This window comes from Triticum aestivum, chromosome 1B (assembly GCF_018294505.1).
Source record: "Triticum aestivum cultivar Chinese Spring chromosome 1B, IWGSC CS RefSeq v2.1, whole genome shotgun sequence".
Lineage (NCBI taxonomy): Eukaryota > Viridiplantae > Streptophyta > Magnoliopsida > Poales > Poaceae > Triticum > Triticum aestivum.
The window spans coordinates 366,921,879-367,066,057 of NC_057795.1; the positions used below are offsets into that span (position 1 = coordinate 366,921,879).

The window sequence follows — 144,179 nt, forward strand, 5'->3', positions numbered from 1 at the left end:
TCATAGCATAATGCCTTCTGTGTACAACCCAACATTACATTGTGCACGTAAGTATTTAACCGAAAAAGAAAAGAAAAAGGTGATTTTCTTGGATGGCCGAGACGTGCGAAATATTCCCCGCTGGCACGGCCGCGTAGACAGCGGGGCGTTCTCCCTCTCCCTCGAGTCCGTCCTTGCCCAACTTTCCAGTGCGGCACCGGCCTCCTTTACATCTCATTCCCACCGTCAACGGCCACCACCCTCGCCGCTCCCACGCCCTCGCACCGCACCTATATCTCGCCCTCCTCCTCCCCCCCTCTCCCCACCCACCATTCGCCTACGCTCTTCGCTTCCTCCGCCGCCGCCTTCCCCCGGTCTTCTCGCTTCAGGTGAGCGTCCGTCTGCCCTCTCTGGAGTCCCGGTCCGCCTTCTAGTCGCTTCTAGTGCTGTTTTTTATCCCCTTTCCCTACCGAAGCATGTTGGAGATCGAGAAGTCGTTGGGGTGGTAGCTTAGCCGCGTGGCGGTTGCGGGCGTGCGTTTCGCCCGTTGTTTCGGCTCGTGTTTTTTCTGTCGGATGCTGGATCCGATCAGTCGGATCAAGGGTTGCACGGCAGATGCTGATGCTTCGGGATCCATTGCCAGTCTTGTTCGTTGAGGCGGCGACGGAGTAGTCTCGCAGTAGATCTGTTGATTGCCGTGTGCTGCGCTACCAGGGTGCGAAGTTGGCGTACTGTTTTTTTTCTGAGAATTGCAGATCTGGCCGAGAATTTCGCAGGTTCGAAGTCGGTTTGCTCGTAGTCCTCACGAAATTGTCTAGACGGTTCATCTGTAACGGCTAGTGGAAAAATCTGAGTATTTGTTTTGTACTTTTGTGTTCACGTTTCTGTGTGCGTGTGTATGTGGTGGTGGTAGTGGTGGCGGTGTGTCTGTGTGTGTGATTGGCGGATGTTATCTGGTGCCTCCACCTGAAAATAGTTTATGGAGTAGTAGTTCACAAAAGAAACAAGCAGATCGATGGTGTCATTGTGTGACATGGCACCTTAAAGTGGCAAAAATAACATGTTTTGTATTTGAAATTCCCTAGTCATAGGAGTCTGTTTTTTTTTTCTTTCAAAAAGGGAGAAAAAGAGCATGAATGTTGACGACCATATGCCTTAAGGTTCTCCTGCCTCGTCAGAAAATGACCAATGCTTTGTATCAACCAGTCAGACAAATCATAAATTGTGCAGTATCTGTTGCAGTCGTTTTAGCCACCAATGCATGTACCAAAATTGATTGAAAATACACATGTATCAGTAACATGCGTTAACCTACTAGGCTACTACCTAAGAGATCAAATCTGATTGGTCTGTTGGTGCTTCAGAGTTCAGACAAGCATTTGTTAGGAATTTAAATTTTCTTGAATGATGTATACTGTTGGAATCGTCGAGTTGATATGTGTTATTCTATTATAATACTAGCGCCTTTTGATGTACAACTAAATACCCTTGTTTGAATAATCTCTGTCATTTCAGTCAGTAACCTCAGTAACTGCTGTAAATGCATCTCAGTGTTTTTTTTTCCAATTATCAGTGAAATGTATTTGGCTATATTAACTGGTTAATACTCAAGAGAAATATATTGCTGTCCTTGTAACTCATGTTCGCGTAGGAAGAACAGCTCTTCTTTCTTTGTATCGTCAGTTTAATCTGTATTAGTTGGCAGTTTTTCAAGGCCCTGTTTGAATAAGATGTTTTATTATATGCAGATCAGTTAACGTAAATGGCTGACGCAGAGGACATTCAGCCCCTTGTCTGCGACAATGGAACTGGAATGGTCAAGGTAATTGTGATTACTTGGTCACATTCTATAACATAATTTCTTATTGGGGGCTGTCATATTTTGATCTTAAAATTAATAAGGGCTATTGGTTTTCATCTTTCATAGGCTGGTTTCGCCGGAGACGATGCTCCACGTGCAGTTTTCCCTAGTATTGTTGGCCGTCCACGCCACACTGGTGTTATGGTAGGGATGGGGCAGAAGGATGCTTATGTTGGTGATGAGGCCCAATCCAAGAGGGGTATCCTGACTTTGAAATACCCCATTGAGCACGGAATCGTAAGCAACTGGGATGACATGGAGAAGATTTGGCATCACACCTTCTACAATGAGCTCCGTGTAGCACCTGAAGAGCACCCTGTTCTTCTTACAGAGGCTCCTCTTAACCCTAAGGCCAACAGGGAGAAGATGACACAGATCATGTTTGAGACATTCAGCGTTCCTGCTATGTATGTCGCTATTCAGGCCGTCCTTTCCCTATATGCTAGTGGGCGTACCACTGGTAAGTGAACAAAGAACAACTGTATTTATGTGCATATTCTCTTTTGCTGCTATGTTATGTTCATCGAGTAGGAACAAACTGGATTTATGCTCTGTGATTGTTGATCATTGCAATTTTGTTCTTGTCAATAGGTATTGTCTTGGATTCTGGAGATGGTGTCAGTCACACAGTCCCAATCTATGAAGGTTATGCCCTTCCACATGCTATCCTACGTCTTGATCTTGCTGGTAGGGATCTCACTGATTCCCTCATGAAGATCCTCACTGAGAGGGGTTACTCTTTCACAACCACTGCCGAGCGGGAAATTGTCCGTGACATCAAGGAGAAGCTTGCATATGTTGCCCTTGACTACGAACAGGAGCTTGAGACTGCGAAGAGCAGCTCATCAGTTGAGAAGAGCTACGAGCTGCCTGATGGGCAAGTGATCACCATAGGCGCAGAGCGCTTCAGATGCCCAGAGGTCCTCTTCCAGCCTTCCATCATCGGCATGGAAGCTCCTGGCATCCATGAGACGACCTACAATTCCATCATGAAGTGCGACGTGGATATCAGGAAGGACCTGTACGGTAACATTGTCCTCAGTGGTGGGTCTACCATGTTCCCTGGCATCGCCGACCGTATGAGCAAGGAGATCACAGCGCTTGCCCCAAGCAGCATGAAGATCAAGGTCGTCGCTCCACCGGAGAGGAAGTACAGTGTCTGGATTGGAGGGTCTATCCTTGCATCTCTGAGCACATTCCAGCAGGTAACGGCGAAATTTTGCCTCAATGGTTATTGGTTCTTGACTCATGCTACTATTTGAAAGTTTCTGACATGTCCATTTCTTGTGCAGATGTGGATCTCCAGGGCAGAGTACGAAGAGTCTGGCCCAGCTATCGTCCACAGGAAGTGCTTCTAGACAGTTGTCGTCAGACCTATTCTCCATGCATACCCTTGTCTAGTAGCATTATTAGGTGGTGGTTTTGTTGGACAAATGTTAGGCCGATGGCCTGTCTATGGGTGTATCTACTCTATTATGTGTGTAGTCTGATTTGATGGATTTATTATTGGATTCTGCAACTTCATCGCTATTTCTCTATATGGCTTTGCTTGGCAATGGCCCGTATTGCGTCCCACTTCGATCAGGCTTTGGCCAGCTGCTGGGAGCTCGGTGTAGTTTGCTTGCAACAACGATCCTCCTTTTTGTTGAGTATAATCACACTTTTTTGCTGGACGGAAGTTGAGCATATACTTAGGCCTCATTTGGTAGCAAGGGATCCCGGGGTGATCCCCGCCGTTTCCCTGGGTGTGGAAACCACGATTGAATTATGCCCCGGTTTTTCTGGAGGGTGATTTGGTGCCATCAGCCAACAGAAATTTCCCCCGTGTGTTGGAAGGGATCCCACTTGTAATGGAAATTTCCTCCGATGGGGCTTTGCTACCTTGGGTATGGTGCCTATGCAACCAACCGAGCCCTTATAGGGAACCGTTAGGGCTTGTTCGGTTGAGGGGGAATTAATCCCCTACAGGCCAAAATCCCTGCAAATCCCCTCCAATCCACTTGGGGATGGGATTAACCGAACAGGGGGGGGGGATTTGCAGGGATTTTGGCCTGTAGGGGATTAATTCCCCCTCAATCCCCTTCAATTCCACCTCAACCGAACAAGCCCTTAGGGAGTTTCCAAAACAGAAGCCAATCGACGTATGTTGAGGTTTGAGTGCTTCCGAAAATCACTCACAGTTGCTGATTTTTAGGTAACTGATTTCGATTTGAAGAAAACAAATCAAATCCGGCAGCTTGCTTCCTTATGATATCCATTGGTCCTTGGTTTTAACCTTTTTAGGAAACAAATAAAATTCGGCAGCTTGCTTCCTTACGAAGCAAAAATTGTGTCCGGTGCATATTTTATTTATTTTGTGTCCAGTGCAACAAATACGTGCATCCACCCTTGTTTGTAATGTTTTCTACCAGTTCACAACAAATTAATTTATGTTTCGTTCATTGGAGAATTTGCTTCTGTGGTAAATGATATCTGCTTCGATTCATTTGAAAGTAGATGTCCTCTGTAATGCGATGTTTTGTTTCAAAAGCATCAGTTCTGTAAACCAGAGAATTGGTTTAAACCTGCTTCCATCAAAAAGGAAATATTCCATATGTTTAAGAAGGATCACAATCTTGTTTCCATCTACTATAGAATTGCTTCCAACCAAATATTATATTGCTTCCACTAAAGAGAAAGATATTTTTAGTCATAATTGCAAATTGTTCTAGTTTAAATGAAGGGTTTGTTTGCAAAGAAACAAAGAAAATTGTATACATGGTTCTAATTCAAATGAACGATATGTTTGCAAAGAAAGAAAGAAATGCTATTGTCAAATGGAGAGTGCTTCAAGGTTAAAAAGTTAGCTATTTCAACTTTGTGTACTTTATTTGTGTCCAATGACTAGGCCAAGAAGACTAACGGAACCGCAATTTAATCAATAGTTAATCTATATTTGCAATATTTAGATTATTTTTATCATATTCTAACTTGTTCTTCGATTGCTCGCAGGATTAGACCTTCGTGGCCAGGCTGATCGTGCTTTCAGCATTGTGAGTAACCTCCATGAGATGGGTTTAGCGAGCTAAGGCAGATCATGGTTACACGCTGTAGTCGGATCATCAAAGTCGTTCTCCATCAAATCGATAGTTATCATCTCTTCGAAAGATCGGAACGCCCCTGCCTCTGGTAAGTGGTGTCAAATTCCTGGTTGCTTGGTTAGATTTTCAAAAAAAAATTGAAGGCGATTTTCAAATTTTTTGTAGTTACAGTCTACGAAAAATCCACAAAAAAATAGGGTTAGCCCATCCTACCCGAACCAATTTGAACCTTTTCAGTGTTTTGCTTTGTTGAATTTGCGGTTGCATTGTCGTGTCTAGTTGCTGGTCTTAGCTTCTAGTTAGATTTTCGAGTTCTGGTCACGGGCTTTTCATGCCGCCGCTGCACTATCTTTGCCATCCCACTGCCATATACATCCAACACATATCCGCCGCCAATCCAAGACATATATTTCCACCACACTGCTACCACCGTCTTCCGTCAAGTCCTACTATCATACATCAGATTGGTTGCATCTTTGCTTAGCCAATTTGCATCTTATCCCATTTGATTTCGAGAGAGAGAGAGTTTTCTGATCTATCTAGATTCAAACTCATATTTGAATTCGGGTCGGAATCTGTTTTACGCACTGTTTAGTAAAATAGGCATATCTCTCTCATACGAAGTCTGTTTTGGCTCTATGGGTACTCAAATTAAAGCTATGGGTGAGCAACATCTAAATAGTTGGAAAAGTTAGTTCAATACTTGTCACCTAAAAATAGGCTTTGAAATAGGACCTTTTGCACCTGCAATTTCGCATTCATAGTTTGTCGCAGTTTTTTCAGCAGGTTGTTAATTTTTTGACTCCTCATCTAAACTCCGAAAATGATTCCTTTTGGTCCAAAAGCTTGAGTCAATAACATTATTGAAAAAATAGGCACAAAATTTTCCAGAGGAAAGTTGATAGAGTTTTTGGTATATCCCGCTTGGCGATTATCTCACATCATTATGTGCAATGTCATGGTGACCTTCACTTCTATCTAGAGCTACTTCATATCATTTTTTGCTTCTAATCATGCCACGCCATGACCCCCATTAATGTTCTAGGCTTGCGTCTCTAGTACGATCTAACCTAGGACCAACATAGTACCATCTTTGAGCATTTATTCAACATTGCATCTCTGAATTGATTATTGCTAATATTTTACTACCATACATTCAAGCCTTCCAAGCTACATATATTTCTACACCGTGTATACGCATGTTCACCTGACAATCGTTTTGTTCAATCTTGGGAGTTATTTGACGCTGCTGGTTGCCGGCACCACTTGTTGCATGGTAAGAACTTGTAAGACATTGGTATTTGCTATAAAGTGAGTATTTTACCACCTCATCCTAGTGGTTAATAGGAACATTATTCTCATATTTTGTTACTTATTTTCTACTAATTATGACAGGTTCCGGAGTTAGAAGTTCTTGGACAACGAGCACATTTTCACCACCAAGAAAGGTGCGGCCACACAAACAATAATATGGTCAGGCTATCTCTCTGTTGTCTTTTATGGGTAGATACAATCCTGCTATTTATCTTGATTGGGAGTTTGAGGCAGAACCATTTTTTACTAGCCATGACTTTTTTGAACTTGAGAAAGTTAAAGTTGTTACTCGAGAATTTACGGGTTTTGCTTCTGTTTGGTAGAGTATGTATTGTAAGAAAAACATTGATAATCAACCCACAACTTGGAAAGATTTGAAAACTGTAATGAGACATCATTTGTTCCTTCTTACCATCACCGTGAGTTGCTTTGCAAATTGGAGCAATTGAAACAAGGCAATAACACCGTTAATACTTACTACCAAGAGTTCAAATCTTATATGTATCATTGGGCCATAGAAAAATCCGAGGATGATACAAAGAATAATTTTTTTTGTGGTTTGAACCATGACATTCGCACAATATTTCATGATATTCCTTGTTGCATTACTGTTATGTATGTTCGTGTTTATACCTTTGAGAGACAAACACAGAAAGCTGCATTGGGCGACTACGAAAACTACTATTCCAGTTCAAGCTCACCACCACCATACAGGAAGCTGCATTGGCCACAACTCGAATTGTGAGCCCGACAGCGCCTCAAGTCTATGATCTTTGCCATTGTCAGTATGTACACCATCTGAGTCGCTAGGACAAGGTAATACCACATAACTTCACATGCAAAAGAAAAATGCGTGGTTGAGTTAAATATATCGCGTGTTGAGTTACCCGCCGATTTGATCACACCACCTGTTCTAGATGACTATGCTGCTGATTTGGTTTTGCCATGTGATCAAACCTCTCAAACAACAAACATTTTTAATGCACCCTTTGAAATAATTGTACATGAGCGCGAACCTTATGACTCGATGACTAATTCTGATTTGGACCATGTACAATTTATTAGCCATGAGGACTTGTTATCTACAAATTTGCATGCTAATTCTTTGTATTATGTGGTATTGAATTCACACATGCCTTTGTTAGAGGGAAAATACAAAATAACTAAATCACATGTTCAAAATCATTGCAATGTGTTTATGCCTCTAATTTTTCTTTTAACTTGATTGGAGAGTATTGCATAGACAATGAATTTTGGGTGCATAGGATTTGCATCATGAGTAATGGTCATGCTAGCTTGAAAGAAATGAAAATAATTGAGTTAATGTTCAGTCTTTTTTGTATGACCTCTAATCTTGGTGATGATCATGTGTAAAATGACTTGTTGCATGTTTGCTTAGTTAAGCATCTTGCAACATGTAATTCTGAAACAATTAATAGTTTTTCATCAATGTTGGGATGGTTTAATGATGAACATTGTCAATCTTTTGATATAAACAAGAGCTTCACTTATAAATGCAAACTGAGTTGCAATATTTTCATGTGGTTTACTTCTTGACAAAATACTTTGGCTTTATATTTCATGACATATTAAAATTATTCATATATAAATGTGTCACATAGGCAACAATTGGGGGAAGAAAAAATGGATGACATATACATATACAACATGTACACCTTGTATCTTTTGCTAGCCATGTTTCAAGTTAAGCAACGCCGAGGACAACTTTCTTTTCAAGAAGGGGAAGATGATGAAGACATGTCTACCTTCAATATGAACGGAAACATTGCATATGTGTATATTTTTAGGTTTTAAAAATATGCAATAATTTATTTATGTTATCTAGAACAAAAATAATCCATCTATTTTTATTTCATGACTAATTGCAGAATTAGCAGACACTTGTGCAAACCACGTGTGACGATAAAGGAAAAGGAATGATTTGGTGTTTTTTAAGAAGTCCTCTCATGTCACATTTGGCCCAAGAGAAGCTATAGTCCAAATTCATCATGTTCTGAATTTAGATTCGGATTACACACACACACACACACACACACACACACACACACACACACACACACACACACACACACACACACACCTAATTGTGAGTCGATGGTCGTCATGCAACCGGTGACCCTCAACAAACACACACACACCCTAGTTGTGAGTCAATGGTCGAAATGCAACTGGGGGCCTCAACACACACACACACACACACACACCCTAGTTGCGATTCCATGGTCGGCATGCAATTGGGGACCCTCGAAAAAATACACACACACCCTTAGTTACGAGTCGATGGTCAGCATGTAATTGGCGGCCTCGACAAACACACACACATCCCTAGTTGCAAGTCGATGGTCGACATGGAACTGGGAGCCTCGACAAACACACACGCCCCTAGTTGTGATTCGATGGTCGGCATGCAACTAGGGGCCTCAAAAAACACACACACTCACACACTAGTTGCGAGTCGATGGTCGGATTGCCACTGGCGGCCTCGACACACACACACACACAAACCTAGTTGCGAATCGACGGTCGGGTTGCAACTAGGGACCACGACAAAACACACACATACACACACACACACATATAGTTGCAAGTCGATGGTCGGCTTGCAACTGGGGATCCTTGATAAAACACACACACGCCCCTAATTGTGAGTCGATGGTCGGCATGTAACTGGGGCCTCGACAAACACATACACCCCTAGTTGCGAGTTGATGTCGGCTTGCAACTGGGGGCCTCGACAAAACACACACATCCCCTAGTTGCGAGTCGATGTTCAGCTTGCAACTGGGACCCTCGACACACACGCACGCACGCGTGCGCGCGCGCGCGCGCACACACACACACACACATGCACGCACGCACGCACGCACACACACCTGGCTTCAGACGACTCTAACTTTTGCATCCGGACTCCCAATAGGGTCAATCTTTTTTGTTGGAAATCTTATCTCGTGAAATTTGCAACACAACTAGATTCACCTACAAATTCATCATGTCCATGCCGATATCACTGAATCAGTCTTGATGCTGCTGCAGAATCCTAGTCAAACACCAAGTCAAAAGGTGCTACATCACCTTCACTTGGGCCCATGGGCCTTGTTTGACCTAGGATTGTTTTTGGCTGCCTTAGGATGTGCTTCCACCCCCTTGGCCGCCACCCCTTAGTCCTATATAAGTAGACCAATCCCCTAGCATTTTTCTTGGGTCCCGTAAAAAAGTTAGTCATTGCAACTCCGTGTACTTTGTTTATGTCCAACGATCAGGCTAAGACCGCTATCAGAACCCCACTTTAATCAATACTTCATCTATATTCACAATATTAGGATTGCTTTTATCATATTCTTACTTGTACTTTGATTGCTTGTAGGAATAGACCTTCGTGGTCAAGCTAATTGTGGTTCCTGCATCATCAATAACCTCCAGGAGATTAGTTTAGTGATCGACATGGAGCATCGTGGTTGCACATTGTAGTCGGATCGTTAAAGTCATTCTCCACCGGATCAATAGTTGTCATCTCATTGAAAGATCGGGACACACCTGCATCTATCACCCCCACATAGGATGAACTTAGACTGTAGAATGGTAGCAGATTGAAGGAGTTTTATTGCCCCCTGAGACGCCATGCTCACATCAGGATCAACAACAAACTTGGGAAACTTGGATGGCAAGTGCTTCTTCAAATGCGAGACATCGACCACCCCATGGATCTTTGAGTTAGCCCGATGGTCCAATTTGCAGGATACCTTTCCAACAAGACACATCACCTGGTATGGTCCATAAAACTTCAAGGCCAAGTTTTTGTTGTGGCGAGCTGCCAGTGAGTTCTGCAACTAGGGTTGGACTTTCATAAGACTTGATCACCTACTTCAAATGTGCACTCACTGTGATTCTTACCCGTCTATCTCTTCATTCGTTCCTAGGCATGGTGCAGATGTTGCTGCAACATTTCATACATGACCGCCTGAGGGCTTTAGATGATTGCATGGACAAAACAGTTAAGGGACTAATGTGTTTGTGAGTATATACAAGTGATAGTCCATGAGTATTTGGTTTAACTAAGACTTATGACCCCTAAAAATACTTTCTACATTCTCTGTATCTATTTTGAAGACTTTGATGTATTCCTTTCTATTCTTGTACATGTGTTTTGTTTGTTTGTCTTCGCTACTACTGTATCTACATTTGTTATCTCCATCTCAGTCATGTTTGCCAACATTCTGTCCAAGTTATTTATTGTTTGATTAGTTTGTCTACATTTTAACAATTTAGTTTGATTGTCTTTGGTTAGTTCATTTTATTCGAATAATTTGTTAGAATCTCCCATTCACCCCTCTCCTGGTGAGTATTTGCCTTACAAGGAATTTGTAAAGAATTTCATACAAGTCTAGTCCATAAGATTTTTCCTATGAAGATGATTTGATTTAAAAGAACGAACCCTCTAGAAATAATACACATTACTTTCCTATACTACAATTCCATATAAATTCTAGTTTTGTATCTAAGAAAATCATGCATGCCTTGATTGAATGTCAATTGAAAGTTCCTTTATTTTTCCTGTGGTATAACCAAACAGCTTCTATTATTGATTGATGTCATTTTTCAAATCCTATAGAATTCTACATGGCATGAGATTATATTCCTATGTTTTCTAAATTCTTCTAACCAAAGTGGCTTTAACTCTCCTATGTCAGTGATGGTGAGTTCAATAAGAATTCACTGGGATGCGTAGTTCTATCACTAGTTTGACAAGCTATGTCAATTTTAGCTTGTGAGTAGAAGAGTATAATGTGCACGATAATTTACGTAAAACCTACTCTGGCTTAGGGCATCTCCAAGGGAGACCCGCAAAGCTCCAGTATATGTTCGATCAGACACATTTGTTTACTTTTGCAATTCAATGGGGACCTGTGTCGGTCCACGTAGCGGTCCGGATGTCTATTTTTCGGCTAAGTGGAGACAAAAGTAGGGGAGATATACCAGAGTTCGGACATCTATTTTTCGGCAAAGTGGAGACAAAAGTAGGGGAGATATATGAGAGTCCGGACATCTAGTTGACCAACTAAAAGCCTCTGCATGGTCCTCCTATCTTTTCTCTCTCTTCACATGCATGGTCCCCCTCTGCTCTCTCTCCTCCCAACCGGACACCACACCACAAATAGCCACCGCATGCATGGTTCCCACATACTTTTTCTCCTCCCACCCGGATACTTTCTAATTAGCGTAGGATGGCACTCTCCCATATCATGTCCGTGAACCACGTCCGGACAGAAAACAGACATATACCGAGGGAATTTGCGGGTCGGCATTGGGATGCCCTTATAGTACTTTGGGTTCTCGTTTTTTCTTGGATTGCATTGCAGCACTGCAGTTTACAGAGGTGAGACCTAAATAAAACCTATAGCAGCATGACCTCTATCTAACCCCCTTGAAACTAGTGAACTTGGTAAAAAATTGGCTGCTTTGGAAATCACTGAAAATCCTAAACCTACAAATAATAAATTACATAGATTAGGATCACGGAACTGTGGGATATATAGACTAATAATGGGGAGTAATTTAGACTAGTAACATGCATATGTTACTAGTCCATGTTACTATCTCTATAGTGGGGAGTAACATATGTGTGTTGTCATGCAACACTTCATTTATTACGTTGTAGACTCATCTTGTCTTGGTATATGTGATGTTACTCATAGTGTGAGGAAGTAGCTATGTTACTCCCTCCGTTCCTAAATATAAGATTTTTTAGAGATTCCAATTAGGAATACATACGGAGCAAAATGACTGAACGTATACTCTAAAATATGTTTATATACATCCGCGTGTAGTTCTATACTCCCTCCATTCCACAATGTAGTGCGCCTGCGCTTTCCGAGATTTAAGTCTGGCCACAAATTTAACCAGCAAGACCGACTACGGCGGCAACATAAATTATACCACTGAATTCATATTTTCTATACGAATTTAGTGGTTTAATTTTTGCTCCTGCCACAGTCTATCTCATTGATTAGATGTATGATCAAACTTAGATTTCGGGAAGTGCGGGCGCACTACATTATGGAGTGGAGGGAGTATTTAGAAATGGAGGAAATACTTAATTTGTCTCTGTCCTCATTAAGCTGACACATCATCTTTTTTGCTTATGTGTCATCTATATTACTCTCTATATTATTGTCCATTATATTACTCTCTATAGGGGTGAGAGTACATGATAGGCTTAAAATACTTCTTTTACTAAATCAACGATAATTAATATAGATCAAAGATACATCTTGCATTGCTTAAAACTAGTGGCTGGGGCGCCACCTGGTGACGCCTCTTGAGGCTCTCTTGTGCGCACTTGCATTGTTTGAGTGCGTCAGATCATTCTATGTGTTCATTTTACGTAGCAGCACAACTTTGTCATGTGTAGCTCCAGCGAAATCTTTATGCTTTGACTATGACATGTAAAGAATCAGGCATGATGAAAAAATAATAGCATCATGAATATCTTGAATATTCAAGTGTGGCTTACACAAACCATTTTTAAACCACAAGATCAGAGCAATAAAAAGAACCCTATTAGCATTTAGTCTTTGTGGTTGTCCATCACTAACATACACATGCATGAGCTAGCGAAGGACACAAAGGAAACACCTCAACATGTAAGGTTATATGCAAAATAACAATAAAGATCATTTGATCCCTCCATTGCCTCAACCTGAAATAACAAGGTTGATTTCTTGATTAAGCTTAAGTGGGAGTCTTTGTAGAAAAAAATAAGAAAAAAATGCAAAATTATGGAATTAACAGAGGATATACTTCAGTTATAAGACAACACATAAGTTTTGTGTGATATAACTTGAGGACAATGATTACGTGTCAAAAAAGGTTTCGAGTTTCGACAGCTCCCCTTCATTGTTGTTCCTAAAACTGCATCAATGTAGTTTATCATTGTATCCGAATACAAATTGAGACCTTCTCTGTGAATGCCTTGTACTGCTTCAACATGAACGAATATATACAAGGGATGCCTTGTTCTGCTTCAACATGGACGAATATATACAAGTCACCACTTACACCCTGCATGATAAGATAGAAATGGGTAACAACTAACAATAACAATAGTATCTTCTCCCAGTAAGTGGATCCTAATAAACTTAACTGAAATGTGAGTAATGTTTCATCCAGACTCTATTATTCTACTTAAAGTATATAAATTGACAAGCACCTTGTCAATTGACAGATATCTCAGTATGACAACCTAGGTATAGCTCTGATGAAGTTACTTGTTTATACTAAACATGCGGAAAACTACATAAGGGTGTTGGGATATAACTATTAGGTATGACCCACCAAGGAGGGGCTGGGTTATACCTATGGCGACGCAAAGATATGAAGCCCAAGACGACACTTGAAGATGGCGGTTCAGTTAAGGGCCCAAAGCCCAAAGGCAACTTAAGGCCCGTAGGGATAAACCGCCATATGTATGTAACTTGTATTGTAAGGCAAGGATAGAAAGAGACCAAGCCCAACACTGTTTATGAGCCGGCCGAGACTCTGAGAGCCGCTGGGTGTCGACCTCTGTATATAAAGGGACGACCCGGCGGCGGTTCAGGGCAAGTAAGATCAGATCGAGAACTAGGTTAAGCGGATTCGCTCCCTGGTAATTGAGACATAAGTAATCCCACTCAAAACTGGATCGTAGGCTTTTACCTTCACCATAAGGGGCCGAACCAGTATAAACCCTGTGTCCTTTGTCCCGATTAACCCCTTGTCCTTTCGCTAGGACATCCGACATGAAAATTCCATGATAGTTGGCGCCCACCATGGGGCCAGCGCACGGTGCATTTGAGTTCTTGAAGGGCAGCTTCGAAGGGTTCAAAGGATACGCTATGGGTCGGATGACCAAGAGTCGTCGCGGCAAGCTCTACATCGACGACGCAGGCTGGGCCCCCGACACTGGCTCAATTGAGTACGGGTACCAGGTCCCCTTCGGTGGAATCCACGTCTTCACCGGCAAGATCGGCGAGCCAGGCCCTGAGCAAGACATCTATACCGACATCGTCGAGATGGCACAACGTGCGAGACCCGCCCGGGCTCAGCCTACTATGAAGCGTGCCTTCATGGGATGCATCCATGGAGGGGACTTTCTGGAGGATCTGTGTCCGCCGGGGAGACGGCCATCTATTCTGATGGTGAGTCGTCCATGCGTGAGACGGATTCGTTGTATCAACTGCAAGACAGCGGGCTCGGGGGCTGTTCCAATGGCAGCAGTATTCCGGACCCCTTTGAGCCGCCGAGCAGAGTTGGGATCTTTATGGTTGTCACGCAACCCGGACAGAACTCTACGGCTGCGACAGCGATAACCTCCGGCTCAGCAGCAGCCAGGGCAGGAGGCCCTGCGCGCCCGCCGGCTCAGGTGCTGATGGATCTCATGGACAAGATGACAGCTCTGTTAACCGCCGCAGTCAACCCAGCGGATCAAGCTCAACATCATGCAGAGGTGGCGCAGTTAAAGCAGGATATAATGCAAGCTAAGGAAGACCTGGCGGTAGAAGACGTCAGGATGGCCACACAGCGGGCGACTCTGGACGCTCAAGCTCATCGGATTCAGTCGCAGGCTTTCCAGCTTATGATGGATCAGAACGCGTCAAACGAGGTCATGAGGAGAAGGTACCAGAAGACTCAATCCCGTCTGCCTCTGGTTTATGATCCTCGAAACCTCTTCCGTACACCCGGTGCAGGGCCCAGTAACCCGCCGGAGGTAAACCGGGTTGCAACGCCCGGAGCTAGGACGCCGGTTCAGCCGCGAGTGACGGAACCTCCTCATGTGAATACTACTCCGCCTCACTATGTGCCAACATGACCAGGTCATTATTCTAACCCTTTGGAGAACATGATCGCTGCGGCGACACGATTGGCAGCTCTCTCGGTGGATGGAGACTCTCAGACGGCGGTTGAAACACGAAGGGTCAGAGAGCTTCTTCAGACGGCTTTGGGGCAGCAGGAGGCGTACTCTTACAGCAAAGATAGGATTCATTCAACCCCTTGCCCGAGCCGGAGCCCGAGTTATAGTAGGCACATGGATTCAACGATCGTTTCAAGCAATGTCCGGCGCCGTGGCCAGCTGCGCGGGCATGACCCGGCGCGTGATGGAGTTCCTAACTTGGTTGATCAGCATAAGATACGTCAATAGGCTCAGCAGGTGGCTGAGTAGGCGGCTCAGCTGGTGGCTTATCAACCTTTTCCGGTTTATCCGACGACTTCTATTGAGGCATGCACGACCACTAGGACCGGAGGTGTCCCTTGTCTGGTGCGGCTCTGTGCAATGAGCGTTTACCCAAGGATTTCAAGGGGCCTTGAAAAGTGCCTAATTATATGGCCGACTTATAGCCCGGGGTATGGATTGAAAGTTATGAGATGGCCATGGAGCTACTGGAAGTCAGTGACGCTGCGATGGCCAAGTACTTCACCATGATGTTGGATAAAATGGCGCACACTTGGTTGAAGGGGCTGCCACCTAATTCCATTGGTTCATGGGAGAGTTAAAGGCCCGATTTATTCAGAACTTCAAAGATACATGCAAGCATCCCATGTCAATTGTGGATTTGACTAATTGCAAGCAAGAGGAGGGTGAGTCCACAACCCATTGGGTATGCCGGGTCAAAGCCATAATACATTCGTCTGATAAGATGGATGCCGGCTCTGCAGTCTTAATGTTGGAGAAAAATTGCTGTTTTACGCCTCTAAAAATGAAGCTGGGACGGCTCTGTCATGCCCAATATGCGACCCTATCCAAAAGGAACTCGAAGGTCCCACCAAGGATAGACCCGCATATTGAAACGCTTTTGCAAGGTGGATATCATTACATCAACATTACATAATAGATGGGGATACATACAAGAGCCATACAATGCCACATGAATACAACATCACAATACATAAGAGCAACATCCGACTACGGATGAACACAAACAGAAACTCAAACGACATCCACCCTGCTAGCCCAGGCTGTCGACCTGGAACCTATCCCCTGATCGAAGAAGAAGCAGGAGAAGAACTCCAAATCAAGCAAACATCGCGCTCGCGTCAAGATCATCGCATAACCTGTACCTGCAACTGTTGTTGTAGTAATCTCTGAGCCACGAGGACTCAGCAACACCATTACCATGGGTATCAAGACTAGCAAAGCTTAAAGGGGAAGGAAGGGGTAAAATGGTGAGGTTGCAGCAGTGACTACGCATATATGGTGGCTAACATACGCACATAAGAGCGAGAAGAGAGCAAAGGAACAGTCGTGAAGCTAGCAATGATCAAGAAGTGATCCTGAACTCCTACTTACGTCAAACATAATCCAGAAACCGTGTTCACTTCCCGGACTCGCCGAAAAGAGACCATCACGGCTACACACACGGTTGATGCGTTTTAACTCGGATCTGGTGTCAAGTTATCTACAACCGGACATTAACAAATTCCCATCTGCCCATAACCGCAGGCACGGCTTTCGAAAGATTATACCCTGCAAGGGTATCCCAACTTAGCCCATGATAAGCTCTCGCGATCAACGAAGGATATACCTTCTCCCAGGAAGACCCGATCAGACTCGGAATCCCGGTTTACAAGACATTTCGACAATGGTAAAACAAGACCAGCAAAGCCGCCCGAATGTGCCGACAAATCCTGATAGGAGCTGCACATATCTCGTTCTCAGGGCATACCGGATTGTCCAAACTTCCTGTAGGCCAGCCCAGAGTTGCCCCTGGTGGCCACCGGCGGTTGACAGGTTGGACCAACACTCACGACGAGCACTGGCCCGGGGGGGATAAAATAAAGATGACCCTGGAGAGCGCGACTCCCAAGGGAAAAAAGGGCTAGGTGAGGCAAATGGTAAAACCAAGGTTGGGCCTTGCTGGAGGAGTTTTATTCAAAGTGAACTGTCAAGGGGGTCCCATAAATCACCCAACCACGCAAGGAACGCAAAATCCGGGAACATAACACCGGTATGACGGAAACTAGGGCGGCAAGAGTGGAACAAAACACCAGGCATAAGGCCGAGTCTTCCACCCTTTACCAAGTATATAGATGCATTAATAATATAAGAGATATTGTGATATCCCAACCAAAATCCTGTCCACCATGGAGCAATCTTCAACTTCACCTGCAACTAGCAACGCTATAAGAGGGTTGAGCAAAAGCGGTAACATAGCCAAGCAATGGTTTGCATAGGAAAAGTGTCAAAGGTTAGAGGTTCATGGCAATATGGGAGGCGTGATAAACAGGTGATAGGTAGCACAGCATAGCGATAGAACGAAGCAACTAGCATAGCAATGATAGTAGTGAGATCCATGGTAGAGGTCATCTTGCCTGAAATCCCGCAAGGAAGAAGAACGGGTCCATGAAGAAGATGAAGCCACGAAGACGAACCAAGCGTAGACGAACGAATCCTCACGATCGCAACGAAACGGGAACTATCGAGAAGAAGCACACAACATAGGTAAACACATCACACATGAACAAGGCATGATGCACAACCAAGCATGATGCATGACAAAGGCTACATGAAGCTACTCATGGCAAGAGATGATGCAAACAAGAGCAACACATCAAAACAAGTTTAAATGAGGCCGGGAACAACATATAACAATTTCGGTAAGTCCTCATATGCAAATTTCGAAATTGGTCCAGATCCGAATAAACTTATGTTCAAGTTGTTAAACAGCAAGTTAAGATGCACCAAGATGATCTACACGAGATTCTAGTCAAGTTACATATAAAGTTCATTTAATTCGGAGCTACGGCCTAGAAGATATGAGCGAAACAAGTTAAACATGACATTGATGCGAAATGCACCCAAACATCAAGCAAACACCTCAAAACAAGGATGCAACATGATAATATGAAGCGACATGCAAAATCAAGCAAGTTTCATATAGAGCACACTCAAAACGGAGCAACGGTTCAACACATACACTCTATACAAGTCATAACAACAATCTGTCCAAAACAGCAACTAGGCATCTTGCAAGCATCAAAACAACATGCTACAGCACCTCAACAAGAAAACAAAAGGCATGGGCATGATGTACAGGTAAAGCATAACAAAACGTAAACACTGAGCTATCTCCAGAAATCACTAGAACATGCTCAAACACACATGGCAAGATTGCACATAATAACAGTTCAGACTTTGCAGAAAATAACATCAGGTTGCAATGTTTAGAGCTATCAAACAACATGTTACAGGAACTTATCATGGCAAACAAAGGCATGGCATGATACTACTAAATGCATAGAACAAAAGTCCCTTACTGACCATGAGCCAAAAATGATCAGAAGATATGATGGCACCCACGTAAACATAGCAAGTTATAATACAGATTCAAACATGGCAGGAACAGCGATAAGTAGACAAGTATATGAGCTTGTACCACTCACCACAGAGCAATACATGGCATGGCAAGGCAACCAACAGTAAGAAGACATGTTTATGAAGCTAAGCATGGCAAGAGCAAGTTCATAGGGTACATGGAACACTAGCAACAATCATGGCAACAACTGAACTTAATGTTAACAGCCTGACAACAACATTATTTAGCAACTTTGGAGCAAGATATGAACAAGCTACAACAAGCTATAATTGCAATCAGGGGCATGAATGGATAGAGCATGACATGTAGAACAAAACATATTTAGTGAACATCTCCAGATTATGTATAGAATGACTAGTAGAAGCATGTTTACATAGCATCACGAAATAACATATTCAGCCTGGCAAAACAGATACAACAAGTACACTACTTAACAAGCTCGATTCACTCACCACAAGTCATTGCATGACAAGATAAGCATAGCATCAGCAAGAAGACATGTTTATTAAACAAACCAAGTCAAGAACAAGTTCATAGCATGCAAGGATCAACTACAACAACCTTGGCAAAATTGAATAACATGTAAACAATCTGCCAAGAAACATTTTGAAGCAAAAGTAGAGCACGAAAATGACATGCTAGACTACTCAATAATTGCAAACAGGGGCATGAATGGACAGAGAACAACCATATGTTCAAAACACCCTTACTGAAGTATCTCAAAATATGCATGGATCTCTCTATAGCATCAAGTTTACATGGCATCAAAATAACAGCAGAACATGGACTAAAATCAGCAACATCACGAAGCCTAGTTTGCATGCTTTTGCTAGTCACCACATTGATCACAAAAATACATGGTAAGCACCTCTGTAAAGAAGACATGGCATAGTTCAAAACAAATGTAGACATCAACCTCATAGGATGCACACATCAATCATGGCAAAAATGACAAATGAGCAAGTTCTGTTAACAGACAGCAGACAACATTATGATGCACTCTTGCAACGATGATTCAGGCATCAAGATGAGCTCAAATGAACATGATGCAATGGAATGAAATGAAGTACTCATTGAGACGAACAATTTGACATATCACACGCACGAAATGGAGCTACGGATGCAGAGATATGATGCGATGAACAAGGCATGATAATGTCAAAATACTTCGGGGACTTGGGCAAAAACGGGGAAGGGGAAAAGTCAACCTCGTATGAATCCGGATCGGGGAGCGGGCACGGACGACGAGGATCGCCGGAGAAGAGGGGGCCGGCGAGGGGGGCACCGGATCCGGCCTTCCCGCGGCCGGATCTGGCCGGGGCGGCGCGGTTGGGGCCGAAGGGAGGAGTGGACGACGGGGCCGGCTGGGATGGAGGCGGCGACCGGCGGCGACCGGCGACGCACGGCGGCGGCGGGGCACGGCGCTCGGCACGGTGGACAAGCGCGGGCGGCGGAGGACCTCCGATGGCCGGCACAGGGCGCGGTCGGGCGGCGCGGCCACCGGGCGGGAGGCGGCGAGGGACGCCAGGCGACGGGGCGGCGGCCCAGATCTGGCCGGGGCGGGCCGGCCTCGGGCCCCGGCAGGCCGCAGGCGGCGGAGGAGAGAGAGGGCGCGGGCGTGGGCGACGTGGCGGCTGCCGGTTGGGCTGCAAAGAGAAAAGGGGGGTTTCGGGCTGTGCGGTTAACCGTTGGAGTATCAAACGGACTCCGAATGGCACGAAACTTGACAGGCGGTCTACCGGTGCTATACCAAGGCCGCTTGGCAAACCTCGGGCCATTCCGAGAAAGTTTAATCACCCGCTCACAACGAGAGACAAAAGGGGAACGCTAGAGGGCATAGGAGTGCCGGATTGCAAAACGGACAACGGGGAAAATGCTCGGATGCATGAGACGGACACGTATGCAATGCAATGCACATGATGACATGACAAAATGCAACACACAAGCAAATGACATGGCAACGACGGCGAATAACTGGCAGACACCTAGCGCATCAAATCCGGGGCGTTACAACACTCCTCCACTAACAAGAGATCTTGTCCCGAGATCTTAGGACCGAGACGGAAGGGAAAAGGATGAGGTGAAGCAAGAACTCAAGAGAAGAAGCAAAGAATCGAGAGCACTCGAGAAAAAGAGAGGAACGGCGAGAATGACGAGAATCGAAAGCTCACGGAATCAGATAGACTATGAAACCACTCCGGTTAGCATGAGATAAGAAACGAATAAGACTGAAAGGATTTAGGCAGCACTCTGGCTGAACATGGGAAGAATAGAACATGAACTTGAGAGGATGGAATGATACTTGATGAAGACATGACACAAACTCTCCGGAAAGAATTGAAAGAGAATTGAATGAAAAGAATTTATAAGGATTGAATGGAGTTGTTGAGAAAATCAACAACGAAAGAATAAGCTTGATGTGGACTTATGGATAACATCTCAGAAATTATGAGGTGATAACCAGCCGCAAACTGAAATGATTGGATAACTTAGAAGAACGAAGAAATGCAAAACTCCACTTCAAAAGAATACGGAGAATTAATTGCACTTCGAGACGCGAGAAGAAAAGATACTTGAACTCCTTCGATAAGAATCTTGATGAACACTTGAGGAATGAATTAAATCATGAAGAACCACCGTGAAGAACTCCATTGACAAAAGGATGATGAGATAGAAATGAAGGATGAAAGAATAAGATGAGCCTTGCGATGACTTAGATGGGGGTTTCGACGAAATGGCCGAGGAAATTTGAACTCCGGAAAAGAAAAGATGGGAAACACTTGGAACTAGAATTTATTCATCAAGAACAAACTCCGAAGGAAGGGATTAATCACTTGGTGAAATAAGAATAAGATTTATTGTATGCTTATCCTTCATCAAATTAAATTGATGACAAGCAACCGATTTTGCATACTACTTATTCTTCTTGAAAAGGATTAAGGGGAATGTGGCAAAAAACTTAAGAAAGTCTTGATGAACCACCGGTAGGATTGAAAAAACGAATGGATTGAAATGATAATCAAAGAAAAAGAATCTTGAACAAACCACCGTAAGAATTCGAAAATGACTGATGAAAGAGAATGAATCACCGGGAAGAATTAGAAGAACCAATATGCTAGAGGGGATTAGATACAAAAGAACACAGAGATCATGAGCTGATTAACGAACAGTTGAACGAAGCACCGGGATAATTGGATAACGGTAGCTGAAATGTGAGGACGAAGTATTCTTCTAGAACGACGGCCTCCGATGAAAAGAAATGGAAAAACAACTTCTGACATACTCCGGATGGGTAAGAAAGAATATCTGACAAACTGAAATAAATCGAGAGGATGATAGGAAGCTAGAACCACGAATCTTCGAGAGGACGGACAAGATTGAAAGGGAAAACTCTTCTTCGGTCTTCAAATGACGACGAGAAACACCACCAAAATTACTGAGATACTCCGGGAGAATGAAAAGCGAAGAGGTTGAGCCAACAATGAAATGATTTGAAATCGATATTGAAAGGCATGTGACTGATGGAATCCATACTTACGTCCCACTTGAAAAGAATTGAGAATAACTCTGGGGGAATTAGAAGAGTCAGGTAAGATCCTGGGGAAAGACCTGTGGGTTAGGGCCCACTAAAGAGATAACCCCGTTGAAAAGGATTGTTGAACAGATAAATGATGCACCGGAACGATTGAAATATTTGAATAAGGTGACAACCTCGAATTAATTCGAACACAGACGAATCTCCTGAGATGTCTTTAACACTCCGGAAGGATAAGCTGGCGAGAGACGAACGAGCAAGGAAAACACTTGAGCCGAGGGAAAGAATATAATCTACCGAAAACTTGAATTGAATCCACCGGAAAAGATAACGAGATGAAGAATGACGAACGAGACGAGAATTCACCGATTGAGATAATTTACGAAAGACTGAAGAGGTTCTTCACGAATGAAATAGATGGTCGAGAGAGAGTCAGACTCCGGGAAGAAAAAGGGTGGGAGGGCGGGAAAACAAAGGCAACTTGCAAGGGGAAATCGACTAATAACTTGAAGAGAAAGCACCAGTTGAAATCATTGAGGAAAGAAAGCAAAGACTTCGCACATGTAGGAAGGATACTCGATTATGGACTCCGGCTTAGAGAAGAAAAAGGGGGGAGGGTGGGAAAAGAAAAGAACTGAGGATTGAACTTGGCAAAGACGAAGATGCTCGAGTCAACTTGACGAGAAATACACCGGATGAAAAGAGATGAGAACCAATGACCAGAAAACCAACTGCGTGATCCTAAAGAAAATTTTAAAGGGAAGAGGAAGAATTCAAAACACCTACGTCAAGATTCCTTACCAGAGTGACGAAGGGGCTGAGGAGTAAAAAGAATTCCTACTCTCCGATATAACTAGACTCCAAAAACAGTTTTCTTCTAAACTCAACAACGTCCAAACTACACGATCAATCAAGGGGGCTCCTAGGGTCGGTCGAGGCTCTGATACCAACTTGTCACGCCCAATATGCGACCCTATCCAAAAGGAACTTGAAGGTCCCACCAAGGATAGACCCGCATATTGAAACACTTTTGCAAGGTGGATATCATTACATCAACATTACATAATAGATGGGGATACATACAAGAGGCATACAATGCCACATGAATACAACATCACAATACATAAGAGCAACATCCGACTACGGATGAACACAAACAGAAACTCAAACGACATCCACCCTGCTAGCCCAGGCTGCCGACCTGGAACCTATCCCCTGATCAAAGAAGAAGCAGGAGAAGAACTCCAAATCAAGCAAACATCACGCTCGCGTCAAGATCATCGCATAACCTGTACCTGCAACTGTTGTTGTAGTAATCTGTGAGCCACGAGGACTCAGCAATCCCATTACCATGGGTGTCAAGACTAGCAAAGCTTAAAGGGGAAGGAAGGGGTAAAATGGTGAGGTTGCAGCAGCGACTAAGCATATATGGTGGCTAACATACGCACATAAGAGCGAGGAGAGAGCAAAGGAACGGTCGTGAAGCTAGCAATGATCAAGAAGTGATCCTGAACTCCTACTTACGTCAAACATAACCCAGAAACCGTGTTCACTTCCCGGACTCCGCCGAAAAGAGACCATCACGGCTACACACACGGTTGATGCATTTTAACTCGGATCTGGTGTCAAGTTATCTACAACCGGACATTAACAAATTCCCATCTGCCTATAACCACAGGCACATCTTTCGAAAGATTATATCCTGCAAGGGTGTCCCAACTTAGCCCATGATAAGCTCTCGCGAAAAACGAAGGATATACCTTCTCCCAGGAAGACCCGATCAGACTCGGAATCCCGGTTTACAAGACATTTCGACAATGGTAAAACAAGACCAGCAAAGCCGCCCGAATGTGCCGACAAATCCTGATAGGAGCTGCACATATCTTGTTCTCAGGGCACACCGGATTGTCCAAACTTTCGGTAGGCCAACCCAGAGTTGCCCCTGGTGGCCACCAGCGGTTGACAGGTTGGACCAACACTCACGACGAGCACTGGCCCGGGGGGGGGGGATAAAATAAAGATGACCCTCGAGAGCGCGACTCCCAAGGGAAAAAAGGGCTAGGTGAGGCAAATGGTAAAACCAAGGTTGGGCCTTGCTGGAGGAGTTTTATTCAAAGCGAACTGTCAAGGGGGTCCCATAAATCACCCAACCACGCAAGGAACGCAAAATCCGGGAACATAACACCGGTATGACGGAAACTAGGGCGGCAAGAGTGGAACAAAACACCAGGCATAAGGCCGAGTCTTCCACCCTTTACCAAGTATATAGATGCATTAATAATATAAGAGATATTGTGATATCCCAACCAAAATCCTGTCCACCATGGAGCAATCTTCAACTTCACCTGCAACTAGCAACGCTATAAGAGGGTTGAGCAAAAGCAGTAACATAGCCAAGCAATGGTTTGCATAGGAAAAGTGTCAAAGGTTAGAGGTTCATGGCAATATGGGAGGCGTGATAAACAGGTGATAGGTAGCGCAGCATAGCGATAGAACGAAGCAACTAGCATAGCAATGATAGTAGTGAGATCCAGGGTAGAGGTCATCTTGCCTGAAATCCCGCAAGGAAGAAGAACGGGTCCATGAAGAAGATGAAGCCACGAAGACGAACCAAGCATAGACGAACGAATCCTCACGATCGCAACGAAACGAGAACTATCGAGAAGAAGCACACAACATAGGTAAACTGTCAGGACCCCGACTCGATGTCACATCGATCTAGCTGGTAACACCTCATATCACTTTGCGGCCTCACGCACGGTATCCCCACGGGTGTCGTCTTACCTTTTCCCGGGACCGTTTGCGCCTTTTGGCTCACGTATATGATAGTGTCGCTAGCATCCATATGATAAAGAGCCCGGGCTGACATGACTAGTCGTAAACCCAAAGTGGCACAGACTTACAGGGACAGGCATCCATGACCCAGCTTCGAACGTGTCGGTCATCAGCAAGTGGGTCCGGGCTGTAGCACTGGGCTAGCAGGACTCCGGTAAACCGGGCTGTAGCGGGCTAACAGGACTCCGGTACTCAAAGCGTGACATTTCCCCGAAGGGACAGACACAGGAACGAAGAAGGACACATGCCGGCCAGCCTAAGTGTTCCAGAGCAGTAGCAAGCTACCATGGCTCAGCGGTAACACTAGGAGACATTTCCCGGTAAGAGAGGCTACTAAAGATAAACAACTAGATAGTCAGATCCCACACATACCAAGCATTTCAATCATACACACAATATGCTCGATATGTGCAAATACAACGAAGCATCACAACATGACTCTATGACACAAGTACTTTATTTAAGGCTCAGAGAGCCATACATATCATACACACAGGTACGGGTCTCTCGACCCCACATACAAATCATACAGTCATACAAGCCAACAGCGGAAGTACTTTGTCTGGGTACAGACAACTAGTAAAATAAAAGAGGCTTGGAAGCCTAGCTATACTACGTGGTCCATCACAAGCTCAGGGTCACCACCTGGGTCTTTAGCCTACTCGTTGATGTCAACGTCTACATAGAACCCATCAGAAGGGGTTGCAGCGTCTTCTGTAAAAATGTAGATTATAGCAACATGAGTACAAAGGTACTCAGCAAGACTTACATCAGATCCTACATACATGCATAGTATCAAGAAGGGTTGGTGGAGTTATTGCAGCAAGCCAGCTTTGACTCTTGGCTAGGCTATCCTACGATACTCCAACTTGAAATAGTTTTGCGCACACGAGTCCACTACTCACCACTTCAATACACTACCGAGGATCCACCTCCGTCTTCCTACGGAAGAGCCATCCTCGGCACTCACACTTATCTTGAGGCTTTTAGTAGTTTCCATTTACTTGTCTATGAACTGTATAGGCAACCAAGTAGTCCTTTACCGCGGACGCGGCTATTCGAATAGATCATGTTAACCCTGCAGGGGTGTACTTCCTCATACATGTTTCCACCACTTAGCGTCTGCACACGACATGTGCTCGGCAGACTTCAAGCGAAAGCCGACGTGGGTGTAGACCACGACCTACCTAAACACTTAAGCCTCTAGTCCAGGTTTATCGCCTATTCAGGTTCCATCCGCAGGGAGTCCGGCCGAGGTTTCCCATACGGCCCCGAACGATGTGAACAGGGTTCCCGAGATACCTAACGGGTATTCGGTACACCGTGCCACGTACCTACCGCATCACAGCCCACCCCTACGGTCAGCGCTGTCCACGGCCTCCAGTAGGCTACAAACACCAGAAACTACTTGCAACTCCTGGACAGAGAGCTAGGGTGAATAAGAAGTCGAGCGGGGTCATATTTCAGGGCCCAATGCATGGTAGTAGCTGTATCTTAAATCACACATACAGATCTCAGTGCTTAAGGTCGGCTTCAATGAAACAACCCACCATGTACTCCTACATGGCCTCTCATCGATACCTTTACCAAATCGTGTTCACCACACCACTCTCATTACCGACATAATCATTTCACTCTAGCCCATCACCCAGATGAACCAGACCTGACACGACTCTAAGCATAGCAGGCATAGCAAGGTAGGAACAACACATACATATGGCTCAATCAACTCCTACACATGCTAGTGGGTTTCATCTAGTTACTGTGGCAATGACAGGTCATGCAGAGGAAATGGGTTCAACTACCGTAGCACACAGCAGTTTGAATCGCGTTGTCTTAATGCAGTAAAAGAGAGCAGGAGCGAGAACATGGGATTGTATCGATATGATCAAATGGTTGGTTGCTTGCCTGATGGTTCGTTGCACGGATACGGTTCTTCGTTAGGGTAATCACGGTACTCCTCGGGAACAGATCCTGTCGCAAAGGACATCGATACACAAGCATCACCAAACAATGTGCAACAATATGATGCATGCATGAAACATGGCAATATGAGTGTGTTGGGCTAATGCAACTAAAGCCAGAAGTGTTTGAACAAATTTGAATCAAAGATTCAAATTCCAAATTCAAATATGGCCTTTTAAAGTGCTTTTCCTTGTTCTGCTTAAAACATCAATTTAACTTGTTTGATCATGCATGAAAATAGTACAGATGGATAGATTGGATTTTTCTGATCATTTTTCATATATAATTTGTCCAATTTGGAGTTACAGAATAAAAGTTATGAATTTTTGAAGTTTAATTAATATTCTGGAATTTCCTGATTTAATTTAAATCCAGAAATTCAATTACTGCGTCAGCCTGACGTCACAGTGGCATCAGCAGGTCAACAGGGCTGGCTCGGGTCAAACCTGACGTGTGGGGTCCACACGTCAGTGACACAGGGGCTAATCCCGCGTTGACCCGGGCTGGTTAGCTTTGACTAGGCCCTGGGCCCACTTGTCAGCGTCAGTAGGTGGGGGGTTAGTGACTAATTAACTAAGCCACGTCAGCCCGCCGGAGTTCTGGCCGGCGGCGACCATTAGCGCGGCGGCGAGAGTGGTTTTGGTCGTTTCGGCCACCAAATGGACCGCGGAGGCCACCGGAGTGGAGCTGAGGACAACCCGCAGCTCTTGGCGGAGCCCGTTGGGGTCGGGGTGGCCGGAGTCGACGGCGGCGAGCTCGGCTGCGGCCGCCGGGGTTCGGGTGCGGTCGGGATCAGTGTTGCAGGGGGTTTGGGGAGGCGTTGGTGCGTTCTACGTGCTCCTGGTGATGTGTGGAGCACGATGGTGTGCTCGGTTGGGCGCTACGGCGACCGTGGCCACGACGGCGACATCGCCGGCGGCGTGGAGCTCTCGGTCGAGGTGGAGCTAGGGCCTAGAGGTCGGGAGAGACCAGGGAAAAAGGGGGAAACGATCCGGGAGCTCACCGCGGTTGCAGTGGGCGTCGAAGCGGGCTCGGGGACGTGCCGGAGACGACGAATTCGACGGCGACGGTGGTCGGAGCCCGAAGAGGGGAACGGCGACGTGGCGGCGATGCAGGGCTTCCGGGGAGCTGTGGAGCGGTGGGGAGGAAGAGGGAGTCGAGGCGGAGCTCCTGAGCTAGTCGGGGGAGCGAGGGGTGGTCGGAGACGGTGGCTATGGCGAACGGCGGCGACGGTGGTGTTCGGTCGGGCAGAGAGAGAGCGAGGGAGAGGAAGGAGAGAGCCGGGGAGAGTGAGAGAGAGCAGGGGGAATCGGGACGGGCTGCGGGCGTCGTCCACGCGGCCAGGAGGGCGTCGGCAAGCAGGAGGTGGCCGCGCGGCCGCGCGCGCGCGAGCACGCAGCAGCTTCGGGGCGAGGGGAGGAAGACGACGGGGAGCTACAGTGCTGGGCTGGGTCGGTTGCTGGCTGGGCCGGCCAGCTGGCTGGGCCGCACAGGTAAGTCTTTCTCCCTTTCTTTTCTGTTTTCTGTTTTATTTAATATATCTGCAACTTTGTTGAATTAAATAAAATACCTAGGCAACTCCAAAAATCACCAAACTACTCCTGGTCCATAGTTGGATTATTTCCAACATGAAACATTTTAGTTTGGAGATATTTGAGCATTTAAATATTTTATATATTTTAAATGCCCAAATTCAAATAGTTATGATTTAATTCAAAAACCCTAGGATGGCCTAGGAAAATGTGCACCACTTTTGGCAGAGGTTCTGAACCAAGGCAAAAATGATGGGCATTTTAGAAGGGCATTTCAGGTTCATTGAAAAATTATTTTAGTAACCCTAGTTGGTTTCAGAGGGGACTGGGGGTTCTGTCATCCCCATTTCAAGTTTCTGATGAAAGAGTAAACATGATGCAACACTCTAATGCATGACTAGCTAGGGTGTGACAACTCACCCCCACTCAAAAGAATCTCGTCCCGAGATTTGGGTTCCTCCGAGAAGAAGGCGGGATACTCGAGTCGAAGACGATCCTCCCTTTCCCAAGTTGCTTCATCCTCAGAATGGTGCGACCATTGAACTTGAGAAACTTGATATTATGACGTCGCGTGGTATGTTCGGCTTGATCGAGGATACGAATGGGGTACTCTCGATATGTAAGATTATCTTGGAGATCAAGCGTTTCGTGGTCCACTTCACGGATAGGATCCGAGAAGCAACGCCTGAGTTGAGAGACGTGGAAGACATCATGAACTCTGGAGAGGTGCGGAGGTAGTTCCAACTGGTAGGCAACTTCTCCTCGTTTGGCAAGAATGCGAAAAGGTCCAATGTAACGAGGAGCCAATTTGCCTTTGATACCGAAACGATGGGTTCCCTTCAGAGGGGTGACCCGAAGATAAGCCTTCTCGTCAACCTCGAAAGTCATAGCCTTATGTTTTCGGTCATATTGACTCTTTTGACGGGATTGGGCTGTTTTCAACTTTTCACGAACGATACGAACTTGTTCTTCTGCTTCCTGAATCATATCCGGGCCAAAGAATTGTCTTTCCCCGGTCTCTGACCAGTTAAGGGGTGTTCGACATCGTCGTCCATAGAGAACTTCAAAAGGGGCTTTACCCAAGCTAGATTGATAGCTGTTGTTGTAAGCGAATTCGGCAAATGGAAGGCACTTCTCCCAGTCCATTCCGAAGAGATAACAGAGGCTCGAAGCATGTCTTCTAGAATTTGGTTGACGCGTTCCACTTGACCACTCGACTGAGGGTGGAAAGCGGTGCTAAAGGAAAGACGAGTTCCCATAGCATTTTGGAAACTTTCCCAAAATCGAGAGGTGAAAAGACTTCCTCGATCCGAGTTAATTTCCAAAGGAACACCATGGAGGGACACTATTCGGGAGATGTACAAATCTGCCAGCTGACTAGCGGTTATACTCTCACGAACAGGTAAGAAATGAGCTACTTTGGAAAGACGATCGACCACGACGAAGATAGCATTATTCCCTCTTTTGGTCCTGGGAAAACCGGTAATGAAATCCATACCAATTTTATCCCATTTCCATTCAGGAATAGCTAAGGGTTGAAGGGTGCCAGCAGGCCGTTGATGCTCTGCTTTTACACGACGACAGACGTCGCAATTTGCAATATACTGAGCAATTTCTCTCTTCATCCTAGTCCACCAGAACCTCTGGCGTAGGTCCTGATACATCTTAGTACTACCGGGATGAATAGTGAGAGGAGATTCATGAGCCTCCTTAAGGATCAACTGCCGTAGATGCTGGTTCTTGGGAACCACTAGACGGTTCTCAAAGTACACAACACCATGATCATTTGTGGAGAAACAACTAGCACCTCCGCTAGCAATGTTCTCTTTGATTTTAGATATTCCCTTATCTCGCTTTTGGGCAGCGATGATTTGATCCGCAAGAGTAGGTTTTGTTACCAAGGTGGAAAGAAAACCTTGAGGTACAATGTGAAGGTTAAGCTTCCGAAATTCCTCATGGAGAAGCGGTTGACTTTGTTGTAACATCAGGTTGTTACAATAAGATTTACGACTTAGCGCATCAGCCATGACGTTGGCTTTCCCTGGGGTATAGGTTATTCCTAAGTCGAAGTCTGTGATTAATTCAACCCAACGTCTTTGCCTGAGATTCAGATCCGGTTGGGTGAAGATGTACTTCAGACTTTGGTGATCAGTGAATATTTCGCAACGATTACCGAGGAGGTAATGTCGCCAGGTCTTAAGTGCATAGACTACGGCTGCAAGCTCTAGATCATGAGTAGGATAATTCTCCTCATGTGGGTGCAATTGCCGTGAGGCGTAGGCAATTACGTGTCGATCTTGCATGAGAATGCAACCTAGTCCTTGTCGCGAGGCGTCGCAGTAGATAACAAAGTCCTTGGAGAAGTCTGGCGGTACCAGCACGGGAGCAGAGGTCAGGCGTCTTTTCAGTTCCTGAAAGCTGTGCTCACATTGTGGAGTCCATTCGAACTTCTTATCTTTCTTGAGGAGTTCGGTTAGAGGTTTGGCAACTTTGGAGAAGTTCTCGACAAAGCGACGGCAATAGCTCGCTAAGCCTAGAAAACTCCGAACTTGCTTGACTGATTCAGGTGGAGTCCAATCAAGGACGGCTTGAACTCGCTCAGGGTTAACAGCAATACCTTTACCAGATATTACATGACCCAGATAGGTCACTTCTGACAACCAGAATTCACATTTTGAAAATTTGGCATAAAGGCGATGCTCTCGAAGTTTCTTCAACACTAGCCTTAAATGTTCGGCATGTTCTTCCTCGTTCTTGGAGTAGATGAGTATATCATCGAGATAGACTACGACGAATTTGTCTAAATACTCCATGAAGATTGAGTTCATTAACCGAGAAAAGGTGGCTGGAGCGTTGGTTAAACCGAAGGACATGACGGTGTACTCGTATTGGCCATAACGAGTAACAAAGGCCGTTTTAGGAATGTCCCCGTTTCTGATTTTGATTTGATGGTATCCCAACCTCAAATCCATCTTGGAGAAGACTGAGGATCCAGCGAGCTGATCATACAGATCGTTGATCCTGGGAAGCGGGTATTTGTTCTTGATTGTGACCAAGTTGACAGGTCGGTAATCTACAACCATCCGGTCCGTACCATCCTTCTTCTTGACGAATAGGACGGGGCAAGCCCACGGAGATGAACTAGGGCGGATGAAACCCTTTTTCAAGGATTCATCGAGTTGTTTCTTAAGCTCGGCTAGTTCTAGGGGTGCCATCTTATAGGGTCTTCTAGCAATCGGAACGGTTCCTGGAATGAGGTCTATTACGAACTCAACATCCCTGTCAGGTGGAACACCTGGCAATTCCTCTGGAAAGACATCCGGGAAGTCACGGACTACCGGAACGTCCTCAAGGTCTGGCAAGGGGCTGGCGTTAAGAGAATATAATTGTCGCTTGGCTATTCGGGTCAAGACATTGACTGTCTTCCCCGAAGGATGGGTGAGTTGAACAGTCCTAGAGAAGCAATCAATTTTGGCTTGATGAGCTGACATCCAGTCCATACCCAAAATGATATTAATATCTGAAGATTTAAGGGCTATCAAAGATGCGAGAAAAACAAGTCTGTCGACTTGGATTTCATTTCCATGGCTTACTCTAGAAGTTTGCCATTTGGATCCCGGAGTTTGAATTACCATAGAGGATGGCAAGTCACAGAATGCAACGTTATGCAAACGAGCATAATTTTCAGATATAAAAGAATGAGAGGCTCCTGTATCGAAAAGAACAGATGCCGGGTGGCAATTAACAAGAAGCGTACCGAGAACGACGTTGGGGTCCTCTTGAGCTTCTTCGGCAGAGATACAGTTGACATGGCCACGTGAAGCGGTGACCGGTTTAGCATGGAAACACTTTCCCTGTCGGCTTGCCACGGCCAACAGCTTTAGCAGATTGATTGGGGTTGGTCTGGGGACACTCACGCATATAGTGACCAGATTCCCCACACTTGAAACAAGTCACGGAACTGGTACGTGGAGGAGCATTATTGGTTGGACCCCCATAAGGCTTGGTCGGTGCAGACTGTTGAACGGGGCGAGGCGCCTGGAAAGATGGCCTCGGTGTGAACCTGGGTGGCAGGGCGGTGTTGGGTACCCACACGCGGCGCTTCTGAGGACCAGCACCGGATGAGGAACCCATGTCACGTCCATGCTTGCGTGTTGCGTCATAGTCAGTCTGACCAGTTTCAGCACTGATGGCTTTGTTGACAAGTTTCGAAAAGGATGTGCACTCATGCAGACGGAGGTCGCGGCGAAGCTCAGGACTAAGGCCCTTACGGAACCGTGCTTGCTTCTTGGCGTCAGTAGACACTTCCTCAGTTGCATATCGGGCGAGATTACCAAACTCCCTGCTATAGACATCCACAGAAAGTCGGCCTTGGGTGAAATTGCAAAATTCTTCACGCTTACGGTCCATGAGACCCTCCGGAATGTGATGTTCACGGAAAGCCTCGCTGAACTCAGCCCAAGTAGTGACATGGCCCGCTGGGCGCATAGCTCCATAATTCTCCCACCATAGACTGGCGGGGCCTTCAAGATGATATGCAGCAAAGGTGACCTTGTCAGCCTCCGCTACCAGCGCGGAACGCAGTTTGTGAGAGATACTGCGAAGCCAGTCATCAGCGTCGAGGGGCTCGACGGAGTGGTGGAACGTGGGTGGATGCAATTTGATAAAATCACTGAGTGACACCACGTTAGCCCTCTGATGGTGTGCTGTATTCTGTTCAATACGCTCCAACAAACGGTTTGTCTCCCGCTTGTTTCTCTCAGCTTCCATCATAACTTCGGCTAGTGAAGGAGGATGAGGCAGATTTTCATTCCTGGCTTCACTGCCTTCGGCCTGCTCTTGGGAAGCAGGGTTAGCGCGCGTGTTGACCATCCTAGGTGAACAAGACAATGATTTAGTCAGAATGATAAAATTCCGACATAGGATACATAATGTAAGGAATAACTCGGAATGCAAGATGATCATCCGTATGACATGGTAGATACAGAAACTGCTTCTTTATTCCATCGTCATACACACCATACAGGGTTTAGTACAAGACCAAACAAAGTACTATTACGGTGAAAAGAGGATTACATCTCATCGGAGGCATTCCAAGCTCCTATACATTATTTTTCTACATCTCCGGAAAGAGTACAAACTAGGTCATATCCCACGAGTTACGCGGGACGATAGACGACACAGCTAGTGCGAACTAGTGATACTACCCACTACTCAGACCGATCCGTAGTAGTCCTCATAGAAGTCACCTCCATAGCCTGGAAGCTCAACATGTTCATCCGGAAACAGACGATCTCGCGGAGCTTGTGGACCATAGGGGCTAGGATGAGGTCTTGGACCAACAAACGGTGGCCTGCGGGGACCGCGAGGTGGGGTGATGCCTCCTACATCACGCCATACCATCACGTCTGGCAGAGCAGATCTCACAGGATAGAGATCGCGCATATCTGAATATCCAGCTTGCACCGCCGGTGCGAACCGAGTCAAAGTGGCCCAGTGGTCAGCACGGGTATTGAAGAGCTCTAACCTTAAGGCCCGATTTTCACGGTCCTTATCCTCGAGCATCTCAGCAGTGGTGCGAGTTCGTGAATCCTCCTGAGTGGAGTCAGCATAGATAGCCTGGAGATACCCTTGTGCTCCCGGAAGTGATCCTGGCATATACCGGAAGTCAGAGTCCCGAAATAAACCAGATCTGACTCGCATAATGGTCATCATAGAGTAGGCGGCATCCTGCACAGCCATCTCAATAGTAACCCCGAGTCCATAGGAACAGTGAAGAGGCTCGGTGGATCCAGGATAAGATGGAAATATCCTGACAGTGCAGAGATACTGGCTTTGATTGAAGTCTCGGAATTGCTCTTCGACCGTGTACTCAGGATACCAGCGGTATCCAGCCTCAGTCATTACCCTGACCAACTTAGCAGTATGGCCGGGTACATCTAGGCATCGAGTCAGGCGAACCACTTGATTAAGGTCGCGAGTGGCCATCTGAAAGCACAATCATAATGCAAAGGCATTAGAATTTCTAGCAAAATTTCAGCAGCATAACAGCTGTAAATGCTCAAAAAGGATTTTGAGACATTTGACAAAGGATTTCGTACACACTCAGCATCATCATACCAAAGTTCTGGAACCATTATGGCAACATAACGTGGTAGTAGAACTGAACTAGGCTTGTATCCATCAAACTTATAAGGTACTACTGATTAGAAACACGTGATCCTGATAGAGAGAATAGATCCTAATTCCTTACCCCCCGGTGGAAGAATGGACTGACTCAGATCAGAAGGTCATAAGGTATAAGAAGTAAAAAGAGCCTTACGTTCCATCCCACAAACAATTCCCCTACATATAACTAAAGAATTTCTAGACTCAACATCGACCAGTTTGGCTTGGAGAACCTACAGGCAGTCCGGCTCTGATACCAACGCTGTCAGGACCCCGACTCGATGTCACATCGATCTAGCTGGTAACACCTCATATCACTTTGCGGCCTCACGCACGGTATCCCCACGGGTGTCGTCTTACCTTTTCCCGGGACCGTTTGCGCCTTTTGGCTCACGTATATGATAGTGTCGCTAGCATCCATATGATAAAGAGCCCGGGCTGACATGACTAGTCGTAAACCCAAAGTGGCACAGACTTACAGGGACAGGCATCCATGACCCAGCTTCGAACGTGTCGGTCATCAGCAAGTGGGTCCGGGCTGTAGCACTGGGCTAGCAGGACTCCGGTAAACCGGGCTGTAGCGGGCTAACAGGACTCCGGTACTCAAAGCGTGACATTTCCCCGAAGGGACAGACACAGGAACGAAGAAGGACACATGCCGGCCAGCCTAAGTGTTCCAGAGCAGTAGCAAGCTACCATGGCTCAGCGGTAACACTAGGAGACATTTCCCGGTAAGAGAGGCTACTAAAGATAAACAACTAGATAGTCAGATCCCACACATACCAAGCATTTCAATCATACACACAATATGCTCGATATGTGCAAATACAACGAAGCATCACAACATGACTCTATGACACAAGTACTTTATTTAAGGCTCAGAGAGCCATACATATCATACACACAGGTACGGGTCTCTCGACCCCACATACAAATCATACAGTCATACAAGCCAACAGCGGAAGTACTTTGTCTGGGTACAGACAACTAGTAAAATAAAAGAGGCTTGGAAAGCCTAGCTATACTACGTGGTCCATCACAAGCTCAGGGTCACCACCTGGGTCTTTAGCCTACTCGTTGATGTCAACGTCTACATAGAACCCATCAGAAGGGGTTGCAGCGTCTTCTGTAAAAATATAAATTATAGCAACATGAGTACAAAGGTACTCAGCAAGACTTACATCAGATCCTACATACATGCATAGTATCAAGAAGGGTTGGTGGAGTTATTGCAGCAAGCCAGCTTTGACTCTTGGCTAGGCTATCCTACGATACTCCAACTTGAAATAGTTTTGCGCACACGAGTCCACTACTCACCACTTCAATACACTACCGAGGATCCACCTCCGTCTTCCTACGGAAGAGCCATCCTCGGCACTCACACTTATCTTGAGGCTTTTAGTAGTTTCCATTTACTTGTCTATGAACTGTATAGGCAACCAAGTAGTCCTTTACCGCGGACGCGGCTATTCGAATAGATCATGTTAACCCTGCAGGGGTGTACCTCCTCATACATGTTTCCACCACTTAGCGTCTGCACACGACATGTGCTCGGCAGACTTCAAGCGAAAGCCGACGTGGGTGTAGACCACGACCTACCTAAACACTTAAGCCTCTAGTCCAGGTTTATCGCCTATTCAGGTTCCATCCGCAGGGAGTCCGGCCGAGGTTTCCCATACGGCCCCGAACGATGTGAACAGGGTTCCCGAGATACCTAACGGGTATTCGGTACACCGTGCCACGTACCTACCGCATCACAGCCCACCCCTACGGTCAGCGCTGTCCACGGCCTCCAGTAGGCTACAAACACCAGAAACTACTTGCAACTCCTGGACAGAGAGCTAGGGTGAATAAGAAGTCGAGCGGGGTCATATTTCAGGGCCCAATGCATGGTAGTAACTGTATCTTAAATCACACATACAGATCTCAGTGCTTAAGGTCGGCTTCAATGAAACAACCCACCATGTACTCCTACATGGCCTCTCATCGATACCTTTACCAAATCGTGTTCACCACACCACTCTCATTACCGACATAATCATTTCACTCTAGCCCATCACCCAGATGAACCAGACCTGACACGACTCTAAGCATAGCAGGCATAGCAAGGTAGGAACAACACATACATATGGCTCAATCAACTCCTACACATGCTAGTGGGTTTCATCTAGTTACTGTGGCAATGACAGGTCATGCAGAGGAAATGGGTTCAACTACCGTAGCACACAGCAGTTTGAATCGCGTTGTCTTAATGCAGTAAAAGAGAGCAGGAGCGAGAACATGGGATTGTATCGATATGATCAAATGGTTGGTTGCTTGCCTGATGGTTCGTTGCACGGATACGGTTCTTCGTTAGGGTAATCACGGTACTCCTCGGGAACAGATCCTGTCGCAAAGGACATCGATATACAAGCATCACCAAACAATGTGCAACAATATGATGCATGCATGAAACATGGCAATATGAGTGTGTTGGGCTAATGCAACTAAAGCCAGAAGTGTTTGAACAAATTTGAATCAAAGATTCAAATTCCAAATTCAAATATGGCCTTTTAAAGTGCTTTTCCTTGTTCTGCCTAAAACATCAATTTAACTTGTTTGATCATGCATGAAAATAGTACAGATGGATAGATTGGATTTTTCTGATCATTTTTCATATATAATTTGTCCAATTTGGAGTTACAGAATAAAAGTTATGAATTTTTGAAGTTTAATTAATATTCTGGAATTTCCTGATTTAATTTAAATCCAGAAATTCAATTACTGCGTCAGCCTGACGTCACAGTGGCATCAGCAGGTCAACAGGGCTGGCTCGGGTCAAACCTGACGTGTGGGGTCCACACGTCAGTGACACAGGGGCTAATCCCGCGTTGACCCGGGCTGGTTAGCTTTGACTAGGCCCTGGGCCCACTTGTCAGCGTCAGTAGGTGGGGGGGTTAGTGACTAATTAACTAAGCCACGTCAGCCCGCCGGAGTTCTGGCCGGCGGCGACCATTAGCGCGGCGGCGAGAGTGGTTTTGGTCGTTTCGGCCACCAAATGGACCGCGGAGGCCACCGGAGTGGAGCTGAGGACAACCCGCAGCTCTTGGCGGAGCCCGTTGGGGTCGGGGTGGCCGGAGTTGACGGCGGCGAGCTCGGCTGCGGCCGCCGGGGTTCGGGTGCGGTCGGGATCAGTGTTGCAGGGGGTTTGGGGAGGCGTTGGTGCGTTCTACGTGCTCCTGGTGATGTGTGGAGCACGATGGTGTGCTCGGTTGGGCGCTACGGCGACCGTGGCCACGACGGCGACATCGCCGGCGGCGTGGAGCTCTCGGTCAAGGTGGAGCTAGGGCCTAGAGGTCGGGAGAGACCAGGGAAAAAGGGGGAAACGATCCGGGAGCTCACCGCGGTTGCAGTGGGCGTCGAAGCGGGCTCGGGGACGTGCCGGAGACGACGAATTCGACGGTGACGATGGTCGGAGCCCGAAGAGGGGAACGGCGACGTGGCGGCGATGCAGGGCTTCCGGGGAGCTGTGGAGCGGTGGGGAGGAAGAGGGAGTCGAGGCGGAGCTCCTGAGCTAGTCGGGGGAGCGAGGGGTGGTCGGAGACGGTGGCTATGGCGAACGGCGGCGACGGTGGTGTTCGGTCGGGCGGGAGAGAGAGCGAGGGAGAGGAAGGAGAGAGCCGGGGAGAGTGAGAGAGGGCAGGGGGAATCGGGACGGGCTGCGGGCGTCGTCCACGCGGCCAGGAGGGCGTCGGCAAGCAGGAGGTGGCCGCGCGGCCGCGCGCGCGCGAGCACGCAGCAGCTTCGGGGCGAGGGGAGGAAGACGACGGGGAGCTACAGTGCTGGGCTGGGTCGGTTGCTGGCTGGGCCGGCCAGCTGGCTGGGCCGCACGGGTAAGTCTTTCTCCCTTTCTTTTCTGTTTTCTGTTTTATTTAATATAACTGCAACTTTGTTGAATTAAATAAAATACCTAGGCAACTCCAAAAATCACCAAACTACTCCTGGTCCATAGTTGGATTATTTCCAACATGAAACATTTTAGTTTGGAGATATTTGAGCATTTAAATATTTTATATAATTTTAAATGCCCAAATTCAAATAGTTATGATTTAATTCAAAAACCCTAGGATGGCCTAGAAAAATGTGCACCACTTTTGGCAGAGGTTCTGAACCAAGGCAAAAATGATGGGCATTTTAGAAGGGCATTTCAGGTTCATTGAAAAATTATTTTAGTAACCCTAGTTGGTTTCAGAGGGGACTGGGGGTTCTGTCATCCCCATTTCAAGTTTCTGATGAAAGAGTAAACATGATGCAACACTCTAATGCATGACTAGCTAGGGTGTGACATAAACACATCACACATGAACAAGGCATGATGCACAACCAAGCATGATGCATGACAAAGGCTACATGAAGCTACTCATGCCAAGAGATGATGCAAACAAGAGCAACACATCAAAGCAAGTTTAAATGAGGCCGGGAACAACATATAACAATTTCGGTAAGTCCTCATATGCAAATTTCGAAATTGGTCCAGATCTGAATAAACTTATGTTCAAGTTGTTAAATAGCAAGTTAAGATGCACCAAGATGATCTACACGAGATTCTAGTCAAGTTACATATAAAGTTCATTTAATTCGGAGCTACGGCCTAGAAGATATGAGCGAAACAAGTTAAACATGGCATTGATGAGAAATGCACCGAAACATCAAACAAACACCTCAAAACAAGGATGCAACATGATAATATGAAGCTACATGCAAAATCAAGCAAGTTTCTTATAGAGCACACTCAAAACGGAGCAACGGTTCAACACATACACTATACAAGTCATAACAACAATCTGTCCAAAACAGCAACTAGGCATCTTGCAAGCATCAAAACAACATGCTACAACACCTCAACAAGAAAACAAAAGGCATGGGCATGATGTATAGGTAAAGCATAACAAAACGTGAACACTGAGCTATCTCCAGAAATCACTAGAACATGCTCAAACACACATGGCAAGATTGCACATAATAACAGTTCAGACTTTGCAGAAAATAACATCAGGTTGCAATGTTTAGAGCTATCAAACAACATGTTACAGGAACTTATCATGGCAAACAAAGGCATGGCATGATACTACTAAATGCATAGAACAAAAGTCCCTTACTGACCATGAGCCAAAAAGGATCAGAAGATATGATGGCACCCACGTAAACATAGCAAGTTATAATACAGATTCAAACATGGCAAGAACAATGATAAGTAGGCATGTAGATGAGCTTGTACCACTCACCACAGAGCAATACATGGCATGGAAAGGCAACCAACAGTAAGAAGACATGTTTATGAAGCTAAGCATGGCAAGAGCAAGTTCATAGGGTACATGGAACACTAGCAACAATCATGGCAACAACTTGACTTAATGTTAACAGCCTGACAACAACATTATTTAGCAACTTTGGAGCAAGATATGAACAAGCTACAACAAGCTATAATTGCAACCAGGGGCATGAATGGATAGATCATGACATGTAGAACAAAACATATTTAGTGAACATCTCCAGATTATATATAGAATGACTAACAGAAGCATGTTTACATAGCATCACGAAATAACAGTTTCAGCCTAGCAAAACAGCAACAGCAAGTACACTACTTAACAAGCTCGATTCACTCACCACAAGTCATTGCATGACAAGATAAGCATAGCATCAGCAAGAAGACATGTTTATGAAACAAACCAAGTCAAGAACAAGTTCATAGCATACAAGGATCAACTACAACAACCTTGGTAAAATTGAATAACATGTAAACAATCTGCCAGGAAACATTTTAAAGCAAAAGTAGAGCACGAAAATGACATGCTAGGATACTCCATAATTGCAAACAGGGGCATGAATGGATATAGAACAACCATATGTTCAAAACACCCTTACTGAAGTATCTCAAAATATGCATGGATCTCTCTGTAGCATCAAGTTTACATGACATCAAAATAACAGCAGAACAGGGACTAAAATCAGCAACATCACGGAGCCTAGTTTGCATGCTTGTGCTAGTCACCACATTGATCACAAAAATACATGGTAAGCACCTCTATAAAGAAGACATGGCATAGTTCAAAACAAATGTAGACATCAACCTCATAGGATGCACACATCAATCATGGCAAAAATGACAAATGAGCAAGTTCTGTTAACAGACAGCAGACAACATTATGATGCACTCTTGCAACGATGATTCATGCATCAAGATGAGCTCAAATGAACATGATGCAATGGAATGAAATTAAGTACTCATTGAGTCGAACAATTTGACATATTACACGCACGAAACGGAGCTACGGATGCAGAGATATGATGCGATGAACAGGGCATGATAATATCAAAATACTTCGGGGGGATAAGTCAACCTCGTATGAATCCGGATCGGGGAGCAGGCACGGACGACGAGGATCGCCGGAGAAGAGGGGGCGGGCGAGGGGGGCACCGGATCCGGCCTTCTCGCGGCCGGATCTGGCCGGGGCGGCGCGGTTGGGGCCAAAGGGAGGAGCAGACGACGGGGCCGGCTGGGATGGAGGCGGCGACTGGCGACGTGCGGCGCGGGGGACGAGCGCGGGCGGCGGAGGACCTCCTGTGGCCGGCGCGGGGCGCGGCCGGGCGGCGCGGCCACCGTGCGGGAGGTGGCGAGGGACGCCAGGCGACGGGGCGGCGGCCCAGATCTGGTCGGGGCGGGCCGGCCTCGGGCCCCGGCGGGCCGCAGGCAGCGGAGGAGAGAGAGGGCGCGGGCGAGGGCGACGTGGTGGCTGCCGGTTGGCCGGGACGGCGGCGACGATGATGTGGCGGCCTGTGATACGCCGGAGTGAGGTGGCTGGAGGCGATGGACATGTACAGAGGCGGATTGGACATGTCCGGCTGTGGGAGGAGGAAGATGGCTAGGGTTTGGACTGTGCGAAAAATCCGGGAGGGGCACATATTTATAGGTAGAGGGAGCTAGGAGAGTCCAAATGAGGAGCGGTTTTCACCCACACGATCGTGATCGAACGACCGAGATCATGGAGGGGAGTTCGCTGGGTTTTGGGCCACTTTGTAGGGGTGTTGGGCTGCAAAGAGAAAAAGGGGGTTTCGGGCTACGCGGTTAACTGTTGGAGTATCAAACAGACTCCAAATGGCACGAAACTTGACAGGCGGTCTACCGGTGCTATACCAAGGCCGCTTGGCAAACCTCGGGCCGTTCCGAGAAAGTTTAATGACCCACTCACAACAAGAGACAAGAGGGGAACGCCGGAGGGCATAGGAGTGCTGGATTGCAAAACGGACAACGGGGAAAATGCTCGGATGCATGAGACGAACACGTATGCAATGCAATGCACATGATGACATGACAAAATGCAACACGCAAGAAAATGACATGGCAATGACGACGAATAACTGGCAGACACCTAGCGCATCGAATCCAGGGCGTTACAGGCTCAAACGCGATTGCAATGACATGGACCAGCTGATGGCGGCTCTAGTCAAATATGCCGACTCTAATAGTACCAAGGATCCCGAGTCTGACGATGAGAAGACAGGGAAGGGAAAGAAGAACGGTAATGCCAAGGGTCCTCAGCATAACCCAGCTAATCAAGGAGGCAATAATAAACGTAAGGCTGATGGTAGCTCGGAGTTTGTGGCTAACACCAATGCGTAGGGCAACAACCAACGGCGTAAGGGGAGACCACCTCCTTGGTCCGGCGGGTCAAGTCCCACTCTTGAGCAGTTGCTAAATGAGCCCTGTCCGAGGCATGGTACTCCACAGAAACCTGCCACTCACCTGTGGAAGGACTGTACGATCATGAAGGCTTTCAAGAACTCTAACATGTTTGATAACAATCATGGGCCGGGCGGCGGCTCAAGTGGCGGCGGTTTTCATGGTCCGGGCGGCGGTTCAAATTCCAACTTTCAAGGCCCTCAAGGTAATCAAGGTGGTTATAATCAGCAATCTGGCCAGGGAGGTCAGCAGCAGCAATCTGGATATCAGAGTAATCCAAAGCAACTGAGTAGTGGACAATATCATGTTTTTACCACCAGTTTGTGCAAACAGGGCCAGAAGCTTCATAAGAGGGCTTTGAACGCTGTTGAGCTGGCAATTCCTCGTTATTGGAGATGTCTGAGCAGTCTATTCTATGGAGTAGGGAAGATCACCCTCCCCGGGTTGACAATCTGGGTCACTTGGTCCTGGTGGTGGCACCTCAGGTTGGTGGATATAAATTCACTAAGGTGCTCATGGATGGAGGTAGCAGCATCAACATCCTCTATTATGAGACCTTCCGACGCATGGGGTTGACTGATAAAAATCTTAAGACGTCCAACACTGTTTTCCATGGAGTGGTGCCTGGTAAGTCGGCGTACCCAGTGGGCAAAATTGAACTAGAAGTGGACTTTGGAGATGAGCATGATTCTAGGGCTGAGAAGTTAACCTTTGAGGTGGTCAAAATCAAGAGCCCGTATCACGCCCTATTTGGACGGCTGACTTATGCCAAGTTCATGGCACAACCATGTTATGTTTATCTGCAGCTCAAGATGCCGGTTCATAAGGGCACCATCACGGTGCATGAGAGTCGGAAGATAGCCTTGGATTGTGAGGAAGGCGATGCTGCTTACGCTGAGTCTGTTTGTGCAACAGAGGAGCTGAAGTACTACAAGGACAATTTTGACCCGGCGGACATGATGTCTTTAAAGAAGCCAACCATAGAACATGAGCCGGTGATGAAGTTTAAGTCGGCCGATGACACCCAGCTTGTTGACTTTGTTCCAGGCGACTCATCTAAGCAGTTCAGTATCAGTGCTAATCTGGATCCCAAATAGGAAAGCATGCTCATCGAGTCCATCCATGAGAACCGGGACATCTTTGCATGGAAACCTTCTGACATGCCGGGTGTACCGAGAGAACTCGCTGAGCACACTCTCAATATTAATCCAAAATTTAAGCCGGTCAAGCAGTTCCTTCGGTGGTTCAATGAAGAGAGGCGTAAAGCCATTGGTGAGGAAGTGGCCCGGCTCTTGGCGGCTGGGTTCATTGTTGAAGTTTTTCATCCAGAGTGGTTGGCTAACCCGGTGCTTGTGCTTAAGAAGAACGACACTTGGCGTATGTGTGTGGATTACACGGACTTAAACAAGGCTTGTCCGGCTGATCCCTTTGCTCTCCCTCGTATTGATCAAATCATTGATGCTACGACGGGTTGTGAGCATATGAGCTTTTTGGATGCTTATTCTGGTTATCATCAGATCAAGATGGCAGTTAAGGACCAGAAGAAGACGGCTTTTATTACTTTGTTTGGAGCCTTTTGCTATGTATCTATGCCTTTTGGGCTTAAGAGTGCCCAGGCGACTTATCAGCGATGTATGCAGAACTGTCTCCACAATCAGATTGGGTGCAATGTTCATCCTTATGTGGATGACATTGTGGTAAAGTCCAGAAAGAAGGAGACCTTGATAGATGATCTGAAGGAAACCTTTGGTAATCTCCGGGTCTACAAGATGATGTTTAACCCGGCCAAGTGCATTTTTGGTGTGCCCGCAGGCAATCTTTTGGGTTTTCTGGTTTCTAATAGAGGCATTGAGGCTAACCCAGAGAAGATCAAGGCAATCACTTCTTTGGCTAAACCGACGTGTATCAATGATGTTCAGCATTTGGCCGGTCATATTGCCGCTTTAAGCCAGTTCATAAGACAGTTAGGTGAGAAGGCCATACCGCTGTATCAGATGATGAAGAAGACATGCAACTTTGTCTGGAGTGATGCTGCTAATGCGGCCTTTGAAGATTTGAAGAGATAGCTTGCTGAGCCGCCAGTCCTTGCCGCTCCCATTGATAAGGAGTCATTATTGTTATATGTGGCTGCTAACACACGTGCTGTCAGTGTGGCCATTGTGGTGGAGCGCAAGGAAGCTGGCAAGGAACATCCGGTTTAACAGCCGGTTTACTACATCAGTGAGGTGCTTATTGAGTCCAAGCAAAGGTATCCACATTGGCAGAAGCTTGTTTATGGGGTGTTCATGGCAAGCCGGAAGCTTAAGCAATATTTCCTGGGTTATCCCATCACTGTGGTCAGTTCTGCTCCTTTGGGAGACATCATTCAAAACAGAGAAGCCACATGACGAGTCGCCAAGTGGGCTATTGAACTTGGGCCTCATGGTTTAAAGTATGTGCCACACACTGCTATCAAATCTCAAGCACTGGTGGACTTCATCAACGTTGGACAGAGGTGCAGATGCCTGAAGAGAAGTCAGACAACACATATTGGACTATTCACTTTGATGGGTCCAGGCAATTGGAGGGCTCGGGGGCTGGAGTTGTTTTAGCTTCCCCTCGAGGTGATAAATTTTGTTATGTGCTACGGTTGATGTTTCTCTGTACTAACAATGCAACTGAGTATGAGGCCTTGCTCCATGGCCTTCAGATGGCTAAGGAGATGAGCTTAAGCCGGGTAAGGTGCTTCGGCGACTCAGATTTGGTGGCTCAACAAGTATCAGGCAAGTGGGATTCCGAGGATCCTCTCATGGCGGCTTATCGCCGTGAGGTTGATGCCATTGCTGGACACTTCAAGGGTTACCAAGTGGAGCACATTGATCGCAGAAAGAATGAGGCGGCTGATGCTTTAAGCCGGTTGGGGTCTCAGCATATGCCGGTGCCGCCTAATACCTTCTTGGATATTCTGCATAACCCTTCTATTAAGTTGCCTACAGAGGAAGACTTGGCTATTCCTGACCCGGAAGCGCAATTGGTAGCGGCTCTTCACATCATCCCAGATTGAACAGTGACATATTTGGCTTACATGACCCGGGGTGAGTTGCCTGAGGATGAAACATTGGCCAGGCAGATAACCCAACGGTCTAAGTCAATGACAATTGCCAATGGCGAGTTGCATCACCGCAGTTTCACTGGAGCATTTCAGCGTTGTGTTTCTCCTGAGGAAGGTCAAGAAATTCTTCATAAGATTCATCAAGGAGATTGTGGCCATCATGCCGGTTCAAAGTCCCTTGTTGCCAAAGCTTTTCGTCATGGATTTTATTGGCTGACGGCTCACGCTGATGCGGAGGATTTGGTCAATAAATGTGATGGTTGTCAGAAATTCTCACGACGGGCTCACGTGCCGGCTCAGGAATTGAGGATGATTCCAATTACTTGGCCATTTGCAGTCTGGGGACTTGACATAGTTGGGCCTTTCAAAAGATCCAAGGATAAAAAGACCCACCTCTTGGTGGCGGTTGACAAATTTACAAAGTGGGTTGAGGCAGAGCTAGTTAGTAAGTGTGATGCAGCCACGGTGGTTCAATTCATGAAAAAAGTGATCTTTTGCTTTGGCTTTCCACACAACATTATAACTGACAATGGTACTAATCTGTCCAAGGGTGCTATGGAGGAATTCTGTCAATGTGAGCATATCCGGCTTGATGTTTCATCAGTAGCTCACCCTCAATCCAATGGTCAAGCTGAAAGAGCCAATCAGGAACTTGAAAGGCATCAAACCCCGACTTATGGTTCCTTTGCAACGGACGCCGGGTTGTTGGGTGGAGGAGTTACCTTCTGTGATATGGAGCATCAATACTACCCCCAACAGGTCTACGGGTTACACGCCTTTCTTCATGGTTTATGGAGCAGAGGCGGGTCTACCTAGTGACATCTGTCATGACTCGCCCCGTGTGGCGGCTCATGTTGAAGCTGATAATGAACAATCCCGCAGGATGCACTTGACCTGTTGGATGAAAAGCGTGATTTGGCAGTAGCCCACTCGGCGATTTACCAATAGGACCTGCGTCGTTAACACAACTGCTGGGTTAAGTCCAGAACCTTTCAAGAAGGTGATTTGGTGCTCCGGATCATCCAGGATTAAACTGATGCACACAAGTTATCCCCACCTTGGGAAGGGCCTTTTGTGGTTAGCAAGAACTTGAATAACGGGTCATACTACCTTATCAATGTTCGAGAGCACAAAGACTCACGTAAGTCGGAGGAGGAGACCCGCCGGCCGTGGAATATCGCTCATCTTTGGCCTTACTACACTTGAGCCACCGGCTCTCATGATGTACATATTTTGATGATGTATATATTATGAGAAGTAATAAAGCAGGACCTCTGTCCTTTTCATCCTCAATGATCATATGTCTTCATCATTATCATTTCAAACGACCAATTGGGGGATGGTCGTATTCGAAATCTAGCTTAACCCTCTTGGTCCGGCTCATGATCGTATTCAAATATAGCCGTTCAACTTCATGGTCACTAGGGGGCTTCCTGTTCAAACATAGGTCGTATTCGAACCAAAGAGAACATAGCTGTCGGTACCCTCTTGATCGGCACACTGCCAAACTCCTAGGGGGCTTCTTGATCGTTTTCGAATCATAGCTTAACCCCTTTTGGGTCCGACTTTGATCGTATTCGAATCAGAGTCGTTAAAAAGCTCTCAAGGTCATTTGGGGGCTTCCTGTTCAAACATAGGTCGTATTCGAACCAAAGAGAGCATAGCTGTCGGTACCATCTTGATCAGCGGAATGCCAAAGCCATCGGGGGCTACATGATTGTATTTAAATCCTAGCTTAACCCCTTTGGAACGGTTTACTGATCGTATTCGAATCAGAAGCCTCATTTTTTCTTTCTATTTGGCTTAAGTTTTGTTTGAAAGCAACCTTTGTTTTGTCTTGAGACTTTTTTGTTCAAAGATCTAAGTGTAAGTGTGGTTTAAATTTAACCCCGCTTGGTTTTGGACAATAAGTCACCGACCTATGACAATCGTCATATATTTTGAAGTGTTGGTTTCCAAAGATTGGGTTATCACCCTTACTGTTCGGGTCACGTAGACCGGCAGTACAAGTTCAAAGATCACATGTATGATATTATAGTTGTGTTTCAAAGATATATTTCACAACAGGTTTATCTGTGACTCTTTGTTCCATATTAGAGGTTATATATAAATATATTATGACCTGACCTATGGTAAGCTGCCAAGGGTTTTCTTGTGATCTATTTCTGTGTTGAGGGCAGGTCAGAGTCTTTCTTAAGCATAAGGGAAACAAATGATAAGTATAAAAAGGGATGAATATAGGATGGCGTTTTAACAATGTTGAGCACCAAAACGTGCACGATGGCATGACAAAGCAAAGTTATTTCTACCCTGTTACATGACTCCCCAAGTCCAAATGATTAAATTATTTTTCAGCGGTTTACAAATATTAGCCGCCTGACGGATCAATTCTGTGGTTGGCCTCAAGCCTCCGGATCAGCCCTTTTCGCTCCTTCGTCCTATTCCCTGTCCTGGAAGGTTGATGATGACTAGTCAATGCCATTCAAAGCTTCAGATTCAGCTTCATCATCAATTAGTACGGCCGGGTCAACTTCAGGGGCGAATGTATGCTTACAGATTGGTGGGATCAGGCTGGTCACTTCATAATGTGGTGTTGGTATCCTTCGGTTCTCCGTATCACAACCCGACTGGTACCTGGAGAGATCCGCCTCATCAACAATCAGTGTGGCCACAGGGCGTATTTCCTTCACGCAAGCGGCGAAGTCCTCCTGTTCAAATGGCGTGCCATCCTCCTTAAGGCTTGGATACCCAATGGCGATGTCGGACGAGTCTAATTCAGGAAGCCAAGCTTTGCCTCGGCTTAAAGCCGCCACGGCCCCGGCTCTTGCAGATGACCGCCTTAATTCATTAACTCACTAGGGCAGCACATAAAGCTTCCTTAGCACATCCACCAGGAGTGTGGGAACTTCATTTGATAGAGCCACTGTGGCTAAGGCATGCTGAGATCCGGTGTAGAGTTGTTCCACCAGCATGTAAACCGCCTTCAGCTTTATCAGCATGTCTTGGTTAAGATTTGTGCTCCTTGGGCCTGCATAGCAATGTCAGGTGAGTTAATGACAATTTATATGATCACTAGAACGATTCAAATATTTGACACTTGCAGGGCGACTTACCAAAGATTGTTGAGACCATCTGAGAGACATGGCGTTTTAAGCCGGATAATTCGACGATCACCTCTTCAAGAGCCGCCTTTGCTTTATCAGCTAGATTGGTCAAAGCAATCTTTTCTTCAGCCTAGGCCTTTTTCTCCACTTCAAAGTCCTTTTTCAGTTTCTCTTGTTCAGATACATTGAATTCAAATTTGGAGTTGGCTCTTTGGGTCTCAGTCTCCTGTGCTTCCAGGTGGTTCTTTAAGTGAGACACTTCTGATTGAAGTTGAGTGGTGGTGGCCTGTGCAAATACGGGGTCAAAATCATGACTGTTAGCATATAATATTAAGTCCCAAGCCTTTTGCAAGCAATAACACTTGGCACTTGGGGGCTAATGTCTACCAAAGAATTTTTTCTGGTGGCGGTTCATGAGAGTAAGTCCCAAGTACTTTGCAAGAAAGAGCACTTGGCACTTGGGGGCTAATGCATATTGCTATTATAGCTACACAACTACATTCTACACAAGCATGTGAAGGACCAGCTCATTCAGGTTGATTAAACCGGCCCTTGGGGACTACGGATTAAGAAGGATTTTTACAGATTTGATCAAAGGATGTCACTAATGCTTACATGTTCCCTGTCAATAGGGCATTCCAATCTCTGGGTAGATGCCCGCCCTACTTCATTCCTATCTCCTTTGGCGTCAGCCCCATTCTAAGTCTACAACATATTCATCATAAGCAATAGACTTGGGGGCTAGCATAGCAAGGATAATTCAAGGAAGGGAAGAGATTATACCTCAAACTTCTGGTGCATTTGCTTCACCATATCAATTTCGACATCACGGCTGCTGTGTACTTGGCTAAGATAGCCAGAAAAAACTTCTCCAATACTCATGTGAGTATAATCAGCAACATCCAACTGGACCTTGCGGCGTTCCAGGAGCTCCTCCTTGGCAGAACACTTGGCCAGCACTGTGGGTCTCCCCGGCTCAGTGTAGCCGGTTCAGGTAATCTCAAAATCAGCATTTTGTGGGTCGTCTGTCTTGGCCGTGCTAGAGATTTCCGGGTTTTCAGAGCCATCGGCGGCTTGTTCGGCAGGCGGGTCAGCAGTCGGCGGCGGCGTGTCATGAGCCGGCTCAGGTGGCGGATCAAGAACAGAGGCCTCTGGTGCAGCCGTCTGGAGTTCCGGCTCTTTGAAGATTTGTTCTTCGGTCGGCTTATTCTTCTTTGCCATCTTGCTAGGCTTTGCTTTTCCGCTGCATAAGATCAAAAGATTAGTATAAATATAAAGAATTGAAATGAATAAAGGATAAGTCAATCATCATTACCCTGGAGCAGTTTTGAAAGCCGGCAAGTTGGACTGCATTGAATCACCGGAGGAAGGTGAAGTTTCCTGATAATTCGAGTCAGAAGAGTTGAGTGGTTGACGAGTGAGACCCGCCAAAGGATAAAAGGGATTGAAATTGGGGTGACCTTGTTCCGGCGCTTCCTTGGCGTATTCGGTAAGCCGGAGGAGAGTTCTGCGTCCTTGCTAGTCGGATCTGCCTCCGGCTCTCATAAATCTGTCGCTTCAAAACAAATTGAGGATCTTAATAAGCTAAGGGATGTGAAAATCTTACTTTCCAGGTTACTCTTCGAATTTTCTGTCTTGGCAAAGGCTCGGAGTCGGAGGGAACGGTAGTTACCTCTTAATCCTTTCCATGACTTGTTCCCGTGTCCTCCTGATGATAATTAGTGTCAATAAGGTGGTTAAAAAAGGAGCCAAGAGTGTCAAGGGCTACCTCCAACTAAGAAGTATCTTCAAGTCGAAGCAAGTCAGAGGCGCTGGCCTTCTTCTCCTTCTTCTTGGCGGCTTCTTTCCTGGCGGCTCTCTTGGCCTTCCTGGCTCTCTTCGCAGCGTCATGATCATATTTAGCCTTCCAAAATTTGTCATCAGCCTGTGAAAGTCAGCAAAAGTGTGAGCACAGACAAAACATCAAAGGATGAAGGTAATTTATTCAGATTGGCAGCTTACCACTGGAGCCGGGTTTGTCACATCCCTAGTTCTGACAATGCCTAGTGCATGCATTAGAGTGTTACATCATGTTTAAATTTTATTTAAACCTGAGATGGGGATTGACTAAGCCCTAGCACCAAATGAATTCAACTAGGGTCAAAATAAAACCTTTTTCATTGAACTCAAAATGTCCTCTAAAAATGTTCAACATTTCTGGTTTGAGGTGGAAGCATCTACCAAAAATGGTTTATATTTTTGCAGGACATATTTGGTCACTGAATTAAATCATATAGTATTTTCATTTGGGCATTTAAATGCTATTAAACATTTCAAATGCTCAAATAATCATAAACTAAAATGTTTACTGTTGGATATATTCTAAACAGTAGCCATGATTAGTTTCATGATTTTTGAAAGTGTCTGAGTATTTTTAACAAAGCCCTAAATTTACAGAATAATAGAAAACTGAGATAATTAGAAAAAGAGAGAGAGAGAAAGACCCGTACCTGGGCCACTTACCTGTAGCCGGCCCAGCTTCTGCACGGCCCGTTACTGTGCAGCCCAGCTGCCAGTCATCTTCCTCCCCCTCGCCCCGAAGCAGCTGCGTGCTGGACGCACGCGCGCCGACGCCGGCCACCTCCTGCTTCGCCGTGGCAGCCTCCCCGACTTCCTCGCGACGCCACGGAGACGTCCCCGACCCCCTCTCACTTCTCCCTCGCTCTCTGGACCTCCCTCCCCCTCGCTCCTCTGTTTCCCCTCCCGCGACCAAGCGGAGCTCGCCGTCATCGTCGCCGTACCCATGGCCACCGGCCACCCCTAGCCTCGCCGATGCACCCAGGAGCTCCGCCTCGACCCCCTCTTCCTCCCCACCGATCCACAGCCCTCCGGAAGCCCTGCATCGCCGCCATCGCCGTCGTCTTCTACCTCGGACCCGCCGGCCATCTTCGTCAAATTCGCCGGCTCCGGACCGTCCCCGACCTCGCCGAGCGTCCCCTCGTCATCGCCGTGAGTCACTGACCCTCTCCCCTAACTCAGCATGCTTCCCTCTGTGCCGTAGCACCGTTCCCCACGAGCACCGAAGCCACCGTCCGCCATTGCTGCTGCACGCATAGCCTCCGAGCTCCCCTGGCCTCACTGAGCTGCTCTTAGCGCTCCCCATGACTAGCAGGTGCTGCCCAGCCTCTCCATTTGCTCACTGATGCACCGTAGCGACGCGCCCGAGCACCACCGAACACCATCGCCGCCAAAGCTCGTCGCCGGCATGAGTTCCGGCAACCCCACGACCTCCCACTCGGTCCTCTGGATGCGCGGGAGCAAGGGCCATCCCCTGGTGCCCTCAGCGCGCCAAACTGACGCCCCTAGCTCGAATCCGAGCCGCGCCGCCGTGCGGAATGGTCGCCGCCGGCGATACTCCGGCGACTGCCGACGTGGCACGCTTAATTAGCACTAATGACGCCCTAATCAACCCCTAGGCCACTGACTGTGGGCCCCACCCCTGGTCAAACCTCAGTTAGCGCTGGGATTGACCGGGATTAGCTCCTGTGTCACTGACGTGTGGCCCCCACACGTCAGGTTTGACCTGGGGCGCCCAGTTGACCCTGCTGACGTCACTGTGACGTGGGGCTGACGCAATAAGTATTTTCTGGATTTAATTTAATTCTGAAATTCCAGAAAATGCCTAAAACTTCAATAAATCATAGAAAATTAACCGTAACTCCAAATTAAATAAATTATATATGAAAAATTATCAGAAAAATTCAAGGAATCCATCTGTACCATTTTCATGCATGTTAGAACAACTTATAGCTGCTGTTTAGCACAAATCATATAAAGGGCATTTATTTAATCACATATGGAGTTTGAATTTGAATCTTGTATTCAAACCAACTTCATTTAATCTGTTGCTAGTTGCATTAGCCAAAACACATTCATTTTGCCATGTCATGATCATGCATCATATTGTGCATTGCATTGATTGTGTTCCCTTCTGTGTTGCCGGTATTTGTCCCCTCTCGATAGACGTGATACCGATGATGTGATCGTTGACACTGATGAAGACTCAATGTTATCTTCAGAAGTGCCAGGCAAGCAAAACCCCCTTGTTCATTCCGATACAATCCCACTCTCTCGCTCCTGCTCTCTTTTACTGCATTAGGACAACACCGATTCATCTGTTACTTGCTGCGGTAGCTGAACCCCTTTATCCTCTGCATGACCTGTCATTGCCACAGTAAATAGATGAAACCCACTAGCATGAGTAGGAGTTGTTTGAGCCCTGTTGTGCCTACTCATTCATGCTTGTTTGTCATGCCTGCTACTGCTTAGAGTTGAGTCAGGTCTGATTCATCGGGATGAATCAGAGGCGTGTGAACATGTCCTACTGTGTGTGAGCTAAGTGTGTGAACACGATTTGGTAAAGGTAGCGGTGAGAGGCCATGTAGGAGTACATGGTGGGTTGTCTCATTGCAGCCGTCCTCAGGAACTGAGTTCTGTGTTTGTGATCCATGATTCAGCTACTACCATACATTGGGCCCTGAAATATGACCCCGCTCGACTTCTTATTCACCCTTGTCCTCTGTCCAGGAGTTGCAAGTAGTTTCTGGTGTTTGTAGTATGCTGGAGGCCGTGGACAGCGCTGACCGTAGGGGTGGGCTGTGATGCGGTAGGCACGTGGCCGGGTATACCGGGCGCCCGTTTGGTGTCACGGAACCCTGTTCACATCGTTTGGGGCTGTGAGCGAAACTCCGGCCGGATCTCCTCATGGATGGAACCCGAATAGGCGATAAACCTGGACTAGAGACTTGAGTGTTTAGGTAGGTCGTGGTCTACACCCACGTCGGCTTTCGCTTGAAGTCTGCCGAGCACATGTCGTGTGCAGACGCTAAGTGGTGGAAACATGTATGAAGAAGTACACCCCTGCAGGGTTAACATCATCTATTCGAATAGCCGTGTCCGCGGTAAAGGACTTCTGGGTTGCTTATATCAGTTCATAGACAAGTGAAAGTGGATACTCTAAAATACGCAAGATAAGCGTGAGTGCTATGGATGGCGTTCTCGTAGGGAGACGGGAGCGGATCCATAGTGGTGTATTGATATGGTGAATATGTGGACTCGTGTGCGCCACCTCAAAAGAGTTACTTGCAGTCGTAGTTCAGGATAGCCACCGAGTCAAAGCTGGCTTGCTGTAGTTAAACCCCACCATCCCCTTTGTTGATAATGATGCATATGTAGTTAGTTCTGATGTAAGTCTTGCTGGGTACATTTGTACTCACGTTTGCCTATTTTATGTTTTTGCAGAGAGACTTCGGTCTCACTAGTAGTTCCGCGTGGACTTCGACGTTTAGCTTGTTACCTCAGCTACGATCTTGTGCCCTCGGCAGGATCTGATAAATAGTCAGGCTTCTCAGCCCTTTTCATTTATAGATGTCTGTACTCAGACATGATAGCTTCCGCTTGTGCTTTGACTTGTATGCTCTGATTGTTGGGTCATGAGACCCCTGTTTGTAATATCTCGCTCCTCGGAGCCTATTGAATAAATTACTTGAGTCGTAGAGTCATGTTGTGATGCCATGTTGTATTTGCACATATCGAGCATATTGTGTGTATGTTATTGAAATGCTTGGTATGTGTGGGATCTGACCATCTAGTTGTTTATCTTTAGTAGCCTCTCTTATCGGGAAATGTCTCCTAGTGTTTCCACCGAGCCATGGTAGCTTGCTACTGCTCCGGAACACTTAGGCTGGCCGGCATGTGTCCTTCTTCGTTCCTGTGTCTGTCCCTTCGGGGAAATGTCACGCGATGAATACCGGAGTCCTGTTAGCCCGCTACAGCCCGGTTCACCGGAGTCCTGCTAGCCCAGTGCTACAGCCTGGATTCACTCGCTGATGACCGACACGTTCGATGCTGGGTCATGGATGCCTGTCCCTGTAAGTCTGTGCCACTTTGGGTTTACGACTAGCCATGTCAGCCCGGGCTCCTTATCATATGGATGCTAGCGACACTGTCATATACGTGTGCCAAAAGGCGCAAACGGTCCCGGGCAAAGGTAAGGCGACACCCGTGGGAATACCGTGCGTGAGGCCGCAAAGTGATATGAGGTGTTACATGCTAGATCGATGTGGCATTGAGTCGGGGTCCTGACAGCGTTGGTATCAGAGCTTGACTGCCTGTAGGATTACCAAGCCAAACTGGTCGAAGTTGAGTCTAGAAATTCTTTAGTTATATAAGGGAATTGATTGTGGGATGGAACGTAAGGCTCTTTTTACTCCTTATACCTTATGCCTTCTGATCTGAGTCATCTTATCTTTCCTACGGGGATTAAGAACTAGGCTTTCTCTTCTTTCTATCAGGATCACGTATTACTAGTCCGTAGACTTATAAGATTGTTCGATTTAAGCTTGAGTCCAGTTCCTACTACTTCTGTATGTTAACTGATGATCTCGAAACCTTGATATTGTGCTTCTGAGTGGTTATGCCACCATTTTTGTGAATGTCTCAAATCTTTTCTGAGCATTTACAGCCGTTATGCTGTCCGAGTCATCCCAGGTTTCTAAATAGTCTGATGCATTTGCAAAATCCTTTCCCTCTGGTTTCGATGTTCCTTTATGCCAGCTCAATCACACTAATTGTTGAGTTGAGGTATTCTATTGCCTTGACATTATGTTGGAGTTACTATTATGACCTTAGGTGTCTCAGGGGATCATCTAGTAGCCTAGCCATGATTTATGCTCCAGTGTGATGACTCTGGCCGTCATTATCGAAAGCATCCCGTGATGCCATTTAGTTAGTAGGTATTCTATTCCTGGGTTCTGAACCCGAGATTCACTCTACCTACTTCATGTTGATAGTAATTGCTAGTGCCTTTAGGATATTAGTAACCTTTGCGATAGTCCTTGAAGTCCGTGGTATCTTCTTCTTCCAAATACCATGAACTACTTATGGCAGAAGTTCCTCGTTGAACTGAAATATCACAACAGGATTATTCTTGATGAGTTCTCCATTATATATTGTGGCTCCGCCAGTTCTACCTTTCTGCATGGGTTATCCGGAAGAAATATGTTGAACTTGGTTCGACATACTAATCTATGCATCCACAACTCAGAAAATTATATGTTCCTTTGAGTTGTTCTCTTTAGTTGCATTCTGACCCTCGTCTATCAATTGATAGTCAAGAGTATGCATGCATTCGTTTATCGATGCCTATTACCCTTGTGGTCCGTCAAGCCATTCTGTCCTGAATGACTTGGAGAAACAAACTCCAGTACCTCATCCATATCTAGGATTGGGTCAAAGTAGTTGTATTCCGCAGATCAAATGCCAATCCAGCTTTTGGTTCTGTTCTACCTTGGAGTATTACCCCCTTTATGTCAGAATTGTCATGAGAACTGCACCAACTCTCATGAATTTTGACGTAGTGATACTTCTCACCATCATTAGTCATTCCTCGGCCCTCGTGTTGATGCAACCGGAATACCGACAAATGAATTGTGATGTGTGAAATCAATACTCCCAGCAACCTCGTTGCTTGGTAGTTAAATGGACGATAACCTCATTCTTAGCGTGTTGGTTTTTGAATCATCCTTCTAAGACTGATCGTGCTACCTAGTCCTTATTTCGGTGCACCCTTCGATTGATGAGTTAGGATCTTGTCAAGTCCTCACTCATTTGATCATATCGTCTTGCCCTCAAAAGCGAGATTGTTCTCGAGCTTAGTAACATACCGGTGGTTCATGATTTTCCGAATATCTTCTCGGAAGTATTACCAGGTTGTCACCTGACCGTTATGTTGAGCCCGTGATCAAGTTGGTTTCTTGTGAACCACCTTCTCTCCAAGAATCGGTGTTAGATATCCCTGAGCTAGTTGGTTAAGCTAGACAACAACTTGGAGAGTTGGAAGATAAAAGCTTGTCTGACTTAGTTCGTTCCAAAGGGATATTCTTGTGTAGTGTGTGTTGAAGAAAGATGATATCTTCATCGATTGGTCCTTGTGATCAGTTGCTGGACCTATTGTCTTATCAATCCTTTGATTTGAGTGTGGGCTATCGTCAAATCAAATCAGTACCAACGATGCTCGTAATGTTGTCTTACTCGTGGTTGATCCCTCGAGCATACACCCTTACATCTTTGGTCTGACCAATGCTATCACTTGTTCACTTAACTATGGAATTCCTTTTAAAAGGAAACCCGGATGAATTGTTGTTGAGCCCATTGACAACATCCTTATTCCCTCCATGATTTTGTTGAACATTAAGTTAGTGTTGGAAACTTTTGAAAGCATTTCTTCATGCTAGTTCATGGAGCAAATGTTCGGATGTAAGAAGTGACTTCTTCCAGTCCATGTGCATTTGATGCAAGTTGCCGCCGTGGATTCGAGAAAGTCAATGTTGTTTCCTTTGGAATCATCCCAAATCAGTCATGTATACGTGCGAAGTATTCTGTGGTTCGGAGACTTGCAACCTCCATTCTATATGGGTCCCTAGCACACCAAGCCACTGATTGATTTGTTCAAGATTAATAAGTTTTAAGTGCTAGTCCCGAAGGTACCAGACGGATTTGTACAAAACTTCGATATCCTCGCTGATGGTTCCCCCTCCTGAACTCGGTAGTGTTTTATTATAAGACTACTTTGTGGTCATGCTTGTCTTGGACAACATGTTCACATGTTTGTAGCAGAACCAGCTCATGTTTTGGAGCTTGCTATCATAGTTCATTTCCTGAGAATCTCGCAACGTCATCTCGTCGATTTGTGTTGCAAACTTTCATTTTTCTTCCTAGACTCGATGAGTCTGGAATATCCTGACACCAACCAGATCTGAGTCTCAGGCAGATATGATGGTTGGAATATTTCCCAAGAACTATAATATTGGTCCCTCGATAACCGGTAGGTGGATGTCGTGGCCAACACACCCAACCAGAAGACCTATTATTATAATATCTTGATTGAAGAAGTTGACCACCTCCCCATAAGGATTTCGTAGGATTTACCTCCGTAACTGTTCCTTATGGATTCTACTGCTCCCGAAGTCCGACCTTTACTTGATGTTCTAGTTAGCAAACCATATCTAAGAATGGGTTACACTAGCACGTCAAGGAGAACATTAGAAGCGGAGTGCTAAATGTCTCTCGGTCGATCATCCAGATTTTGTTTCCTTGGCCTCGCTAGGGTGAAATCTGAGTTGATGTTATCTTCCTATGCATCTGCATCGTCCATCGTTATTCATCATGGTGGTATGTTGTGTTGCCAGGATTCTTGACACGGATGTTGGTAAAACCTTGATGATTGTGGAAATGCTCAAGTTCTTGAGAGCACGCACAAGCGCTAGGTGTTATCTTCGGCACTAACTGGGGATCCTCTCAGTTTCCTCGGCAATGCTATGATCTTTTCAAACAGTGAACTCACTCTCTTTTGTTGGGTTCTTCCCCAGTTACCAGAATCATTCCCAGCATTTGCATTTTGTTCCCAGCTTGCACCGTCAATGTGCCATTCTACCACGGGTCTCTTCCATCTCCGGTGATAAGGAAATTCATCCATTACGTTGTCTTCAACAAGGTAATCCACATCATCCAAGTCCGAGTATGCCATTCTACCGACCCCCGCCAGTCGATTGCTGTGATTTGCCTTAGGCTGATATAGAGAGTCTCAATGATCTCTATATCAAAGGTAATTCTTTTTGCCACTTAAGATATTAATCTACGAATCACCCTTCTCCAGGATGTTTCGTTGTGGTATCATCGCAATTCAACTCCTCGCTACGTGGACAATCGTTTAGCACCTTCTTAGGTGTGGAATCGTTGTCTACCTAGTGAACCTTCGTCATCCGTTTCTTTCCACCCCTCTTGATGGGTATCTCGTGTCTCAACCCGAGAGATGGTCCTATGTCTCATTCCGTGAGTTGTTCGATCTTCGAGAAGATCGACCCTTCTAGAGTCTCCTTCTTCCCTCCATGTCATGTTGGCAGGATTTCTCAGAGCAAGACATAAAGACAATGATGGTGAATGAATCAACGTTCAACTGAAGTGCACCCTGGATCGTGAAGATTATACTAGTTGCGTTTACCCTTCACCTTACCCTACGCTTGAATCTCGAGACGAGATTCTTGTTTAGTGGGGGTGAGTTGTCACATCCCTAGTTCTGACAATGCCTAGTGCATGCATTAGAGTGTTACATCATGTTTAAATTTTATTTAAACCTGAGATGGGGATTGACTAAGCCCTAGCACCAAATGAATTCAACTAGGGTCAAAATAAAACCTTTTTCATTGAACTCAAAATGTCCTCTAAAAATGTTCAACATTTCTGGTTTGAGGTGGAAGCATCTACCAAAAATGGTTTATATTTTTGCAGGACATATTTGGTCACTGAATTAAATCATATAGTATTTTCATTTGGGCATTTAAATGCTATTAAACATTTCAAATGCTCAAATAATCATAAACTAAAATGTTTACTGTTGGATATATTCTAAACAGTAGCCATGATTAGTTTCATGATTTTTGAAAGTGTCTGAGTATTTTTAACAAAGCCCTAAATTTACAGAATAATAGAAAACTGAGATAATTAGAAAAAGAGAGAGAGAGAAAGACCCGTACCTGGGCCACTTACCTGTAGCCGGCCCAGCTTCTGCGCGGCCCGTTACTGTGCAGCCCAGCTGCCAGTCATCTTCCTCCCCCTCGCCCCGAAGCAGCTGCGTGCTGGACGCACGCGCGCCGACGCCGGCCACCTCCTGCTTCGCCGTGGCAGCCTCCCCGACTTCCTCGCGACGCCACGGAGACGTCCCCGACCCCCTCTCACTTCTCCCTCGCTCTCTGGACCTCCCTCCCCCTCGCTCCTCTGTTTCCCCTCCCGCGACCGAGCGGAGCTCGCCGTCATCGTCGCCGTACCCATGGCCACCGGCCACCCCTAGCCTCGCCGATGCACCCAGGAGCTCCGCCTCGACCCCCTCTTCCTCCCCACCGATCCACAGCCCTCCGGAAGCCCTGCATCGCCGCCATCGCCGTCGTCTTCTACCTCGGACCCGCCGGCCATCTTCGTCAAATTCGCCGGCTCCGGACCGTCCCCGACCTCGCCGAGCGTCCCCTCGTCATCGCCGTGAGTCACTGACCCTCTCCCCTAACTCAGCATGCTTCCCTCCGTGCCGTAGCGCCGTTCCCCACGAGCACCGAAGCCACCGTCCGCCATTGCTGCTGCACGCATAGCCTCCGAGCTCCCCTGGCCTCACTGAGCTGCTCTTAGCGCTCCCCATGACTAGCAGGTGCTGCCCAGCCTCTCCATTTGCTCACTGATGCACCGTAGCGACGCGCCCGAGCACCACCGAACACCATCGCCGCCAAAGCTCGTCGCCGGCATGAGTTCCGGCGACCCCACGACCTCCCACTCGGTCCTCTGGATGCGCGGGAGCAAGGGCCATCCCCTGGTGCCCTCAGCGCGCCAAACTGACGCCCCTAGCTCGAATCCGAGCCGCGCCGCCGTGCGGAATGGTCGCCGCCGGCGATACTCCGGCGACTGCCGACGTGGCACGCTTAATTAGCACTAATGACGCCCTAATCAACCCCCTAGGCCACTGACTGTGGGCCCCACCCCTGGTCAAACCTCAGTTAGCGCTGGGTTTGACCGGGATTAGCTCCTGTGTCACTGACGTGTGGCCCCCACACGTCAGGTTTGACCTGGGGCGCCCAGTTGACCCTGCTGACGTCACTGTGACGTGGGGCTGACGCAATAAGTATTTTCTGGATTTAATTTAATTCTGAAATTCCAGAAAATGCCTAAAACTTCAATAAATCATAGAAAATTAACCGTAACTCCAAATTAAATAAATTATATATGAAAAATTATCAGAAAAATTCAAGGAATCCATCTGTACCATTTTCATGCATGTTAGAACAACTTATAGCTGCTGTTTAGCACAAATCATATAAAGGGCATTTATTTAATCACATATGGAGTTTGAATTTGAATCTTGTATTCAAACCAACTTCATTTAATCTGTTGCTAGTTGCATTAGCCAAAACACATTCATTTTGCCATGTCATGATCATGCATCATATTGTGCATTGCATTGATTGTGTTCCCTTCTGTGTTGCCGGTATTTGTCCCCTCTCGATAGACGTGATACCGATGATGTGATCGTTGACACTGATGAAGACTCAATGTTATCTTCAGAAGTGCCAGGCAAGCAAAACCCCCTTGTTCATTCCGATAAAATCCCACTCTCTCGCTCCTGCTCTCTTTTACTGCATTAGGACAACATCGATTCATCTGTTACTTGCTGCGGTAGCTGAACCCCTTTATCCTCTGCATGACCTGTCATTGCCACAGTAAATAGATGAAACCCACTAGCATGAGTAGGAGTTGTTTGAGCCCTGTTGTGCCTACTCATTCATGCTTGTTTGTCATGCCTGCTACTGCTTAGAGTTGAGTCAGGTCTGATTCATCGGGAATGAATCAGAGGCGTGTGAACATGTCCTACTGTGTGTGAGCTAAGTGTGTGAACACGATTTGGTAAAGGTGACGGTGAGAGGCCATGTAGGAGTACATGGTGGGTTGTCTCATTGCAGCCGTCCTCAGGAACTGAGTTCTGTGTTTGTGATCCATGATTCAGCTACTACCATACATTGGGCCCTGAAATATGACCCCGCTCGACTTCTTATTCACCCTCGTCCTCTGTCCAGGAGTTGCAAGTAGTTTCTGGTGTTTGTAGTATGCTGGAGGCCGTGGACAGCGCTGACCGTAGGGGTGGGCTGTGATGCGGTAGGCACGTGGCCGGGTATACCGGGCGCCCGTTTGGTGTCACGGAACCCTGTTCACATCGTTTGGGGCTGTGAGCGAAACTCCGGCCGGATCTCCTCATGGATGGAACCCGAATAGGCGATAAACCTGGACTAGAGACTTGAGTGTTTAGGTAGGTCGTGGTCTACACCCACGTCGGCTTTCGCTTGAAGTCTGCCGAGCACATGTCGTGTGCAGACGCTAAGTGGTGGAAACATGTATGAAGAAGTACACCCCTGCAGGGTTAACATCATCTATTCGAATAGCCGTGTCCGCGGTAAAGGACTTCTGGGTTGCTTATATCAGTTCATAGACAAGTGAAAGTGGATACTCTAAAATACGCAAGATAAGCGTGAGTGCTATGGATGGCGTTCTCGTAGGGAGACGGGAGCGGATCCATAGTGGTGTATTGATATGGTGAATATGTGGACTCGTGTGCGCCACCTCAAAAGAGTTACTTGCAGTCATAGTTCAGGATAGCCACCGAGTCAAAGCTGGCTTGCTGCGGTTAAACCCCACCATCCCTTTGTTGATAATGATGCATATGTAGTTAGTTCTGATGTAAGTCTTGCTGGGTACATTTGTACTCACGTTTGCCTATTTTATGTTTTGTGCAGAGAGACTTCAGTCTCACTAGTAGTTCCGCGTGGACTTCGACGTTTAGCTTGTTACCTCAGCTACGATCTTGTGCCCTCGGCAGGATCTGATAAATAGTCAGGCTTCTCAGCCCTTTTCATTTATAGATGTCTGTACTCAGACATGATAGCTTCCGCTTGTGCTTTGACTTGTATGCTCTGATTGTTGGGTCATGAGACCCCTGTTTGTAATATCTCGCTCCTCGGAGCCTATTGAATAAATACTTGAGTTGTAGAGTCATGTTGTGATGCCATGTTGTATTTGCACATATCGAGCATATTGTGTGTATGTTATTGAAATGCTTGGTATGTGTGGGATCTGACAACCTAGTTGTTTATCCTTAGTAGCCTCTCTTACCGGGAAATGTCTCCTAGTGTTTCCACCGAGCCATGGTAGCTTGCTACTGCTCCGGAACACTTAGGCTGGCCGGCATGTGTCCTTCTTCGTTCCTGTGTCTGTCCCTTCGGGGAAATGTCACGCAATGAATACCGGAGTCCTCTTAGCCCGCTACAGCCCGGTTCACCGGAGTCCTGCTAGCCCAGTGCTACAGCCTGGATTCGCTCGCTGATGACCGACACGTTCGATGCTGGGTCATGGATGCCTGTCCCTGTAAGTCTGTGCCACTTTGGGTTTACGACTAGCCATGTCAGCCCGGGCTCCTTATCATATGGATGCTAGCGACACTGTCATATACGTGTGCCAAAAGGCGCAAACGGTCCCGGGCAAAGGTAAGGCAACACCCGTGGAAATACCGTGCGTGAGGCCGCAAAGTGATATGAGGTGTTACATGCTAGATCGATGTGGCTTTGAGTCGGGGTCCTGACAGGGTTAGCTTCGTAAAAGGGGCTTAAGCCCACCTTACCGCATTCTACTAGGCTTTCATTCAGGAGAGACTTTGTCATGTCATCAGTGATGTGGTCAGGAAAATCGTCAGAGCTGTACCGCAGAGGGTCATTCTTCTTGCCCGTATAGGTACACATCAGACCGGGGTGGTGACTCAATGGAATAATCCGCTAGGCAAGCCAAACCCAGACCAAGTCGATACCATTTAGCCCATTCCCCAAAAGAGCCTTGACTTTAGCCATGGTGGGGGCGAGTGTCTGGCATTCAGCGGCTATTATCTTATCAGGAAGTGGATGATTGGAGTCAAGACACAGAGCACGAAAGCCGGGCAGAGGGTTCTCATCAGCCGGAGAAGTGTCTTGGCAATAGAACCATGTCTGGTTCCAGTCTTTGGGGTGACTTGGTGGATTGGCATAAGGAAAAATGACGTCTCTCCGTCATTGGATTAAGACCCCGCCAAGTTCCAGGCTAGGTCCGTTGGCGCATTCGTCCTTGCGGTTCAAGTAAAATAACCCTCTGAAGAGTAGTAAGCTGGGCTCTTCTCCGAGATATACCTCACTGAACACTTGAAAGTTGCAAATATTAGACACGGAATTGGGTCCGATGTCTTGAGGACAGAGGTCAAAGAAGTGCAGGACGTCTCTGAAGAATTTTGAGTCGGGTGGTGAAAACCCCCGGTTCATATGATTAGTGAAGACGATGACCTCACCCTCTTTGGGCTGAGGCTTTTCCTCCATCGGGTCAGGAGCATGATATGACATAACTTCCTTGTTTGGTAGATAGTCGGTCTTCACAAAGTCATCAAGCGTACTGTCTATGACGATGGATTTAACCCAATTGCATGAAGTGAGTTGTTTGGGTGGCACTATGATGGAAGCCTAAGAAAGAGTAAAATTTCCGGTTCAAATTTAAGCCGGAGAGAAACATTACAGTGCATATTCAAGATGGCGGCTTATAAAGGGGCCTAATGGTATGTGGCTAATTATGTCAAGTTATTTAAGCCGCCATGAGTGCCGAGCAGTCAAGTTATTTAAACCGCCATGAGTGGTTAAAATTATCAATTGAGGATTACAATTTAAGCCGGTGATAAGAGTCGCCATGGCTAGGTGGATCCAACAAAATACAGTTTTTGCCTAAGTGTTACACAAACAAGTTTCACAGGCTGCAGCTATGATTTCGGAGCAATGGCTGTTCAGGAAAAGAAAATATTCTATACCTAAAAACCTAGTACATATGAGTTTGTGAGTCCTAATGAGGCCTCTTTACAAAAAAAAGGGATCCTCTAGTATAAAAAATGGACGCAAAAAAACTACCGCATGAGTTCTATATTTCTTTTGGATGAAAAGAGGCTGCAGTGGAGGAACTACGAAGAAACCGTGACGAACATCAAAGAACACAGAGGAACTCACAAACCTTAATGCGTATCTGAGGTGCGGAAAAGCAAAGACTTACAACTACAGATCTACTGCGGAGGGTCGCTGCTGTTCTCTGGATCGACTCAGGTTGATGCAGCGGCCGAGGTCGAGGAAGACAAGGTGCTCTGCAGCTGCGGCGGAGCTCAAGCGGCAGTAGGGTTGCAAGAGGAAGAAGATGTGGGAAAGGGGAGAATGAGGAAAGACCTGGTCAGGTCTATTTATAAGGGAAGACTGATAAGTGGGCGCAAAAAATGAGGAGGCCGAAAATATGGTTATCCAGCTATTAGGACGCCTCGATTCTCGGGATGATCATTAAGATAAGGATCCGTTGAGATATGTTGGACAAAGTGTGAATTAAAGACAGATGACCCCATGGTGGGTAACCACAAATCTAGAAGATGACGTCATGGCGGGTTATAAAGCTGTCATATAAACAAAGAGCAGAATATTTTTACTAAGTGTTGAAAATTGACATGAACCAATTCAAATCAATCTGGGGCCTAATGTTGGGGATATAACTATTAGGTATGACCCGCCCAGGAGGGGATGGGTTATACCTATGGCGACGCAAAGATATGAAGCCCAAGACGACACTTGAAGATGGCGGTTCAGTTAAGGGCCCAAAGCCCAAAGGCAACTTAAGGCTCGTAGGGATAAACCGCCATATGTATGTAACTTGTATTGTAAGGCAAGGATAGAAAGAGACCGAGCCGGACACTGTTTATGAGCCGACCGGGACTCTGAGAGCCACTGGGCGCTGACCTCTGTATATAAAGGGACGACTCGACGGTGGTTCAGGGCAAGTAAGATCAGACCGAGAACTAGGTTAAGCGGATTCGCTCCCTGGTAATCGAGACGTAAGCAATCCAACTCAAAACTAGATCATAGGCTTTTACCTTCACCGTAAGGGGCCGAACCAGTATAAACCCCGTATCCTTTGTCCCGATTAACCCCTTTAAGCTTCCTAGTTGTGATGGATCCATGACTAAGTCCTTTCACTTGGACATCTGACGTGACAATTCCACGACAAAGGGGTTCATTAATTTACATAACTATGTATTTATTGCCTAGTGCTTGCCTTTGCTGATCAACACTACCTCCTCCGATAAGTCGAATGGCTGAACCATCCTCAATACCTTCGATTATATATGTCTACTTTTATGCTTCGTTCATCTTGGACTTTGCCTGAACCAGAACAGCTTGTGTAATGTTCAGCAATTATCTTCCCACTGCCATCACAATTTAAGCAAGAAGATATCTGCAGAATGTAACATCAAGATGTAGTAATTAAAGTTTCATAAATCAAAAGATACTAATTAAAGTGTCATAAATCAAAAGATACTAGCTAAGATGTAGCATTATGAACTTCATGAAAGAGAGGACTTTGTTTCCGAACAAACCTTCCTGGAAGAATTTTAGCAAAAAATCACACCATTTTAGTTTATTTAGAGGTTAATGTTGCTATACACTAAAATCGAGATTATTCCCATTTAAAAATGAGAATCTAAATTCTAAGAAGTGAGCATACAGTGTTACTATTATAGTTAGGTGTTGATTTGAGCAGAATAATCGGCAAAGTATAGCTAATCTAGACAAGTTTAGTTAAAATTCAACTTTAGAAGTATAAATAGGGCATACTCGATATCTGCCAAATCATCAATCAACTTTCCTCGTACACTGGATGGCATTTTTATTTTGAACACAAACCTGCAAAAAACAAAAGAATTGAGAATGATTCATTTAGTAACCAAGATGCTACCCACTCAATATTAATAACATATGAGCCCTCAATTATCAGATTTTGATGAAGGGAAATTAATTAGTTTTTTAGATACATGGGAAAAGCTGATGTCAATAGCTAACATTTGTCCTAAAATAAAGCAGTTCACACTCACACTATCAAAAGCAAAAAGAGGCACTCATACCCACGAAGTATAGATTCTGTACAGAAAACAAGATGTAGAGTTTCAAAAGGACCAAGCGCACCACCAAGTAGTAATGTTGTAACAATAGATGTAATATTTTCCCACTTATGCTCAATATAGATCTCACTCAAGTTCGTAAATGCCAGTTTTCAGTGTAAAAGATGATAAAGAATGACCCATGTAAAAACAGAAGCCAACCTTAGCATAGTTCATGAGAAGGCGAAGCCAGTTAGTTATGTTAGCACACCAACAGACCCAAACCAGAGTGCTTTACATATCAAAGTTCCAAGCAAGATCTAAAGTGTGAAATTTACTGTTTTCCATTCCTCAAAACAGGAAATGTCAATCTTTACAAATCACATCCCACTGTTCCTCCTCATAGGAGCATATAGAGATTATCACTTTATAATTGTCTAGGCAAAGTTTTAATGCTGCTAAGTTCCACCAAAATCGAGGATTAGACTAAGATCACTCTCGCGAGTCTAATTTATGAGCAAAACACTGAAATTCAATACTGAACATTGTACTGAGAAAAAAAGAACAAAAGAGAAGCAAACCTATATACTAAGAAATTGCTTAAATACTAAAAGTTGACCTGAAATTCCTTGATGAGTTCCATATTCCACATATCCATCATTGCAATATGCACTTTTCGTCCATCTAATATCATGTAGCGCCCATTTGATGCGTATTCTAGGGTATCAGTACGAAGTCTTGCATACAAAAGAGCTAGTCAGCCCCCCTCATACAACTTGTGGTGAAAAGTCACAGTTAGTAAACTGATAGTCAGCATTCCGTAAGGAGCCGGTATAGAGTATGACTAATGAAAGAGCATAAGAGCCTACAACAAAGTTCTCTCACTCAATCATTCCAATAAGTGAAACTGTATAGTTGTACAAGACTTATAGTGTCAAGATTATGTTATGGTTATAAATGTTCTATAGACTAACTTTTAGCTTCCTTTCACGTAATCACTAAGTTTATTTGTAATGGCCACATGATAAGTCCATAAAGACATACAAAAAAGGAATCAAGAAATAAGATATGTGTCAATGGTGTTCTCTTTCAAAATCTGAGTTGGACATCATATGTTATTTCGGTACTGAATAATGTAGCTAGGGTGGTAGCTTCAGAGACTAATAGGTAAGTCAATATCAAATAGTTATATTGAACTTGAAATGTCCACCAACAGCACAATCTGTGGTTGCTGAATTATGTTTGCTTCTCGAAACCATAAGTCTCTAAATAGCCCACCTCAATAGGCAATTGCCACTTCAAATTGAGTAAAATGTCAGCCTAGTTCAAATTATCGAGTGTTTACGAAGCTCAGTTCCACCAGATAGTTGTTGGGCATGAAATCAAGAAGCATAAGGTGGTCTAATAAGAAATCCGATATATATTAGAATTTTATTGGATGGAGTGCTTTATCAAGTTCCAATGAGCACTTGGAGTTAGCATGACATGAAAATGATAACCCTATCTAGGCCGTGATTGTCATGCGGTATGGTAAAAGAATCCAAAAGGAGTATATGTAAACTCACTACTTTTACTCCTTGTGACGGCATAAAAAATCATTGTTTTCCTTGATATTAATCAGTTTTAAGATGTCCTTGGGTGTCTAATATAAAAAACTACCGAACGTTCATCCGCTGGCTGGCTATCATTGTGCACAATACTGCATAGATTCAGGTCTCCTGTCACACATCAATCTTTTCAGGTGGAAGCACAGAGCTACTCCTTCCATAACAAAATGTAAGACGTTTTTATGCCTAACACAAAACAAAAAAAGTCTTACATTTTGGTATGGAGGGAGTAGTTTATACAGACATTCTCGTTTAGCTGAGGCATAAAGTTTAGGAGAATCTCGGAATAATAACCATATATATTAAGAATTAAGTACTGATGCAATGTCACCTGAACCTGATCATGCCTAAATGCAGCACTACATATATCTAGCTAATACATATTAGTAATAAATTAATCTTATTGTATAATTTATCAAGTGTCATAGAGCCAGGTTTAAGTCTTCCATCTCTTCCTTCTCCTCAATTAATTAGTGGGTAAAGGGTAGATATTGATACGTCTCCAACGTATCTATAATTTTTGATTCTTCCATGCTATTATATTATCTGTTTTGGATGTTTAATAGGCATTTATATGCTATTTTATATTATTTTTGGGACTAACCTATTAACCGAGAGCCTAGTGCCAGTTTCTATTTTTTTGCCTGTTTTAAAGTTTCATAGAAAAGGAATACCAAACGGAGTCCAAACGGAATGAAACGTTCGTGATGATCTTTCTTGGGACCAGAAGCAAACCAAGAGACTTGGAGATGAAGTCGGAGATGCAACCAGGCGGCCACGAGGGTGGAGGGTGCGCCCCCTGCCTCATGGGCCCCTCGTCGGTGTCGGTGTACTAGAGTAGGGGTACCCTAGTATCCCGAACTTGTGCACGGGCAGTTGCAGCGCCCCGCGGCAAGGCTTGCCGGGTGACCGCCAAGGTCCTCCGTGGTTCCTTTGGAGCCATTCAAGAACAAAGTATTCAAGCCAAGGAGACAAGGCCCCGGCAAGAGGAGCTTGCCAGGAAGGCCGACCGAGGCATCTCAAGGAACTTGCCGCGACGCGCCACGCGTCCCGGCAAGGCCCGGTGAGCGACAAGCTTCCGGACGCGACAAGTCAACGACCGCGGCAAGGCGCTTGCCGCGGCAAGTGACCACTCTGTACCCACGCTCCAGCACATCCACCAACGTGTCGCCCTGGGGCCTTTCCAGGCGCGCGTGGCGAGAGGCTGTGCAGCCAGCGGTACGCGGTGGCATGCGACGCTGACAAGATTGCCATCGTGGCAAGCGGTGGCGCCCCTGACGGTCCCTTTTTACACTGTTTGGGCGACACAGACGGGCATTTAATGCCTTTGTCCCCTGCCGTCAGGGTTAGGTAGGATACACTGTACAGGTAGCTGTACCAACCACCCCTCTTTTTCCATTTTTACCCTTGTCTACTTTGCCACCTGTCGGTGACCCCTTGAGCATATAAAAGGAGGCCCATGCGCAACATAGAAGGGGTTCGGAAGCCAGAAACACACTCACGCTCGGTCTCGTCAGCAGCTCGTGTGTACTGTAGCACTCAGCGCTCCCGAGCAAGAACTCAATACACCCAGACATGCAGCAGTAGGAGTGTTATCTCTCCAGAGAGCTCTGAAGCTGGGTAAACTGCTCGTGTGCTTCGCCTTGATCCGCTCTTCGTGCGATCTCCGCCCCCCGCCGAACCGAAAGGGGCTCGGTCCGCCGGTCCCATAGGTGTTCGTGAATCAGTTTCCCCGACATCTTTGGCGCACCAGGTAGGGGGCGTCGAGGTTGTGTGAATCTGATCCGGCGTCCACACGAGCTAGATCTTCATCTTCTTCATTGACATGCCACCGAAGAAGAAGGCTTCGGAGGCAGTTGTTCCGTCCGCGTCGATCCCACCGCCACCGGAGCAAACGAGCGGTGGGGTAGATGCCGGCGGAAGAACGGGCGCCGACGAGGGAGCTCACGGTGATGCCAGGTCCAAGGACAAGGCTGCGCAGACCTCGGCGTCCTTACATGTTCCGCGCCCATCTCAGGAGGCGCAGGACCGACAGCGTCATGGTATTCGCAGTGCCATACGTTTGTTGGACCAAGATCGAGCTGGTGGATCTCGGGGCGCTCAAGACCAGCATGCACGCCAACATGCTGGCACGAGCGAGACACGGTCGCCTGGACGGGATACTGCTCCTTCTAACGTAGTTAGAAGTCCGAGCATATCCCGCTCCTCGCGCCGTTCGCCACTGCCGCCCACCACTCCAGCAGAAGCTTTGGCGCGAGCTCAGCTGCTCCTGGATTACCCTCCAACAACAGACAAGATCGACGAATGGAGGGCTACCATTCAAAGTCTCATCGGCTTCACCAACGGCGACACTCTGCGGCAGCCGAGTACATCGCTGCCGCGGCAGAACTGCCAGGCACGAGCTGATGGTGACGAAACCGGTGGGGGTGCAACCACCATGCACTCTCCACCTCGAAGGCCAAGATTGCCGACTCGCCGGGTCCACCTCGACAGCGACTCCACCGCATCATCGGATCCACGAGCTCGTCGTGATGAACGCCAAGTTCTTCACGAACGACAACAAGAAGACGCTCGTACTCGCATCGAGCGCCGAAGAGAAGCGCGGCGTCAATCCGACCAGTGCGCTGGGCCCTCTGTTGACTTGCACGCACTAGGGGAACCAGGCGACTTGCCGTATGCGGTAGGTTGCCCTACGTTCACTCGTGAGCTGCGGCAAGTCCAGTGGCCCAGCAAGAAGAATTTCAAGCCAGACATACCAGAGAAGTACGACGGCAAGACGCATCCGTCGGAGTTCCTCAGCATCTACACCATCGCGGTGCAAGCTGCCGGGGGACGGGACGACAAGATCCTTGCCAACTACTTCCCGCTGGTGCTCAAGCCCAATGTTAGATCCTGGCTCATGCACTTGCCGGACAACTCCATATCCTCTTGGGCCGATCTATGCCATCAGTTTGTCGGCGCCTTTACAGGCGGCCACAAGCCTCATGGCCAAGAGAGTGACCTTCATTTGCTCGCCCAGAAGGAAGGAGAGCCCCTGCGCAAGTACATTCAGAGATTCAGCCGCGTACAGCACAACATCCCAGATGTCCACCCTGCCGCGGTAATCAGTGCGTTCCATCAGAACGTGCAAAACCGCAGGATGCGGGAGGAGATGGCGATGTGCAAGATCAGAGACGTCAGTGAGCTATATGCCCTGGCCGACAAGTGTGCACGTGCTGAGGAAGGGAGGAAACTCCCCGGAGAGAATACAGAAGCAGGAGGATCTGATAGTGAGGATGCTGCCCCGACAAAGAAAAACTGGCGGCGGAACAACAGGAAGAAGAAAGGCAAAGATGTGCTAGTTGTTGAGCAGTCCGGCAACGGAAGTGGCGCCAAGAAAGCCAAAGCTGGTTGCTCCGGCAAGGAGATTGCCGCAGGCACCAACTACCAGGCTGTGGCAGTCGCCGACAAGCAGGACGGCACCAACAAGCAGTACTGCAAGATCCACCGCACCAAGGGCCATGACCTCCAGAGCTGCAAGAAGGTCGAGCAGCTTGTCGAGCAGCAAAAGGCTGAATACAAGCGACACGACAAGGAGAAAGCCCAGGAAGGTGCTGGAGGAGCCAGCAAGAAATGCCCTGGCCGAGGAGGACGCCGCGGCAAGGCCAAGCAGCGGCAAGGCCAAGCAGCGGCAAGGAGACAGACCTCCCCGCGGCCGCGACAAGGATGAAGATGACGACGACGACGAAGATATGGATGATGACAAGGCCAATGAGCAGGAGTTCCAGAAAGCCATAGAGGTCTTGTGCGTTGACGGCGGTGCTTCTCTGCATACTTCACACCGCCAGCTCAAGCAGTGGGTGCGGGAAGTTAATGCGGCAGAACCACCCATCGAGTCACGCGAGCCTCTAAAATGGTCCAGCACGCCTATCATCTTTGATATTGAGGACCACCCTGATCGCATAACTGCGGTCGGGTGCTTGCCAATGTTGGTTTCACCAACTATCCGCAACCTCAAGGTCACTAAGATGCTAGTTGACGGCGGGGCCGGCTTGAACCTGATCTCTTCCGCGGTACTCCAGAAACTCCAGATCCCTGACAGCAAGCTCGAAGAGACCGGCACATTCCAAGGAATCAATCCGGGAAGGAGCAAGCCGAAGGGAAAGATCATGTTGCCGGTAACACTTGGCAGCGAGTTGAACTTCAGGACTGAGAGGGTCACTTTTGACGTTGCTGACTTTCCATTGCCTTACAATGGGATACTCGGCCGTCCAGCACTCGCCAAATTCATGGCAGCCTCTCACTATGCATACAACATGTTGAAGATGCCAGGCCCAATAAGTGTCATCTCTGTCCCTGGCGACAAGAAGGATGCTCTTATCTGCACCGACAAGATCTACCGGGAAGTAGCAGCCGCAACAGATCGCAAATCACTTGCCGTTGAAGCTCCCGGGGGGAAGAAAAAGACCAAGTCCGGCAAGAGTTCTAATGCCCACTCCGGCAAGCGCACCTCTTCGGAGTGCTGCGCTACCGAGCAAGGACAAGGCGACCCTGATTCAAGATTTAGACGAAACCTTTGCAAATCTGCGCAAGGTCAACCTCAGTCTTAACCCCGAGAAGTGTGTGTTTGGATTCCCCTCCGGCAAGCTTCTCGGGTTCTTCGTGTCTCAGCGGGGAATTGAAGCCAATCCCGACAAGATCAAGGCCATTGAGCAGATTGAAGCACCAAAGCGCGTCAAGGATGTACGAAGACTTGCCGGTTGCATGGCTACTCTCAGCAGGTTTATCTCAAGATCTGCTGAGCGCGCCCTGCTGTTTTTCAAAATATTGAAAAAGGCAGGTCCAATGAAATGGACTCCGGAAGTGGAGGCTGCACTGCAGGACTTAAAGAGATACCTAAGCCACAAGAGAAGTTGCTGCTGTATATAGCGGCAACCAATCAAGTGGTTAGTGCTGCATTAGTAGCAGAGAGGGAGGCGGATGATGAGCCAGCAACCACGGCAGGTGCATCCAACGATAAGCAAGGGGCTTCTCCGGCAAGCTCTGGTCCCGACAAAGATGGATCTGCGCAGGCGTGTGAGAAGATGCAGAAAAGAATGGTGCAGCGCCTAGTTTACTTTGTCAGTTCCCTTCTGCAGGGGGCTAGATCGAGGTACTCTGGTGTGCAGAAATTGCTTTTCGGCCTTCTCATGGCCTCGAGAAAGCTGCGCCATTACTTCCAAGCACATGAGATCACAGTCGTCACTCGTTTTCCGCTGAAAAGGATACTGCAAAATCCAGAAGCAACAGTCAGGATTGTCGAGTGGGCACTGGAACTGTCAAGCTTTGGCCTCAAGTTTGAGAGCACTTCAACTATCCAAAGCAGAGCATTGGCGGAGTTCATAGCAGAGTGGACGCCAACACAAGATGAAGAAATTCCAGAAACGAGCATTCCCGTCAAGGAAGCAAGCAAAGAGTGGCTGATGTACTTTGATGGTGCCTTCTCGCTGCAAGGCGCCGGTGCAGGCGTGCTACTTGTTGCACCCACCGGAGAGCACCTCAAGTACGTAGTCCAGATGCACTTTCCCAAGGAGCAAGCAACGAACAATACCGCAGAGTATGAAGGCTTGCTTGCCGGTCTCAGGATCGCAGCAGACCTTGGGATTAAGAAGCTCATTGTCAGGGGTGACTCACAGCTTGTCGTCCGCCAAGTGAACAAGAATTATCAGAGTCCGTTGATGGAAGCTTATGTTGATGAAGTGAGAAAGCTAGAAGAGCACTTTGACGGCCTACAGATGGAACATGTTCCAAGAGCTCAGAACGACATTGCCGATGGCCTGTCAAAGTGCGCCGCACTTAAGTTACCTGTGGAACCAGGGATCTTTGTGCTCAAGCTGACTCTACCGTCTGTAACGCCATCAACTGGACAGAGCAAGAAGAGGAAGTTGATTTCTGGTGACTATTTTCCGGTAGAGCTCCCCGAAGCCGATGCCAAGAAAGTCCTCAAGATCAACACCAAGAGCGCTGAGGAGCAATCTGCTCCGGCAAGTCTTAGGGTTTGTTCCGTCGTAGCAGACGCTCCCGACAAGTTTTGCTCCGGCAAGCTTGCCGGGGAACATCAAGCTCCGGCTGAGCCGCAGGTTCTTGCCGTAGAAGCAGATGTTCCCGCAGCAGCAGATGTGCCTTTAGTCCTTGTTGTCGAGACGCAAGCTCCAGCATGGGCACATCAGATAGTCCTTTTCCTTCAGACATGAGAACTTCCCAAAGAGCAAGAAGAAGTGGAAAGAGTAGCCCGGCAGTCAAATATGTACCAGTTTGTCGACAACATACTGTACAGAAGAAGACTCAACGGTGTGAAATTGAAGTGTATTCACCGGGAAGACGGACAAAAGCTGTTGGCAGAGATACACGGAGGCATATGTGGTCACCACATTGGCGCAAGAGCACTTGCCGGCAAAGCATTCCGGCAAGGTTTCTTTTGGCCGACAGCCCTCCAGGATGCAACTGCACAAGTAACCAAGTGTGAAGCGTGCCAGTTCCATTCCAAACAGATGCACCAGCCAGCTCAAGCTCTCCAGATGATCCCTTTATCCTGGCCATTTTCGGTCTGGGGGCTCGACATCCTCGGCCCCTTTCCCCGAGCTGTCGGGGGCTTTGAGTACTTGTACGTTGCGATCAACAAGTTCACAAAGTGGCCGGAAGTGGAACCAGTGAGGAAGGTGACAGCACAGTCAGCAGTCAAGTTCTTCAGGTCGATTATTTGCCGTCTCGGGATCCCTAACAGGATCATCACCGACAACGGCACACAATTCACGAGCCGCACCTTCATGCAGTACATCCAAGATCTTGGCGCCAAGGTCTGCTTCGCTTCTGTTGCTCATCCGAGAAGCAACGGTCAAGCGGAGAGGGCGAATGCTGAAGTGCTGCGCGGGCTCAAGACCAGGACTTTCGACAGGCTGCACAAGTGCGGAAAGAACTGGATTGAGGAGCTGCCGGTGGTTCTTTGGTCGATCAGGACGACGCCAAATCGAGCCACTGGCCAGACACCTTTCGCTCTAGTCTATGGAGCAGAGGCAGTTCTCCCCACGGAACTCGTATACGGGTCACCTCGAGTGCTCGCTTATGATGAGCTCGAGCAAGAGCAGTTGCGACAAGATGACGCGCTGCTCCTTGAGGAAGACCGTCTTCAGGCTGCTGTACGAGCTGCTCGATACCAGCAAGCTTTGCGCCGCTACCATAGCCGCAAAGTTAATGCCAGAAGTCTCGAGGAAGGCGACCTTGTTCTTCGGCGTGTTCAGTCCGCCAAGAATTCCAACAAGTTGACGCCGAAGTGGGAAGGCCCTTACCGGGTGAAACGAGTCACTAGGCCTGGCGCTGTCCGCCTTGAGACCGAAGATGGCATTCCGGTGAGCAACTCCTGGAACATTGAGCATCTTCGTAAGTTTTACCCGTAAGCCGCGGTTGCCGGAACCTGTTCCGGCAACCACCTTTTGTACAAGTCTTGCCGATGTTGCATGTAATCCTTTGTACAAAGCCGGGCGCAGAACCCGTGCATAAGTAAAGCTCATGTGCTCCGCACATCTTGTCAATTTCATGCTTTCTACTATCTTTGCATGCGTTATCTGACACTTTGTGTAGCGCCTACCCCCGGTAAGCAATAACGAGCCGTAAGGCTCCATATCTTTATTTTCTCTTCTTTCTTTTTCTCAAAAAGGAAAGGAAGGTTCCCTCGCACACAAGTTTGCCGGGGGGAAAGGAGAAGATAATGGTGTGGACCAGGCATCGTTCAAGGAAGTTTCGCCTTACCGGAAAGCAAACAACAGAAAAGCTAAGTTGCCAAAGTTTGAGCAATCAGTTTTTAATTTTTTAAGTTATCTTCCTTGAACGACCGTACTTTGTATGGAAAACCTGTGCGCAGAGGAACCAACTCGTAGCTAGTTGCGCCCTTACTTTGTTTTGAGTCCGCTCAACAATTTAAGTGAGCTGCGACTAGTTGCGACAATGTTTCTTGTCAGAAGCGGCACCGCCAGCAGGCTGCTGATGTCCCGCACTCAGCGCTCGCGGCTAAGGTGCCTGCACCGACAAGTTCCCTAAAAGCGTAGGGCAAAAACATGCAAAGGAAGGAATCAAGTAAAGGAAATAACACATCAATCTCTACCCAAAATAGAGTTATATTACAAGATAGCTTGTCGCAGCTCTAATAGATTGTTCTCATAACATGACCAGCAGCGACAAGAAAAAGAGAAAACGGGCGGCCTAATCTACGCAATCGCCCTCAACCCTCTTGATCTCGCTCACCTTGTCCACAATGGGTGCGACAAGGGCCTTGAGCGCTTCCAGATCAGCATCCGGCAGCAGGGACCTGAGGACGTTGGTGAGGTTGAGGCCTGGGTTGCGGAAGGCCACCTTCACCAGCACCTTTTGAAGAACTCCCGCGCAGATCTTGCGCGACTCGTCGGCCAGCTTCTTTGGGATCTTCTCCCGGAGTCGCTTGAGGGCCGTCGCCATGCCCTTGAAGAACAAGCTGAGCTTGGCGCTGGGTTGGAGGCGCTCATCAGAGGAGTATCCGAGATCCTCCATCCCCAGCTGTGCCAGCTCCCCATCGATGGCTGCGGCAACATTCACGAGACCCTCCGTCCAGTGCTCCACATTCTCCCTAAATGTGTCCTGGGCGGCGGCAGCACTCGCCAGCAGCGCCTCGTCGGCCTTGATCTTCTCCGTCAAGGCCACCTCCCGCTCCCTGGCGCCATCCAGCGTCTGAGTCAAAGTAGCCAGCTTCAACTCAAGATCTGCGTTGGAGTCCTTGGCGGCGCTAAGCTCTTTGCTCCTCTTAGCGAGATGACCCTGCAGCTCGCCATGAGCGGCAGCGTCCTTCTCGCGCTCACGCTTGAGCGCGGCAAGCTCCTCGCCGCTCGCCTTGAGATCGGCCTCCAGCTGCGCCACCTTCGTCGCCAGCTCCTTCTTGGCGGCCTCGGCAGCTGCGGCAGCATCCTGTGCTTCCTTGAGAGCCCCGCTAAATGTTCTCTCGCGCGCGGCAAGCTCCTCCTCGTGGCTGTCAAGGTTGACCTTGCGCTGCGCCAACTCGCCTTCCTGCGCATATAGCTTCTCGGCAACAAGCCGCTGTTGCTCTTCAACTTCAGCCTTCTCGAGGAGGAAGGCTTTCCTCTCCTCAGTGACTTGCTCCCGCTCCTCTGCCAGGGACCGGAGAGCTTCCTGCCTGAGACCCCGGAGCTCCTCCGCGCGCTTCTCAATGTCAACTCCCGCCTTCACGACAAGCGCTTCTCGGGATGCCAGCTTAGCCTGTCGGGCGCGGTAGAGCGACATCAGCTTCCGCAGCAGCTGCTCCTCCTTAGGCTCGTCGCTGCTGCTACTTGGCGCGTCAACCAGCGTCAGCCCAGCGGAGGCAAGCACCTCTCCGTCCAGGATTTCTCCCTCGACCGGCGCCCTGGAGCTTGACGCCCAGGGAAGCTTGATGAAGATGCCATCGCCGGCCTTCAAATAGGCGCCGGGCTGGGGCTCTTCGGAGCCTGGCGCTGCAGCAGCGGCGGAGGGATCGGCGGTCGGTGTAGCGCCAGACGCTCCTGCGGCCTCGGGGCCGTCAGTGCGATCGTCGGATCCCTCGCCAGTTTCTGCGGCGGAAGCTTCGACGGCCTCTTCGCCGGCAGGCTCATCAGCGCCGGCCTCTCCTTCGGTGGCGACGACGTCGTCGGTACTGCCGCGCGCGCCCTCCTCGCCGGCGACCTCGGTTTCCATCGGCTCCGTGGCAAGTGGATCTGACGAACGGAAAAGGGAGAGAAGTCAAGCAAATATGCAAAAAGAAAATCAGAAGAAGAAGAACCCAAGGGAAGTTTTCAAGCAAGAGGATTACCTGTACTAGGATCTGCAGTTGTGGTCTCAACCACCGGAGGATCGCTGGTGCTGTCCCTTGCCGGAGAATTGCCCCTTGCCGGAGAATTCTCCCTTGCCGGAGAACGCTCCCTTGCCGGGGAATCCTCCCTTGGCGGTGTAGTCGAAGCAGATGGCATTTCAGGAGCGGCTTCCGGGCACTCCTGGTGAGGCTGCTCTGCTCCTACACAAATCAAAAGTCAGATATCAGCAAAGAAAGAGCACCCATGCGCGCCGGACAGCAGGGAGTAAACCATATACTTACGCTGGGGGCTGCGCTGGGGGCTGCTTTGAGGAATGGTTGCCGGGTCCGGCAAGGTGGTCTCGGGCCCACCCCCTGCTGTCGCGGTGGGGTCGTCCTCGATGACAATCACCGGGACCTTGGCTCTCTTCGCCGCTCTCTGGGCCAGCGTCCTGAAAAGGAATGGGTTCAGAGTGAAGCAAATCAGATACAAGACAAAGCAACGAAATTGAAGAACTACAAGTACAGCAAAGAATCTTACTCTTCTTCTTCCTCATCGGAGCTAAGCGCGGAGAGATCGAAGTCCGGCTCGCCTCCGGTGCGACGAGGCGGAGGAGTAGGTTCCCTTGTCTGCTTGGCGGGGGCAGTAGCGGCGGACCGGGAAGACCCCGCTCCAGTTGCCGCAGCAGCGTGAGGCGCTCCCGCGGCAACAGTGCTTGCCGCGGTAGAGCGTGTCGTGCGGCACAGCGGCTGTTGACTCGTCTGTCGCCCCGCTACGTCCCCGGCCTTGCGGAGACGCCTTCTTGGTGGAGCTGGGGGCTCCGCTTGCGGCGAGCTGGCTGAAGGTAGAGAGGAGGAGGAGCCGATCTCCAACGAGTCGCCCGCGCCCTCGGCGGGCTCGCTCGACTCAGCTTCAGGCCCGGCAAGCTCTTCCTCGCCGGCAAACTCCTCTCGCTCGACAAGGCTTGCTGCCTCTGCTGCCTCTGCCTCCTCCACGGTGAATCCGAACTCGCCCGCGGCAGTGGCTGCCGCCGCCTCTTCCAGCCTGGTGGCGATGCGCTGCATCTCCGCATCGGTGGTGTCGCGGGTGAGGCTCTTCTGTTCATCAGCGCGGACCGGCACTTCTACCAAGCCGTCAAAGAACTCCCGCACGACGTCGTCTACAGGCTCTTGCTAGGTTGGGACAATTCCATGCGAATCGCACAGCGGCATCATTGCACGGATGCGGTCGAGCGAGGAATTGTTGCACAACAGAACGACACTCCTCGGCAACATGAATGGATGTTGAGGATCGTGCTTGAACAGTTCCAGGAGCATCGCGTCCAGCTCCAGGACAGTGAAGTTGAAGTTGAGGCCCGGGCACAGCCTCATGATATCCGCCGAGTTCTGGAACTCCCAGGCGGGTCTACTCCTCTCCTGCAAGGGGGCGATGTGGCGGCGAAGAAAATCTGCGCCAACGGCGCCTACGGTGAGCCCGGCAAGCCTGAGGCGTAGGATCCGGGTGACGGTGATCTTTAGCCTATCGTCTTCCGGGGCCACGTTGCTCCAATCGTTACCACGCACTATTGGGGCTTGGCGCAGGGAGGTAAATGGCTGCGGGTTCTCCTCGACAATCCAGCACCACTCTGCTCTCCATTCCTCCCACTTGCTGCGGAGCTCTCCCTCCAGATAAGCTTCCTTCTTGCCGACTCTCGAGATCCAAGCGATCCCGCCGGCAAGAGGCTCCCCTCTCTCAACCCGGGGCATAAAGAAGTGGCGGAAAAGAGCTACGTTTGGATGGACTCCGACAAAGTTTTCGCAGAGATGTGCGAAAACTGCCATGGTCAGAACGGCGTTGGGGGTGAAGTCAAGGAGGCAGAACCCGTAGGTGTTCATGATATCGCAGAAAAATTCAGAGAAGGGCGGGCAGAGCCCGCAGTAGAAGAACAGCGCGAAGAAGGGGTATCCGCTTGTAGCCAGTTCCGAAGCGGCAGCCGGGAGTACCTTCGTGCGCGGATGCGCCCGCGTCTCCGTCGACCAGAAGAGGTAGTAGTACTCCCTCAGCTCCTTCGCGGCAAGCTGAGGGGGGAAGATGGCCCGCTCCTTTCACAGCACCGCAAGCCGCTGCGCCTCGACCGACTTCACGCCCTTCCCCTTGTCGGCTTTCGGAGCCATGGCGGAGGTGGTGGGGGAGATCGACGTCGTTAGTGGTGCTGGTGGCAATGGGGGGCGGAGCGCTGCTCTCTTTCAGCTTCGGGAAGAAGGGGGGAGCGGCGGAGATTTGTGAAATTGGAGTAACAACCGGCGAGATGGGCGAACTGCCCCTGTTTCCCCTGCTTATGAAGAGGGAGGGGGCGGACGTTTCGTCCTTCCGAATAAAGAAACCACCCACGATCTCTCCCACGACGCCGCATTCGACGCGTGCTGTTGGGGGAGGGCGCGGTGGATGCGGAGTAAGATACGGCGTAACCCAGGCCGCGCGTGCCCGTGCCCTGTTTTGGGCCTGGCCCAACAGCGCTCGGCACCGTGTGTGGCCCAGGCCCGGGGGCTCCTGTCGGTGTACTAGAGTAGGGGTACCCTAGTATCCCGAACTTGTGCACGGGCAGTTGCAGCGCCCCGCGGCAAGGCTTGCCGGGTGACCGCCAAGGTCCTCCGTGGTTCCTTTGGAGCCATTCAAGAACAAAGTATTCAAGCCAAGGAGACAAGGCCCCGACAAGAGGAGCTTGCCGGGAAGGCCGACCGAGGCATCTCAAGGAACTTGCCGCGACGCGCCACGCGTCCCGGCAATGCCCGGTGAGCGAGAAGCTTCCGGACGCGACAAGGCAACGACCGCGGCAAGGCGCTTGCCGCGGCAAGTGACCACTCTGTACCCACGCTGCAGCACATCCACCAACGTGTCGCCCTGGGGCCTTTCCAGGCGCGCGTGGCGAGAGGCTGTGCAGCCAGCGGTGCGCGGTGGCATGCGACGCTGACAAGATTGCCACCGTGGCAAGCGGTGGCGCCCCTGACGGTCCCTTTTTACACTGTTTGGGCGACGCAGACGGGCATTTAATGCCTTTGTCCCCTGCCGTCAGGGTTAGGTAGGATACACTGTACAGGTAGCTGTACCAACCACCCCTCTTTTTCCATTTTTACCCTTGTCTACTTTGCCAGCTCTCGGTGACCCCTTGAGCATATAAAAGGAGGCCCATGCGCAACATAGAAGGGGTTCGGAAGCCAGAAACACACTCACGCTCGGTCTCGTCAGCAGCTCGTGTGTACTGTAGCACTCAGCGCTCCCGAGCAAGAACTCAATACACCCAGACATGCAGCAGTAGGAGTGTTATCTCTCCGGAGAGCTCTGAAGCTGGGTAAACTGCTCGTGTGCTTCGCCTCGATCCGCTCTTCGTGCGATCTCCGCCCCCCGCCAAACCGAAAGGGGCTCGGTCCGCCGGTCCCATAGGTGTTCGTGGATCAGTTTCCCCGACAGTCGGTCTCCTGACCTAGTTCCTTCGCCTATATATACTCTTATACCCCCAAAACTTCCCGGGAGCCACGAAAACACTTTTCCACCGCCGCAACCTTCTATACCCGTGAGATCCCATCTAGGGGCCTTTTCCGGTGTCCTGTCGGAGGGCGATTCGATCACGGAGGGCTTCTACATCAACACAATTACCCTTCCGATGAAGCGTGAGTAGTTTAGCATAGACCTATGGGTCCATAGCTAGTAGCTAGATGGCTTATTCTCAATACAATGTTCTCCTTGATGTTCTTGGAGATCTATTCGATGTAATATTCTTTTGTGGCATGTTTGCCGAGATCCGATGAATTGTGGATTTATGATCAGATTATCTACGAATATTATTTGAATGCATAAATTGATATCTTTGCAAGTCTCTTCAAATTATCGGTTTAGTTTGGCCTACTAGATTGGTTTTTCTTGCAATGGGAGAAGTGCTTAGCTTTGGGTTCAATCTTGCGGTGTCCTTTCCCAGTGACAGTAGGGGTAGCAAGGCACGTACTATATTATTGCCATCGAGGATAAAAAATGGGGTTTTCATCATATTGCTCGAGTTAATTCCTCTACATCATGTCATCTTACTTAATGCATTACTCCGTTCCTTATGAACTTAATACTCTAGATGCATGCTGGATAGCGGTCGATGTGTGGAGTAATAGTAGTAGATGCAGGCAGGAGTCGGTCTACTTGACACAGACGTGATGCCTATATTCATGATCATTGACTTAGATATCATCATAATTATGCGCTCTTCTATCAATTGCTCGGCAGTAATTTGTCCACCCACCATAATATTTGCTATCTAGAGAGAAGCCAATAGCGAAACCTATGGCCCCCGGGTCTCTTTTTCCATCATATAAGTTCTATTTTACATCATATTAGTCTCCCATCTACTTGCCAATTTTTGTCGCCGTTTCTTTAGTTTGCAATCTTTACTCTCCAATCTATAAACCAAAAATACCAAAAATAATTACTTTACCGTTTATCAATCTCTATCAGACCTCACTTTTGCAAGTAACCGTGAAGGGATTGACAACCCCTTTATCGCGTTTGATGCAAGTTGTTGATTGTTTGTGTAGGTACTCGGTGACTTCTGCGTTGTCTCCTACTGGATTGATACCTTGGTTCTCAAACTGACTGAAATACTTACTCTACTTTGCTGCATCACCCTTTCCTCTTCAAGGGAAAAACCAATGCAAGCTCAGGAGGTACCAGGAAGAATTTCTGGCGCCGTTGCCGGTGAGATCTACGTCAAGTCAAGCCATACCAAGTACCCATCATAAACTCTCATCTCTTGCATTACATTATTCGCCACTTTCCTCTCGTTTTCCTCTCCCCCACCTCTAAAATGATTTTCGAAAAGATTCACCCTTTTCTCCGCCTTCCTTCCCTTCGATCTTTTGTTTGCTTGTGTTACCATGTGCTTTTTTTGCTTGCATCTTTGCTTTCTAAAAGTTTATGGATCCTCATCCACTTGCTAATCTTTTTAAAAGATCCAATTATGTTGAACCAGTTTCTAGTGATTTGAGTGCACTAGATTATCTTTATGAGGTTTTGCTTGAAATCCGTGAATCTGAAAATTGTGATGAAGTGCTTTATGAAGTGATTCACGATTAATCTTTGAATGAAAAGCATGATTGCAATGATGTTATTATAAATTCTATTTAGGTCAATTGTGCTAATAATATGCAAAACCCTAAGCTTGGGGATGCTAGTTTTGCTATGTCCACTACTTGTTGCAATGATCATGATTTGGGTGATTCTTCTTTTGATCTTGAAAATTTATTTAAGCCCCATATTGAAAATTCATGATATTGATGATAGTGTTTGTAATAATATTGAAAATGGGTTTGGAAGAGTGTCAACTTTAGATTCCACATATTTGGATAATGTTCAATCTTATGATTTTTTTGATAAAAGTGGGTTTGGAGAGCTCATGACTTTAGTTAATGTTAATCCCACTATTTTGGAAGAGTGTCAACTTTGCATGCATGTGGATCGTGTTGAGAATAATTTATGTGATTGCTATGTTGTTGAATTTTCTTATGATCCTACATGTAATTATTATGGGAGAGGAAAATATGGTTGTAGAAATTTTCATGTTACTAAATTACCTCTCTTTATGTTGAGATTGCTATCGTCTCTTTCTTCTTCCTTGCATATGCTAGTTTTTGCTTGCCTTGATAATTTGTTTGCTTATAAAATGCCTATGCATAGGAATTATGTTAGACTTAGATGTGTTTATCACGTGCTATATGATGCTCTCTTTATGCTTCAATTCTTGTCTTTCATGTGAGCATCATCGAAATCTCAATGCCTAGCTAAAAAAGGCTTTAAACAATAGCGCTTGTTGGGAGGTAACCCAATTTTATTTTTGTTCTTTGCTTTTTGTTCCTGTTTAGTAATAAATAATTCACCTAGACTCTGGTTATATGTGTTCTTGTGGTTAAAATTAGTGTTTGTGCCAAGCAAGGCCTTTGGCATGATTTGGGTGAAAGTTGATTTGATCTTGCTAAAAAAATAGAAACTTTTGCGCTCACGAGCTTATTTTCCATTTTTAACAGAAGAGCGAGTTTAAGTTGATTATTTTTGCAGAAGATTAATAGAAAAATTGCACACGTCAACAATTTGTTTTCAGATTTTTTGGAGTTACAGAAGTATTCGAGAGTAATAGATTACTACAGACTGTTCTGTTTTTGATAGATTCTGTTTTTCGCGTGTTGTTTGCTTATTTTGATGAATCTATGGGTAGTATCGGGGGGTATGAAACATGGAAAAGTTGTAATAAACTAGATATTACACCAATAAAAATAAAGAATGCATTTGCAACAGTACCTCAAATTGGTGATTTATTTTCTTAGACTAACAGAGCTCATGAGATTTTCTGTTGAGTTTTCTGTTGTGAAGTTTTCAAGTTTTGGGTAAGGATTTGATGGACTATGGAATAAGGAGTGGCAAGAGCCTAAGATTGGGGATGCCCAAGGAACCCCAAGGTAATATTCAAGGATAACCAAAAGCCTAAGCTTGGGGATGCTGCTACCTCTTGAGCACTGCGTTGGATTTTCCCGAAGAGGAGAGGATGATGCAGCAAAGTAGCGTAAGTATTTCCCTCAGTTTTTGAGAACCAAGGTATCAATCCAGTAGGATACCACACACAAGTCCCTCGTACCTACACAAAACGATAGCTACTCACAACCAACGCGATTAGGGGTTGTCAATCCCTTCACGGCACTTACGAGGGTGAGATCTGATAGAGATGATAAATAATATTTTTGGTATTTTTTATATAGAGATGCAAAGTGAAAAGTAAAAAGCAAAGTAAAAACAAAGCAAATAATAAAGGATGGAGATTGATATGATGAGAATAGACCCGGGGGCCATAGGTTTCACTAGTGGCTTCTCTCAAGAGCATAGATATTCGACGGTGGGTGAACAAATTACTGTTGAGCAATTGATAGAATTGACCATAATTATGAGTATATCTAGGTATGATCATGTATATAGGCATCACGTCCGAGACAAGTAGATCAAAACGATTCTGCATCTACTACTATTACTCCACTCATCGACCGCTATCCAGCCTGCATCTAGAGTATTAAGTTAAAAACATAGTAACGCCTTAAGCAAGATGACATGATGTACAGGGATAAATTCATGCAATATGATAAAAAAACCATCTTTTTATCCTCAATGGCAACAATACAATACGTGCCTTGCAACCCTTTCTGTCACTGGGTAAGGACACCGCAAGATCGAACCCAAAGCTAAGCACTTCTCCCATTGCAAGAACTACCAATCTAGTTGGCCAAACCAAACGGATAATTCGAAGAGACTTGCAAAGATAACTCAATCATACATAAAAGAATTCAGAGAAGATTCAAATATTATTCATAGATAAGCTGGATCATAAACCCACAATTCATGGGTCTCAACAAACACACCGCAAAAAGAAGATTACATCGAATAGATCCCCACAAGAGAGGGGGAGAACATTGTATTGAGATAAAAAAAGAGAGAAGAAGCCATCTAGCTACTAGCTATGGACCCGAAGGTCTGAAGTAAACTACTCACACTTCATCGGGAGAGGCTATGGTGTTGATGTAGAAGCCCTCCATGGTAGATGCCCCCTCCGGTGGAGCTCCGGAACAGGCCCCAAGATGGGATCTCGTGGATACAGAAAGTTGCAGCGGTGGAATTAGGTTTTTGGCTCCGTATTTGATCTGTCGGGGGTACGTAGGTATATATAGGAGGAAGGAGTACATCAGTGGAGCAACAAGGGGCCCATGAGGTAGGGGGCGCGCCCTAGGGGGGGGGGCGCCACCACCCTCATGACCACCTCTGTTACTTCTTGGAGTAGGGTCCAAGTCTTCTGGATCACGTTCGGTGAGAAAATCACGTTCCCGAAGGTTTCATTCCGTTTGGACTCCGTTTGATATTCCGTTTTTTCGAAACACTGAAATAGGCAAAAAAGCAGCAATTCTGGGCTGGGCCTCCGGTTAATAGGTTAGTCCCAAAAATAATATAAAAGTGGAAAATAAAGCCCAATATAGTCCAAAACAGTAGATAAAGTAGCATGGAGCAATCAAAAATTATAGATACGTTGGAGACGTATCAAGCATCCCCAAGCTTAATTCCTGCTCATCCTCGAGTAGGTAAATGATAAAGAAGAATTTTTGATGCGGAGTGATACTTTCACATAATTTCAATGTAAATCTTCTTAATTGTGGCATGAATATTCAGATCGGAAAGATTCAAGACAAAAGTTCATATTGACATAAAAGTAATAATACTTCAAGTATACTAATCAAAGCAATCATGTCTTCTCAAAATAGCATGGCTAAAGAAAGTTATCCCTACAAATCATATAGTCTGGCTGTTGCTCTATCTTCATCACACAAAGTATTTAATCATGCACAACCCCGATGACAAGCCAAGCAATTGTTTCATACTTTAGTAATCTCAAACTCTTTCAACTTTCACGCAATACATGAGCGTGAGCCATGGACATAACACTATAGGTGGAATAGAATGGTGGTTGTGGAGAAGACAAAAAAGGAGAAGATAGTCTCACATCAACTAGGCATATCAACGGGCTATGGAGATGCCCATCAATAGATATCAATGTGAGTGAGTAGGGATTGCCATGCAACGGATGTACTAGAGCTATAAGTATATGAAAGCTCAACAAAAGAAACTAAGTGGGTGTGCATCCAACTTGCTTGCTCACGAAGACCTAGGGCACTTTTGAGGAAGCCCATCATTGGAATATACAAGCCAAGTTCTATAATGAAAAATTCCCACTAGTATATGAAAGTGACAACATATGAGACTCTCTATCATGAAGATCATGGTGCTACTTTGAAGCACAAGTGTGGTAAAAGGATAGTAGCATTGTCCCTTCTCTCTTTTTCTCTCATTTTTTTATTTGGGCCTTTTCTCTTTTTTTTATGGCCTCTTTTTTTTTAATTTTTTCGTCCGGAGTCTCATCCCGACTTATGGGGGAATCATAGTCTCCATCATCCTTTCCTCACTGGGACAATGCTATAATAATGATGATCATCACACTTTTATTTTTCTTACAACTCAACAATTACAACTCGATACTTAGAAGAAAATATGACTCTATATGAATGCCTCCGGCGGTGTACCGGGATATGCAATGAATTAAGAGCGACATGTATGAAAATTATGAAGGTGGCCTTGCCACAAATACAATGTCAACTACATGTTCATGCAAAAAGCAATATGACAATGATGGAGCGTGTCATAATAAACGGAATGGTGGAAAGTTGCATGACAATATATCTCGGAATGGCTATGGAAATGCCATAATAGGTAGGTATGGTGGCTGTTTTGAGGAAGGTATATGGTGGGTGTATGATACTGGCGAAAAGTGCGCGGTATTAGAAAGGCTAGCAAAGGCGGAAAGGTGAGAGTGCGTATAATCCATGGACTCAACATTAATCAAAAGAACTCATGCACTTGTTGCAAAAATTTAGGAGTCATCAAAAACCAAAGAACTACGTGCATGATCGTAGGGGGATAGATTGGTAGGAAAAGACCATCGCTCTTCCCCGACCGCCACTCATAAGGAAGACAATCAATAAATAAAATTGTGCTTCAACTTCATCACAAAGCGGTTCACCATACGTGCATGCTACGGGAATCACAAACTTCAACACAAGCATTCTTTAAATTCATAATCACCCAACTAGCATCACTTTGATATTATCACCTCCATATCTCAAAACAATTATCAAGCATCAAACTTATATTAGTATTCAACGCACTCTAAAGGAAGTTTCATATATCTTGAATACCAAGTATATTATCATTAAGCAAATTACCATGCTATTAACGACTCTCAAAATAATCTAAGTGAAGCATGAGAGATCAATAGTTTCTTTAAAACAAATCCACCACCGTGCTCTAAAAGATCTTAGTGAAGTACTAGAGCAAAAATTATCACGCTCAAAAGGTATAAGTGAAGCACTAGAGCAAAACTATCAAGCTCAAAAGATATAAGTGAAGCACATAGAGTATTCTAGCAAATTCCAAATCATGTACGGCGCTCTCAAAATATGTGTACAGCAAGGGTGATTGTGGTAAACTAGCAAGCAAAGACACAAATAATACAAGACGCTCCAAGCAAAACACATATCATGTGGTGAATAAAAATATAGCTCCAAGTAAATTACCGATGGAAGTGGACGAAAGAGGGTATGCCTTCCAGGGCATCCCCAAGCTTTGAATTTTTGGTGTCCTTGGATTATCTTGGGGGTGCCATGGGCATACCAAAGCTTAGGCTCTTGCCACTCCTTGTTCCATAATCCATCAAAAGAATTCACCCAAAACTTGAAAACTTCACAACACAAAACTCAATAGAAATCTCGTGAGCTCCGTTAGAGAAAGAAAACAAAAGACTACTTCAAGGTACTGTAATGAACTCATTCTTTATTTATATTGGTGTTAAACCTACTGTATTACAACTTCTCCATGGATTATAAACTATTTTACTAGCCATAGATTCATCAAAATAAGCAAACAACACACGCAAAACAGAATCTGTCAAAAACAGAACAGTCTGTAGCAATCTGTAACTAACGCAAACTTATGGAACTCTAAAAATTCTACCAAAATAGGACGTACTGGAAAATTTATCTATTGATCAGCAGCAAAAATAATCAATGCAAAAGCACGTTTCTGTGATTTATTGATTTTTTTCTCGTGAGCACAAAGTTTCTATTTTTCAGCAGAATCAAATCAACTATCATCGCAGGTTATCCTATAGGTTCTACTTAGCACAAACACTAATTAAAACATAAAACCACATCTAACCAGAGGCTAGATGGTTCTACATCGCAACGTAGTCCGAAGATTGAAAATGCCTAAATTCCTCTTGATCATAAATGATCGCCTCTATGGGAGGACAACCGGCGTCCACCCTATAGTGCGCAAAGATTTCTTTGGCCTCTCTTATGATAAATCTAAACTCGTGAGCCAAAAGGATAGTAACATCACACTTAACAGAAGAATGCTCAATATTAGAGAATTCTAGAAAAATTCTTTGTATGCAAGGATGCATATGCATAAATTGTCTTTCAAGTTTAACTACAAGCATAGCGATAGCATCCGCAAGACTACTAGTTCTATAAAGAATAGAACATCCCAAGGAAGGTAAAGCACCGGCACAAGTAAAGAAATCTTGAATAACGCCTTTGCAGATGATGTTACCACTGCCGATTTGAAACTTTTTAGTATGCAAGATAGGGGGTTCATCAGCTGGAGCCTCGGGATTTTCCATGTTATCATTATTGTCCATATCGACGATAATCTCCCCAGTTTCAAACATAGCGGCAGACAAAAAGCAAAGTGGAAGAAAGCGAGTAAAAAAGAGAGGAGGAGATTGGGAAGGAGAAGGCGAATAAAACGGCAAGGGTGAAGTGGGGGAGAGGAAAACAAGAGGCAAATAATGTAATGCGAGAGATAGGGATTGTGATGGGTACTTGGTATGGTTGACTTGCTTGCGTGAGCCTCCCCGGCAACGGCGCCAGAAATTCTTCTTGCTACCTCTTGAGCACTGCGTTCGATTTCTCCGAAGAGGAGAGGATGATGCAGCAAAGTAGCGTAAGTATTTCCCTCAGTTTTTGAGAACCAAGGTATCAATCCAGTAGGATACCACGCACAAGTCCCTCGTACCTACACAAAACGATAGCTAACCGCAACCAACGCGATTAGGGGTTGTCAATCCCTTCACGGTCACTTATGAGGCTGAGATCTGATAGAGATGATAAATAATATTTTTGGTATTTTTGATATAGAGATGCAAAGTGAAAAGTAAAAAGCAAAGTAAAAACAAAGCAAATAATAAAGTGATGGAGATTGATATGATGAGAATAGACCCGGGGCCATAGGTTTCACTAGTGGCTTCTCTCAAGAGCATAGATATTCTACAGTGGGTGAACAAATTATTGTTGAGCAATTGACAGAATTGAGCATAATTATGAGTATATCTAGGTATGATCATGTATATAGGCATCACGTCTGAGACAAGTAGATCGAAACGATTCTGCACCTACTATTATTACTCCACTCATCGACCGCTATCCAGCATGCATCTAGAGTATTAAGTTAACAATAGAGTAACGCCTTAAGAAAGATGACATGATGTAGAGGGATAAATTCATGCAATATGATAAAAAAAACCATCTTGTTATCCTCAATGGCAACAATACAATACGTGACTTGCAACCCTTTCTGTCACTGGGTAAGGACACCGCAAGATCGAACCCAAAGTTAAGCACTTCTCCCATTGCAAGAACTACCAATCTAGTTGGCCAAACCAAATGGATAATTCGAAGAGACTTGCAAAGATAACTCAATCATACATAAAAGAATCCAGAGAAGATTCAAATATTATTCATACCATAAACCCACAATTCATCGGTCTCAACAAACACACCGCAAAAAGAAGATTACATCGAATATATCTCCACAAGAGAGGGGGAGAACATTGTATTGAGATCCAAAAAGAGAGAAGAAGCCATCTAGCTACTAGCTATGGACCCGAAGGTCTGAAGTAAACTACTCACACTTCATTGGAGAGGCTATGGTGTTGATGTAGAAGCCCTCTGTGGTAGATGCCCCCTTAGGCGGAGCTCTGGAACAGGCCCCAAGATGGGATCTCGTGGATACAGAAAGTTGCGGCGGTGGAATTAGGTTTTTGGCTCCGTATTTGATCTGTCGGGGGTATGTAGGTATATATAGGAGGAAGGAGTACGTCGGTGGAGCAACAAGGGGCCCACGAGGTAGGGGGGCGTGACCTAGGGGGGGGCCCACCCTTGTGACCGCCTCTGTTACTTCTTGGAGTAGGGTCCAAGTCTCCTGGATCACTTCGGTGAGAAAATCACGTTCCCGATGGTTTCATTCCGTTTGGACTCCGTTTGATATTCCGTTTCTTCATAACACTGAAATAGGCAAAAAACAGCAATTCTAGGTTGGGCCTCCGGTTAATAGGTTAGTCCCAAAAATAATATAAAAGTGGAAAATAAAGCCCAATATAGTCCAAAACAGTAGATAAAGTAGCATGGAGCAATAAAAAATTATAGATACATTGGAGACGTATCAGACGCCCCGGCAGGCATCCCCTCTTTTGTCTTTGTTTATAGGTAACTTTACTTGAGGCTATATTTTTAGTCCTAATATGATGGGCATCCAAGAAGGATATAATAAAAACTTTCATATGAAGTGCATTGAATACTATGAGAAGTTTGATTCTTTATGATTGTGTTGAGATATGAAGATGGTGATATTAGAGTCATGCTAGTGGAGTAGTTGTGAATTTGAGAGATACTTGTGCTAAAGTTTGTGATTCCCGTAGCATGCATGTATGGTGAACCATTATGTGATGAAGTTGGAGCATGATTTATTTATTGATTGTCTTCCTTATGAGTGGCGGTCGGGGACGAGCGATGGTCTTTTCCTACCAATGTATCCCCCTAGGAGCATGCGCGTATTACTTCGTTTTGATAACTAATAAATTTTTGCAATAAGTATGTGAGTTCTTTATGACTAATGTTGAGTCCATGGATTATACGCACTCACACACTTCCACCATTGCTAGCCTCTCTAGTACCACACAACTTTCGCCCGTACCATACACCCACCATATACCTTCCTCAAAACAGCCACCATACCTACCTATTATGGCATTTCCATAGCCATTCCGAGATATTTGCCATGCAACTTCCCACCGTTCTGTTTATTATGACACACTTAATCATTGTCATATTGCTTTGCATGATCATGCAGTTGACATTGTATTTGTGGCAAAGCCATGATACGTCTCCAATGTATCTATAATTTTTGACTATCCCATGTTGTTTTATTATCAATCTTGGATGTTTTATAATCATTATATAGTCATTTTATATCATTTTTCGTACTAACCTATTGACATAGTGCCAAGTGCCAGTTGCTATTTTCTGCATGTTTTTTACATCGCATGAAATCAATATTAGAAGGGGTCCAAATGCCACGCCAATTTACGATGATTTTTTATGGACCAGAAGGAACACAATGGGCTGTGGTTGCATCTAGGGGGGGGGTTCCGAGGAGGGGACAACCCACCTGGGCGTGCCAGGAGGCCCAGGCGCGCCCAGGTGGGTTGTGCCCACCTCAGGTGCCCCCCTGGACCGACTCTTTGCTCTATAAATACCCCAATATTCCAGAAACCATAGGGGAGTCGACGAAATATTCATCCAGCCACCACAAAGTCCAGAACACCGAGATCCAATCTAGACACCATCTCGGAGGGGTTCACCACTTCCATTGGTGCAGCTCTGATGATGCGTGAGTAGTTCTTTGTAGACCTTCGGGTCCGCAGTTAGTAGTTAGATGGCTTCCTCTCTCTCTCTCTCTCTCTCTCTTGATTATTAATACAATGATCTCTTGGAGATCCATATGATGTAAGTCCTTTTTGCAGTGTGTTTGTTGGGATCTGATGAACTTTGAGTTTATGATTAGTTATATCTTGTTATATCCATGAAAGTTCTTTGAGTTCTTTGATATCTTATATGTTTGATCTCTTATAGCCTCGTATTTCTTCTCTGATATTTGGGTTTTGTTTGGCCAACTTGATCTATTTATCTTGCAATGGGAAGAGGTGCCCGGTAGTGGGTTCGATCTTACGGTGCTTCATCCCAGTGACAGAAAGGGAACTGACACGTATGTATCATTGCTACTAAGGATAAAAAGATGGGATCCATATCTGCCGTAATAGATAAACGGATCTTGTCTACATCATGTCATCGTTGTTATTGCATTACTCCGTTTTCCCATGAACTTAATACACTAGATGCATGCTGGATAGCGGTCGATGTGTGGAGTAATAGTAGTAGATGCAGGCACGAGTTGATCTACAAATCTTGGACGTGATGCCTATGTAATGATCATTGCCTGGATATCGTTGTGATTATTTGAAGTTCTATCCATTGCCCAACAGTAATTTGTTCACCCACCGTTTGCTATTTTTCTCGAGAGAAGACACTAGTGAAACCTACAGCCCCCAGGTCTTCTTCCTCATATATTTGCCTTGCGGTCAACTTTTTCCTTGCATTTATTTTCAGATCTATTAAAGTAAAAAAATACAAAAATACCTTGCTGCAATTTATTTGTTCCACGATCTATTTATCCTATATACAATTTTACCTCACTTCCTTTGCCTATCTTGAGGCGTGGTACCCTGAAAGGGATTGACAACCCCTTTAACACGTCGGGTTGCGAGGTGTTGTTATTTGTGCGCAGGGACTGTTTACGTTTTGTTGCTTGGTTCTCCTACTGGTTTGATAACCTTGGTTTCACATCTGAGGTAAATACCTACCACCGCTGTGCTGCATCATCCCTTCCTCTTTGGGGAAAAAACCGACGTAGCTTCAAGCGACATCAAAAGGAATTTCTGGCGCCGTTGCCGGGGAGGATCTTCAACATAACCAGGTTCCTAATCATGAATCTCATCTCCTTGCAATTTGCATTAGTTGCCTCTCGTTTTCCTCTCCCCCACTTCACAAAAATTTGCCATTTTATTCGCCTCTCCTTTTTTGTTCGCCATTTTCTTGTCAGATCTATCCTTTGCTTGCAATCATGAGTGATTTCAGCATGGCACCAACAGATGATGGCCTAACTCCTAAATTTGGAAGTGCGGGCAATCTGGATGCTAAATTTTTTATCTTGGGGCAAGGGAATGTTATGGGAAAAGAACATATTCAAGAATTTTTCAATTGTGTTGGGAATCTAAGTCTTGATGATTCTCCTCTACTTAAAACTACTAGATCTTATGCGGATGCTATTTCAGCACTAGTTCTGAAACTTGGAAGTAAATTTATTTGTACCCATCCTACTTTGCAAAGATTGTTTTTTGAGCTCCCCGACATAAAGAATCCTAGGGCCAAAAGGTTGGCCACTCTCGTTCTTATAAATGATTTTGACTACATAATATGGGAAGGTAGGGAAATCTTTGATTTTTATGGAATGAATCGTGAAAAACCCTGATAGATGAAATTCTTTATAATAGTGATTATGCACTAAGGCATTTGCTTGGGGATAATAAGATCTTTGATGAGAATCTTAAAAAGGAAGTCCCCGTTCTAGATATAATCCAACAAGTTTTTAATAATGTTAATCAACATTACTCTTGGATTGTTGTGGGTAATCAAAGTGTTGGGGATTGTTGCAGAAATTAAAAAATTTCTGTGCATCACCAAGATCAATTGTCGGGGAAACTGATCCACGAACACCTATGGGGCCGGCGGACCGGGCCCCTTTCGGTTCGGCTGGGGGGCGGAGGTCGCACGAAGAGCAGATCGAGGCGAGGCACACGAGCAGTTTACCCAGCTTCGGAGCTCTCCGGAGAGATAACACTCCTACTGCAGCTTGTCTGGTTCTATTATCTGGTGTTCTTGCTCTCGAGCGAGAGAGTATGATGTTTTCTGGGCTACGGATGAATCGAAGCCAACTGTCCGAACCTCCGAACCCCCTCTACGTTGCGCATGGGCCTCCTTTTATACGCTAAAGGGGTCACCGACAGGTGGCAACGCAGAGGAGGGTAAAAACGTAAAAAGCGAGGTAGGTGATACCGTTGCTTGTACAGTGCACCCTACCTAACCCTGACGGCAGGGGACAAGGGCATTAAATGCCCGTCTGAGTCGCCCGAACAGTGCAGAAAAGGACCGTTAGGGGCGCCACCGTTTGCCACGATGGCGATCCTGTCAGCTTCGCATGCCACTGCGCACCGCTGGCTGCACAGCCTCCCGCCACGCGCCCCCGGAGAAGCCCCCAGAGCGACACATTGGTGGATGCGTTGGAGCGTGGGCGCAGAGTGGCCGCCTGCCGCGGCAAGCGCCTTGCCGCTGTTGTTATCTCGCCGGGTCCAGAAGCTCGTCGCTTACCGGGCCTCGGGGTACCTTGTTTAGTCTTCCCGGCAAGCTCCTCTTGCCGGGGCCTTGTTGCCTTGCCGGAGCGCGTGCGCGTCGCGGCAAGTTCCTTGGAGCGCCTTGGCCCACCACCTCCGCCATGGCCCCGAAAGCCGACAAGGGAAAGGGCGTGAAGTCGGCCGAGGCGCAGCGGCTCGCGGCGCTGTGGAAGGAGCGGGCGATCTTCACCCCCTAGCTCGGCGTGCAGGAGCTGAGGGAGTACTTCTACCTCTTTTGGGCGACGGAGACGCGTGCGCATCCGTGCACGAGGGTACTCCCAGCCGCTGCCTCGGAGTTGGCTCCAAATGGGTACCCGTTCTTCCCGCTATTCTTCTATTGTGGGCTCTGCCCGCCCTTCTCGGAGTTCTTCTGTGATATTATGAACACATATGGCTTCCGCCTCCTTGACTTCACCCCCAACGCTGTCCTGACCATGGCAGTTTTTGCACATTTGTGCGAAAACTTTGTCGGAGTCCATCCTAGTGTTGCCCTTTTCCACCACTACTTCATACCTCGGGTAGAGAGAGGAGAGCCGCTTGCCGGAGGGATTGCTTGGATCTCGAGAGTCGGCAAGAAGGAGGCGTACTTGGAGGGTGAGCTCCGCAGCAAGTGGGAGGAGTGGAGAGCGGAGTGGTGCTGTATCGTCGAGGAGAATCCGCAGCCCTTCACCGCCATGCGCCAAACTCCAATAGTGCGCGGCAATGACTGGAGCAACGTGGCCCCGGAAGACGAGAGGCTGAAGATCACCATCACTAGGATTCTTCGCCTCAGGCTTGCCGGGCTCACCGTAGGTGCTGTCGGGGTAGATTTCCTCTGCCGCTGCATTGCCCCCCTGCAGGAGAGGGGGAGGCCCGCCTGGGAATTCAAGAATTCGACGGACATCATGAGGCTGCGGCCGGGCCTCAATTACAACTTCACCATCTTGGAGTTGGACGTAATGCTCTTGGAATTATTCAAACGCGACCCCCAGCACCCATTCACACTGCCGAGGGGCGTAGTTCCTTTGTGCAATAACTCTTCGCTTGACCGGATCCGCGCCATGATGCCGTTGTGCGATTCACACGGCATCGTCCCAACTTGGCAAGAGCCTGCGGATGACGTTGTGCGAGCGTTCTTCGACACCTTGGAGGAAGTGCCGGTCCGCGCTGACGAGCAGAAGAGCCTCACCCGTGACACCACCGACGAGGAGCTGCAGCTCATCGCCACTAGGGCGGAAGAGGCTGCGGCCGCAGCTGCTGCGGGCGTGTTTGGGTTCACTGTGGAGGAGGCGGAGGCTGCGGAGGCGGCAAACCTTGCCGAGCGCGCGGAGTTCATGGGCGAGGAGGAGCCTGCCGGTTCCGAAGCCGAGCCGAGCAAGGCCGGCGAGGAGGAGGCCGAGCCTTCAGAGAACTTGCCGCAGGCGGAGCCCCCGGCCCCGCCAAGGAGGCACCCCTGCAGGGCCGGGGACGCAGTGGGGTGGCAGCTGGCTCCACAGCCACCGAGCCGCGCGACGCGCTCTACTGCGGCAAGCAATGTTGCCGCGGGAGCGCCTCACGCAACAGCGGCAACTGGAGCGGGATCTTCCCGGGCCACCGCCACCGCTAAGCGAGCAAGGGATCCTACTCCTCCACCTCACCGCACCGAAGGAGGGACGGACTTTGATCTTTCCGCGCTCAGCTCCGACAAGGAGGAAGAAGAGTGAGTTTCTTTGGTGCTCTTGTAGTTCTTCAATCTTGCTGTTTATATCTTGTATCTGACTTGCTCCAATCTGGACTCTTTTCTTTTCAGGACGCTGGCCCAGAGAGCGGCGAAGAGAGCCAAGGCCACGGTGATCGTCATCGAGGATGACCCCATCGTGTCAGCAGGAGGTGGGCCCGAGACCACCTTGACGGACCCGGCAATCACCCCTTAGAGCAGCCCCCAGCGCAGCCCCCAGCATAAGTTCATAGTTTAGCCTTCTGCTGCCGGGCGCGCTTGAGTGCTTTTTCCTTTGTTGATATCTTGCTTGTTGACTTGTGCAGGAGCAGAGCAGCCTCATCAGGAGCGCCCGGAGGCTGGTCCCGAAGTGCCACCTGCTTCAACTGCGCCGCCAAGGGAGGAGTCCCCGGCAAGGGAGCGCTCTCCGGCAAGGGAGGACTCTCCGGCAAGGGACGGCACTGTTGATCCTGCGGTGACCGAGGCCGCAACTGAAGATCTTGGCGCAGGTAATCCACTTGCCCAGAAACTTTCCCTTGGGTTCTGCTTCTTCTGTTTTTCCTTTCTTGGATTTTTGATTGATTTTCCTCCCTTCTTCGTTCTTCAGACCCATCTACGGCTGAGCCAATGGAGACAGAGGGCGCCGGCGAGGAAGGTGCCGGTGCTGATGAGACCGCCGGCGAGGAGGCCGCCGGGGCTACTACTGCGGAAGCCGGCGAGGGGTTGGGCGATCGCACTGACGACCCTGAGGCCGCAGGAGCGCGGGGCGCTGTGCCGACCGCCGAACCCTCTGCCGCTTCTGCGGAGCCGGGCTCCGAGGAGCCCCAGCCCGGCGCCTACTTGAAGGCCGGTGACAATATCTTCATCAAGCTACCCTGGGCGTCGAGCTCCAGGGCGCCGGTCGAGGGGGAGACTTTTGACGGGGAGGTGCTCGCCTCTACTGGACTGTCATTGGTTGACGGGCCCGGCAGCAGCAGCGGCGAGCCTGAGGAGGAGCAGCTGTTGTGGAAGCTGCTGTCACTCTACCGCACCCGGCAAGCCAAGCTGGCTTCCCGGGAAGCGCTTGTCGCCAAGGCGGGAGTTGACATGGAGAAGCGCGTGGAGGAGCTCCGGGGACAAAATCAAGAAGCTCTCCGGTCCCTGGCGCAGGAGCGGGAGCGACTCGACGAGGAGCGCACGGCCTTTCTTCTCGAGAAGGCCGAGGCTGACGAGGAACAAAGGCTGGCTGCCGAGAAGCAGTCCGCGCGGGAAGGTGAACTAGTGCAGCGGAAGGCCAACCTCGACAGCTACGAGGAAGAGCTCGCCGAGTGTGACCGGGCACTTGGCGGGGCGCTCAAGGAGGCAAAGGACGCCGCGGCAACTGCAGAGGCCGCCAAGAAAGAGCTAGAGGAGAAGGTGGCGCAGCTGGAGGCCAACATTAGGAAGAGCGGCGAGGAGCTTGCCGCGCTCAAGTGTGAGCATGAGAAGGATGATGCCGCCCACGGTGAGCTGCAAGGCCTTCTCACTGAGAGGGGTAAGGAGCTCAGCGCCGCCAAGGATTCCAAAGCAGACCTGGAGCTGAAGCTGGCCACGCTGACGCAGACACTGGAGGCCGCCAAGGAGCGGGAGAAGACCTTGTCGGAGAAGGTCAAGGCTGACGCGGCGCTGCTGGAGAGCATTGCAGTTACCCAGAACTCGTTCAGAGACACGGTGGAGCACTGGACCGAGGGTCTGGTGAACACTGCCGCAGTCATCAACGAGGAGCTGGCGCAGCTGGGGATGGAGGACTTTGGGTATCCTTCCGACGAGAGTCTTCAACCCAGCACCAAGCTCAGCCTGTTCTTCAAGGGCGTAGCGACGGCACTCCAGCGGCTCCGGGAGAGGATCCTGAAGCAGCTGGCCGATGAGTCGCGCAAAATCTGTGCCGGGGTTCTCCAGAAGGTGTTGATGAAGGTGGCCTTCCGCAACCCAGGCCTCAGCTTCACCAACGTCCTCAGGTCCTTGCCGCCTGACGCCGATCTGGATGCGCTCAAGGCCCTTGTCGCACCCATTGTGGACAAGGTGAGCGAGATTAAGAGGGTCGAGGGCGGACGCGTAGACTAGGCCGTCCATTTCTTCTTTTCCCTTGCCGCTGCTAATCATGTTATGAAAACATTCTGTTAGAGCTGTGACAAGTTATCTTGTAATATAACTTTATTTCTGTTATCAACTGCTATGTTATTTCCTCTACTAGATTCCTTCCTTTGTATGTTTTTACCCTACGCTTCTAGGGAACTTATCGGTGCAGGCGCCCGAGCCGCGAGCGCTGAGTGCGGAACTTCAGCAGCCTGTTGGCGGTGCTGCTTCCGACAAGAAACCTTGTCGCGACTAGATGCAGCACGCTTAAGTTGTTGAGCGGACTCGAAACAAAGTAATGGCGCAACTAGCCACGAGTTGGTTCCTCCGCGCACAGGTTTTCCATACAAAGCAGGGTCGTTCGAGGAAAATAACTCAAAAATTTAAAAACGGATTGCTCAAACTTTGGCAACTTAGCTTTTCTATCGTTTGCTTCCCGGCAAGGCAGGACTTTGCTTGAATGACGCCTGGTCCATACCACAATCTTCTCCTTTCCCCCCGACAAACATGTGTGCGAGGGAACCTTCTTTTCCTTTGAAAGAAAAAGAAAGAAGAGAAAATAATAATATGGAGCTCTTCGGCTTATTACTGCTTACCGGATGTAGGTGCTGCACAAAGTGTCAGATAATCGCATGCAAGAAAGGAACTAACGCATGAAATGGACAAGTTGTGCGAAGCACATGGGGTTCTTTTTATGCACGGGATCTGCGCCCGGCTTTGTACAAAGGATTACATGCAACAGCGGCAAGACTTGTACAAAAGGTGGTTGCCGGGACCCGCGCCTTACGGGAAAAACTTACGAAGATGTTCTATGTTCCAGGAGTTGCTCACCGGAATGCCATCTTCGGTCTCAAGGCGGACAGCGCCGGGCCTTGTGACTCATCTCACCCGATAAGGGCCTTCCCACTTCGGCGTCAACTTGTTGGAATTCTTGGCTGACTGAACGCGCCGAAGAACAAGGTAGCCTTCCTCGAAGCTTCTGGCTTTAACTTTGCGGCTATGATAGCGGCGCAAAGCTTGCTGGTACCGAGCAGCTCGTACAGCAGCCTGAAGACGATCTTCCTCAAGGAGCAGCGCGTCGTCTTGCCGCAGCTGTTCTTGCTCAAGCTCATCATAAGCGAGCACTCGAGGTGATCCGTATAAGAGTTCCGTGGGGAGAACTGCCTCTGCTCCATAGACTAGGGCGAAAGGTGTATGGTAGTGGCTCGATTTGGCGTCGTTCTGATCGACCAAAGAACCACCGGCAGCTCCTCGATCCAGTTCCTTCCGCACTTGTGCAGCTTGTCGAAAGTTCTGGTCTTGAGCCCGCGCAGCACTTCAGCATTTTCCCTCTCTGCTTGACCGTTGCTTCTCGGATGAGCAACATAAGCGAAGAAGACCTTGGCGCCAAGGTCTTGGATGTACCGCATGAAGGTGCGGCTCGTGAATTGCGTGCCATTGTCGGTGATGATCCTGTTAGGGATCCCGAAACGGCAGACAATCGACCTGAAGAACTTGACTGCTGACTGTGATGTCACCTTCTTCACTGGCTGCACTTCCGGCCACTTTGTGAACTTGTCAATTGTGACGTACAAGTACTCAAAGCCCCCGATAGCTCGGGGGAAGGGGCCGAGGATATCGAGCCCCCAGACCGAAAATGGCCAGGATAAAGGGATCGTCTGGAGAGCTTGAGCTGGCTGGTGTATCTGTTTGGAGTGGAACTGGCACGCTTCACACTTGGTTACTTGTGCAGTTGCATCCTGGAGGGCTGTCGGCCAAAAGAAACCTTGCCGGAAAGCTTTGCCGGCAAGTGCTCTTGCGCCTATGTGGTGGCCACATATGCCTCCATGTATCTCTGCCAACAGCTTTTGTCCATCTTCCCGGCAAATACACTTCAATTTCACACCGTTGAGTCTTCTTCTGTACAGTATGCTATCGACAAACTGGTACATACTTGACTGCCGGGCTACTCTTTCCGCTTCTTCTTGCTCTTCGGGAAGATCTCCTGTCTGAAGGAAGTGGACAATCTGCTGTGCCCATGCTGGAGCTTGTGGCCCGACAACAAGGACTAAAGGCATATCTGCTGCCGCGGGAACATCTGCTTCCACGGCAAGGACTTGTGGTCCTGTCGGAGCTTGATGTTCCCCGGCAAGATTGCCGGAGAAAAACTTGTCGGGAGCGTCTGCTTCAACGGAACAAATCATAAGGCTTGCCGGAGCAGACTGCCCCTCAACTTCCTTGGTGTTGATCTTGGGGACTTTCTTGGCGGCGGCTTCGGGGAGCTCTGCCGGAAAGTAGCCACCAAAAACCAACTTCCTCTTCTTGCTTTGTCCAGTTGATGGCGTTACGGATGGTTGAGTCAACTTGAGCACAAAGATCCCTGGTTCCACAGGTAACTTCAGTGCGGCGCACTTTGACAGGCCATCAGCAATATCATTCTGAGCTCTTGGGATATGCTCCATTTGTAGGCCGTCAAAGTGCTCTTCTAGCTTCCTCACTTCATCAACATACGTTTCCATCAACGAACTCTGGTAGTTCTTGTTAACTTGTCGGACGACAAGCTGTGAGTCACCCCTGACAATGAGCTTCTTGATCCCAAGGTCTGCTGCGATTCTGAGACCGGCAAGCAATCCTTCATACTCTACAGTATTGTTGGTTGCTTGCTCTTTGGGAAAGTGCATCTGGACTACGTACTTGAGGTGCTCTCCGGTGGGTGCGACAAGCAGCACGCCTGCACCGGTGCCTTGCAGCGAGAAGGCACCATCAAAGTACATCAGCCACTCTTTGCTTGCCTCTTTGACGGGGATGCTCGTTTCTGGAATTTCTTCATCTGGGGTTGGCGTCCACTCTGCTACGAACTCTGCCAATGCTCTGCTTTGGATAGTTGAAGTGCTCTCAAACTTGAGGCCAAAGCATGACAGTTCCAATGCCCACTCGACAATCCTGCCTGTTGCTTCTGGATTTTGCAGTATCCTGTTCAGCGGAAAGCGAGTGACGACTGTGATCTCATGTGCTTGGAAGTAATGGCGCAGCTTTCTCGAGGCCATGAGGAGGCCGAAAAGCAACTTCTGCACACCAGAGTACCTTGATCTAGCCCCCTGCAGAAGAGAACTGACAAAGTAAACTGGGCGCTACACCATTCTCTTCGGCATCTTATCATACTCCTGCGCAGATCCATCTTTGTCGGGACTAGAGCTTGTCGGTGAAGCCCCCTGCTTGTCGCTAGATGGATCTGCCGTGGTTGCTGGCTCATCATCCGCCTCCCTCTCCGCCACTAACGCAGTACTAACCACTTGATTGGTTGCCGCTATATACAGCAGCAACTTCTCTTGCGGTTTAGGTGCGACAAGCGTTGGAGTGGAGGACAGGTATCTCTTCAAGTCCTGCAGCGCGGCCTCCGCTTCCGGAGTCCATTTACTGGACCTGCCTTTTTCAAAATTTTCAAAAATGGCAGGGCGCGCTCAGCAGATCTAGAGATAAACCTGCTGAGAGCAGCCACGCAACCGGCAAGCCTCCGTACATCCTTGACGCGCTTTGGTGCTTCGATCTGCTCAATGGCTTTGATCTTGTCGGGATTGGCTTCAATTCCCCGCTGAGACACAAAGAACCCGAGAAGCTTGCCGGAAGGGACTCCAAACACGCACTTCTCGGGGTTAAGCTTGAGGTTGATCTTGCGCAGATTTGCAAATGTCTCATCTAAATCTTGAATCAAGGTTGCTTTGTTCTTGCTCTTGACCACTATGTCATCCATGTAAGCTTCCACATTTCTGTGCATTTGTGGCTCAAAAGCATGGTGGACTACCCTTGCGAATGTTGAACCAGCATTCTTCAAACCGAAAGGCATCCGTACAAAGCAGTACGTGCCACACGGGGTGATAAATGCGGTTTTCTCTTCATCTTTGTCTGCCATGAAGATCTGATGGTATCCCGAGTATGCATCAAGAAATGAAAGCAAATCACATCCGGCTGTGGAGTCAACAATCTGGTCAATACGCGGCAAGGGAAATGGGTCTTTGGGACAAGCTTTATTAACATCAGTGAAGTCAATACAAAGTCTCCATTTCCCGTTAGCTTTGCGCACAACAACAGGATTGGCCAACCACGTGGGATGGAGTACTCCTCTGACAAGGCCTGCTGCTTCCAACTTCTTGATTTCTTCTGCGATGAATTCTTGGCGCTCTACTGCCTGCTTCTTGACTCTCTGCTTGACGGGCCGCGCATGAGGACAGACGGCAAGGTGGTGCTCAATTACTTTCCTGGGAACACCGGGGATATCAGACGGTTGCCACGCAAACACGTCGACATTCGCCCGCAGGAAAGCAACGAGCGCGCTTTCCTATTTGGGGTCAAGAGTGGCGCTGATGGTGAAGGTACCACCAGTGCCATCCTCCTTGGCGGACACCTTCTTGGTCTCAGGTGGAGCTGCCATTGCCTTCTTACACTTGCCGGTGGAGCTCGATGGTGCGTCCTCGACGGTAGCGCAGCACTCCGAAGAGGTGCGCTTGCCGGAGTGGGCATCAGAGCTCTTGCCGGACTTGGTCTTCTTCTTCCTCCCGGGAGCTTCAGCGGCAAGTGTCCTGCGTTCTGCTGCGGCTGCTGCTTCCCGGTAGATCTTGTCGGCACAGATAAGAGCATCCTTCTTGTCGCCAGGGACAAAGATGACACTTATTGGGCCTGGCATTTTCAGTACGTTGTACGCATAGTGAGAGGCTGCCATGAACTTGGCGAGTGCCGGTCGGCCAAGGATTCCATTGTAAGGCAATGGAAAGTCGGCAACGTCAAACGTGACCCTCTCGGTCCTGAAGTTCAGCTTGCTGCCAAATGTGACCGGCAACGTGATCTTTCCCTTTGGCTTGCTCCTTCCCGGGTTGATTCCTTGAAATGTGCCGGTCTCTTCGAGCTCGTTGTCAGGGATCTGGAGTTTCTGGAGCACCGCGGAGGAGATCAGGTTCAAGCAGGCCCCACCGTCAACTAGCATCTTAGTGACCTTGAGGTTGCGGATTGTTGGTGAAACCAACATCGGCAAGCACCCGACCGCAGTTATGCGATCCGGGTGGTCCTCAATATCAAAGATGATAGGCGTGCCAGACCATTTCAGAGGCTTGCGTGACTCGACGGGTGGTTCTGCTACATTAACTTCCCGCACCCACTGCTTGAGCTGGCGGTGCGAGGCATGCAGAGAAGCACCACCGTCAACGCACAGGACCTCTGTGGCTTTCTGGAACTCCTGCTCATCAGTCTCCTTGTCATCCATATCTTCATCTTCGTTATCATCTTCATCCTTGTCGCGGCCACGGGGAGGTCTATCTCCTTGCCGCTGCTTGGCCTTGCCGCGGCGTCCTCCTCGGCCGGGACGTTTCTTGCCGGACCCACCAGCTCCTTCCTGGGCCTTCTCTTTGTCGCGCCGCTCGTATTCAGCTTTCTGTTGCTCAACAAGCTACTCGACTCTCTTACAGTTCTGAAGATCATGGCCCTTGGTGCGGTGAATCTTGCAATACTGCTTGTTGGTGCTGTCCTGCTTGTCGGCGACCGCCACCTCCGCGGCAACCTCCTTGCCGGAGTTACTAGCTTTGGCTTCCTTGGCGCCACCACCGTTGCCGGACTGCTCAACAACTAGCACTTCTTTGCCTTTCCTCCTTCTGTTGTTCCGCCGCCGGTTTTTCCTTGTCGGGGCAGCATCTTCACTGTCAGATCCTCCCGCTCCTATATTTTCTCCGGGGAGTCTCCTCCCTTCCTCAGCACACGCACACTTGTCGGCCAGTGCATATAACTCACTGACGTCCCTGATCTTGCACATCACCATTTCCTCCCGCATCCTGCGGTTCCGCACGTTCTGATGGAACGCGCTGATCACCGCGGCAGGGTGGACGTCTGGGATGTTGTGCTGCACACTACTGAATCTCTGAATGTACTTGCACAGGGGCTCTCCTTCCTTCTGAGCGAGCAGATGAAGATCACTCTCTTGGCCATGAGGCTTGTGTCCGCCTGTAAAGGCGCCGACAAACTGATGGCACAGATCAGCCCAAGAGGATATGGAGTTGTCCGGCAAGTGCATGAGCCAAGATCTGACGTTGGGCTTGAGCACCAGCGGGAAGTAGTTGGCAAGGATCTTGTCATCCCGTCCCCCGGCAGCCTGCACCGCGATGGTGTAGATGATGAGGAACTCTGACGGATGTGTCTTGCCGTCGTACTTCTCCGGTACGTCTGGCTTGAAGTTCTTTGTGTTGGGCCACTGGACTTGCCGCAGCTCACGAGTGAACGCAGGACAACCTACCGCGTATGGCAGATCGCCTGGTTCCCCTGGCGCATGCATGTCAGCAGAGGGCCCAGCGTGCTTGTCGGATTGACGTCGCGCTTCTCTTCGGTGCTCGATGCGGGTTCGAGCGTCTTCTTGTTGTCGATCATGAAGAACTTGGCGCTGATCGCGACGAGCTCGTGGATCCGACGATGCAGTGGAGTCGCTGTCGAGGTGGATCCGGCGAGTCGGCGATCTTGGCCTTCGGGGCGGTGATTGCATGGTAGTTGCACCTCCGCCCGTTTCGTCGCCACCGGCTCGCGTCCGGCGGCCCTGCCGCGGTGGCGACGCGCTCGGCCACCGTGGAGTGTCGCCGTTGGCGTAGCCGATGAGACTCTGAATGATGGCCCTCCATTCGTCCATCTTGTCCGACGTCGGAGGGTAATCTAGGAGAAGTTGAGATCGCGCCAAAGCTTCTGCTGGAGTGGTGGGTGGCAGTGGCGGACGGCGCGAGGAGCGGGACATGCTCGAACTTCTAACTATGTTAGAAGGAGCAGTATCCCGTCCAGGCGACCGTGCCCCGCTCGTGCCAGCACGCTGGCGTGCATGCTGGTCTTGAGCGCCCCGAGATCCACCAGCTTGGTCTTGGGCTATCATGCGTATGGCACTGCTAGTGCCATGACGCTGTTGATCTTGCGCCTCCTGAGAGTGGCGTGGAACATGTACAGTCGCCGAGGTTTGTGCAGCCTTGTTCTTGGAACTGGCGGCATCATGAGCTTCCTCGTCGACGTCCTTTCTTCCGCCAGCGTCCATCCCACCACTAGTTTGCCCCAACAGTGGCGGAAGTGACGTGGATGGAGTGGCTGCCGCCGAAGTCTTCTTCTTCGGTGGCATGTTGATGAAGGGAATAAAGATCTAGCTCATGTGAACGCCGGATCTGGTTCACACAATCTCAACACCCCCTACCTGGCGCGCCAAAGATGTCAGGGAAACTGATCCACGAACACCTATGGGGCCGGCGGACCGGGCCCCTTTCGGTTCGGCGGGGGGGCGGAGGTCGCACGAAGAGCAGATCGAGGCGAGGCACACGAGCAGTTTACCCAGCTTCGCAGCTCTCCGGAGAGATAACACTCCTACTGCTGCTTGTCTGGTTGTATTATCTGGTGTTCTAGCTCTCGAGCCAGAGAGTGTGATGTTTTCTGGACTATCTATGAATCGGAGCCTACGGTCCAAACCTCTAAACCCCGAACCCCCCTCTACGTTGCGCATGGGCCTCCTTTTATACGCTAAAGGGGTCACCGACAGGTGGCAACGCAGAGGAGGGTAAAAACATAAAAAGCGAGGTAGTTGATACAGTTGCTTGTACAGCGCACCCTACCTAACCCCGACGGCAGGGGACAAGGGCATTAAATGCCCATCTGAGTCGCCCGAACAGTGCAGAAATGGACCGTTAGGGGCGCCACCGTTCGCCACGATGGCGATCTTGTCAGCTTCGCATGCCACTGCGCATCGCTGGCTGCACAGCCTCCCGCCATGCGCGACCGGAGAAGCCCCCAGAGCAACACGTTGGTGGATGCGCTGGAGCGTGGGCGCAGAGTGGCCGCCTGCCGCGGCAAGCGCCTTGCCGCTATTGTTATCTTGCCGGGTCCAGAAGCTCGTCGCTCACCGGGCCCCGGGGTACCTTGTTTAGTCTTCCCGGCAAGCTCCTCTTGCCTAGGCCTTGTTGGCTTGCCGGAGCGCGTGGCGCGTCGCGGCAAGTTCCTTGGAGCGCCTTAGCTGGCCTTCCCGACAAGCTCCTCTTGCCGGGGCCTTGTCTCCTTAGCTTAAATACTTTGTTCTTGGATGGCTCCAAGGGAACCTTGGGGGATCTTGGCGTTCGCCCGGCAAGCCTTTGCTGCGGGGTGCTGCAACTGCCCGTGCACAAGTTCGGGGTACTAGGGTACCCCTATTCTAGTACACCGACATCAATCTATGGAGAGACTAGCAACAAGAGAGAGGGGAGTGCATCTTCATACCCTTGAAGATCGTGAAACAGAAGTGTTGCAAGAACGCGGATGAAGGAGTCGTACATGCAGCGATTCAGATCGCGGTTGATTCCGATCTAAGCGCCGAACAACGGAGCCTCCACGTTCAACACACATGAAGCACGGGGATGTCTCCTCCTTATTGATCCAGCAAGGGGGAAGGAGAAGTTGGGGAAGAACTCCGGCAGCATGATGGTGTGGTGGTGGAGGAGCAGCGGTTCTTGGGCCGGGCTTCGCCAATCTCAACGGAGGAGGAGGGGTGTTGGAGAGGGGGAGGGTTGCGCCTTGGATGAGGTACTGCTGCCCTCCCTCCTCCCCTCTATTTATAGGGAGAAGGGAGAAGGGGGACGACCCCACTAGATAAGATCTAGAGGGGGCCGGCGGCCAAGGGGAGGGGGCTTGCACCCCAAGCGAAGGGGGGCGCCCCCTTTAGGGTTTCCCCCAAACCCTAGGCGCATGGGCCCTAGGGGGGATGGCACCCAGCCCACTTAGGGGCTAGTTCCCTTCCACATACAGCCCATAGGGCCCTCCGGGGCAGGTGGACCCTCCCGGTGGACCCCCGGAACCCCTTCGGTGGTCCCGGTACATTACCGGCAAACCCCCGAATACTTCCGGTGACCATATGATGACTTCCCATATATAAATCTTCACCTCTAGACCATTCCAGAACTCCTCGTGATGTCCGGGATCTCATCCGGGACTCTGAACAACATCCGGTAACCACATACTATTTCCCATAACAACTCTAGCGTCACCGAACCTTAAGTGTGTAGACCCTACGGGTTCGGGACTCATGCAGACATGACCGAGACAGCTCTCCGGCCAATAACAAACAATGGGATCTGGATACCCATGTTAGCTCCCACATGTTCCACGATGATCTCATCAGATGAACCACGGTGTCGAGGATGAACCACGATGTCGAGGATTCAAGCAATCCCATATACAATTCCCTTTGTCAATCGGTACGTTACTTGCCCGAGATCCGATCATCGGTATCCCAATGCCTCGTTCAATCTCGTTACCGGCAAGTCACTTTACTCGTTCGTAATGCACGATCCCGTGACCAACTACTTAGTCACATTGAGCTCATTATGATAATGCATTACCGAGAGGGCCCAGAGATACCTCTCCGTCATACAGAGTGACAAATCCCAGTCTCGATTCATGCCAACCCAACAGACACTTTCGGAGATACCTGTAGTGCACCTCTATAGCCACCCAGTTACGTTGTGACATTTGGTACACCCAAAGCATTCCTATGGTATCCGGGAGTTACACAATCTCATGGTCTAAGTGAAAGGATCGAGAAGAGGTGTCTAGAGGGGGGGGGGGTGAATAGACTCTAAGTAAGAAAAGTTGCAGTTTTTAATCTCTTTAAGTTTAAGTGGAGTTTTGGCACAAGTTTTAACATTCACAATACATATCAAGCAAGCATGCAAAGAGTATATGAGAAGTGGAAAGTAAAGCATGCAACTTGCAAGAAATTAAAGGGATGGGATTGGAGTGTGCAAACGCAATTGGAGACACTGATGTTTTTGTCGTGGCTCTGATAGGTGGTGCTATCGTACATCCACATTGATGGAGACTTTCAACCCACGAAGGGTAACGGCTGCGCGAGTCTACGGAGGGCTCCACCCACGAAGGGTCCATGAAGAAGCAACCTCGTCTATCCCACCATGGCCGTCGCCCACGAAGGACTTGCCTCATTAGGGTAGATCTTCACGAAGTAAGCGATCTCATTGCCCTTACAAACTCCTTGGTTCAACTCCACAATCTTGACGGAGGCTCCCAAGGGACACCTAGCCAATCTAGGAGACACCACTCTCCAAGAAGTAACAAATGGTGTGTTGATGATGAACTCCTTGCTCTTGTGCTTCAAATGATAGTCTCCCCAACACTCAACTCTCTCTCACATGATTTGGATTTGGTGGAAAGAATATTTGAGTGGAAAGCAACTTGGGGAAGTCTAGAGATCAAAATTTATGTTGTAGGAATGGTATATCTTGATCTCAACACAAGTGTAGGTGGTTCTCTCTCAGAAAAAGTATATTGGAAGTGTAGGCATATTCTGATGGCTCTCTCCACAAATGAAGAGTGGGTGGAGGGGTATATATAGCCTCCACACAGAATCTAACCGTTGCACACAATATACCAAACTCGGTGGGACCGAATCGTGAAACTCGGTCAGACTGATTTAGTTCATAATGTGACTGTTAGGCATTTCGGTGGGACGGACATGTCAACTCGGTGGGACCGATATCATTAGGTTAGGGCATAACGTAATCTTGGTGAGACCGATTACACAAACTCGGTGGGACCGATTTTGGTAACAAGCTAACCAGAGAGTTGGTCAGGCAAACTCGGTGGGACCGATTCGCTCTTCTCGGTTGGACCCAAATGTTACGAAAGGGAAACAGAGAGTTTGCATTGCAATCTCGGTGGGACCGATTGCATACTTCGGTGGGACCGAAATTATTGCAATGGGCAATAGAGAGTTTGCAATCCCATCTCGGTGAGACCGAGATCCCTATCAGTTAGACCGAAAAGACTAGGGTTTGTGGCAATGGATATGTCAACTGAAGTCTGTGGCATTGGATAGAAAGTTTTGGTTGGGCCGGGTTTGACTTTTGGTTTGGGACATATGTGGATGTGATAAAAGTGGTTGAGGGCTTTGGAGCATATCACTAAGCACTTTGAGCAAGCAAGTCATTAAGCAACACCTCATCCCCTCTTGATAGTATTGGCTTTTCCTATGGACTCAATGTGATCTTGGATCACTAAAAGTAAAATGTAGAGTCTTGTGCTTTGAGCTTGAGCCAATCCTTTTATCCTTAGCATTTTGAAGGGGTTCCACATCCTAAAGTCCATGCCACTCCATTGTTGAACTTATCTGAAACATACTAGGTAAAAGTATTAGTCCAACAAGAGATATGTTGACATTAATTACCAAAATCACCTAGGGAGCACTTGTGCTTTCAATCTCCCCCTTATTGGTAATTGATGCCAACACACATCAAAGCTTTAGATAAAGATATAGAGAATAACAAGTAAAGCTTTCGAAAGACATGTAACATGCATAGGCTCCCCCTACATGTATGCAATCATTTAAATATGGAATATAGGAGCATGTGAATGCATAAGCATGACAGAGTAAGTAATGTGTTACATGTATCTTGGCTATATGCATCAGAGCAAATGATGTGAATATTGGAAAAGTACCTCCATGCTCATGAGTCCTTTTTGCAAACAGTATGTACATCAGCAAGAGATCCTCATACACATGACTGTGATGCATATACTTACCTTGTGGTCTTGAGTTGGCTTAGGAAGGAATGAAACTGCGTAAACATGGTTAGATAACACAGATACACCTACTAGCCAGAGCAAACAAAAGAAATCACAAGATTTCCAAGATTGGGATGACATGTAGAGAGTGAGTACTGAGTACCCCATTGGATATATACATGTACCCAAAGGTAAAGATGTGCAATGAATTCAAGGATTTTTCCTTCCCTTAGATGTCTTGCTCCCCCTAAATCTAACATGGGATACTGGGAGAAGATAGGGAACAGAAAATCAGTGCAAAGAAAAGAAACAGAGCTAAAGCAAACAACCAAATATGAACATGTCTTTCCCCTCTTAAAGACTTGGGCTCCTTGAAGATTACTCTCTCTCCCCTTGAGTATTCTCTCCCCCTATAGATATGATTAAGCTTTGATGTGATCTCTCTCTCCCCCTTTGACATCAATTTCCAAGAAAGGTTCTTCTGGATTTTTGTTACAAATGGGTTTGGTCCTTGAGTCACAGTACAAAGCAACAAGGTGAGTGTGATGCTGGTAGAGGACAAGAATCATTGAGTGGAGCCGGATCAAAAGAATGCAGGATCAAGTGGCAAGATGTCTTTCTTGTAGTAAAATCGGTGGCACCGAGTTGTCTGCTTCGGTTGCACCGAAAGGTTTCGGTTGAACCAAACACAACAGACAGATGTGACCGAGTTCATCACCGAGAAAACACTTGTCACCTCAGCTCACTAGACAAGTAAGATCTCACAAGGATTTGCAAAGAATTAACTGAAAGATTTGCAAAGAATTGGATGCAGGGAATGCAGAACAAAAAGAATTAGAAAAGAAATCTAGATGAAGTTTTTTTTGAAAGGGGAAACACAAATGCATGAGACAAATGCAAGAGCACAGAAAAGAACACACGAGAACTTCATCTAGAATTGGTCGGCGACAAAGTCACCTATGTTAGAGTATATTGACTTAGGAGTCAAGTGAGATCACTTGATCATAGGTCATACTCATCGTTTAAGCTCAAAATGGGGTTGCCATTTTTCGTTTAAGCATTTTGATGTATTCACATCTTGTTGAGTTGCTTTGACTCATGACTTGGAGTAAAGCTTCTCTAAGATGGAATAACATACCTTGGGTGGTGGTGTTGATCGTGATCATGTAGTTGAACTTGTGTGGATTGCTCAAGGTTGATGTAGCTCATCAAGAGTTGGGAGCTCCACTTGGAATTTGAGTTCATCTACCTACATGTGTTAGTCTTGCAAGGAAGAGCACTTCTGTATCCAAAATGACAATCATAAAACTCAATATAGAATTTGTCAAAGGATATGTTTGAAGGGTTTCATGCTTCCTTGTCTTCAACCACCATTGTGTAGAGACTTGGTAATTTAGAGTTTTTCTCAAGATGTGGGTGGGTTGCAATATCATAGATTTAGATTTATCCAAGTACCTACAAGGGTTAGATAGCATGCAAGGGTGCACATATATCCAAGACATATAAGTAGCAACATGAAAGAAATACCAAGGATTAGTCAAAGGCTCATGCCTTGCATGTATCCAAAAGGAGTTCCTACTCCAAGTTCCAAGCATCAATGATGTTCAATTCACCTCTCAAATGACAAAAGACTTTCTCATCAAGCGGTTTGGTGAATATATCCGCTAATTGCTTATCGGTGCGAACATGCTTAAGATTAATGTCCCCTTTGGCAACGTGATCTCGAATGAAATGATGACGAACTTCAATATGCTTAGTTCGAGAATGTTGCACGGGATTGTGAGCAATCTTGATAGCACTTTAGTTGTCACAAAGCAATGGAACATGTTTCACATATATCCCATAATCCTTAAGAGTTTGGGTCATCCAATGTAATTGAGCACAACATGAACCAGTGGCAATGTATTCCACTTTGGCGGTGGATAAGGATATGGAGTTTTGTTTCTTGGAGGACCAAGACACAAGAGATCTACCAAGAAATTGACAAGTACCCGAAGTGGACTTTGTATCAACCTTGTCTCCGGCATAGTCTGAATCGGAGTAACCAACAAGATCGAAAGAGGACCTCTTAGGATACCAAATGCCAAAATTTGGTGTGTGTATTAAGTATCTCACTATCCTTTTCACAGCCTTAAGATGACAATCTTTATGGGCCGCTTGATATCGTGCACACATGCACACACTTAGCATAATATCGGGATGAGAGGCACATAGATATAACTGTGAACCAATCATGGAGCGGTAAACCTTTTGATCAACCAGTTCACCATCTTTTGTCAAATCAAGATGTCCACTAGTAGGCATGGGTGTAGTCATACCTTTGCATTCTTGCATATTTAATTTCTTGAATAAGTCCTTGGTGTACTTTGTTTGAGAGACAAAGGTGCCTTCCTTAGTTTGCTTGATTTGCAAACCGAGAAAGAACTTGAGTTCACTCATCATAGACATCTCAAAATTCTCTGACATTAGCTTTCCAAACTTCTCACTAAAGTGAGGGTTAGTTGAAACAAATATAATATCATCAACATAGATTTGGCACACAAATAGTTCTCCATTAACCCTTTTAGTAGAAAGAGTAGAATCAATCTTTCCAATTTCAAAGCCTTTTTCAAGAAGGAGCTTGGTCAAGCATTTATACCACGCTCTAGGAGCTTGTTTAAGTCCATAAAGAGCTTTGTGAAGTTTGTAAACATGATTAGGTTTCTTAGGATTGACAAAGCAGGGAGGTTGCTTAACATAAACTTCCTCCTCTATTTCACCATTTAGAAAAGCGCTTTTAATGTCCATTTGGTACAAGGTGATATCATGGTGATTAGCATAGGCAAGTAAGATGCGAATGGACTCAAGTCTAGCAACGGGGGCATATGTCTCACCATAGTCCATACCTTCGACTTGAGTGTAGCCTTGGGCGACGAGACGTGCTTTGTTGAAAACTACTTGTCCATCTTCATCTTGATTGTTGGGAAACACCCATTTGGTACCAATAATGTTGAGGTTGTTGTCGGGCTACTCAACCAATGTCCAAACTTGATTTCACTCAAAGTTGTGTAGCTCTTCATGCATGGCGTTTATCCAATCCGGATCTTCCAATGCTTCTTCAACCTTCATAGGTTCAATGCTAGAGATGAATGAATAATGTTCACAAAAGTTATCCAAACGAGTTTTAGAGCGAGTGATTCTCCTGGTTTGGATATCATTGTAGATTTGCTCAACGGGATGGTTGAGGGAGTCCTGGATTAGGGGGTCCTCGGACAACCGGACTATGTACTTATGCCGGACTGTTGGACTATGAAGATACAAGATTGAAGACTTCATCCCGTGTTTGGGTGGGACTCTCCTTTGCGTTGAAGGCAAGCTTGGCAATTCGGATATGTAGATCTCCTTCTCTGTAACCGACTCTGTGTAACCCTAGCCCCCTCCGGTGTCTATATAAACCAGAGGGTTTAGTCTGTAGGACAACAACAATCATAACAAAGGCTAACTTCTAGGGTTTAGCCTCTACGATCTCGTGGTAGATCAACTCTTGTAATACTCATATCATCAAGATCAATCAAGCAGGAAGTAGGGTATTACCTCCATCGACAGGGCCCGAAACTGGGTAAACATTGTGTCCCCGCCCTCCTATTACCCTTAACCTTATACGCACAATTCGGGACCCCTACCCGAGATCCACCGGTTTTGACACCGACATTGGTGCTTTCATTGAGAGTTCCACTGTGTCGTCACGATAAGGCTTGATGGCTCCTTCAATCGGCTACAACAACGCGGTCCGGGGTGAGGTTCTCCTCCCTGGACAGATCTTTGTATTTGGCGGCTTCATACTGCGGGCCAACTCGCTTGGCCACCTGGAGCAGATTGATAGCTACGCCCCTGGCCATTAGGTCAGGTTTCGAAGCTTGAACTACACCGCCGACATCCGCGGAGACTTGATCTTTGACGGATTCGAGCCCATGTCAGGTGCGCCAAACGGTCACGACGAGCATGACTTAGATCTGCCATCGGACGGTCATCAGGAGATCACACCTGCAGCTACCCCGGCCATTAATCCGGAGTAGAATGTGCCATCCGAGGACGGGTGGATGGACCCCGCCACGGAGGCCGCACACTCAGCAGCGTTAGAGCCGAACACAGACTTCGCCTGCAATGAGACATGTGTTATCGGACCCTGGGACTCGTCTCAGGCCATAGGCTCCGAACCGCGCGCATCCGCGTCTATCAAATCTGATTCATCACCGATCATAGAGTTTACCTCCACGGATATCTTTCATCACTCGCCCTTGGGCGACGTGCTAAATTCATTAAAGTCTCTCTCTCTCTGTCTGTCAAGAGACCCCTGGCCGAACTACCGGTTTGAGTGGGAAGCGGACGACGAAGAAATTCGTTCCCCACCCACCACCCACTTCATAGCCACTGTCGAGGACTTTAACCGACATGCTTGATTTCGACTCTAAAGACATCGACGATATGGACGATGATGCCGAAGAGGAATAAGAACCACCGCCCGCAGGGCGCTGGACAGCCACCTCATCATATGATATATATATATATATGGTGGACTCCCCCAAAGAAAGCGATGGCGATGAGGCAACGGAGGATAACCCCCTTGAGAAGCAATCTAAGCACCGGCGTCATCGGCGCCGCTCTAAGCCCCACATAGCAAAAATAGCGATACCGTCACAAGAGACAATAGCACTCCGGATGATGCCGAAGACGAAAACAATCCCGCCTAGCCAGACTTTGAGCAGGCCGAACGGGAGGATGGGCAAGTTAGCCCTCATGAACATGCAATGGATGGAGAATTGGAGGATGATAATTACATGCCCCTCTCCGAAGACGAGGTGAGCCTCGGCGATGAAGAATTCATCGCGCCTAAGGATCCCGTAGAGCAGGAGCGCTTCAAGCGTCGGCTTATAGCCACTGCAAAAAGCCTAAAGAAAAAGTAGCACAACTTCAAGCTGATCAAGATATGCTAACTGATAGGTGGACTGAGGTCCTGGCAGCCGAGGAATACGGACTCGAGCACCCAACCAAAAGTTACCCAAAGCGCAGGTTGCTACCTCAACTCAAGGAGGAGGCATTAAAGCCTACACTACCAGCGCAGGATACGGCTGATCGGCCACCTCGTGGACGAGACAAAGTGGCGTATCAGCCCGAATACCAGCCCGCACCCCGTCTCCAGTCAAACAAAAACACCAAGGCCCGGGGCTACACGCAGGACCTGCGAGACATATTAGAAAACAAAGCAGGATAGTTAAGATCGATCTACGGATCATGGGGGACACCCCCCAACGTGAGACAACGACCGTCATGCCGGATATACTAAAAACAAATACGGTCGGGCCGAATACAACAGATTAGACTCATTTGAGCTGCGTTCTGATGTAGCCCGGCATAGAGGCGCCGCACACCCCCAATGCTTCACTGAAGAAGTAATGGATCATGAATTCCCAGAAGGGTTTAAACCCGTGAATATTGAATCATACGATGGCACAACAGACCCCGCCGTATGGATAGAAGATTTCTTTCTCCACATTCACATGGCCCGCGGGGATGATCTACACGCCATCAAGTACCTCCCACTAAAACTCAAGGGACCGGCTCGGCATTGGCTGAATATCTTGCCGACAAACTCCATTAGAAGTTGGGAGAACCTGGCAAACGCATTCCTGGATAACTTCTAGGGCACGGATGTGCAACCACCGGATGCTGACGATTTAAGTCACATAACCAAATAGCCTGGAGAGTCAGCCAGGAAATTCTGGACTCGGTTCCTAACTAAAATGAACCAAATTGTCGACTGTCCGGATGCTGAAGCCCTAGCGGCCTTTAAGCATAATATCAGTGACGAGTGGTTTGCCCGACATCTCGGCCAAGAAAAGCCGAAGTCCATGGCAGCCCTCACGACACTCATAACCCGCTTTTGTGTGGGCGGAGATAGCTGATTTGCTCGTAGCAACAACACATCAAGCAATCCTGGCACATCAGAGGCCAGAAATAGCAACGGCAAGCCCCGACGCAACAAGCACAAGTGTCGCAAAAATGGTGATAACGCCGAAGACACGGCAGTCAATGCCGGATTCCGTGGCTTTAAGTCTGGTCAGTGGAAAAAGCCATTCCAAAAGAACAATTCGGGCCCGTCTGGTCTGGACCGCATACTTGATCAAGCATGCCAAATTCATGGCACCCCAGGAACAGCAGCCAATCATACTGATGTAGGGCGGAACCCTATGTGGATGATCTTTCACGTTTGGAGGGGATCCTACGGGGATTCACGAAGAACACACGGAAGCACAAAGGGGAAACATGGGGAAAACGAGAGAGAGAAACACTAAACCAACATAGAATCAATCACACGAGTGCTAGATCACCGAACACAAAGAGATACACGCGATCAAAAGTCAACAAAGGTAAGGATACATAGGTAACCGATCTTCTCCGTGAGGAGGTCTTGAATCCGCGAGGGGATCTTCCCACGAGGGGGTCTTGAATCCAAGTGGATCTTCTCCGAGGAGGCCGCGATCTCTCACGAAGAGGAGATCCGATGGATGAGCGAGGCTCTATCTCACAAATGAGCTAAATCAACGCTAACCCTAACTAGGAGGTGGGGGTGACCTATTTATAGTCATAGTGAAAATGGAAGTCAAAGTGAAGGGATACAAGGGCTCCAGCCTGACGATGCGGTCACTCAGGTGTCGGACGTCCGGAAGGCGTCGGACGTCCGGAGGCTCGGGACGGTCCGGTCATCCTGTCGTGCTCGGACATCCGTAGATTCAGCTCTGTCGTGGGCGCGTCGGACGTCCGAAGAGGGGCGGTCGTCCGGAGCTTCGTGACTGTCCGGTCGTCCGGAGGTCGTCGGTCGTCCATAGATTCGGCTCGGTTGCATGTCGTTCGGTCGTCCGGTCCGCTTAGGACGTCCGTAGATTTGGTTCGGGTGGCGAAGTACCGAACGTCCGGAAGGCTCGGTCGTCCGTGTCCTGGCACTCGCCGGACGTCCGGACTTGGTCGGTCGTTCGACGCCTGAAGCTTCCACAACATCTCTTCTTCTTCTCCAACACGCTTGGGGCCCTCGCCGTCTTGGCTCTTGGAAGTAGTTGGTCCGTGGCTCGTCTCCAAGTACTTTATTACACATAGAGTTTCCGAATGAGGTAGTAGCCATGTCTCGTGATTAGGAGGAGGGAGTTCGGAGAGGAGCGAGTTCACCTTATCTTAAATAGCCTTAGCTCGAGCTCGTGTCATGGGTCCAAGTGGTGTTGAGGGAGATGTAGATGCGTCCATGGGGATGAGCAAGGGATGCTCCGCATCACATACCAACCGAGAATGCTGGGTCTTCAAACAAGTCGGCAGGTCAGGTGCTGAAAACAAGGAGAAGGGGTCTCAAAGCGATGACGACGACGAGGAGCCCCGATCACCAAACAAAGGACGGCAAAAGAAATTTCCCCCGCAAATCAAAACGGAGAATATGATAAACGCCATCCACATTCCCAAACTGGAACGGACGTGTACTCTTAGGGATGTCGACTTAACGGAACCAATCGCCCCACAACATGTACTATGGCCGATCACTTTCGATCGTACAGATTGTCCGGCCAATACCAATCAGGGCAATTCAGCCGCACTCGTCCTTGACCCAATAATTGATGGATTCTACCTCACACGAGTCCTTATGGACGGAGGCAGCAGTCTAAACCTGTTGTACCAGGACACAGTGCGCAAGACGGGTATTGATCATTCAATGATCAAGCCCACTAAAACCACCTTTAAAGGTGTTATACCAGGTGTGGAGGCCCGTTGTACAGGCTCCATCACTCTGGAGGTAGTCTTTGGATCACCGAAAAATTACCGTACCGAAGAGTTAATCTTCGACATCGTCCCTTTTCGTGGTAATTATCATGCACTTCTCGAACGAACTGCGTTTGCTCGATTCAACGTGGTGCCACATTATGCCTACCAAAAACTAAAGATGCCCGGTCCGCGCGGCATCATAATAGTTAATGGCATGGCCGAACCCCCCCCCCTCTATGCCAAAGAGTATACAACCGCCTTAGTAGAAGAAGCAACGGGTGGCACCTTTCAATCAAACCTCAAAGTGACGGCCAAACTCCCGGCCACTGTCAAGGGAGTCCGAACTACTTGGTGGCGGGATAGCCCGGCTCGTCCGGAGCTTAATTAAAACACTCTAGTAGTAAAATGAGGCAGAGCCTGATAGGCCACACATTGCGGCTCAACCACTACGTGACACACAAACATTTTTTGCATTTTCTTTGCAGGTTCACTTCTGCGTAGGCCAGGACTGGTGACATGGAAACAGCTTGAACGCATAGGGGAATCTTCAGATATTCCCCTCGATGACCATCCGACCACACTCCGGGTCCGTGCACAGCCTCCTCCCGCCTGGTCTCAACAGGTTCCAAAATCATGTTTATTTTCATCACATTACCTGTACTCATACGCATCGACGTGTTATTCAATTACAACATGTGGGTTTATATGACACTCATCTGCTGTTGTTTCTTATCGACACTCTTTGTCAAATGGCATCCGTACATCGCAATATGCCTTAATATGAGAGGAGCTTCATTGTACCCATAATACGGCAATAAAGTCCGACCACCTTCACGGTCGTTCGGCACCCCGAACTTATAGCGTTATATGCATCAGCTCCGAATCTTGTCTTGGGTCAATAGTTGGGTTTGCCCGGCTCCTATGTTTTGCTGCCTTACGTTCCGCTATATCGGCTAGGGCGGCACATGGAGAACTACTGCAATTGTGTCCTGGTTCTTCCGGACGAGCGCCTCAGTAGAGAAAGCCAAAAACTGACTGTCATGATACGGCGAGAGCTGGTCAGTTGTTCGAGAGGTTGTAAAATCTTTAAGGATTTCTTCCGCATTATGCTATAACCAATGCAGCGTGCGATGGATCGGCTTTTCTTCCGATCAGGTGCTTATAGAGCCCCTAGTGTGATCTTCCGAACACCAGGGGCTGCACCTACCTTCCTTTTATCAAACTCCTATGGCTAAGTGAGAGTGATAAAGCCCTATAGTCTGATTGCCTGGTTCATTGCGCTGAACACCTCCTTCAAGGACCCAAAACTGGGGTAAAGAGTGCTCAGGTTTATCCCGAACACCCCCGTACTTCCTACGTGGGAGAAGAAGCCAACGACTGGCCAACTCTCAGGATTAATATATAAAACAGCCGCGTAGGAGGAAAAACTTTCAAATAACAGGCAATAAATAATAGAAATGACCTTGTTCAACGTTACAAAGGACAATATGATTGTATTCATGGAAATATAATGTCCTTGGTGCATTACTCCGCCGTAAGGCGGGATCCTTTTAGGACACTATCATAATATAATTCGGGCTTGTGGTGCTCCTTCCCCTCCGACGGTCCCTCGGTCATCAGCTTTTCAGCATCCTTCTTCCCCCAGTGCACCTTTGTGCGGGCGAAGGCCATTCGCGCACCCTCAATACAGAACGACCGCTTGATGACATCAAGTCGAGGGCAGGCACTCACAAGCCGCTTCACGAGCCCGAAGTAGCTGCTTGGAATCGGCTCGGCGGGCCATAGCCGGATAATTAAATCCTTCATGGCTAGTTCGGCCGCCTTATGCAGTTCGATCAACTGCTTCAGCTGATCGGTAAATGGCACCGGATACACCGGCGCCAGATACTGCGACCAGAAGAACTTCTTCGCAGTGCTCCTTTCTTCAGCTTGATAGAATTGTGCGGCATGAGATATGCTGCATGGCAGCTCCGCAAACACCCCTGGAGAAATCAGAATTCAAATTATCAACTTGATTTTCTCCTTTCAAATACCCGCTTTGTATAGAAAAATCCTTACCAGCTGCAATCTTTCTTGCCTCCTAGATTTCCTTCAGGGCACCTTGGGCTTCCCCCCGGGCATCACTTGCGGCTTGGCGAGCTTGGGAGAGTTTGGATTCCTTCCTTGATAAACTCTGCTCCAAGGTCTCACATTTCTTCACGGCCTCTTGAAGCTCTCGCTCAGCTTCAGTAACTCTGGCCTCGTGCTTTTCGCGAAGTGCCTGCTCTGCGGCTGCCTTCTTCTCGGCTTCAGCCACAGCCTTCTTAAGAGCCTCAATTTCGGCCGTCGCCCCTAGAGCACATCATAGAAATATTTTCATCATACTAACTAATACATTTGTGCTGAATGCGAACAAGGTTTCTGCATACCTTAGTTATCCTCCATCTGCTTCTTCACCTGGCCGAGTTTTCTTTCGGCCCGCTCCAGACTCTGCCTCAGTCCGGAGACTTACACAGTTTGAGAGGCGGCAGTTGCTACAGACGCCTGCTTTTGAACAAAAGAGAGATGCCATAAAGTGAGTCTCCTGTGAACATTTATTTGATCCTATGTTCGGTTCTTTCTTTCACCGAACAGTGTATCAGGGGCTACTACCTATACTATGACACTCTTCGAAACCTCACAAAACATACCTCAAAGCCCGTTACAAGGCTGTTGCAGGCTTCATTCAGTCCACTTTCAGCGGACTGAATCTTCTCAATCATGGCACCCATAAGGGCACGGTGTTCATCGATGATGGAGGCGCTTTTCAGCATCGCCGATAAAGTATCCGGCACCTCTGGTTGGACAGAGGTTGCCGGTGGAACGGGCACACCCCCTCCAGTCGAGGGAGGCTGCATGTCGGCTTCTGGAGCCGTATTGGTCTCCGGAATCACGTCCGGCTGGGGGCCAAACTCAAGATAGCCCCCGCTGTCGACAACCATGGGAGCCTTCTCTCCCATGTGTCTGGCCCCCGAAGTTTGACCTCCTGGCGCCGCCTTTATGGTCCTTTCCCCCCGCCTTGGCCTGAGTCCTTCTGGGACGAAACCTCTGTGTCATTCACATGTTTGGGGGAGGGGCTGGGCCCTTGGATCCCACTCCGGGCTGCTGTCGGCAGCAGCGATGGTCTCCTCTGGAAGAGGAGTTTTTCCCTTCTTAGGCGACTCGGCCTCCAAAGATGTGGGGGCCGTCCTTTTTTTCCTCCCCTCGCTGGGGATGGGTTTTCCTCCTCTTTCTCGTCCTCTCCGGAGGAAGATCGGGCATCAGAGTCTTTGGACATCGTGTCCGAAGTGCCATGGCGACAAAGGCCGCACCTGGTCTTTGTGGCCTCCTTCTCAGCCTTCTTCTTCGGCGCCTTGTAAGGCGCCGAGACCAGCATCTTCGTCAGAAGTGGGCCGGCCGGTTCTTCCGGCAGAGGGGCCGGACAGTAGATCCGCCCCGCCTTCTTCGTCCAGCCCTAGAGAGTTGTGGAAAACACATTAAGAATTCTTCTCAGGATATGCCAATGAAACATATGAATTGCCAACATACAATGACTTACCGAACTTGCAGGGCGGGACAGTTGGTACCCGCGGTCCTCGGTGGAGTTCGACCACGATTTGCCGGACTTAAAGAGCACCTTACAAATGTCCTTGTGCAAGGAGCCAAAGAGCTCTAGCAGGGTCTGGTGCTTGGCCGGGTCGAATTCCCATAAATTGCAAGCCCTGTGTTGACAAGGAAGAATCCGGCGAACTAACATCACCTGGACTACATTGACAAGTTTGATATTCTTATCTTCCATACCCTTGACGCACGTCTGGAGCACCGACAACTCGTCGGGCGAAGACCAGTCTAGGCCCTTCTTGGGCCAGGACGTAAGCCGCAGGGGGGCTCCGGATCGAAATTCCGGAGCAACGGCCCATTCCGTGCCACGCGGCTCAGTGATGTAAAACCACTGCTGCTGCCACTCTTGAACAGAATCATTGAAAGTACCTGCCGGCCATGTGGCGTTGAGAATCTTGCTCACCATGGTGCCTCCGCACTCGGCGTGCTCGCCGCTCACTACCTTGGGCTTCACATTAAAGATCTTCAGCCATAAGCCGAAGTGTGGCGAGATGCGGAGGAAGGCCTCGCACACGACGATGAATGTCGAGATGTTGAGGAAGGAATTGGGGGATATATCGTGAAAATCGATCCCATAATAATACATGATGCCGTGAAAGAATGGGTGGAGGGGAAACCCTAGCCCACGGACAAAATGAGGGAGGAATACAACCCTCTCGTGGGGTTCCGGTGTAGGGACGATTTGTCCCGCCGTCGGAAGACGGTGGCTGATTTTCTTGGCTAGATACCCGGACTCCCGAAGCTTTTTGATATCCTTCTCCTGGACGGTAGAGGCCATCCACTTGCCTCCTGCTCCGGATCCGGACATTTTCGGGAGACCTTTTTGGGCGGAGAAGATGAACGCTTGGGCGCTGGAGCTCTAGCAGAGGGGAATGGATGAGCAGAGAAAGAAGAAGGCGTGGGAGAAAAAGGGGAGTCCTTATCTCCTTATAAAGGCCGCAGGGATCCTGCGCCTCCCCACTTGCCTGGTAAACTCGCTTATTCCCCAAGCGCCGCATTGATGGTGCGGTTGGGTTACCCACGCCCGTATTGATGAGAATCCCGAGATAAGGGGACACGATCTCTGCTTCGACAAGACGTGCCAATAAAACCGCCTCGCAATATGTGCGGTAGCAGGTTGGAAAACAGTTCGAATAATGACTGGGCCGCGGCGTGATGTCATGCTATGAAAAGATGTCAGCAGATTAGATTTATGGAATATTGTACTCTCTACGGTGGTATGTGTAAATTGTTTTGCAGAGCCGGACACGATCCTTGTGTTCGAAATCTTCTATGGAGTATTCAGAGAAGGAACCCTCCTTGCAATGCCGAAGACAATCTGCGCACCTGACTCATCATCATTGAAGCCTGGTTCAGGGGCTACTGAGGGAGTCCTGGATTAGGGGGTCCTCGGACAGCTGGACTATGTACTTATGCCGGACTGTTGGACTATGAAGATACAAGATTGAAGACTTCGTCCCGTGTACGGGTGGGACTCTCCTTTGCGTGGAAGGCAAGCTTGGCAATTCAGATATGTAGATCTCCTTCTTTGTAACCGACTCTGTGTAACCCTAGCCCCCTCCGGTGTCTATATAAACCGGAGGGTTTAGTCCATAGGACAACAACAATCATACCATAGGCTAACTTCTAGGGTTTAGCCTCTACGATCTCGTGGTAGATCAACTCTTGTAATACTCATATCATCAAGATCAATCAAGCAGGAAGTAGGGTATTACCTCCATCGAGAGGGCCTGAACTTGGGTAAACATTGTGTCCCCGCCTCCTATTACCATTAGCCTTAGACGCACAGTTCGGGACCCCCTACCCGAGAACCGCCGGTTTTGACACCGACAATGGTCTCTGGTGACTCTTGCTCGAACTCGTGAAAGCTCTTGCTTGGATTTTGGTGGAAAATCTTCTTCATCTTGTTATTCTCCTTGGCCTTCTTCATTGTTGACGTTGTCGTTCTCTTGTCGTGGTGGAGAAGGAGGTTGTTGATGTTCATCTTGGTGTACTTACTCGTTTTCTTCGTCTTGGTGTGTTCCACTTGTGGATGCTTCCGTATCAACTCTTGGTTCACCTTGTCGTGAGGTGGAAGCTTCCACTTGGATGGATGAGGTACTCTCCTTTACCTCCGTTGGACGAATCTTGTCAATAAACAAGTCTTGGATTGTTTCCGATGGGTCTTTGTCTCCTAAATCAATTGGCAATTTCTCTACTTGCGAGCTGTTAGATTCATCAAACTTCACATCTACCGTCTCTTCAACCTTTCGGGTGAAATTATTGTAGACACGGTAAGTGTGAGAGTTTGAGCCATAACCAAGTAGGAAACCTTCATGGGATTTAGGAGCAAATTTAGAGCAACGATGCTTCTCAAGAATGTAGCACTTTGAGCCAAATACTCGAAAGTATCCAACTTGGGGTTTGTTACCGGTGAGGAGCTCATATGCCGTCTTGCCGAGTAGCTTGTGAAGATACAAGCGATTTGTTGCATGACAAGCTGTCTCAACCGCTTCCGCCCCAAAGTGCTTCAGCATATTGTACTCATCAAGCATCTTTCTCGCCATTTCGATGAGCATCCGATTCTTCCTCTCAACAACTCCATTTTGTTGAGGTGTGTACGTAGCCGAGAACTCATGTTAAATCCCTTCTTCATCAAGAAAGGTGTCCACATTTGTGTTCTTGAACTCCGTTCCGTTGTCGCTGCGAACCTTCTTGATCTTTACTTCAAATTGATTTTGGTCCTTCCTTGCGATGTTTTTGAAGATCTTTTGGACCTGCGATTTATCATCGAGAAAGAACACCCACGTAAATCTTGAAAAATCATCAACTATAACTAGACCAAAAGAATTTCCACCGAGACTTTTGTAAGCGTTGGGACCAAAAAGATCCATGTGAATTAGTTCGAGCGGCCTCCTTGTGGTCATGATGTTCTTCACGGGATGCCTTCCTCCAACCTGTTTACCTGCTTGACAAGCGCTGCAAAGTCTATCCTTATCAAATATGACATTGTTAACACCAAGGATATGATCACCTTTAATAAGCTTGTCAAGGTTTCGCATGCCCACATGACCTAATCGTCTATGCCACAACCAACCTTTAGAGGATTTAGCAATTAAGCAAGTTCTAGGTTGAGCCTTTTTAGTGAAATCAACAATGTAAAGATCACCTCTACGTATACCGGTAAAGACAATTTTATGATTATTTCTTTGAAACACTTGGCAATCTACTTCAGTAAATAGGAAATTGAAACCGAAATCAGCAAGTCTAGACACTGAAAGCAAATTGTACCCAAGAGATTCAACGAGCATGACATTTTGTATGGAGCTGTCTTGTGAGATGGCCACCTTACCGAGGCCAACCACCTTACCCTTTGAGTTATCACCAAAAGTGACATACTTTCGAGGGCCGTTGTTTTTAGCAAGCTCAGGAAACATATCTTTATATCCGGTCATGTGATCGGTACATCCACTATCAAGAACCCATTCCTTTCCTCATGCCATGTATCCCCGAAGATTTGCCATAAAACCAAACTGTCTCATTGCATCATCAAGATCAAAATCACTGTCATCATCCTCATCATAGTATCCATGCTCAACATCGTCATGTGATGGATCAATTCCTAGAGAGGGTAATTCATTAGATAAATGATTTTGACAATAATCTTCTTTGTGAATTCTAGTACCTTCCGAAATAATATCTTTAATGATTCCAACATCTCCTTTGGCACACATAAGATTTGTAATCTCAAATAGACAACCACCAAACCTAGGATCATTGGAATTCATCTTACTCAAGGCAATAGACTTATGGAGAATTTCATCTAGATTTTGCAAGGAATAATTTGGAGATCGTTCCTCAAGAAATTTCCATATGGTCTAAGCACACTTAAGAGTAGGCAAGCAACCTATCAAGTTTCTAGGAAAACCTCTAGTGATAAGATCAACAGTTCTAAGATTCCGAATCATGTTAATTGACTCATCAAGGGTAGGATGCATAGGATCAACATGAGGTGCACAAGGGCTAGTAATGTACTTGTTCAAATTATATTCATTGAAAATCACAAGCATCTCATTTTTCCACTCATGAAAATACTCCCCATCAAGTATAGGCACTCTATATCTAAGACTCCCCAAAGTAGACTCATCCATCTTCCTCCAATGGTGATTAAACCAAAGAAATGGAGACCAACAGTCTGATACCAATTGAAAGGATCGAGAAGAGGTGTCTAGAGGGGGGGTGAATAGACTCTAAGTAAGAAAAGTTACAACTTTTAATCTCTTTAAGTTTAAGTGGAGTTTTGGCTTAAGTTTTAACATTCACAATACATATCAAGCAAGCATGCAAAGAGTATATGAGCAGCGGAAAGTAAAGCATGCAACTTGCAAGAAAGTAAAGGGGTGGGATTGGAGTGTGCAAACGCAATTGGAGACACGGATGTTTTTATCGTGGTTCCGATAGGTGGTGCTATCATACATCCACGTTGATGGAGACTTCAACCCACGAAGGGTAACGGCTGTGCGAGTCCACGGAGGGCTCCACCCATGAAGGGTCCATGAAGAAGCAACCTTGCCTATCCCACCATGGTCGTCGCCCATGAAGGACTTGCCTCACTAGGGTAGATCTTCATGAAGTAGGCGATCTCCTTGCCCTTACAAACTCCTTGGTTCAACTCCACAATCATGACGGAGGCTACCAAGTGACACCTAGCCAATCTAGGAGACACCACTCTCCAAGAAGTAACAAATGGTGTATTCATGATGAACTCCTTAATCTTGTGCTTCAAATGACAGCCTCCCCAACACTCAACTCTCTCTCACGGGATTTGGATTTGGTGGAAAGAAGATTTGAGTGGAAAGCAACTTGGGGAAGGCTAGAGATCAAGATTTATGTGGTAGGAATGGTATATCTTGATCTCAACACAAGTGTAGGTAGTTCTCTCTCAGAAAAAGTATATTGGAAGTGTAGGCATATTCTGATGGCTCTCTCCACAAATGAAGAGTGGGTGGAGGGGTATATATAGCCTCCACACAAAACTTAACCGTTACACACAATTTACCAAACTCGGGAGGACCGAATCGTGAAACTCGGACAGACCTATTTAGTTCATAATGTGACCGTTAGGCATTTTGGTGGGACCGACATGTCAACTCGGTGGGACCAATATCATTAGGGTTAGGGCATAACGTAATCTCGATGAGACCGATTACACAAACTCGGTGGGACCGATTTTGGTAATAAGCTAACCAGAGAGTTGGTCAGGAAAACTCGGTGGGACCGATTCGCTCATCTCGGTTGGACCGAAACGTTATGAAAGGGAAACAGAGAGTTTGCATTGCAATCTCGGTGGGACCGATTGCATACTTCGGTGGGACCAAAATTATTGCAATGGGAAACAGAGAGTTTGCAATCCCATCTCGGTGAGACCGAGATCCCTATCGGTTAGACCGAAAAGACTAGGGTTTGTGGCAATGGCTATGTCAACTGAACTAAGTGGTGCCGGATAGAAAGTTTCGGTAGGGCCGAGTTTGACTTTTGGTTTGAGACATATGTGGATGTGAGAAAGTGGTTGAGGGCTTGGAGCATATCACTAAGCACTTTGAGCAAGCAAGTCATTAAGCAACACTTCATCCCCTCTTGATAGTATTGGCTTTTCCTATGGACTCAATGTGATCTTGGATCACTAAAAGTAAAATGTAGAGTGTTGTGCTTTGAGCTTGAGCCAATCCTTTTGTCCTTAGCATTTTGAAGGGGTTCCACATCCTCTAGTCCATGCCACTCCATTGTTGAACTTATCTGAAACATACTAGGTAAAAGTATTAGTCCAACCAAAGATATGTTGACATTAATTACCAAAATCACCCAGGGAGCACTTGTGCTTTCACTAAGGAAATGATACTTGACATTAGAAAAGCTTTAGCAAACGAACTACATGATCTTGTACTATGCTTAGGATTGGGTCTTGTCCATCACATCATTCTCCTAATGATGTGATCCCGTTATCAATGACATCAATGATCTAGTCAACTAGAGGCTCACTAGGGACATGTTGTGGTCTATGTTTTCACACATGTATTACTGTTTTTGGCCAATACAATTATAGCATGAACAATAGACAATTATCATGAACAAGGAAATATAATAATAACCATTTTATTATTGCTTCTAGGACATATTTCCAACAGTCTCCCACTTGCAGTAGAGTCAATAATCTAGTTACATTGTGATGAATCGAACACCCATAGAGTACTAGTGTTGATCATGTTTTGCTCGCAGAAGAGGTTTAGTCAACGGATCTGCGACATTTAGATCTGTATGCACTTTATAAATATCTATGTCTCCATCTTGAACATTTTCACGAATGGAGTTGAAGCGACGCTTGATGTGCCTGGTCTTCTTGTGAAACCTGGGCTCATTGGCAAGGGCAACAGCTCCAGTGTTGTCACAGAAGAGAGTCACCGGCCCGATGCATTGGGAATAACTCCTAGGCCGGTAATGAAGTCCTTCATCCAGATTGCTTCATGCGCTGCCTCCGAGGCTGCCATGTACTCCGCTTCACATGTAGATCCTGCCACGATGTTTTGCTTGCAACTGCACCAGCTTACTGATACGTCTCCATCGTATCTATAATTTTTGATTGTTCCATGCCAATATTATTCAACTTTTATATACTTTTGGCAACTTTTTATACTATTTTTTGGGACTAACATATTGATCCAGTGCCCAGTGCCAATTCCTGTCTGTTGCATATTTTTTGTTTCATAGAAACCCAATATCAAACGGAGTCCAAACGGGATAAAAACGGACGGAGATTTTTTTTTTGGAATATTTATGATTTTTTGGAAGTAAAATCAACGCGAAACAGTGTCCGGGGTGGCCACGAGACAGGGGGTCGCGCCCCAGGGAGGAAGGCGTGCCCTGGGCTCTCATGGGCCACCCATAAGGCGGATGATGCCCTTCTTTTGCCGCAAGAAAGCTAATTTTACAAGAAAAATCTGGGCGAAAGATTCACCCCAATCGGAGTTACGGATCTCCAGATATAAAGGAAACGGTGAAGGGGAAGAAAGAGAGAACGCAGAAACAGAGAGATAGATCCAATCTCGGAGGGGCGAGAGCCCCTCCCAAGCCATGGGAGCCATGGACCAGAGAGGAAACCCTTCTCCCATCTAGGGAGAACGTCAAGTAAGAAGAAGAAGAAGAAGAAGGGGGGCTCTCTCTCCCTTGCTTCCGGTGGCGCCGGAACGCCGCCGGGGGCCATCATCATCACCGCGATCTTCACCAACACCGCCATCATCTTCACCAACATCTCCATCACCTTCCCCTTCTATATTTAGCGGTCCACTCTCCCGCAACCCGTTGTACCCTCTACTTGAACATGGTGATTTATGCTTCATATTATTTTCCAATGATGTGTTGCCATCCTATGATGTCTGAGTAGATTTTCGTTGTCCTATCGGTGATTGATGAATTGCTATGATTGGTTTGAGTTGCATGTTTTATTATTGGTGTTGTCCTATTGTGCCCTCCGTGTCGCGCAAGCGTGAGGGATTCGCGCTGTAGGGTTTGCAATATGTTTATGATTTGCTTATGGTGGGTGGCGCGAGTGACAGAAGCACAGACCCGAGTAAGTAGGTTTTTTGCGTATGTGATAAAAGGGGACTTGATACTTTAATGCTATGGTTGGGTTTTACCTTAATGAATCTTTAGTATTTGCGGATGCTTGCTAGACTCCAATCATAAGTGCATAGAATTCCAAGTAAGGGACAATATGTTAGCTTATGCCTCTCCCTCAAATAGAATTGCAATAGTGATTACCGGTCTAGTAACGTAGTCAATTGCTTTGGGGCAATTTCACAACTCCTAGCACCACTTTTCCACACTCGCTATATTTACTTTATTGCTTCTTTATCTAAACAGCCCCTACTTTTTATTTACGTGCTCTTTATTATCTTGCAAACCTATCCAACAACACCTACAAAGTACTTCTAGTTTCATACTTGTTCTAGGTAAAGTGAACACTAAGCGTGCGTAGAGTCGTATCAATGGCAGATAGGGCTTGAGAGAATATTTGTTCTACCTTTAGCTCCTCATTGGGTTTGACACTCTTAATTATCGAAAGAGGCTACAACTATCTCGTATACTTGCGGATCATCACTTACTGCCCCACCATTCAAAATATACATGTATCTGGTTTGTGACTTGGAGTGATCCAGATCTGTGTCGAAGCTAGCATCGACGTAACCCTTTACGACGAGCTCTTCGTCACCTCCATAAACAAGAAACATATCCTTATTCCTTTTCAGGTACTTCAGGATATTCTTGACCACTGTCCAGTGTTCCATGCCGGGATTACTTTGGTACCTGCCTACCAAACTTATGGCAAGGTTTACATCAGGCCTGGTAGACAGCATGGCATACATAATAGACCCTATGGCTGAGGCATATGGGATGACACTCATCTTTTCTCTATCTTCTGCCGTGGTCGGGCTTTGAGCCGAGCTCAATTTCACACCTTGCAATACAGGCAAGAACCCCTTCTTGGACTGATCCATATTGAACTTCTTCAATATCTTATCAAGGTATGTGCTTTGTGAAAGACCTATGAGGTGTCTCGATCTATCTCTGTAGATCTTGATGCCTAATATGTAAGCAGCTTCTCCAAGGTCCTTCATTGAAAAACACTTATTCAAGTAGGCCTTTATGCTTTCCAAAAGTTCTATATCATTTCCCATCAATAGTATGTCATCCACATATAATATGAGAAATGCTACAGAGCTCCCACTCACTTGTAAATGCAGGCTTCTCCATAAGTCTGCATAAACCCAAATGCTTTGATCATTTCATCAAAGCAAATGTTCCAACTCCGAGATGCTTGCACCAGCCCATAGATGGAGCGCTGGAGCTTGCATACCTTGTTAGCATTCTTAGGATTGACAAAACCTTCCGGCTGCATCATATACAATTATTCCTTAAGGAAACCGTTAAGGAATGTCGTATTGACGTCCATTTGCCATATTTCATAATCATAGAATGCGGCAATTGCTAACATGATTCGGACGGACTTTAGCTTCGCTACGGGTGAGAAGGTCTCATCGTAGTCAACCCCTTGAACTTGTCGATAACCCTTAGCGACAAGCCGAGCTTTATAGATGGTAACATTACCATCCATGTCCATCTTCTACTTAAAGATCCATTTATTTTCTATCACTCGCCGGTCATTAGGCAAGTCTGTCAAAGTCCATACTTTGTTTTTGTACATTGATCCTATCTCGGATTGCATGGCTTCAAGCCATTTGTTGGAATCTGGGCCCGCCATTGCTTCTTCATAGTTCAAAGGTTCACCATTCTCTAACTACATGCTTTCCAGGACAGGGTTGCCATACCATTCTGGTGTGGAACGTGTCCTTGTGGACCTACCAAGTTCAGTAGCAACTTGATCCGAAGTACCTTGATCATCATCATTAACTTCATCTCTAGTCGGTGCAGGCACCACAGAAACATCTTCCTGAGCTGCGCTACTTTCCGTTTCAAGAGGCAGTACTTCATCAAGTTCTACTTTCCTCCCATTTACTTCTTTTGAGAGAAACTCTTTCTACAGAAAGGACCTGTTCTTGGCAACAAAGATCTTGCCTTCGGATCTGAGGTAGAAGGTGTACCCAATGGTTTCCTTAGGTTATCCTATGAAGACGCATTTTTCCGACTTAGGTTCGAGCTTTTCAGGTTGAAGTTTGTTGACATAAGCATCACATCCCCAAACTTTTAGAAACGACACTTAGGTTTCTTCCCAAACCATAATTCATACGGTGTCGTCTCAATGGATTTTGATGGTGCCCTATTTAAAGTGAATGTGGCTATCTCTAAAGCATATCCCCAAAATGATAGCGGCAAATTAGTAAGAGACATCATAGATCGCACCATATCCAATAGAGTGCGATTACGACGTTCGGACACACCATTACACTGAGGTGTTCTAGGCGGCGTGAGTTGTGAAACAATTCCACATTTCCTTAAGTGCGTACCAAATTCGTGACTCAAATATTCTCCCCCATGATCTGAGCATAAGAACTTTATTTTTTCTGTCACGTTGATTCTCTACCTCACTCTGAAATTCCTTGAACTTTTCAAAGGTCTCAGAATTGTGTTTCATTAAGTAGACATACCCATATCTACTTAAGTCATCAGTGAGGGTGAGAACATAATGATAGCCACCGCGAGCCTCAACGCTCATTGGACCGCACACATCAGTATGTATGATTTCCAACAAGTTGGTTGCTCGCTCCATTGTTCCGGAGAACGGAGTCTTGGTCATCTTGCCCATGAGGCATGGTTCGCATGTGTCAAATGATTCATAATCAAGAGACTCCAAAAGTCCATCCGCATGGAGCTTCTTCATGCGTTTGACACCAATGTGACCAAGGCGGCAGTGCCACAAGTATGTGGGACTATCATTATTAACCTTACATCTTTTGGCACACTATGAATATGTGTAACATCACGCTCGAGATTCAATAAGAATAAACCATTGACCAGCGGGGCATGACCATAAAACATATCTCTCATATAAATAGAACAACCATTATTCTCGGATTTAAATGAGTAGCCATCTCGCATTAAACAAGATCCAGATACAATGTTCATGCTCAAAGCTGGCACTAAATAACAATTATTGAGGTTTAAAACTAATCCCGTAGGTAAATGTAGAGGTAGCGTGCCGACGGCGATCACATCGACCTTGGAACCATTCCCGACGAGCATCATCACCTCGTCCTTCGCCAGTCTCCGCTTATTCCGCAGCTCCTGTTTTGAGTTACAAATATGAGCAACCGCACCGGCATCAAATACCCAGGAGCTACTACGAGTACTGGTAAGGTACACATCAATAACATGTATATCACATATACCTTTGGTGTTGCCGGCCTTCTTGTCCGCTAAGTACTTGGGGCAGTTCCGCTTCCAGTGAACTTTTCCCTTGCAATAAAAGCACTCGGTCTCAGGTTTGGGTCCATGCTTTGGCTTCTTCCCGGCAACTGGCTTACCGGGCGCGGCAACTCCCTTGTCGTCCTTCTTGAAGTTCTTCTTACCCTTGCCTTTCTTGAAACTAGTGGTTTCATTGACCATCAACACTTGATGTTCCTTTTTGATCTCCACCTCCGCTGATTTCAGCATTGAAAATACCTCAAGAATGGTTTTCACCATTCCCCACATATTGAAATTCATCAGAAAGCTCTTTTAGCTAGGTGGAAGCGACTGAAGGATTCTGTCAATGACCGCGTCATCCGGGAGATTAACTCCCAGATGAGACAAGTCGTTGTGCAACCCAGACATTTTGAGTATGTGCACGCTAACAGAACTATTCTCGTCCATCTTACAACTGTAGAACTTGTCGGAGACTTCATATCTCTCGACTTGAGCATGAGCTTGGAAAACCATTTTCAGCTCTTGGAACATCTCATATGCTCTGTGCTGCTCAAAATGCTTTTGGAGCCCCGATTCTAAGCTGTAAAGCATGCCGCATTGAACCAGGGAGTAATCATCACTATGCGACTGCTAGGCGTTCATAACATCTTGAGTTGCTGGGAAAACAGGTGCTTCACCTAGCGGTGCATCAAGGACATATGCTTTCTTGGCAGCTATGAGGATGATCCTCAAGTTACGAACCCAGTCCGTATAGTTGCTACCATCGTCTTTCAGCTTGGTTTTCTCTAGGAACGCGTTGAAGTTGTGGGCAACATTAGCGTGGGCCATTTGATCTACAAGACATATTGCAAAGATTTTAGACTAAGTTCATGATAATTAAGTTCATCTAATCAAATTATTTAATGAACTCCCACTCAGATAGACATCCCTCTAGTCATCTAAGTGATACATGATCCGAGTCAACTAGGTCGTGTCCGATCATCACGTGAGACGGGCTAGTCATCATCGGTGAACATCTTCATGTTGATCGTATCTACTATACGACTCATGTTCGACCTTTCGGTCTCTTGTGTTCTGAGGCCATGTCTGTACATGCTAGGCTCGTCAAGTCAACCTAAGTGTTTTGCATGTGTAAATCTAGCTTACACCCGTTGTATGTGAACGTTAGAATCTATCACACCCGACCATCACGTGGTGCTTCGAAACAACGAACTTTCGCAATGGTGCACAGTTAGGGGGAACACTTTCTTGAAATTTTATGAGGGATCATCTTATTTATGATATCGTCGTTCTAAGCAAATAAGATGCAAAAACATGATAAACATCACATGCAATCAAATAGTGACATGATATGGCCAATATCATTTTTCTCCTTTTGATCTCCATATTCGGGGCGCCATGATCATCATCGTCACCGGCATGACACCACGATCTCCATCATCGTGTCTTCATGAAGTTGTCTCGCCAACTATTACTTCTACTATGATGGTTAACGTTTAGCAATAAAATAAAGTAATTACATGGCGTTTTCATTGACACGCAGGTCATACAATAAATTAGGACAACTCCTATGGCTCCTGCCAGTTGTCATACTCATCGACATGCAAGTCGTGATTCCTATTACAAGAACATGACCAATCTCATACATCACATATATCATTCATCACATCCTTTTGGCCATATCACATCACACGACATATGCTGCAAGAACAAGTTAGACGTCCTCTAATTGTTGTTGCAAGTTTTTACGTGGCTGCTATAGGTTTCTAGCAAGAACGTTTCTTACCTACGCCAAAACCACAACGTGATATGCCAATTGCTATTTACCCTTCATAAGGACCCTTTTCATCGAATCCGATCCGACTAAAGTGGGAGAGACAGACACTCGCTAGCCACCTTATACAACTAGTGCATGTCAGTTGGTGGAACCTGTCTCACGTAAGCGTACGTGTAAGGTTGGTTCGGGCCGCTTCATCCCATGATGCCGCTGAATCAAGATAAGACTAGTAATGGCAAGTAAATTGACAAATTCGATGCCCACAACAACTTGTGTTCTACTCATGCATAGAAACTACACATAGACCTAGCTCATGATACCACTGTTGGGGATCGTTGCAGAAATTAAAAAAATTCTACGCATCACCAAGATAAATATATGGAGAGACTAGCAATGAGAGAGAGGGGAGTGCATCTTCATACCCTTGAAGATCGCGAAATGGAAGCGTTGCAAGAACGCAGATGAAGGATTCGTACTCGCAGCGATTCAGATCGCGGTTGATTCTGATCTAAGCGCCGAACAACGGCGCCTCCGCATTCAACACACGTGCAGCATGGGGACGTCTCCTCCTTCTTGATCCAACAAGGGGGAAGGACAAGTTGGTGAAGAACTCTGGCAGCACGACGGCGTGGTGGTGGAGGAGCAGCGGTTCTCCGGCAGGTCTTCGCCAAGCTCAACGGAGGAGGAGGGGGTGTTGGAGAGGGGGAGGGTTGCGCCTTGGATGAGGTGCTGCTGCCCTCCCTCCTCCCCTCTATTTATAGGGAGAAGGGGGGAAGGGGGTCGAGCCCTCTAGATGAGATCTAAAGGGGGGGCGGCGGCCAAGGGGAGGGGGCTTGCCCCCCAAGCCAAGGGGGGTGCCCCCTTTAGGGTTTCCCCCAAACCCTAGGTGCATGGGCCCTAGGGGGGATGGCGCCCAGCCCACTTAGGGGCTGGTTCCCTTCCACATACAACCCATAGGGCCCTCCGGGGCAGGTGGACCCTCTCGGTGGACCCCCGGATCCCCTTCGGTGGTCCCGGCACAATACCGGCAAACCCCCAAATACTTCTGGTGACCATATGATGACTTCCCATATATAAATCTTCACCTCCGGACCATTCCGAAACTCCTCGTCATGTCCAGGATCTCATCCGGGACTCCGAACAACATTCGGTAACCACATACTATTTCCCATAACAACTCTAGCATCACCGAACCTTAAGTGTGTAGACCCTACGGGTTCGGGAATCATACACACATGACCGAGACAGCTCTCCGGCCAATAACCAATAGCGGGATCGGGATACCCATGTTGGCTCACACATGTTCCACGATGATCTCATCGGATGAACCACGATGTCGAGGATTCAAGCAATCCCGTATACAATTCCCTTTGTCAATCGGTACGTTACATGCCTGAGATTCGATCGTTGGTATCCCAATACCTCGTTCAATCTCGTTACCGGCAAGTCACTTTACTAGTTCCGTAATGCATGATCCCGTGACCAACTACTTAGTCACATTGAGCTCATTATGATGATGCATTACTGAGAGGGCCCAGAGATACCTCTTCGTCATACGGAATGACAAATCCCAGTCTCGATTCGTGCCAACCCAACATACACTTTCGGAGATACCTGTAGTGCACCTTTATAGCCACCCAGTTACGTTGTGACGTTTGGTACACCCAAAGCATTCCTACGGTATCCTGGAGTTACACAATCTCATGGTCTAAGGAAATGATACTTGACATTAGAAAAGCTTTAGCAAACGAACTACACGATCTTGTGCTATGCTTAGGATTGGGTCTTGTCCATCACATCATTCTCCTAATGATGTGATCCCGTTATCAATGACATCCAATGTCCATAGTCAGGAAACCATGACCATCTGTTGATCAACGAGCTAGTCAACTAGAGGCTCACTAGGGACATGTCATGGTCTATGTATTCACACATGTATTACGGTTTCCGGTCAATACAATTATAGCATGAACAATAGACAATTATCATGAATAAGGAAATATAATAATAACCATTTTATTGTTGCCTCTAGGGCATATTTCCAACACAAAGGGGTTATGATGAAAACTGAAAGAAATATGCCCTAGAGGCAATAATAAAGTTATTATTTATTTCCTTAATACATGATAAATGTTTATTATTCATGCTAGAATTGTATTAACCGGAAACTTAGTACATGTGTGAATACATAGACAAAACTTATAGTCCCTAGTATGCCTCTACTTGACTAGCTTGTTAATCAAACGGGATCACATCATTAGGAGAATAATGTGATGGACATGACCCATTCGTTAGCTTAGCATTATGATCGTGTCAGTTTCATTGCTACCGCTTTCTTCATGACTTATACAAGTTCCTCAGACTATGAGATTATGCAACTCCCGAATACCGGAGGAGCACTTTGTGTGCTACCAAACATCACAATGTAAAAGGGTGATTATAAAGGTGCTCTACAGGTGTCTCCGAAGGTGTTTATTGGGTTGGCATTTATCGAGATTAGGATTTGTCACTCCGTGTTTTGGAGAGGTATCTCTGGGCCCTCTCGGTAATACTCATCACTATAAGCCTTGCAAGCATTGTAACTAATGAGTCAGTTGCGAGATGAAGTATTACGGAACGAGTAAAGAGACTTGACGGTAACGAGATTGAACTAGGTATGATGATACCGACGATCGAATCTCTGGCAAGTAACATACCGATGACAAAGGGAACAACGTATGTTCTTATGCGGTTTGACCCATAAAGATCTTCGTAGAATATGTAGGAACCAATATGAGCATCCAGGTTCCACTATTGGTTAATGACCGGAAGTGAGTCTCGGTCATGTCTACATAGTGCTCGAACCCGTAGGGTCCGCACGCTTAACGTTCAATGACAATTGGTATTATGAGTTTATGTGATGATGTACCAAAGATTGTTCGGAGTCCCAGATGTGATCATGGACATGACGAGGAGTCTCGAAATGGCCGAGACATAAAGATTGATATATTGGACAACTATATTCGGACACCAGAAGTGTTCCAGAGAAGTTTCGCATAAAACCGGAGTATCGGGGGTTACCGGAACCTCCCCCCCCCCCCCCCCCCGTGAAGCTATTGGGCCTCAAGGGCCTTAGTGGAGGTGGCGCGTGCCCCCCTTGACCTAGTCCGAATTGGATAAGGGGAGGGGGCAGCGCCCCCCTTCTCCTTCTTGGAATAGGAAGGGGGGGCGAATCCTACTTGGAGTAGGATTGCCCCCCCCCCCCATTGGCGCGCCTCCTCCCGTGGCCGACCTCCTCCTCCCTCCCTCCTTTATATACGGGGGAGGGGGCACCCCATAGACACACAAGTTGATTGTTTAGCCGTTTGCGGTGCCCCCCTCCACAGGTTTCCACCTCGGTCATATCATCGTAGTGCTTAGGCGAAGCCCTGCGCCGGTAACTTCATCATCACCGTCACCACGCTGTTTTGCTGACAAAATTCTCCCTCGACCTCAGCTGGATCTAGAGTTCGTGGGACATCATCGAGCTGAACATGTGCAGATCGTGGAGGTGCCGTACCTTCAGTGCTAGGATCGGTCGAATCATGAAGACGTACGACTACATCAACCGCATTGTCATAACGCTTCCACTTTCAGTCTACGAGGGTACGTAGACAACACTCTCCCCTCTCGTTGCTATGCATCACCTAGATAGATCTTGCGTGATCATTGGATTTTTTTTGAAATTATTGCGTTCCCCAACAAAAACCAACTAAGAAATGCTAAAGTCTCCATGGATCATATTTTTTATGTTGTGTTTACAAAACCCCATGATGAAAATACCTCTAAGAAAATTAAGAAGAAAAAATATGACAAAACTTAGATCCTTGCTTTATGCCTAGCTAAGGGCGTAAAACTATAACGCTTGTTGGGAGGCAACCCAATGAATAAAATTTATTTTTGCTTTTTGCTTTCTGTTCTTGCGTGTTAGAACAATTACGGTACTGTTATGATTGTGTTTTTTTGTGTTTTAATTAGTGTTTGTGCCAAGTAAAGCCTTTAGGATCTTCCGGGGTGATAGTTATTTGATCTTGCTGAAAAAGACAGAAACTTTGTGCTCACGAAAATAATTATCATAAATTACAGAAAAGAGATTTTACCCTGATTCATTTTGCAAAAGATTAATATACAAAGTATGCTGGTCGTCCTAATTTGGTAGACTATTTGGAGTTACATAAGTATTCGAAAGATACAGATTACTACAGACTGTTCTGTTTTGACTGATTCTGTTTTCTTTGTGTTGTGTGCTTATTTTGACGGCTCTATGGTTTTCTTAGATGAGTTTTTGCCATAGAAAAGTTGGAGTACAGTAGAGATAATACAAAAACAAAATAAGAATTGGTTTGACACAGCACTTATAGTAGCGGTTTGCTTTCTTTTACTAATGGATCTCACAAGGGTTTTGTTGAATTTTGTGTGATTGAAGTTTTCATGTTTTGGGTTATCTTATGATGGATGAAATAAGGGTAGAAGAGACTAAGCTTGGGGATGCCCCGGCATCCCAAGCTATTATCCAAGAATGAGAAACCAACTAAGCTTGGGGATGCCCCCGAGTAGCATCCCCTCTTTCTTCTAACGACCATCGGTATTTTACTCGAGACTATATTTTTATTCGTGACATGATACGTGTTTTTCTTGGAGCGTCTTGTATGATATGTGTCTTTGCTTGTTTTATTTTGTGTTCTAAGACATCAATTCTTGCTGGACAGACCTATTTGAGAGAGCCAAAATTATGTCATGACTTGTTAGAATTGCTCTCTATGCTTCACTCAAATTTTTATGAGCAATGGACTTGCTCTAGTGCTTCACTTATATCTTTTTGAGCATGGTGTGCTTAGTATTTTTGAAGAAATGCTCTCTTGCTTCACTTAGATTTATTTGGGAGTTAGTAAAATTTTGAAGAAATTCTCTCTTGCTTCACTTAAATTGATTTGAGAGAAAGAACATATGTTATGCTCATGATCTTCACTTATATTTGTTTGAGTTTATGAAAAGCAACACATGAAAATTAGTCCAAAAGTGATAGTTATCCTAGAAGGATAAAAGTTGGTGTTAAGGTTTGTGATTCCCTATGCATGCACGAAAGTCAATAATCATGCAATGAAAATTATATCCTACTTGTGGTGCATTATTCGGTGTTAATTATGTTTAATGCTTGCTTATGAGATTATTCGTTTCTTGGTTGGTCGCTTCTCAATCTTTTTGCTAGCCTTCATTTTGCACCAAGTATGACCTCTACTTGTGCATCCAAAATCCTTTAAACCAGTTTTGCCATATGAGTCCACTATACCTACATATATGCGGTATTCTTTTGCCGTTCTAAGAACATTTTCATGTGCCATCTCTAATTTTCAAAATGAACATGTCTTTTGTGTGTTTGTTTCGCTCGCGGAACGGTAACGAGTAGCTAATATTTTCCATGCTAGATGTGTTATTCTCACCATGAGTGTTTATTCACTTGTCATTGCACGAGAGTAAGGCAAAGGTATTGGGGATGCCCAGTCCCGAAATGCAAAAATGAATTTACTTTATGTTGTCAAATAATAAATTCCTTGGAAAGTGTTGGTATGGTGGAAAAAGGAATAAACTTTATTTTATGTTTGGGAACCGCCTATGATATATCTAGCATGGAAAGTGGTGGAATGCTCTAAGTCGTTTTCGTTGGTAGGATGGATACACCTCCCAAAATGTTTTTATCTCTATTTTTTCGCTTTGAGCTGTGGAACCTCTACAAATCACTACTTCCCTCCGTGAAGGGCCTTTCTTTTACTTATGCAATTTTTACTTTTGAAACTGAGTCTCCATCCTCTCTTATAAAAGCACCAACTAGGGGACAATATGATCGTACTTAAGTATTGGGTGTAGCTAATATTCGAGTGTGTTTCATGAATGGATCAGTGTTTTAGCATGATGGGCTAGGGATAACTTGTTTTAGCATTGATATTTTGAAAGACATGGTTGCTTGTTGATATGCTTGAGTATCTAAATTATTATGTCAAAACTAGACTATTGCTTTGAATCACATAAAAGTCCAAATGTCCATTGCTCGGAAGAAAATAATATGATATGACATGATAAACAACACTCCACATCAAAAATTCTGTTTTATCACTTACCTACTCGAGGACGAGCAGGAGTTAAGCTTGGGGATGTTGATATGTCTCCAACGTATCTATAATTTTTTACTATTCTGTGCTATTTTATTATCAATCTTGGATGTTTTATAATCATTATATAGTAATTTTATATCATTTTTTGGTACTAACCTATTGACATAGTGCCAAGTGCCAGTTGGTTTTTTCTGCATGTTTTTTACATCGCAGGAAATCAATATCAAAAAGGGTCCAAATGCCACGCAAATTTATGATGATTATTTATGGACCATAAGGAACACAATGGGCCCTGATTGCACCTGGGGGGAGTCCCGAGGAGGGGACAACCCACCTGCGCGCGCTAGGAGGCCCAGGCGCGCCTAGGTTGGTTGTGCCCACCTCGGGTGCCCCCTGGACCAACTCTTTGCTCTATAAATACCCCAATATTCCAGAAACCCTAGGCGAGTCGACGAAATATTCATCCAGCCACCGCAGAGTCGAGAACACCGAGATCCAATCAAGACAACATTACGGAGGGGTTCACCACTTCCATTGGTGCCTCTTCGATGATGCGTGAGTAGTTCTTTGTAGACCTTTGGGTCCGTAGTTAGTAGCTAGATGGCTTCCTCTCTCTGTCTCTCTTGATTATCAATACAATGATCTCTTGGAGATCCATATGATGTAAGTCCTTTTTGCGGTGTGTTTGTTGGCATCTAATGAACTTTGAGTTTATGATCAGTTATATCTTGTTATATCCATGAAAGTTATTTGAGTTCTTTGACCTCTTATATACGTGACCTCTTATAGCCTCGTATTTCTTCTCTGATATTTGGGTTTTGTTTGGCCAACTTGATCTATTTATCTTGCAATGGGAAGAGGTGACCGGTAGTGGGTTCGATCTTATGGTGCTCGATCCCAGTGACAGAAAGGGAACCGACATGTATGTATCGTTGCTACTAAGGATAAAAAGACGGGATCCATATCAGCCGCAATAGATAAATGGATCTTGTCTAGATCATGTCATCATTGTTATTGCATTACTCCGTTTTTCCATGAACTTAATGCACTAGATGCAAGCTAGATAGCGGTCGATGTGTGGAGTAATAGTAGTAGATGCAGGCAGGAGTCAGTCTACTAATCTTGGACGTGATGCCTATGTAATGATCACTGCCTGGATATTGTCATGATTATTTGAAGTTCTATCAATTGCCAAAAGTAATTTGTTCACCCACCGTTTGCTATTTTTCTCGAGAGAAGCCACTAGTGAAACCTACGGCCCCCGGGTCTTCTTCCTCATATATTTGCCTTGCGGTCTACTTTTTCCTTGCGTTTATTTTCAGATCTATTAAACTAAAAAAATACAAAAATACATTGCTGCAATTTATTTGTTCCACGATCTATTTATCCTATCTACAAATTTACCTCACATCCTTTGCAGGGGTTGTTTACGTTGCGTTGCTTGGTTCTCCTACTGGTTCGATAACCTTGGTTTCACATCTAAGGGAAATACCTACCACCGTTGTATTGCATCATCCCTTCCTCTTTGGGGAAAAACCGATGTAGCTTCAAGCGACATCAAGACACCTTTCATAATTTGTTCATACATGTCACTCTTGAGTCATTGCACATCCCAGTACATGATACGTCTCCAACGTATCTATAATTTTTGATTGTTCCATGTTGTTATATTATCATTCTTGGATGTTTTACAATCATTTTATTATTGTTTTATATCTTTTTTGGTACTAACCTATTGACATAGTGCCCAGTGCCAGTTGCTGTTTTCTGCATGTTTTTCACATCGCAGGAAATCAATATCAAATAGAGTCCAAACGCAACGAAACTCCTCGAGGATTTTTTTTGGGCAAGAAGACATCTAGTGGGACAAGGAAGCACATGGCGATTGGCTCGAGGGGAGCAGCACCCACCAGGGCACGCCAGGAGGCCCAGGCGCGCCCTGGTGAGTTGTGCTCACCTCGTGTGCCCCCAGAACCGCCTCTTTGCTCTATAAATACCCCAATATTCCAGAAACCCTAGAGGAGTCGACGAAAATCAATTCCAGCTGCCGCAAAGTCCAGAACCACTAGATCCAATCTAGACACCGTCATGGAGGGGTTCACCACTTCCATTGGTGCCTCTCCGATGATGCGTGAGTAGTTCTTTGTAGACCTACGGGTCCGTAGTTAGTAGCTAGATGGCTTCCTCTCTCTCTCTTGAATATCAATACAATGGTCTCTTGGAGATCCATATGATGTAAGTCGTTTTGCGATGTGTTTGTTGGGATCCGATGAACTTTGAGTTTATGATCAGATATATGTTTTTATGCATGAAAGTTATTTGAGTCTTCTTTGATCTCTTATATGCATGATTGCTTATAGCCTCGTATTTCTTCTCCGATATTTGGGTTTTGTTTGGCCAACTTGATCTATTTATCTTGCAATGGGAAGAGGTGCTTTGTAGTGGGTTCAATCTTACGGTGCTTGATCCCAGTGATAGAAGGGGAACCGACTTGTATGTATCGTTGCTACTAAGGATAACAATATGAGATCTATATCTCCACAATAGATAAACGGATCTCATGTACATCATGTCATCATTCTTATTGCATTACTCCATTTTTTCATGAACTTAATACACTAGATGCATGTTGGATAGCGGTCGATGTGTGGAGTAATAGTAGTAGATGGAGGCAGGAGTTGGTCTACTAATCTTGGACGTGATGCCTATATAATGATCATTGCATGGATATCGTCATGATTATTTGAAGTTTTGTCAATTTCCCAACAGTAATTGTTTTCCCACCGTTTGCTATTTTTCTCGAGAGAAGCCACTAGTGAAACCTACGGCCTCTGAGTCTCTTTTTATCATATTTGCCTTTGCGATCTATTTTCCTTTGCATTTATTTTCAGATCTATTAAACCAAAAATACAAAAATACATTGCTGCAATTTATTTGTTCCGCGATCTATTTATCCTATCTACCACTTTTACCTCACGTTATTTGCCTATCTTGAGGCGTCGTACCCGAAAGAGATTGACAACCCTTTAACATGTCGGGTTGCGACTATTTGTTATTTGTGTGCATGTGCTATTTACATGGTATGAGGAGGTTCTCCTATTGGTTTGATAACCTTGGTCTCATCACCGAGGGAAATACATACCGTCGCTATACTGCATCATCCCTTCCTCTTTGGAGAAATACCGACGTAGTTCTAGCAGACATCAGTACACCGCCGGAGGCATTCACATAGAGTCGTATTTTGTTCCAAGTATTGAGTTATAATTCTTGAGTTCTATGTAAATAAACGTGTGATGATCTTCATTATTAGAGCATTGTCCCATGTGAGGAAAGGATGATGGAGGCTATGATTCCCCCACAAGTCAGGATGAGACTCCGGACGAAAAATAAAAAAAGGCCATAAAGACGAAGGCCCAAATAAAAAAATGAGAGAAAAAGAGAGAAGAGCAATGTTACTATCCTTTTTCCACACTTGTGCTTCAAAGTAGAACCATGATCTTCATGATAGAGAGTCTCCTATTTTGTCAACTTCATATGCTAGTGGGAATTTTTCATTATAGAACTTGGCTTGTATATTCCAATTATGGGCTTCCCCAAATTGCCCTAGGTCTTCGTGAGCAAGCAAGTTGGATGCACCCTCACTTAGTTTCTTTTTGAGCTTTCATACACTTATAGCTCTAGTGCATCCGCTGCATGGCAATCCCTACTCACTCACATTGATATTTGTTGATGGGCATCTCCATAGCCCGTTGATACGCCTAGTTGATGTGAGACTATCTTCTCCTTTTTTGTCTTCTCCACAACCACCATATTCTATTCAACCATAGTGCTATCTCCATGGCTCACGCTCATGTATTGCGTGAAGATTGAAAAAGTTTGAGAACATCAAAAGTATGAAATAATTGCTTGGCTTGTCATCGGGGTTGTGCATGATTTAAGTATTTTGCGTGATGAAGATAGAGCATAGCAAGACTATATAATTTTGTAGGTATAGCTTTCTTTGGCCATGTTTTTTTGAGAAGAGATGATTGCTTTGTTAGTATGCTTGCAGTATTACTGTTTTTATGTAAATATTAAACTTTTGTTTTGAATCTTTCGGATCTAAACATTCATACCACAATAAAGAAATTACATGGATAAATATGTTAGGTAGCATTCCACATCAAAAATTATGTTTTTATCATTTACCTACTCGAGGACGAGATGAAATTAAGCTTGGGGCTGATTC

The 144,179-nt window shown here is 47.0% G+C and overlaps 1 protein-coding gene across 1 annotated transcript; it reads left to right on the forward strand.

Annotated features, from left to right (window-relative positions):
• Positions 1-131: 131 nt before the first annotated feature.
• LOC123124811 (actin-2) lies at positions 132-3,364 on the forward strand. Its single transcript, XM_044545368.1, has 5 exons — positions 132-368; positions 1,728-1,801; positions 1,907-2,300; positions 2,432-3,045; positions 3,133-3,364. The coding sequence occupies exons 2-5, from the start codon at positions 1,742-1,744 to the stop codon at positions 3,196-3,198; spliced, it is 1,134 nt and encodes a 377-aa protein (XP_044401303.1). The 5' UTR covers positions 132-368; positions 1,728-1,741; the 3' UTR covers positions 3,199-3,364.
• The last annotated feature ends 140,815 nt before the right edge of the window (positions 3,365-144,179 follow it).

Bases quoted from the DNA above. Each gene is read 5' to 3' on its own strand.
- LOC123124811 (XM_044545368.1), top strand. From the start codon at position 1,742: ATGGCTGACGCAGAGGACATTCAGCCCCTTGTCTGCGACAATGGAACT. The intron at 1,802-1,906 runs GTAATTGTGATT...CATCTTTCATAG, and splicing joins ATGGAACTGGAATGGTCAAG to GCTGGTTTCGCCGGAGACGA. The intron at 2,301-2,431 runs GTAAGTGAACAA...TCTTGTCAATAG, and splicing joins TGCTAGTGGGCGTACCACTG to GTATTGTCTTGGATTCTGGA.